Source organism: Nannobrachium achirus (genome assembly GCF_963921795.1).
Source record: "Nannobrachium achirus genome assembly, chromosome: 9".
Taxonomy (NCBI): Eukaryota; Metazoa; Chordata; class Actinopteri; order Myctophiformes; family Myctophidae; genus Nannobrachium; species Nannobrachium achirus.
In genome coordinates, this window is record NC_137818.1 from 47,705,226 (window position 1) to 47,849,404 (window position 144,179).

The 144,179-nt window shown below is 42.3% G+C and overlaps 9 protein-coding genes across 17 annotated transcripts in view; 7 read left to right on the forward strand and 2 right to left on the reverse strand.

Moving 5' to 3' along the window:
- Window positions 1-6,879: 6,879 nt before the first annotated feature.
- Window positions 6,880-19,436, forward strand: bcas2 (BCAS2 pre-mRNA processing factor). Its single transcript, XM_080733477.1, has 7 exons — window positions 6,880-7,046; window positions 9,524-9,616; window positions 9,734-9,804; window positions 14,169-14,330; window positions 16,893-16,943; window positions 17,033-17,113; window positions 19,024-19,436. The coding sequence occupies exons 1-7, from the start codon at window positions 6,954-6,956 to the stop codon at window positions 19,148-19,150; spliced, it is 678 nt and encodes a 225-aa protein (XP_080589603.1). The 5' UTR covers window positions 6,880-6,953; the 3' UTR covers window positions 19,151-19,436.
- Window positions 19,437-31,908: 12,472 nt separating this feature from the next.
- trim33 (tripartite motif containing 33) lies at window positions 31,909-73,554 on the forward strand (the record flags this gene model as incomplete). 4 transcript variants are annotated; one of them, XM_080733241.1, is made up of 20 exons in its annotated part: window positions 31,909-32,680; window positions 41,815-41,933; window positions 42,657-42,804; window positions 44,946-45,081; window positions 46,556-46,672; window positions 46,860-46,974; window positions 51,230-51,376; window positions 53,483-53,600; window positions 54,759-55,159; window positions 56,695-56,898; window positions 58,020-58,220; window positions 58,864-58,996; window positions 59,782-59,845; window positions 65,377-65,533; window positions 66,608-66,957; window positions 67,611-67,722; window positions 67,819-67,893; window positions 68,736-68,888; window positions 72,314-72,364; window positions 72,895-73,554. In XM_080733241.1, 20 exons carry the CDS (start codon window positions 31,909-31,911, stop codon window positions 73,123-73,125), a joined length of 3,804 nt encoding a protein of 1,267 aa, XP_080589367.1. In that variant the 3' UTR covers window positions 73,126-73,554. The 4 variants fall into 4 exon arrangements, with proteins under 4 accessions (XP_080589367.1, XP_080589369.1, XP_080589368.1 ...); XM_080733243.1 differs by having other exon boundaries at window positions 54,759-55,147; XM_080733242.1 differs by having other exon boundaries at window positions 44,949-45,081.
- Window positions 73,555-75,887: 2,333 nt separating this feature from the next.
- slc66a1 (solute carrier family 66 member 1) lies at window positions 75,888-90,762 on the forward strand. Its single transcript, XM_080733578.1, has 9 exons — window positions 75,888-75,964; window positions 77,771-77,821; window positions 79,158-79,360; window positions 79,827-79,956; window positions 81,083-81,170; window positions 84,122-84,276; window positions 84,373-84,465; window positions 85,347-85,532; window positions 89,839-90,762. The coding sequence occupies exons 2-9, from the start codon at window positions 77,816-77,818 to the stop codon at window positions 89,920-89,922; spliced, it is 945 nt and encodes a 314-aa protein (XP_080589704.1). The 5' UTR covers window positions 75,888-75,964; window positions 77,771-77,815; the 3' UTR covers window positions 89,923-90,762.
- A 3,309-nt stretch (window positions 90,763-94,071) lies between these two features.
- On the forward strand, window positions 94,072-113,584 carry nr1h5 (nuclear receptor subfamily 1, group H, member 5). 4 transcript variants are annotated; one of them, XM_080733470.1, is made up of 11 exons: window positions 94,072-94,169; window positions 98,030-98,160; window positions 103,483-103,911; window positions 104,407-104,547; window positions 105,329-105,465; window positions 105,966-106,061; window positions 106,591-106,690; window positions 108,795-108,911; window positions 109,445-109,537; window positions 109,902-110,015; window positions 112,521-113,584. In XM_080733470.1, exons 2-11 carry the CDS (start codon window positions 98,064-98,066, stop codon window positions 112,706-112,708), a joined length of 1,512 nt encoding a protein of 503 aa, XP_080589596.1. In that variant the 5' UTR covers window positions 94,072-94,169; window positions 98,030-98,063; the 3' UTR covers window positions 112,709-113,584. The 4 variants fall into 4 exon arrangements, with proteins under 4 accessions (XP_080589596.1, XP_080589599.1, XP_080589597.1 ...); XM_080733473.1 differs by having other exon boundaries at window positions 109,448-109,537; XM_080733471.1 differs by lacking the exon at window positions 94,072-94,169 and adding an exon at window positions 95,081-95,864.
- A 2,009-nt stretch (window positions 113,585-115,593) lies between these two features.
- LOC308290919 (cytosolic 5'-nucleotidase 1A-like) lies at window positions 115,594-116,499 on the forward strand (the record flags this gene model as incomplete). Its single annotated transcript, XM_080732832.1, has 1 exon — window positions 115,594-116,499. The coding sequence occupies one exon, from the start codon at window positions 115,594-115,596 to the stop codon at window positions 116,497-116,499; it is 906 nt and encodes a 301-aa protein (XP_080588958.1).
- A 5,850-nt stretch (window positions 116,500-122,349) lies between these two features.
- LOC308290920 (lymphoid-specific helicase-like) lies at window positions 122,350-124,812 on the reverse strand (the record flags this gene model as incomplete). The annotated part of the gene is made up of 1 exon (XM_080732833.1): window positions 122,350-124,812. The coding sequence occupies one exon, from the start codon at window positions 124,810-124,812 to the stop codon at window positions 122,350-122,352; it is 2,463 nt and encodes an 820-aa protein (XP_080588959.1).
- A 3,063-nt stretch (window positions 124,813-127,875) lies between these two features.
- LOC308290922 (cytosolic 5'-nucleotidase 1A-like) lies at window positions 127,876-129,105 on the forward strand (the record flags this gene model as incomplete). The annotated part of the gene is made up of 1 exon (XM_080732838.1): window positions 127,876-129,105. One exon carries the CDS (start codon window positions 127,876-127,878, stop codon window positions 129,103-129,105), a length of 1,230 nt encoding a protein of 409 aa, XP_080588964.1.
- A 7,677-nt stretch (window positions 129,106-136,782) lies between these two features.
- Window positions 136,783-137,769, forward strand: LOC308290923 (3-dehydrosphinganine reductase-like; the record flags this gene model as incomplete). The annotated part of the gene is made up of 1 exon (XM_080732839.1): window positions 136,783-137,769. A coding segment is annotated over one exon (987 nt), but the record flags the coding sequence as incomplete, so codon positions are not given.
- Window positions 137,770-141,963: 4,194 nt separating this feature from the next.
- Window positions 141,964-144,179, reverse strand: part of brpf3b (bromodomain and PHD finger containing, 3b) — a 14,889-nt gene continuing 12,673 nt past the window's right edge. For all 3 annotated transcript variants that reach the window (XM_080733131.1, XM_080733132.1, XM_080733130.1), the window contains exons 12-13: window positions 143,697-143,851; window positions 141,964-143,080 (exon numbers count right to left, since the gene is read on the reverse strand). In XM_080733131.1, coding sequence (XP_080589257.1) covers window positions 142,897-143,080; window positions 143,697-143,851 — 339 coding nt within the window. In that variant the 3' untranslated portion in view covers window positions 141,964-142,896. The remainder of the gene's footprint in view (window positions 143,081-143,696; window positions 143,852-144,179) is intronic.

Genomic DNA, 144,179 nt, shown 5'->3' on the forward strand with positions numbered 1-144,179 from the left:
CTACTAACCAACTGTTTAACATAGCAACCATGTTTTTTACCTTAGCAACGAACTGTTTACCCTAGCAACCAACTTTTTACCACAGCAACCATGTTTTTTTTACCCTAGCAACCAACTGTTTACCCTAGCAACCAATTGTTTACCATAGCAACCATGTTTTCTTACCCTAGCAACCAACTGTTTACCCTAGCAACCAACTGTTTACCATAGCAACCATGTTTTTTACAGGGCCTGGGATTGATGACATCAGAAATCTCCATATATGGGCATGAAAGGGATTTTGTTTCTGGAAATATGTCTGTGGGGTGCCACATTTGGAATAAAACACTTACATCACACATCTGGATATCCATACAGCCCATCTAGTTTGCCTGTGTCCATTTATGCCCATATATCTGATGACATTGGGACAATGATCTCCATATATGGGCATAAAACTTATGTTAATTAGTAAAGCCTGGGGATCTCCATATATGGGCATGAGGGGTACCCTAAAAGGGCATCATCTGGGAATAGCAAATATAGTTATCCTAGAAAGTGAAAATCTTACATCAAAGGCCATAACTACCTACCTACCACCATACTGCATCCCTCATTAAACTACCTACCAGTAAGATGCCTAAGGGAGAAAAGCAAAGGGCGAGGTTGCACCATTTCTTGGTCTTCTGGCCAGTGATGTATATCGGACCATTTAACCATATATGGAGACATCTGGTACCCAAAGATATTCACAGATATGGGCTTAATATTGATGACATAAGGGATCTCCATATATGGGCGTAAAAGGGATTTGGTTCCCCTGGCATCACAGGGATCTCCATATATGGGCATAAAATGGATTTGGTTACCCTGGCAACACGGGGATCTCCATATCTCCATATATGGGCATAAAAGGGATTTGGTTCCCCTGGCACCACAGGGATCTCCATATATGGGCATAAAAGGGATTTGGTTCCCCTGACATTACAGTGATGTCAGTGGCTGGTTCTACAGAGGGGATCTCCATTTATGGGCATAAAAGGGAATGTATGTATGATGATGTCAGATATCATAGACGTCATAGGACTTTCACATAACGAATAACTGAGTAAGCATGTAAACCCGTAAAATCTATATTTGGGCATGGCTGATTTATGACCTCATCATGATGACACGAGCAAACACAGCTGAATTGTATAAATGATCAGTGCAGAAACCAACAGAAGTATTTGACCAAGACTCTTCGATTTAAACATCAACAAAGGTGTGACGTTTGTTGATGGTCACGTGTGACGTGTGACGGACGGACGGACGGACGGCCGGTGGAGGTTTTCATAGTAAACTGCTCCCTGACGGTCGCAATTAAGCTCACAACACGTTACAATGTGATGCGAAAATGGACATGACATGCCCAGAACAGGGACACCGGGTTGAAAGTTATTAACCAGAACCAGAAAAGTAGCACATCAGCCCAATTTTAGCCTCACTTCACGGATTACCTGTACATTTTGGAAGTGATTTCTAGATGTTTACTACTTACTGTAAGTATAGAACGTCTGTCTTTTACCCTTCCTCTTACATCTCAGGCCTTTTATCCCCAGCCAGAGTGCTACCTAAGATCCTATGGCACGACCCTTTGGGCCCTTCCAAAGTCTAGACTGAAGACCAAGCAATGACCAACGACATTTTCAAAAATAGCTCAAATAGTCCACCTATAAGCTGAAAATGCAAGCATCTACGGTATTTTGACATGTTGTGAGCTGGTAGATCGACTATGTTTGCAAAATTTTGAAAGTATAAAATAGGCCTCAATGGTTATGAAGGGTTATTTGTAATGGTGTAATTTCAAAATGTATTGCAGATTTACATGTTTTCTCTGCATGTCTCTTCCGTCCACACTTCACTGTGTGTGAAACACACACCGTCAGTCCATTTCAGTAATAAGCCCTGAGCATGGGTGTCACAAGGGGGGGGGGGGGGGGGGGGGAGTGGGACTGAGTTACTAGGGCCGAAGGTGGAGGGGCCTTAATTATTTTAGACTTTAGGTATTGAAAAATAGCAGATATACAAGCTCACAGCGCGGCACGAGTGCCACGCTGCGAGCTTGTAGATCTGCTATGAGATGGGGGTCTGTGCCTCAGTGGCCAAATACATATCATTTTGGGGGTCCTTCACATGAAAAGGTTTGAGCACCACTGACATAGAAACATACGTTTTTCAAAAAACCTTAGAAGGATTTGAAATATTCAAAGGCTTGCACGAATTTTAAAGATTTTTCAAAAATAGCAGATCTACAAGCTCACAGCGCGGCACTCGGTGCCGTGCTGTGAGCTTGTAGATCTGCTATTTTTCAATAGTTAAAGTACCCAGGGCCCAGAATTTGGTCCGACACCCCTGGCCCTGAGCATGGAGCATTCTGGCCCAGCTGTTTCAAATCTCCTCGGTGACCCAGGCACAATTTCATACTACATGTTTTATCCCCTGATGAATATGGAACAGGGTAATTATAGGCAATTATCCCAACAATGGCAACAAAGACAGCAAATGCACATTCTCATTCGGCAGGCAGGCAGATCTTGTCAAGGCTGTGCACTGACGCCATTTCTTATAACATCATAAGCACTGCTCCAGTGGTGTCCTTTAATGTTGTGAAAGAAGTGCAATGGGGAGGATGTCAATTATCAATGTTTTGACCAATAATGCAACATTTTCTAATAAATAATAATAAAAAATTAAATAAAAACATTAAAGGGATCCCTGGCTAATTTGACAAATATGCCTTAATATATTATAATTGTCCTCTATAAATACAATGTAAAATTAAAAACACCTTCATTATTTTATTTCTTCTAGAAATAGCTAATCTTTCACTCAATAGGGGAAATGCCCGTCGCAAGTTGATGATGTCATAAATGTAATTTGTGATCTAATTTATGGAATGCATGTGCAAATAAAACTAGACCAGGTCAACCTGGTTGTGCCAGACCCCCTGTCTGTCATCATCATTTATGACATCATGCCTTTTGTAGGCATGTCATCATCATATATACCCTTTATATAGAAAACCAGGACAGACAGACCGACATTTGCTTATGTAGGCCTACCCATTTCATGGGTCTGGCAAACAAACGTAATACTTCCTATGGTTAATTATGAGCATCAAATCAATATTTCAAATGTGTTTGTGTTTTGTTTTTTGCACATGCATGCCATAAAACCGACACATGACATTTATGACATCATCAACTTGCGACAGGCATTTCCCCTATTGAGTGAAAGATTAGCTATTTCTAGAAGAAATAAAATATTTAAGATGTTTTTAATTTTACATTGTAGTTATAGAGGACCATTATAATGTATTAAGGCATATTTGTCGCATTAGCCAGGGATCCTTTTAAGAATGTAACTTTAATTGATAGATAAAAAAATGTATGAAGTAGCCTATATTAATCTTATATGAACAATAAATGAAAAGAACAATTAACTTTAATGAACAAGCAAACAAATACATATAAAATATAGTTTATATTTGTTAAACTGAACGTTCAATAATATGTTTTTTTTTTTTGTCGCATTCCTAAGACAATAATTTGATTACAAAAATGTACCCCCATTGATTCCGGATGAGGGTAAATTTACTATATCCAAATGTTTGTCTTTGGAATGCTACAAATACAAAACAATATTATTGAACTCAAGTCCCCATGGAATGAGTAATCAATAGGAAAAAAAGTCCTAGTAGTGGCTCATTGCCAGGCTAGGGATGAGGAGCTTCCCTGAACACGATTGGGATATTGCTACCAAAATGTGTGAGATCCAAACGTAAAATCCTGAGGGATTCTCATCATTAGTTGACATTGTCAAGTGGCATAGTGGTGGTACAGTGTTGAGACTGATATAGAAACACATTTTATATTTGACCACTGCACCCACCTTTTCATAACTCTCCGCCTCCACGTGTTTATGCTGACTGAGCTGCTTGACCACCGACTTGGGCAACATCTGGTTCAAGAGGTCCTCTGCTAGTTTCCTCTGGTGTTTCAGGTCCTCGGTCCTGTCCCTCAGGCTGCGGGCGTAACTCTGAATCCACTCTGTCGTCTGCTTGAAGGACACCATCACCAGAGGGTAGATGAGACAAGCCAGGACCAACAGGCACACCCTCATGCTGAGGCCTGAGAACACGTCCCGGCACACCAGCCTTAGAGCTGGCACTGCCCGGGCCAGCAGGCACTCCTGGGCGTCCCTGAGGACTCCTATGCCAGCGGGAGACCCGGACATTGTGTCAGCACCTGCTTTAGAGATCTGCCACAGATCTGAACCTAAGGTATATGTGTGCGGCAGACGGTGGGTTGAGTTCGACTTGGGGTCCACGTTCTCCAGCCAGCAGACATGCAGGTTCTCCGACATTACCTGGGCGAAGCTGAGGTAGCTGAGCGTGTGGCTCCACTGCTGCTGGAAGTCAGTTTGCATTCCGACGCCGGGATCATCCATCAGCTGGCGGTTGAGCTCAGTGAACGCCACCAGGAGTCTTAGAGCCAGCACATCCCTCCAGCAAAGATACTCTTTGACCTTGGCTACACTCTCCTCTATGCTTCCCCACGTGTCAAGAAGTCTGGATATGGTCACTGAAAACACAGACTTTCCATTGCCATCCAGGCCATCAGTTTCCCTCGTAGAGTTCAAGAATTCTGAGAAGTCTCTATTCAACTCCTGGCAGACATCTGTCAGGTCTACACCGCAGGGCTGTCCTTGGCTATCACTGTGACCCTCCAAGTCTTCACTGAGTCGACCGAACAAGGGCGAAATCGTCTCTGAGACACGGGCTCCTTCGCCTGTCTTGTTGTCCACACGTTTTGTCCACAGAGCTCTCATGTTTTGAAGTTCACTGATGAGGCGCAGGATAGCCAGCGTCCTGCATGATGTTAGTTCGTAATAAGCGTCCTCGGTTGTACCCAACAGGTCAAAGTTTGAGCTCAGGTCCATGGACACAGAGCCAAGCAGGGCTAGGAAGGACAGCAGGCAAGCTGTCAAAATACGATGAACACTGCGGTTACTGCCAAACAGGGGTAGGACCGAACATCGTGACCTGCAACAGAAAAATGAAATAGATCTGTTAGAAATAGAAACATTGATGTGAATGAGTAAACGTGGTAGTAAGTCGTACGTCTGTACTAATCGTTAATAAAGTATTCAATCAACAATCAATAAACCAATCAACCGATCAATCAATCAAAAACCATCATGATTGTTCCTTTTTAAGTAAAAAAAAAATCAAATAATCATAATCTGTGATTTTTTCGCCAATGCTTGGAATTTATAGAGCATTTAGATTGATAGATAGACAGAAAATGTGTATGAAGAGTCAGACACAGGGCTTACATGCTTAAACTTTATAGAAGCCTGAATAGAAATACATTTTAACAGATAAGGTTCAATGTGACAATCGAGATTTACACTATTTTTCCATCCTCTCCTTAATTGGATTGACTTTGTACTTTGTCCTTGGTGTGTGTTGGGCAGGACATTTATGAAACCACTGGTTTCAGTCTGATGGAAAGAAAGCGTTTGTAATTGTACCCCCCCCCCTCTCTGACAAGCATGATGTGAGTTCATGTGACACATGTCCTTCCATAGAGGCTATAATCATTTATAATAGTAGTCTATAATTAAAGCCCAAACTCATTAGGCTATTTTTTTATCCCAAATTGTTAAGTAGGAAATTAGTAGTCTAGTAAACGGAAACATCACAGGCCTAAAGGATCCTGGCACTTATTAAAACAAAAACCCTAATTACATTATATTAAAGTGTATTAATAGGCTGCGCACCTGCAGAATTCACCGTCGCTGTCCTGGTGCGTCTTTGGAGCGACTTTTCTCTTGTGAATCTTGGTGAGGGTTCCTTTCAGAGAAGCGGAGGACAGGGTCCCAGATGCAACGCATTCTTTTTTCATGTACTCCAGCGATGACATGAGACTTATATTTTCAACAAAAATAGTTTGCAAAGTAAGACCATATACAAACCGAAATGTAAAAAATATATAAAAGTAGCGGACGCTGTGGTCCAAACATATCTCTCTCTGCTCTAAATGAGAAGCATCATCGTTGAGGCGTGTCCACAAGAAGCTCTTTACCAACATGCTTTCCATTTCAAACGAGCCTTCTTGCCATTGGTTCTCAAAGTGGGGTCCGGTGACACCCAGGGGTCCTAGAGGGAGTTCCAGGGGGGCCCCAGCTATAAGAGTGGACAAATGGAACCAAATGGACCCAAATGGACCGTAATGGGTACATTTGGTTCCATTTGTAACTACAGACTCCGAGTTAAATTAACATTAGGTCCGTAGCATGTCAAACTGGGGGTACTTGAAATTAAAATGGTTGAGAATCACTGCTTTTATCTGCTGCATAGTACTGTGTTCTATCAGTCTGTCATTCAATGTTATATATACTTCAATGGTTTCCTAGGGAAATAAGCTTAGTCTTTTCTAGGATCTCCTTTTAGTAGACCTTGTACCAGTGAACTGTACCGTCATGAAACTGTACTTTTTCCTTTGCAAACTTCTTCTGATATCAATCAATCAATGCTAGAGCCGTAAACATCTTCTTTTATGGGGGGTCCATGGCATATCTTTTCAAATGGGGGTCCGCGGGCTAATTAGTGTCAATTTGGGGGTCCTCGACATTGAAAAAGTTTGAGAACCACTGTTTTATTTAGAAGATGACAACTGGAAACTAAAGGAGTCGATGCCAACTTCCTCCAGAAGGTGGCAGTGATGCAACACAATCACGTCTGTTCTGTTCTCCTCCGCAACACTAGGCGGCGGACGCACAGCGCGTGTGATGTCCACTCCAGCGGAAGGAATCCAAAACAAAAGTCTTCTGTAGTTCCTTTCTTAGATTAGCTTGCTTGGTAACTTGTTGTTTGTAGCGCAGAAGGATAATTTCCCAAACAACGACACATAGTTGATCGATTAAAAATGGCTGGAACGGCGTCAGTAGCGGGCGAAGTGTTCGTGGACGCGCTGCCATACTTTGACCAGGGTTACGACGCAGCGGGCGTCAGAGAGGCGGTAAGGAAGTCCCTTCATGTGGATGGAACTGGGTTACTTAGCATCGTGCTAACTTTATAGTCCAGGCAAACTAGCGTTTTACGAGAAAGTAATTGTAAAAGATTTTTTTTCTTCACAGACCTTTTCTATAAGGTCTCCAGAACAACATACTAAAAGTCCTAAGAAATCCCAGTTGCGGAAATATGTTTAATTGACATTAATCCAAGACTTACTATACACTACACTATAAAGGCAAAAATGACTCCCAAAAAATCTGCTTTAAGTGGGATGTGAGGGGTCAAACTAGGGGTTATTAATTATTCTGAATCCATTGCAAGCATTTGTTTGGCATGAAAAACATTCATTGGGCAAGAAATGACCCCACAATACGATGGTTTAGTGATGAGTCATCAATTTTCACAGCCTTTTGGGGTCCGTTTTTGGCCCAAGGAATGTTTTTCATGCAAAACAAATGCTTGCAATGGATTCAGAATAATTAATAACCCCTAGTTTGACCCCTCACATCCCACTTAAGCAGATTTTTTGGGAGTCATTTTTGCCTTTATAGTGTAGTGTATAGTAAGTCTTGGATTAATGTCAATTAAACATATTTCCGCAACTGGGATTTCTTAGGACTTTTAGTATGTTGTTCTGGAGACCTTATAGAAAAGGTCTGTGAAGAAAAAAAAACTTTTACAATTACTTTCTGTTTTGGGTCCAAAATGAGCTAGTTTGCCTGGACTATTAGCTAGCTGCACCTTGATGCCATGCCGAGCAGAGCTGTGTGACTTGAATTTCACACAACTAATGCTGAATTAAAATAACTCCAAAAATAACAGTAGCAGACAAGGCGTCTCGTCGAGCTTGTAGATCTGCCATTGTATGTCAGCTTCCCATACAGACCCCTTTATGATGGCAATGTGAGCTGCAAAACAAAAGAGTGCACAATGCACATCATCATTACCCAGTGCCCACATATCTGTCATACTTGTGTTACAACTAAGTTATATGTCATGGCCAAGTTAAGCCAACCAACTATGCCTTGGAATATTTAGATTGTGGAAACCTAGTTATTAGTAGTTTACACTACTGGTTGTATGTTGGAATAAAAGGTTGCTGATGAGAGGGGGTATGTGCACGACACTCCACTTCATGTCTTTAATGCACAAGTCCAACCAAGGCCCAAGGGTATGAATAAAGCTACAATCCGGGACTATGTAATACATTAAACGGTATACTGAAGTTACTGCTAGTAAGCTAGCACATCTGGTTGGAGGAGGTCTCCCATTGACACACTTATAAACTCTGATTTCAGGTAGGACAGCTACTTGTTTTACCATGTTGCACCGGATTGGACACTAGATGTGTTACATTGATGTTATGTTGATGTAGCCATTGGTGTGACTATTGTCATGGCAGACCCCTGAACAGTGTTTATGCCCAGTTTGGTGCAGATTGGTGCAACGGTGCACCTGTTAGCATCCCCAGGGGCCCCTGAGTTGGCCCCTAACATGGCCCCTGGTGGTCACACGTGGTTCCTGGAGTGACTATTGTCATGGCAGACCCCTGAACAGTGTTTATGCCAAGTTAGGCACAGATTGGACGAACGGTGCACCTGTGACACCCAAGGGCCCCAGGGGCCTCTTTGTCCCTGGGGGCCAAATCTGGCTACTCTGATGGCAGACCCCTGATTGCCAAGTTTGGTGTAGATCAGAGCAGTTACTGGCAAGTTACTGTCTCTGGTCTAGTATTATTTTCTGAATGTCACTTAGGCCCCAAACATTAAGCAAAAAGCTATTCAATGTTGGAGCGCAAAGGGCCTAAGTGACGCTTAAACATATTAGTTTTGTATTTAAAAAAACGTTTTGTACTTTTTTATGTATATAACTATTAAAATATCAATTTCTTTTAGCTTAATCTGTATAAAAGTACAGACTGCTTACATATGTTGTTTGTAATAAAATAGTCACTCAGTCAATCAAAACTTTGTTTTTGCTCTCCTGTAAAATTCTGAAAATGTCACTTGGACCATTTGCGTTCCAAGCCCTCGATATATACATTATTGTATTATTAAAGTACAAAATCAAGAAAGATTCATACAATATTCAGTTCAAGTTAGCAGAAAAACAGCTGCAACCTTATTTTCAGTAGTGGTTCATCATGATAAAGTGCTCAGAGCTTGTATTCATTTGACTTCTCTTGCCACTAATCTATCTATAAATGAAGATGGCACTGCTGAGTCTGTGAGTTTACCCGTCCTTAGACACTGAGACATTTAGAAGACCGTTGATAATGTTATTTCACCAGTGGGACTCGCACCTACCTGCATTGACCTCGCTCTAGCATGTCGGCATAACACTGTTCACATTGTCCTTTCAATATTAAAATCCTTTAATGGTTTAATTGATCAAACTGATCCGCTTGCTGGTGGTGACTGCACTCAAGCATTTTGCTCGTTCTGAATCCTCCTGTTTCCTCTGGTGGGTTTTTCTTCTCAGGCGGCAGCACTTGTAGAAGAGGAGACCCGCCGATACAGACCCACCAAGAACTACCTCAGTTACCTGTCCACACCTGACTTCTCTACGTTTGAGGTGACAAAGCCACCAAGTCATGGAAAACTTGTCCTGTAGATGTTTTCCCAGAGTAGCTGATTGCAGCAAAGACCTTTGTCATTTGATGCATGTTTCTTTTTTACTGTCCATTTTCAGACAGAAATCATGAGGAATGAGTTTGAGAGGCTAGCAGCTCGGCAACCCCTGGAACTTCTTAGCATGAAGAGGTAAATGACATATGCCACAACTGTCTCTTTAGAAGTTAACAGGACAAATGACACAATGTTTCTCTTCTACAACCAGTGTATCAATGTGCCGCTATGTAATAATAATAAATGATTGATTTGAAAGGACCATACTGGCAGATTTAGCTAATTGATTATGACCTTTGCCAGTGGTTCTCAACCTTTTTACACCAAGTACCACCACAGAAAATATCTCTCTCCAAGTACCACCATAATAACTGATGTTAAAATACAGGTGCGTAGACCCATCCTATTCCGCTATGCACAAGCCAATAATTTGATGATCGGGTCAATAGGATCGATTCCACCGGTCATCAAATGATTGGCTTAGGAATGCAACAAAAACATGAATTCAAGCCAAGGCTTCATTGGGTGTGTAGCCAATAGAAATAAGTCATTTCTTCTGTTTTGTGAACTACTCCTTTAACTCCTGCAGTTGTCATACAATGCCACAGACACTGAGACAGACACTTACATTGAGACCGACACTGATACAGCCATTGCGACATAACTTGAGAAATACATTGAGACAGAAATTGAGAGCCCTTTTCAACCAAGTGCTTGGTCAGAACTGCCTGTAGTATAATATAAATATTTCACTCCACTTTTATCTGTTCTCTTCATTTTTGGGAGACTCCTCGGAGTACCACCAGAGGGGGGCTCAAGTACCACCAGTGGTACATGTACCACAGGTTGAGAACCACTGACCTATGCTATACTTGTCATTACTGACCAGTGACCTATTTTCCAAAAGTGCAACATAGTTTGTTTGATTTTAGAGGAAGCAATTACATTCACTTAGCTTGGAAACCCCAGTTAGGGTTAACCTTTGTTTATGATATTGTATTAGAATGCATATCCCCCTTAATCTGTTATTTGGCTTTACATGGGATGTACTGTTTTCTGAATAAGCAAAACAATAATGCATAACAGTAACATTTCAGATCAGAAACGACAACCTTTTAATTATGTAGGTATAGAGGGTATGCACGTGACATCATCGTCATACCCGGAAGTTATGTGGGAACGCCTACCGAGTAGCAAAAAAACTATTTTCTGGCCTTGACAGCCCATACATCCAAACAGACAAGTCCTATCTGATTGCATTAAACTACATTAAACTCACTCTGCCACTCACTTTGCAACTGGATTTGCCATTCACTTTATGCATGCGCATACCCTCTATTGGGGTGGTAAGGGACCCATAATGTTGGATAGGGACACTGGCCCAAAAAGAAACACTGGTCTAGACCAGCGGTTCTCAAACTATGGGTCCCGACCCAAAATGAGGGCGTGGGGAGGTGTGTAGCTAGCCTAGCACAGCCAGACAATCCACCCATGTTAAAACAAGGTGGGGATGTACTGCAGTATATACTGCAGTTAGTTGGCTGCATTAGTATATAGTCTGGCCAAGCCAGGCTAGTGTGTAGCAACCACTAATGTAATAATTTCCCTCATATTATGCGGTCGTGGTATAAAAAGGTTTGAGAACCCCTGGTCTAGACCTTCAAGTGGATCTGTCTACTGTTGTCTTTCTCATAATCCATTCGATGGCTATCAGTGAGGGAATGAGAGACATGATACAGCAGACTGTCACACGCAAGACAAAACATTAGTAACAGAGAAACAAGCAATTCTAGTTCAGCCAGACACACATAAATCTGGGCCAGCTGGGAACAATGTCAAAAAACTGAAAACTATGACTTACTTCCCTCTTATTTTGATCTAATCTCTTGTCTGTTATGTTGGCAGGACTGGTAAACTGGAAGTCATTCTTTATATGTTCAAGGTTTATTGCAGTGGTGGTCATTTTGTGGTCCCACAGATAGAACCCTACATACATGATTTCAGAAAATATTTATATATTCTTGAACCAAGCCATCCAGGCTCCTGGTGATCATGCCCATGAAACATTTGATTTGACGTCAAAACATGTTTCAAAACCACAAACTAATGGGTATTTATTATTGAGTATATAATATATTTAAATGTTTTCGGCTATGCCCTATAAGGTTTTATTCATCCCATATAGTTACAGGTATACTTATACAACCTGCAGTGAAATGCTTGGTAACCTTCTCTTGTTACTGTTCTGTAAAGTGTTAAAATATGAATGCCACTCCACCGGTATAGTCTCTCAGCATGTTGGCTGCATTACATTACATCACCTTGGTATGACTCCTATTTTACAACGATGGCTGTAACTCCTCAAATTACTGTGGTTAAAACAGTGTCTCAAATAACTGCTCAAATTACCATGACTAAAGCATTCATCCATGCTTAAACATGGTATCACATTTCTGTCTATCGGTGCTCCAATGACTGGACGTAAGCAGATGCAAATTACCACACTTTACTGGGAGGGACTGGGAGGCATGATACTGACATACACAGATTAAGGGGCAAACTGACACTATGTTTTACATACTGTATATATATCTCTAGTCTTTTGACCAACTAGTGCAATACCCTTTATTAGAGACCTGTTCCTGCATGACTGACAACATCAATATCACATGCAGTACCCATTATCAGTCTAGTCGGCGACCTGGTCAACTCGGAACAATGTAAATAGGGAATGAATGCCCCGCCCTTTAATGCAAACCCCATTATACCTGTTTTCATAGGACCCGTTTTGACCATCTGTCTGCCTGTGTCCATTTATGCCCATATATGGAGATATCTGTATCTGTCTGTCTGTCTGTCGGCGTCCATTTTATGTCCATATATGGAGATCACTGCAGTTATAGTTCTGGGTCCATTTTATGCCCATATATGGAGATATCTGTCTATCTGCGTCCATTTTATGCCCATATATGGAGTATCTGTCTGTGGCTCCAACTGTGTTGCAGACACAGTGCCGGTTCCCCCTTTAATGCAAACCTCATTATACCTGTTGTCATAGGACCCGTTTTGAACATCTGTTTGCCTGTGTCCATTTATGCCCATATATGGAGATATCTGTATCTGTCTGTCTGCGTCCATTTTATGCCCATATATGGAGATCTTTGACCATCTGTTTGCCTCTGTCCATTTATGTCCATATATGGAGATATCTGTATCTGTCTGTCCGAGAGCCTGTATCTTACAACTTCTTGTAAGATACAGGCTCTCGGCTAGCTTTGGTGACGAAAATTGCGTAGGAGACACTCTGGAGAAAGATTTGCATAGTAAACCCAGATACAGCCCCTGTATCTGCCCATATGCCCATATATGGAGATCTCTGTATCAGTCTGTGTCCCTTTTATGCCTATATACGGAGATATCTGTCTATATATGCCCATATACTGTATGGAGATCTCTGTATCTGCCCATATGCCCATATATGGAGTTCTCAGTTCTCAGATATCTGTCTATATATGCCCATATACTGTATGGAGATCTCTGTATCTGCCCATATGCCAAGTTCTCAGTCTTATGCCCATATACAGAGATATCTGACGGGTCGAGGCAAGGCCCGGCACTGCAGTGATGTCACAATGAGTCAGCGCTTGCGCCCGGCACTGCAGTGATGTCACAATGACCGATTTTGCGCCGATTTCCTCCGGAACAGCCTGATGTCAACAATCAGCCCCGCATAAGGAGATTCCGAACGTTTCGCGCCGGTTAGGGAAAACCGCGCGTCGGGTCGGGTCGAGGCCCGGCACTGCACTCCGCGCCGCGGCGGGGAGCGCGCGTGCCGAATCTGAAGCCGGTGGGACGAACGGTTCTCGAGTTACGCGGATTACAAACACACACGCAGAGACTTCTCGCATTTATAGATAGATGACGTCAGTACTATAATGTCACGTAGGTCAGTCAGTAATCAAACAGCATTGTGTAAACAGCTATGTCGCATTGTGACATTTTATGTATGTATGCATACATGCATTGTATGTAATAAAGCTTTTGGAACAAATAGCAGCATTATCTTTTCTCAAAATGCTTTTAAAGGTAGTTTCATACTGTGTGTGCAGTAGGTCTAGATGTCAATCCATGGTTTGTAGTCCTTAGGGTGGTTGTGTTCCAGTCTCTAGCCTTCTTTTGTCGCAACAGTTCACAAATCCTGCTGCTGTGTTCGCACATTGTTGTATTTCTCCCAGTAGGTATGGGATTTTTTCATCATTGGTCATGTTTTCAAACTCCCTTCGGATGTGTCCCAGAGGCACATCCCTTCTTCTGTAAGAAGTATGTGTCTCTGATGTCTTGGTATAGTGGGCAGGTGGTTCACTCAATCATCTCCATATTTGGGCAAAAATGCAGATAGACAAACTGATACACACGACACAGACCTTGGAATTTATTGATAGATTGTCCTGACATTTTTCTTCCATACCCCTGTTTTTCTGTCTTTGAACTCTGTGCAGATATGAGCTCCCAGCACCGTCCTCTGGACAGAAGAATGACATCACGGCGTGGCAGGAGTGTGTGAACAACTCAATGGCCCAACTGGAGCACCAGGCAGTTCGTATTGAAAATCTAGAGCTCATGTCGCAATACGGTACCAACGCATGGAAAGTCTATAATGAGTGAGTAACTCCAACACTTTTCGCAGACGGTCCCATATTGTCACACTTTTCCCAGACGGTCCCATGTTGTCACTAAGATTTTCATATTTTTTTATTTTAGGCATTATGACTTTATGACATTATGACAATCACAGGACCAACCAGACCTATCTGGGTCCATTTGGGCTAAGGCTGTCCCCTGAAAGTCAGGACTAGGGCTGTCCCCTGAAACAGCAGTCTGCCGTCATGTAGTCTTAAAATAAACTTCATGTTACTTTTACATTGTATTATATTGACGTGGTTTAAAGCAGCACTGAAACAAGCGAAATTACAGTTTTTCTTTTTTTCTCTGCGACCTTTTTATATAAAACGACTCGTCGAAAGGTCGGATTAAACTCCCGACTCAACTTGAAGAGTCGGGGACAACCCTAATTTGGACCCCAGACCAGACATTGAGAACCAGCGACTGGCCTTGTGGTTAGTGTTTGGATACATCGGTGCCAGATGGCATTAATGAGAAGCTGACATTTTGCTTTTCATTTGTTCTTGTATCTATGCGGTGCAAGTGTACAAATGGAACCAAATAGACCCTTATGGGTGCATTTGGTTCCATATGTACGCTCTCAGAGTTAAATTAACACTCTGTAGATTGCATAGTGTAGACTGGAATTCCCAAAGATAAAAAAAAAAAATCCATTTGTGCACTCTTGGAGGTACAGCCCCATTTCTACCCCTGATGGGCCCCCATTGAGACCTTGAGAAAGAGTGCTGTAGTAGTGCCGCTCAGCCTTGTACATTAGTGCAGCAAGTACCCTTTATCAGAGTACTTGGAGGCCAGTCTAAGCAATGTGATTGTTTGAAATATGCTCTCCAGCCGTTCTCTAATGAGCATGACGGCACATCTAGCTGTTTTCAAACTAAAGATTTTAGTATGGCCTTATTGAAATTTGTATTGGGGCATCTGGCATCCAAAATCTCATTAGTCCGAATTTAGTTAGGGTTAGGTTTTAGGGTTAGATTGGGGCATAGTTTTACTGAGGTTAGGGTTTGGGTTAGTTTTACTGAGGTTAGGATTAGGGTTAGTTTTAGGTTTAGGCATAGTATTTTTCACCAGGTTAACATCACCAGATTCTTACTAATGGGGTGTAGGAACAATAAGATTTCGGACCAATGCCATGGCACCCAACTCTGTACCACTGTAGTGGTGAAGGGTTTAGCTTCTTGCCCATCCTTTTGTTTATGGCCTACAGTATACTTGGTTATAAACTAAGTACATCTATTTTACCCAGTTTATAACTGGCAAAATACAGCCGGTATGTATTTGGTGTAGGAGGCCTCATATTGGAGGACACAGGCTCTGTGAGAGAAATGGTCCTGTGACTGAGATCCCTAGTGATTAAACCTGTTGCACCAGGTAGATTCTTGTATGTAATTGGTTGCGTCTGTCTGTGTTTGTCCCTTGTGGTTCCACCTGTTGCTCCAGGTATGGCTTATAATTGGTTACATCTGTGTTTTTCCAACGGTGCCAGGCTGGCACAGCCGTGGGCATACCGTACTCTGCCAAATTTAGCACAAACTCGACACACTGCCAAATTTAGTACCAACTCAACAACAACACCTGCACAGTGCAAATCCATGTTGCCAAACATGCAAAGGTTAGGCATGGATGAAGCGAGTGGCTGAATGGCCCCTCCACTGCACCGTATCATTTTTTACATTACAAGGCTTAGATGTCATATAAGGCTTGTATGTATGTAATTCTTTTGTGTCATTTTCCGTAGCGAGTGGCAGTGGCTGAATGTCATTTTTTGACATACAAGGCATGTTTGTCATTTTTGGTACACAGAAGAAGGGGTCATGGGCTTGCAATATTAATGTACTGTTATTTGGAATTGTGTTGGACCAGAATTCACACTTGCTTATTTTATAGAGTGTTGGTGCTTAACCCTATCTCTAACCCTAACCGTACTCGTAGCCACGTAGTCAGAGTAATGAGACGTCAGGCTTTCATAACCTCCCATGGAGTGTGCGTGTCATTGGGCTATTAGTACTCCAGGACAACGATCCACTCGTCCTAGACTCTTCGCCCTCCTGGCTCCCAAACTGTGGAATAAACTCCCAGTTGCACTTAGAACGGCTGACTCACTCACCTCTTCAGACTCCACCTTGGCCCATAGCACTTACCGTAGCACTTGCCTACCCTCAATGATCATACATGTCATTTAGATAGCGTTTTTTAAGGAATAGGTGCTTGGTCGATGTTTTTTTCTTAGATTACTATTTCTATGCATTCGATGTATTCTTGTTGATGTACTGATGCATTGATGTATTACCTTGCTTATTGTAAGTCGCTCTGGATTAAGACTGTTTGCCAAATGCCTAAATTGTAGTATAATTGTAAATTGTAGTAATCAGGGCTTAAAGTTCTCCGTCCTGGGGGCGGATTTCCGTCTTGAGGAGTCCCTAGGGGCTATAAGAGATCAGAGCAGATTCGCAAAATACATTTCCGTCTCGGGATTTTTTTTTTGCTTTAAGCCCTGAGTAATGCTTCACAGAGCTCTTAACTTGTCTTTCTCTCTACAGCAATTTGGCCTTTATGATCGAAATGGCTCAAAAGGAACTTCAAAAGTTCAGGTAAGCTCTATCTTTATCTATAACGTATTATCTTACCAGGCGGGTTTACCAGCAGGTTTCTGATTACTCTTGTTATTTTCTTTTTCCAGGAAGCAAATTCAAGATTTGAATTGGCAGCGCAAGAATGATCAGTTGGCAGGAGGGGGAAAACTCAGAGAGCTGGAGTCAAAGTAGGTTTTTGTGTGAATGTCAACATTTATTCTACTGTTGTTGTTTAAGTTGTGTATATTGATATGAATGAAGCCTGTCCGTGAGCATAACTTCAAGATCACAGTAGCAAATGCTGGTACACTTTCGGTTTGGTCTACAATGTTTATTTAATTCTGCTGTAGTGCTCAATAGCAAATCCACAGAAGTGAAATTGTCATTGGTATTCTGCATATAGTATTTTATTATTATCCATAACGTTTTAACCATCCAAGGTAGACTTACCTCAAGCTATGAGGTTGTGAAACGATTGTAATTGTTCCTGTAGAAGCCACAAGTCTTTCGGGACTGCAGTTGTCATTTGGTATTTTGTATTTGGTACGAAGTAAACTGGGTCCCTTGAACCACAATGCAATGAATGCATTCTCCTGTTCAAGCTTGGTACCACTCTCTGGTATAGAACAAATATAGTGTTACTAAAATCATGCAGAGAGATTTCAAGGATACGCTGAATACTGCAGTAGGGTAATGGTAAATGGTGCATTTATATAGCGCTTTTATCCCGCATGCTGATCGGCGTTGCCATTCAGCATGTTTGTTGCGCAAGCAGAGTGTGCAAGTACTATGATCGGCTGGGTATGTACTGTATGTATGTACTGTATGTATGTCGGTGTCTCCGCTTGTTTAAGCCCGTAGCCCAATCAGGGAGCAGCATCCCTGGCAACGTCGTCATTAACAGGCAATGAGGGACCAGTATTCCTGGTGATGCCAGTGGTGATGTCATTGGTCATATTAGAACAGGGGTTGACACTAACGCCTGCCCGACTGCCCGGGGCAGGTAAATAATATGGTCAGGCAGGTGAAGTTTGCTACCAGGTTGCCCGACATGGCAAGTGCCCATTTTGAGTAACATAATATAAGATATGTTTTGTTAGCCTACTTGAACGCTGAACGAGGCTATATTAGACTAGTGTTCCGCCACTCTCTCTCGCTCTCTCTCTCCCCCAGTCCCTCCCCACACACACTGAACGAACATCATGCAGTGTGATAGTTTGCTGCGACATGAGCTCCCTTGAAAACTGCTATTCTACAAGCTCACATAATGCTAAAAAAGACGTGCATCGGACACGATGAGTGCTCAGCTGCAGCTAATTAGAAATCGCGCAAGGCAACCCGCAAAGCGACATGCCTCACATTGTGTGAACATGAAGTGACTGCTATGGAGAAACTAGTCTTTAGCTATGAGTTCTCTCAATCCCCTAAACAGGCACAGGATTAGCGCTAGGTAGAGAAGCGCGTTTGTAATTTGTTCTGAAAGAGTCAGAACAACATCCTCAGCGTCCTGGTCAACACTGCTTTTCCGAAGTTTCCTCCCTGCAGCGACACATATCCACACGTAACTGAACAGCATGTGTGTGCAGCCAGCTTGCAAGCGTTTGTTTGCTAGAGAATCACATCTCCGACTACAACCGTCTAACTTTGCCCACCGTTGCCATGTTTTGTTTATGAGAGAGAAACAAGCAATCAGGTTTATGGAAATAAAACTTTTTTTGTTTTGTTTTTTGCAGTGGGGGGGGGGGGGGGGGAAGGGGGGCAAGTGGCCATGACCCGAGGTCAAGTAGAACATGACCTCGGGTCTCAAGTGCCTCTTTGTCTAATGTTCCATTGTTCTAGGTTCTATTGTTATTGTGAAGTTTTGTTCTATTTGTCTAGGTTCTATTGTTCTGGGTTCTATTGTTCTTTGTCTATTGTTATAGGTTCTATTGTTCTTTGACTATTGTTCTTCGTCTATTGCCAAGGAAAAGTGAATTTAGCCTCTGTCATCGACTTGGCTCAAAGCTATATTTCATACCCAGCATGACCCTCATTTGTCTGAATGTGACAGAGTGATTTATAATGTCTAATATGAAAACCCGTTTTTGTCTTTCAACAGTTGGGTATCCCTGGTAAGCAAAAACTATGAGATAGAACGTGCCATTGTTCAGCTGGAGAATGAGGTGGCCCAGCTCAGACAGCAGCAGGGAGATGAGAACAAGGAGAACATCAGACAAGACTTCTAAAGCCTGAACTCTCAACCCTTCGATGCCCATCTGTGTTGATCTGATCCCAGACACATTTGCTCTCAGTATTGGGGATGATGATAAATAATCGCTACTGGACTACAAACTGATTGTGCAGCAGTTTGACTGCTTCTCGGGTGTGGTTAAATAACCAATTGTCTGAGAACCAAGCTGAGGATATCCTCACCACCCTGAAGAAGTTCCCTCAACACCTTGGTGACACAGGATGTCACCACTCACCAGAGAGGATGGCTATACAATGTTGCTGGACACCGAACCCCCAAAACAAATGAAAAAAGCTCGGCTCTTAGTCTTTCTTCATAGAACTGTTCAAAAAAACTAATTGAAGTTTTTATGTTCTGCAAAACAGCCAATTCTAGGACACGACTAGTGCAGTCTGTGAGTAAAACGGTCTATTCTTTCATACAGACTGACAGTGTACAAATAAGTTCAGAATTTCAAATGTGTACTTTATCTGTTGATACAGTTGGAGGAATGACCGAATTTTGTTTTTCTATTTGTAAAAAAATATCCCAGCTCCTAAGCACATAACCATGGAATTGTTTTTTTCTTTTATACCATTGTAATAAAATCTTAAAATCGTTATATTTTGTCTTTGAGAATTTGATTATTTTACAGACACGGAAGACTGAGCCTACGAAGAAAGAGAAGGCGCTGATGGATTCTTGCACGAACGCTTGGCATGTGTGCTAGTTAAGTTCCCTTAGTGCAGGGGTCTTCAACAGGGGGTCCGGGGCCCCTAGGGGGTCCTCTGAGTTACTACAGGGGGTCCTCCAAATCTTCCAATCATTTTTATATTAAAAACTTGAACCCTAGTGTCCATTTTCAGAGAACTGTAGCCAAAAATGGCAGATCTACAAGCTCACGCCACCTCGAGGCATTGTGAGCTTGTAGATCGGCTATTTTAGGCAAAGAACTTTGGTGTGGAGGGTATAAAGAGCAGACTAAGTACAGAGTGAAAGGTCAAGTTTATTAAGTATTGATGTTTCAAGTGGTTAAATATCTGAAGAAAAATGTACATGAATCCAAAATACACTGATTGTGCTGTCAATGAAATTATGGAACCGATGGAAAGGTTGTGGGGGTCCCTGCTTCATCTCTCTCAACTAAGGGGTCCTTGGCCTGAAAACGTTGAAGACCCCTGCCTTAGTGGAGTATTTGTAGCAGGTGACCTGCTTGATGATGTGGCCATGTCATGCTTGCTGTTATTTCCAATTCACCACAATCTCCTCAGTTCTACATATTCATTTGTAGGTGATGCTCATCACACCAATGCACATACCTTTTCACTCCAGTTGTATGGCTGTTGATGTTGGAGTCGTTTGTGGATAGAAGGCGTCAAATTAATTCTGATCGGTTTACCCAAAATAATAGCTTGCAATACATAGTTAGCAGGGACAAATTATATGATAGTTTACATTAACACCATACTACTGCATCGATGAGATGAGAGATCTTTTTAAAATATTTTTGATAATATATTTCAGAAAAGGAAATGACACCCGACCGTCCTTTTATACCAGCTTGCTTGTGGAATCCACTGGAAACTGAATTCCGTCTTACAGTTTATATTATAATATAAATAGTAAGATGTAATAATATCTAATAATATATATATACTGTATACATTCACACTTGTTCTTCTGCTTTTTAGCCATATATGGTAAGAATTCAGGAGATTTTGGCATACTGGATGATGTCATCGGCTGACTATCTGTAGACCAACCAGCTTTGCAAGCTGGTAAAAAATGCTAACACGTTTATATGATCTGTACCATGTACTTTATGATTTCATGTGTAATGCTGTGTAATCTTATTAGGTCTTTTTTGTTCTGTAAAGTTATGTCCACGCCCCACCATTGACATGGTGATGTCCTTGAGTAGTGGTGCTTGATCCTCTGTCATCCTCAGCACCTGAGCTGATCTAGAGCCCTATAACAGAAAGTTGCCTGTCTGTGATCCACTTGTATAGCACTGACAAAGGTCCTAGGACCGAAACCTACTTTTTTGTACCCCTCACTTTGAGCACAGAACACTTCATGAGCATATTAAATTCAAATAAATACAAATTTCTTAGTCTCTGCGAGGAGTCTTACTTAAAGGGATATTCCACTTTCCAAAAAAAAGTGGAATATCCCTTTAATACCTTATGCAGAGAGCAATTCTTTCTATCAGTTTTTTCCACTGAAATTTGCAGCCACCTCTGCACAATTTTAGAGAATGGTGTGCAGGAGTGTTTTTAGGCATAGGTGGTAGGCTCCCCAAAATAAAGAATTCCATTTTATCACTGGCATATTTGGACGGTGGGCAAGTGCACTGTCGGTCTGTACCAAGGAAAAGTTCAACATCATCAAAGGGTAATTTATAAAGAGCAAAGATGTGGAGGGCGTGTTTTTTGGTGTGTTTTTATGGGCATTTTTAAAAGCATCTTTCTGTCTCTGGTTTTCATGATTGCTTTGGAAAGTTCAAAGCCTTTAGAGGGCATTTGAGAAAGAGGAAAGATGACAAAAGGCACAGAGCTGGCATTGAAGATAATAATACTAATTTGGTTATAAGTGCTCCTCCTATATGCCATCCCTCTCAGCTTCCCTACCTAGCTCTTAAATAAATAATAAATAATTGTTACCATCAAACAATAACTTGGCGGCCCACCTGCAATGACTGAGGACCCCCTAGGGGTTGCAAACCCCCTGTTGAATACCCACCGGATAAAGGAATTGGAAGTGCCAGAATTTGAACACTATTAAAAAATTGAAGCTGCTGAATGGGGTTTCTTTCCTGATCGGATGAAATTGTTTATTAAACTGGGGATACTGTTATTGAACAAACATATAGGAACGATCAGAATATAGAGCTTTAACTTTTAATACATGTATTTGTTTTAATCAAATAATATAAATTACAGCACCTTTAACGAGTAATGGTTAGTTACCCTCAAAGTAATACAATTACTCATTGATGATTGGGGTAGCTTACTATTTAACAAAATAACTGACTCAGGAGGATGTATCAATACTGCAATATAGAAATACTCTGTACTTGAGTAAACATACAAAAGTATCTGTATAAAAATGTACTTAAAGTATCAAAAGTAAAAGTACTTGTTATGCAGAATGTCACATTTCAAGTTTTCAAATGTATAACAGTCATTTTTAAATAGCAGATCTACCAGCTCACAATGGCCGAAATGTATATAGGGCTGAATTGTTTTATAATAATAATAATCTAAATCTAAAAAGTAACTATAGTAACTAAGGTGCTCAAATAAATGTAGTGGAGTGAAAGTACAATATTTGGATCCGAGATGTAGTGGAGTAGAAGTAAAAGTATTGGAATTGGAAATACTCAAGTAAAGTATAAATACCTCACAATTAAACTTAAGTACAGTACAGTACAGTACAGTACAGTACAGTACAGTAACATAATCTTTAAAAAAAAGCTTTGCTGTCTGTGTGTAGCTGCATTAGTATAGTATAGTATAGTATAGTAGTATAGTATAGTATAGTATAGTATGACCAAGCCAGGCTAGGTGAATGTAACACAAAACACTTTGGATAAAGATGCTATAAAAATGCAGACCATTTGCCAATTAATCTTAAATGTCACATACCATATCTCCTGGAAAACTAATAACTTTATGGGTCCTTTATAATAACTCATGAATAACTGATTACATCAACATTAGCTCTTCAAAAACAGTCTCATTTATGCAGAACAGCAGTAACTAATCATCTGCCAATATCTTACCAGCTACAGTATTATCAGTCACCACTGACAAAAATAGGCTGTCCTAAATAATTAATGAATCTAAATGAGAGACTGTACCTCCAGGAGAAACTAATAACAAACTATGGGCACTTTATAATAAGTACTAATGAATTATTGATGACATCATGAACCCAGCCTACAGCCTAAGACTTTAACGACCACTGCTGCTCTATTAATACGTACGGTTCATACTCTCTCCCTGAACACATAGGCCTACCACTATCACTCTTAACAAATTTGAAATGTCCCACATTTTCTCCACATTGCCGATGGGTATTCATATCTTTGCCCAAAATGTCCAGAATATGTGCTTTTCAGGGGGGAAAAATGAATCCAATTTGATTTAAATCATTGATCATTTATTAGACAGAAATGTAAACAGCACATGGTATTCAGACATTTGAGCTAAAAGGATAACAAAACAAAAAAAAAAGATTCAGTTTATTATTATTAGCATAAAAATAACACCAATATACAATCATCGATTAATATAAAACACTATATAACTCCCCTTTTGGTCTCCTAAAATATGGATTTTCAGGCCTGTTTTGAAGGAAGTCAGTGATCCACATGTTAAGGGATATGTCAGGGCATTCCACACTTTGATGGCAGTGCTGAGAATTTACCCATGTTTGTTCTATAGTGGGTTATATGCCAGATCGTTGTTGTCGCTCCCTCTAGTATTGTGTCACGAGGTCAAGTATGATGGTATATTGAGGGCCCCTTTGACTATCTTGAAAACCAATCCTATTTTTGAGCTGTGGTCACACCGTCTCCATAGCGTGGCCGTGTGTGTAGGTATGTTTGTATGTGGGTGGGTGGGTCTGTATGTAGCCTCAAGCCTGTGGTGTAGTACCTTTTATGACCACACATGTTAAGGGAGGGGCGCTGTTTTCAGGCCAGGCCAGGCCAGGCACACACACACACGCGCACACACACACACACACACACACTCACACACACAGACACACACAGGGGGGAAGGGGGGAGGGGTTGGTGGGTAAGAGGGTGCTGTTGAGACTAGCCTGGGGGGGGGGGGGGGGGGGGGGGGGGGGGGGTGACAGAATTCATAGATCTAGAACACATCGAATTCATAGATATAGAACACAGAATATGTACAGTACAGTACAGTTAGGTACAGTAGAGTACAGTATATAGTACAGTTAGGTACAGTATACAGTACAGTAAAGTACAGTAAGGTAATACGCAGTTATTACTGTTTGAGCACGCCCGAGTTTTTTCAAAACTTTTTTTTTCCAAATCTTTTTTTTTCCAAATCTTTTTTTTTTCAAAAACTTTTAAAACTTTTTTCCAAAACTTTTTTTCAAAAAAACTTTTTTTTTCAAAAAACTTTTTTTTTTCAAAAAACTTTTTTTTCAAAAAACTTTTTTTTTTCAAAAAACTTTTTTTTCAAAAACTTTTTTTTTCAAAACCTTTTTTTTTTTCAAAAAACTTTTTTTTTTTTTTTAAAACCTTTTTTTTTTCAAAAAACCTTTTTTTTTTCAAAAAACCTTTTTTTTCCCAAAACTTTTTTTTTTTCTTCAAAAAACTTTTTTTTTTTTTTTCAAAAAAAGCGGCCTGAACTCTAGACTTTTGCGGCCCAAGGGGAAGGGGGGAGGGGGGGGGGTTGGTGGGTAAACCACCGCTCAGTTCACAAGGGTGTGATTTTAAATGCTTAACCCTGTCTTCTACCCTGAGCAATCCCAGACTAGCAAAATGTGTTGTAAGAGGTGGGCCATGGGCTCCAGGCCGAGAGGTAGTCTAATTAGCTTGTTTTGGGAGGTCTGGAGCTTAGTTTTTGGAGCTGTGTGAAGCACAGGCTCCCTATACGTGTAGTGGCCGTGTGGGTGGGTCTGTCTGTGTGTCTGTCTGTCTGTCTGTATGTAGCCTGAACTTCCTAAACTTCGGCACGCCACTAGTCCCACAGTTTTGCCACCACACACTCGCGCCATATGTCAAATCGAACGGCTTACTCGGGAATCGTGGGCTATTACTTTTCTAAGAGAAAGGTTCTATAGTTTAATTGATATTAATTTATTAGTGAATTAATTTTCCCCATTGACTTATAATGGGAATCGCAAAAACTCACATTCAATTATTTGTCTCTCGCAAACCATAGGGGCTAGAGTTTCAAGACTTGGAGAGGAGGTTCATAATGATTTCAAGGATTAAATAAAAAATAATTGTGTCATTTGGCCGCATGGTGGCGCCATAACACCCCACTTTACGTTTTGGCCTGTAACTCTTGAACCGTAGGTCGGAAAATTAAAAATATTTTTTCCCTGGATTCCTTGGGTCATGAAGCATCTCCCCATATAGGCCACGCCCATTTGCGCCATGATAGATTTTCCGCCATCTTGAATTTTCTCCAAAACACACTTTTTGCTCCTTTTCCTACATATTTTCTTCAAATGTCACAAAAATCGGTACACATGATCCACACACACACACACACACACACACACACACACACACACACACACACACACACACACACACACACACACACAGCTCCACTTCACACGGGTGTGATTTTTAGTGACATGAGTGGGATGTTGGAGAACCAAGAGGTGCAAGCATAGGTGGCATTGAATGGGGGCTCCAGCAAGAGCTTTCAGAGCACATTTGTTGACAAAGAGGAAATTCTGCATCTGAATCTTGTTCTTTGATTTACTTTTTTAATCACTTGTTTTTTAAACTTTCAGTTTGTTGTCAAGAATACAGCCCAAATAGGTTACCTCTTCTTTGCTTGAGATTACTATATCGTCAACTCTGACCTTGAAATCATATGTATTTACATTACTGAGGGAATGTTTGGACCCAAAAAGAATGGATCCTGTTTTACCAAGGTGTAAAGACAGTTTGTTATCGGAAAGCTAAGTACTACAATGTTACTGAGCTCTGCAAGTCCTTGACTGTGTGTTGTTATTAGTCACACTAGCGTGCTAATGCGCCCCAAATCATTTTATTAACCAAGTTTGGTTTGCCATATCCCATGTTTTACACATACGGCCGAGCCATATAGGTTTCATAAAAAAAAAAATAGTTATATTTCAGACAGTATTAAAGGACAACATAGTATTTTTATTTCAGTGGGTGGGGCATGCGTACAAGTGGCTAAATATGTCTTTTTAGACACAATAATCCAGCAATTTCTTTTTTACTATTTATAGCAGCCCCCATAAGTCACATCTGCCCATGAAAGATTGTGGTGCATCTTGGGAATGGGCTTATTGTGTCTAAAAAAACGGCCACTTGCATGTTAGCCACAATCAAAATTAATATCACTAAAACAAAGTAAATGAAAACATTTTAATACTCGTCTTTTATTTTCTCTAATGACTATCTAAAATATGAACCCTTGTTGTAAAAAAACAAAGTTGTCCGTTAACATGGTGATCAACTTATTCCAGTTTGTATTAGAAAATACATTTCCAAACAAGGTTGATTTATTTAATGTGCAGAATTTTTTTATGGTGTGTATGTGTGCACACTCGGCTGCAACCGTGTTAATTAGAAAGCTTTTAGTGAAACACCTCGTTAAATATATTAAGAGACTGGACTCTCACTTGTGACCAGTCTGGTAGGGTTTAACCTCAGGGAGGGACACAGTTACTGAGCCTCTCCAGTCTCCACCAAAGCAAGGTCACAGCAATTGGAGAGGGAGTGGCCCTAAACCACTTTCATCCTTGGCATCCCTATTTTGGCCTGGGCATGTCATTATAGGTGAAAATGTAAAAAGGTTTTCAAAAGATCTCTACTATTCTGTACGACACCATCATAGAAAAAGTATAAAATAGGGCTTAAGTGGTTAAAAGGGAAAATGTCGCAAACTGCTTCAACCGATCATCACCAAGTTTCGTTTCCTGTTCCTCCCCACTGTACAAATAAAGGCTCAGAAAAGACCCCTCTCCCCAAAACCCTGAGAATACATTTGAACTACATGTAATTGATTATTATGACAAATAAATAAATACATTTTTAAATCTACTAATTAAGTTCAGCAATAACAAGAAGAAAATGAAAGAGAAGGAAACTCACAGAGACACACTGCATATTCCCTTTAATTATTTATGTCCACATAATGAGCAGAAGCAAAGGCCATAAATACTGAGGGGACAAAACAGCTACAGTTTGTATTGATACCCACAGATTGTACAAACATAATCGAGATTGGAGGCTGATTGCGACCGCCAGGTCGCAGGAACTATCAAAACCTCCACCGGCTGTCAGCCAGTCCGTCCGTCTGTCCGTCACGTCACACTTTTGCCCTACTCATATCTCTGCCACTGTTGCCAAACTTTGCACACACACTCCTTGGCTGCCAAACCACAACCCCCACTCATTTCTCACATGGCCCTCCCTCTTCTAGCGCCACCATGAGGCCAATTCTTGCAAAACACATTTTTGGACACTGCTCCTACAGATTTTGCCCTAAAATCAAGCGGTACACAGTATGTCTAGAGTCATGTCATCAACATGGATCTGTCCCATTTAGTGCCACCATCAGGCCGATTTTTTTTTAATAATGGGTATATCCTGCTATGTGATAAAAGGAAGTATGACTTATGAAGACTGATCACAATCGCTGTGATTTTAAATGTTATTTGTAGAAGGTTCAAGGTCCTATGAAATCTGCAGGGCTGTTATGGACGTTTTATGACTTGGTGGTTGGTGGTGATCGACAACCATCTTAATAGATGCTGTAGTGTTCTAGGGCAGTGGAGGCTACACGAATAAAACAGATTACACTTTTTATGGCATGGCTACTATAAAACGCGAGTTGTCTAGATTAGAAGATAGTCTCTGTTTACCCATTACAAAGAATATATTTGTTTTTGCCTCTGGGGGCACAAGCTCCTTTTTTGTGTTAAACAGGAACTTAGGTTTGGATCCTCCTCCTTTCCGATCCAACTTCCTTCCGGATACTCCTTTGTTTATTCCTACTAACAACATTACATGTTTTAAGCATCATTCCCACCAGGCACGATAACTATAAAGATATATTGTTTGAAAACCATTTTAAACTCAAGCAAATGGCAGCGTTCACACCGACTATAAAATTACAATGGCGAACGATATCGTTATAGTTCTCGTGCCTGGTGGGAATGAATAAGGCAGTAGTGCTGACAGATTATGCTGTTAGCAGAATTGAGAGATTAGTGTCTGTGGGGCTAATCTCGCAAACCAGATTCTGCTGTTAGCGAAATCCGTCAGCACTACTGCATTAAAGATGATGGAATGTTGTTGTTAATAAACACACATAAACACAGAAGCACCCCAGAAGAAGAATCACACTCAGTGTGAAGTGAGCAGTGCTTTTTATTGTGAGATAATTTCATTAAGCGTCCTGCGAAGCTTGGCAAATGAGCCAACTCAGCCAAGTGTGGGACAGACAAAGACAAGATGTAGGAGCGGTTTAGCACTTATCATAAAGGGGAGGGGCCAAACCCCACATTTCATCTTCCATATCTGGGTAATAGTGGGGTCATTAACATGACAACATCAAGACGATGTCAGAGATCCAAAGGGGAGACACTCCATTATTAGACTCTGTCTTTCTCTAAACTAAGTTCCTCAAAACAGTTAACTAAACACTTTGTTAGTAAGTTTGTAATTGTTTTCACACAAACAACAAAACTAAAATGTGCCAACCATTTAAAAGAACACTACACCAAGTTCAAAATGTGTTTTCTTTTATCATTTGCAATGGTATAAGAATCACTTAATTGAAGTCAGGTGGGTTAGTAGGCTAAAGCACAGAACATTGAACTCTGTAATTGTATTTGCTAAGTTCACTCACTAATCAGCCCCTGCACTTAGTGTAATTATGTATAAAAGGAGTCACCTGAAGTCCATTTGTTTTTGTGAAAGTTATGGAGCCTGACGAAAGAATGGAGCAAGAGAATGAAAGTGTTTCCAGATTGGTAGATAGCTTGGTGGAGGTGGAAGAATAGATTTTGGAAGGTAGAGCACATGAAAGAGGAACATGAGGGGGAGGAAGAGGTAAGAAAGGTAGATGTGGGAGGTAGAGGATGTGGAGGAAGAGGAGTTAGGCGAGATAAAGGAGGAAGGGTACATGGAGGATGCAGGGAGTAAGATAGCATCATTAGTCAACCTGGTATGGAAACTGTACTTACCTCAAGCATTGCAGGGGGCTGTATGGACAGCCCAAAGCAACTCCAGATACCTGCGGCAAGTGGCTTACTGCAGGCTTCACTTTGCAGGCAGTAAATGGCTATATATAGCTACTTGAGATCTGGCTGAAACCATGACCAAAATGCTGTCTTATTTTACATCATAGATACTAGAGGTTTGTGCCTGCTTCTCCCTTTTTATAGTAAACTGACCAATCATGGAAATTGGCCACTTATTAGTCTGGTCAAAGTGTCATGTGAAGCCACCAATCCTCAAGTATATTGGACATATGTCCGTTTGTGTCAACATGTCCTGATGAAGATCTATTAAGATCGAAACGTTGACCAGCAATAAACGTATGGAGCTTAACCAGTGTGCAGACTCTATGTCCTTCTTCCTTATATATTGTATGCCTCAATATTATGACATCACATCACCCTCTACTTTTATATCAGGTCGCACTTATTGATGGTGACGTCACCTAGAATACTGGTCCCTCATTGGCGTTTATGTGATGATGATGTCATCACCCGATTGATGACATCACTCTGGGTTTTTTCACAGGTTTTCCCATTGGATGAAGTCACCATGTGTTTTCTCAAGGGTTTTCCCATTGGATCCCATCAGACATATGCCCGTTTATGCCCATCTATGCCCATCTGGCATATGCTATGCTACGGGCATAGAGGGCCCCTCTCATGGCCCTTATATACTGTATGCCTCAATATTATGACATCACCCTTTACGTTTATATCAGGTCACACTTTTATTGATGGTGCTTTTATGATGATGACGTCATCACCCGATTGATGACATCACTCTGTGTTATTTCAAGGGTTTTCCCGGCACAAACGTCTCGCGAGGTTTGACCAATCCACAAATCCATCATTCCCATTGGATGACGTCAGCGCAGACACGCGGACGTAGATTTTCCCTAATAGATAGATGACTGCCCACATGAAGTCTGAAATCCACATGGTGGGATCGCACTGTTATTAGACCCTTTATGTCTTGTTTCCCTACATGTACGGCCAAATAAACCATACCCTGTGATGTGGATAAAATGTAAAAATCAAACCTCGGTTCGAAGTGAAGCGGTGAACTTTTATTCTATGTGTTCTAGAGTTATGAACTCTGTGATCTATACATTCTTTATATTCTGAAGGAATTAATGATTTTATCTGGAGGGCCGAATTGTCATGTGAAGCTTGACCAATCCTCAAAGTATCCAATCATCAGACCGGGATGGACACTACACACGTGCGGACGTACGGACGGACGGGACAGGACAGGACAGGACAGGACAGGACAGGACAGATAAAACCTGTTCATTCTGAACTGAAATGGCCATATATGGACATGGGACACACATTTTGCTTTTTGAAAAAGCCTATTCATTCTGGACTGATATTCTGGACGTACGGGACAGAAAAAACCTGTTCATTCTGGACTGGAGTGACCATATATGGACATGAGGTGACATACATTGTGTTTTTGAAAAAACCTGTTCATTCTGGACTGAGATGACCATATATGGACATTAAACACACATTTTGTTTTTGAAAAAACCTGTTCATTCTGGGCTGAAATGACCATATATGGGCGTGGGACACACAAAGCCACTCATTGGAAGCGGTTTTCACCGCTTCAAAAACAATGTAGCAGGACTGAAAGATCCCCCAGGGGTCCCCTGGAACTAACTCCCTGCCTGAAGGTCCCCCCAAGCATGCAGGGGTCCAGCTAAGCCCGCCCAGGGATCCCTGCAATGCACCACATTGTGAGCTTGTAAATCTGTTATTTTTAAAAACTGAATATTTTTTCTATGTTATAACCACACAAATTTTGTGTTGGGGTCCCTGACACAAATTATTTTCAGATGAGGGTTCACAGCCAAACACTTAATTTGGAGGTCCTTGTCATAAAAATATGTTTGAGAAACTGCCCTGGTTCAACATGGACCATTTGGCAATGGTACCAGCAAAATATCTTCCTCTGTGGTTGCAGCAGAGACATTTTTGCATATTATTTAAGACCATTTTTGTTTAAGCAATATAGGGCAATATGGCACCTGTAAAGATTCTATAGCACCATTTGACAAAGGTTCAAGATTAGCACGTATATGATATAAATACCATTTGACAAAGGTGCCTGAAGGCACCTTCAAAGCTATAGGTGCTATATTCTACAGCACCAAAATAGCCCCCCAAAAGGAAAAACTATTTTAGTGATTGTGTGTGTGTGTGTGTGTGTGTGTGTGTGTGTGTGTGTGTGTGTGTGTGTGTGTGTGTGTGCTTTGACAGAAATAACATAAATTGGTAGATGATAAAATTGCAATAGGTCAAATAGCCTAAACATGTTTGTGTTTTTTCTTTTGAATATATTTATATGTATGTCGAGTTATGTGTAGCCTATCTCTACCTTCGTATTGTATCATAAATAGTCAAACACGTGTAAAAATGTCAAATATTACCTACATACACTGTGTTTTCATTTATCAAACGAATTAACTACAGCGCTTACTCTCACTTTAGTCATGTGACCAATTCCCCATTCAGGTTGCAGATCTGGTCTAGGGCGGATACGGAAACGGCCTCTGTGAGTGCGTGTACGAGGCTGCGCCATACTCTATGGGCTGCGCAGATAAGCGGATACAGTAGGGGGGCTTTAGACCTGATGTGAGCGCTGGTCACTGTGGTCAGTAAAAGGAACCCAAAACCAGGCTCGCCTGGCGGTGACGCGGTTAACTTCATAAACGTCCCCCGATGGCGTCATGACGCTCTTCTCCGCAAAGAGCTTACGCACGACGTGAATCGGTTCAAAGAGGAAGGAAGATGGCGGACAACAAAGGCGAGGAGGGTATGGATACCTCCAGCAATTCGGATAATACAGCAGCCCCGTTGGCTCAAGATAACGGGGACCCGGACGCGTCGAAGGACGACAACGCGGTAATAATCATCGACCCGAACCCAACAACGACGGCCGTTGGCGAGGAGGCCGAGCCCACGGAGAATGTTGTTGATCCTCCCCAGGCTGAGGCACCCCCGACACCCGCCACCAGCGGAGCAGCAGCGGGAGGAGGAGGAGGAGGAGGAGGAGGAGGGGAGGAGGACGCTAACGGCGCCGAAGCTCAAGCTAACGGCGACAACAGCAGCAGCAACAGCACCGCTGCTAGTCCGCCGACGGCGGAGAACAGCACCGCGGAGCCCGCCTCCGTGACCACCCCGTCCCCGGCTCCTCCTGCCGCTGTTGTTGCCGCTGCTGCGGGGGACGCGTCTAATAATTCTTCTGGAAGCAGCGGCGGACTCACCACGGAGATGTCTCCCCCTCCTCCCGCGGCTCCAGCGGGGGGCACCACCACGCCAACAGCCGCCGCCTCCACCTCCACCACCACCACTACCACTACTACCACAACCACCCCGCCAGCCCAGCCCCTCAATTTATTGGATACGTGCGCTGTGTGTAAACAGAACCTCCAGAGCCGCGACTGCGAGCCCAAACTGTTGCCTTGCCTGCACTCGTTCTGCCTGAAGTGCATCCCGCAGCCCGACCGACAGATCAGCGTCCAGGTGCCCGGGCCACACGGCCAGACGGACACGCACATAGGTGAGGTGGTCCGACTCCGCATTAATGTCCGCATGTATTCATTCGTCAATTAATTGAAACTCAGAGCTCAGAAGGGGGAAATTGTGCCATTTCTCTGGCTCTCACTCATGGTGTCATAGTCCCAAACTTTGGTCCAGGTGTCAGTGGGGTGGACAGGGCATTTCGTACACCACCTGTGGTCCGTTGTACCACTGCTGGGCACGAATGCATCCCTATTCCCGACTCGTCCTCCAACCACACCTCCACAAACTATACTTATCCCTTTTAGCTTTGTTATAAACTGTAGGTTATCATTATGTGTAGTTTACTTCAGCCTCCCAAGACAGACTACACTTTTTTGTACCTCTATTTATTACTACTACATGGCTAATTGCTTCTGTTGTTATGATTATACTGGTACCGGTACCAGTATAATCATAACAGTGGTACTCCATTTTAAAATGTGTGTTGTACAATGCCAGTGTAAAATTTAGATGACTACACTGTAGTCACTACAGCATGTCATTATTTCCATATTAACATTATATTTATCGTCATTCCATTAGTTATCAACATTCAGATGTCTAACAACATCACTTGTAGATTGTCATCTAGCTGTGTGTTGAATTGTGATCATCACAAGTTTAAGCTATTATTTACAACTAAATATCGACTTAATACTAATAATCATATATACACTTATAATCTTTAAGTTGACATACTAATGTTCATGTCTTATTACTGGATATGGCAAGTTGATGACTTGTGTTATGTAATGTAAGTGTACTCACTAATGCACTTTCTTAATCTTTAAGTTGACATACTAATGTTGTTCATGTCTTATTACTGGATATGGCAAGTTAATGACTTGTGTTATGTAATGCACTTTCTAAGCAGTACTGACTCAAAATGTCTGTACTTAGGTCCCGGTTAATATCTAACTTTATATCTTTAAGTATTAGCTCGATATAGACTCGATGTATAACAGGCCTACTGATTTGTGCTTCATAATCATAACCTGTGTTTTTATGGACCTTTTGTTTATGTATCCACTATGTACCTATCTTGGTCACTTATTTATTGAATGTCAGTTATCTACAAGTCTACGATTTGAACATGACATTTAGATATCGATTCTAACATTTATGTAGGCCTATAACTGCGGTTCTCAAAGTAAGTTTCGGGGTCCCCAGTAAAATTTGTTTATGTTGCATTAAAGCACCACTTTAACCCTACATACATGGTATATTTGAAAACGGCTGTTGATCGTCTATTTTCTAAAAGCCATGGAACATTTTTGTCAAACTTGAATGTTTCTGTAACATTTTAACCACCCAAATCTTGTATGGTGGTCCTGGGCACAACATATTGTCAGATGGGGGGGGGGGCAAATGCGTCCTTGATATAAAAAGTTAGGGAGCCAATGTTATTCAAGATATACTGTATATAGGTGGACTAATAATGCAGTACCTGTTGTTACAGTACTTGAAGGCAAGTAAACCTTTGATTGAGGTAAATTCAGGTGTCATGATGGCATTGGCAGCAACAGAATTGAGAATTAAATAAGTGCAAGTATTCAGATTAATTAACATCTACAACCAAATTTCTTATCTGCCGTTTTATCCATCACTGTCTGATATAATCTTTTCATTACGCACTAGTCCTTATTAGTTCAGCTTGAAGCAATTGCAAAACTACTTTATAACTACTACTACGTAACTACTATAAAGACTGTATGTCCCTGACACTGTCCATGTCCAACGACAGCAATACACTACTCTCATCAACACAACACATGGCCATGATGACTCATGATGAATACTGTTACTATAAGCTCTACAACCCAGGATCTGACTGACATGGTGCTATTTAGTCGTCAGTTTGGCTTTGAACCCTGCAGCTCAAATATATACAGTGTTGTGGTTGGTTGTAGATCTGCCGCTGTAATTGCAACACATGACCATGTAGGCTAATTGTCTCAGTATGTGTGGCATGGCCCACTACCTTAATTATTGTTTAGTGCTACAGCTACTTCTATATTAAATCGAAGACCCAATTATGGACTTGTGTTTGTCCCCATTTATCTTAAATGAATCTATTAGGGTAAACTGTGGTTAACCAGAAATCATGCATCCTTCCTTTGAAGTCTGAATTGGACCCTGGGATACCATTATAATCAGAGTTTCTGTGTGAATACACAGACTCTTGTTTTTCATAACAATGTGAAACACATATTCACGTCGAAAATAATTATTTTACAGTTTTGTGCCGTATCTCCATGTCTTTAATGGTAGGGATAATGATCAGTAGTCAGTACATGGTGCCTGCCAAGTTTGCCAACGCTCTCTGTATGCCGCTCTCTGTATGGCCGAGTCAGCCAATCAAAGCAACTAGTCCATGGGCCAGACGGGTTGTCGGTATCAAAAAGGTGGCAAAGGTTACCATGCATTTTTGAAAAGCTCTATATCTGTAGATTATATTTTGGTATGATAACCCTTTCTTAGACACAACTAAATTGGTGTTATCAGCCGCTGGAGTTGGTGTCCCATTAACTTTACATTACAGGGGAAAAAAGCAAAAAAATAATCTGCTTTTAGTAGCATAAGAGGGGTCAAACTAGGGGTTTGTCATGATGCTGAATCCATTGCAAGCATATGTTTTGCACAAAAAACATTCCTTGGGCTATAAATGGCCTCAGAAAACGATGCATATATGGGTGTGCATTCATGTTAGTCAGAGGCCTTAGGGTTTTATTTCTCGTGCTAATCAGTCTAAAAGCACCAAATTTTGCACAGATGTAGCCCAGGGCATGCTCTAATGATTTAGCTAGGGCGCCCGAGTCGGTGACCTTCGGGGTCGCCACAGCTCCAGAAAAAGAATGGTTTAGTGATGAAAAGTGAAGAGTCATCACTTTTCAGAGTTTTGTGGATGTTTTTTTTCGGGCGCCCTAGCTAAATCATTAGAGCATGCCCTGGGCTACATTTGGCGCTTTTACAGGTAGACTGATTAGCATGAGAAATAAAACCCTAAGGCCTCCGACTAACATGAATGCACACCCATACATGCATCGTCTTCTGAGGCCATTTATAGCCCAAGGAATGTTTTTTGTGCAAAACAGATGCTTGCAATGGATTCGGCATCATGAAAACCCCCTAGTTTGACCACTCTTATGCTACTAAAAGCAGATTATTTATTTTAACCTTTTTTCCTGTAATGTTAATGGGACACCAACTCTAGAGGCTGATAACACCAATTTAGCTGTGTCTAAGAAAGGGTTATCATACCAAAATATAATCTACAGATATAGAGCTTTTCAAAAATGCATGGTAACCTTTGCCACCTTTTTGATACCGACAACCCGTCTGGCCCATGGACTAAACCCAGATTGTCTGTGTGCTGTCGTACAGTCGTAGCCATGCACATGTAAAACACTACAGCCATACTACCCTCTGCCTCCTGGGGGAAAGAGGGGCAATGGCTCCTAGTGAGACCTGCTCCAGAAACAAGTCTTGACAGTAAGATGGCAAAGCTCCATGTTCAGAATGCAATGTAGAAATTACACTTAATGACACTGCTAATGCTTTTCCATGTAATCAAAACTTTTTGGTGTCGCTCTCAACACAAATAATGTCACAAATTGACTGGACATCTACAAATTTGACCGTGGAGAATTCCTCTAAATTTCACCCAAGACAATGGTAGTTCAGTGTTTATGCTACGACTGAGTTGTAGGAGCAGAGCAGACCACCCTGCTTGCCATCATCATCAAATAGCCAAAATTAATGGGTCTCTGTTTCATTGGAGACTTTCACATGATCTTAATCGTCTATCTTGCACAAAATATCCTTGGCTTCAATTGAATATAATGCCTTTGGAATTCATGGTCTAAATTCTATTTTAGCGTCCAGTAAAAAAGCAAGCAAAAAATAATCAAATAACTTACTTTCCCAATTTCATCAGCATTGCAAATCATTTTCAGACTATGGTTCAATCACAAGTTAGCCTGTTGCATCAATACTCAGTGCACTGCAGAGTGGTATATTAACCAAAGCAGGATACTGCTTACTGACTCCTTTACCAGCAAATACTGCAAAATAGGTTTGCTCATTGACTCAATAGATTATTACCAGACACAAGGGTTAAAACAGTTACCGTGGCTACTCATTGATATTTTTAAAGAGGTCTCTGTGATCAGTCAAGTTAGATGTAAGGTGGTGGTCCGCAGTGGTGTAAAGTAATTAAGTATATTTACTTAAGTACATTTTTTAGGTATTTGTACTTTACTTGAGTGTTTCCCATTTCAAATACGTGTTCTTCTACTCCACTACATCTCAGATCCAAATGTTGTACTTTTAGCTTTAGCTTTTAACTTTTAGCTACTAGTTACTTTGAATATTTTGATTGTTATTAATAAACATACATTAGTCACTTCAGCCCTATATATCTTTTGTCCATTTGAAAATGGACGATCTACAAGCGCACAATGCGTTGCATCGCGAGCTTCTAGATCTGCTATTTTCAAAAGATTTTTATACATTTGCAAACTCTAAATGGGACATTCTGCACAATGATTACCTTTACCTTTGGTACCACTGGTGGTATCGTAATAAACAACCACAAAAAACCTGTGGTAATTGTCAGAGTTGTCAAGTGTCATAACATAAGTTTCACTTATATACTTTTTTTTCCCAGAGGAAAACTGAATTAAATGAGGAAATGGAAAAGGAAGTACTGCCTCGAGACTGAAGTCTTATGACACTGAATAGCTTAGCTGTCATCACTTTCTCTGCAGCCAGTAGCCCGTGTATCTACTTTTAATAAAGACTGACCTTTGAATGACCCCCGTTTCCATACACAACCTCTGTAATAATGCCCTTTTATATCCAGAAGGTCATTTGACACTATTGATACTCCAGACAGACACTGGTCCATGTGATGATGCCTCAGTAAGGCTACCGTTAACCTGCACACTACTAGAGGCTCCATGTGAGGCAACAACAACAACATTGCCTGGCGGTGCCAGCCTCTATCACACACGGTCTGGTTTATTAACCAGGCTAAGAACAACCTATTTTCACACAGGGAGGGAAACACATGCATGATTGGACAGATAGACGGTTGGATAGTGGTTACACAGGTCAAAAGTATTTTTGGATTCCCATAATGTTGTAATTCTCTGTTCCTCATTGCATAAAAAAGAGAAGAATCCCGGCTCTATCTAGCCTGACCTATGACAATATCCACTGCCTGCCAAGCATGTAAAACAAACTATAAATAAGTAAGTAATCAAAATGGTCCACCTCAAGCATTTATAAAGACTTGGCCAGACCCTGATCCCAAATTCCCAATTCACATTCTGGTGGGCTGAACGATTCTAATAAAAGGAATTACCGGTATAACTGCTAGGCTAACGGAATGATAAGTCATTGTTTGGATTTATTCAGGCCATTCCTCAGGCCTTTTTTGGCAACATATTCCCTTAATCAATGGGGAAGGGCGGCCGAGCGTCTAGTCGGCGACCTGGCCAACTCGGGAACAATGTAAATAGGGAATGAATGCCCTGCCCTTTAATGCAAACCTCATTATATCTGTTGTCATAGGATCCGTTTTGACCATCTGTTTGGCCGTGTGTCCATTTATGCCCATATATGGAGATATCTGTCTGTCTACGTCCATTTCATGCCCATATATGGAGATCTCTGTAGGACCCGTTTTGACTATCTGTTTGCCTGTGTCCATTTATACCCATATATGGAGTTATCTGTCTGTCTGCGTCCATTTTATGCCCATATATGGAGATCTCTGTAGGACCCGTATTGACCATCTGTTTGCCTGTGTCCATTTATGCTCATATATGGAGATCTCTGTATCTGATGTCTGTGTCCGTTTATGCCCATTATGGAGATCTCTGCATCTGTTAGTGCCCCCGACTACCTGCTGCGGCGGGAAACACGCGCGCCGAATTTAAAATAGGGAATGAATGCCCCACCCTTTAATGCAAACCCCATTATACCTGTTGTCATAGGACCCGTTTTGACCATCTGTTTGCCTTTGTCCACTTATACCCATATATGGAGATCTCTGCAGACACAGTACCGGTTCCGGCCCTACCCTTTAATGCAAACCCCATTATACCTGTTGTCATAGGACCCGTTTTGACCATCAGTTTGCCTTTGTCCACTTATGCCCATATATGGAGATCTCTGCAGACACAGTACCAGTTCCGGCCCTACCCTTTAATGCAAACCCCATTATACCTGTTGTCATAGGACCCGTTTTGACCATCTGTTTGCCTTTGTCCACTTATGCCCATATATGGAGATCTCTGCAGACACAGCACCCCTTACTTTACTTACAGAGCGCCCCGGAGTTCCCTAGCCCCTGGGCTCCTTATTCCCCTTTATTATTTAAGTTTAGCGTGAGAGGGAACTGCCCGGGCTTATCCACATTATTCACCTGGTTCTCTTAACACATTCCCCGCCATTTAACAATACCTTCGTACTCTATGGTGCCTCTGGTCTCCATAGACTTCCATGTAATTCATAGTGCACGGATCATGCACACCCATGCCTAGATAATGCACCACGTGTGTCCACATTGCTCACAGCTTTCAAACAAAAAAATCCGAATGGAAATCCGTTCAGGCATTCATGAGATACAAGCCATTATGTTTTCCTAAAATGTAAACAAAGATGGCTGCCATGTTTGATAGATGGGGTTGCTATGGGGGTTAAACATGCAATTTCGCGATTTCTATCATGCCTACTACATTTTTTGGGGTCCAAAAAAAAATTTGAAAAATTTTTTTTTTTGATTTTTTATTTTTTATTTTTTTTTCAAAATGGCGTAAATTCTCGGGACTATCGGGCCTGGCAGGGAAAGACATTAAAATAATCTCGGGACTATCGGGCCTGGCATGCAATGAGTTAAAGGCACAGCCCGCTAATTCCCCTGAACCCAACCGCTCTGAAGAGCACCCTGAACTTTGCTCACCTCGAAGTGAGAGGAAGAAAGACTTTAGTTTATGCCACACTCAGAGAGATTTTTAGTTGACTCATCTAGCGTATGTGATGTCAGAGCCTTTTATGAAGTGATGTCACAATGAGTCAGCGCTTGCTCCGGAACAGCCCGATGTCAGTCATCTCCGCATAAGGAGATTCCAAATCTTTCGTGCCGGATCCAAAAAACTGTGTATCGGGTCGGGTCGAGGCCTAGCTAAGAACGTAGGCAAAGGTCTGAGCTGTCTGTGTGCGAAATTTGGAGTCTGTAGCACCAACCATGTGCTGTCAGGGCTCATCCATGAGGTTCGGGCCATTCAGATTCGGCGTCCATTGGCTTCAATTAGTAGTCAGGACTCCGCATATGGAGATTACGAACCTTTAGCGTTGGTCCCGGAAAACCGCATATCGGGTCGGGTCGAGGCCTAGCTAAGAACGTAGGCAAAGGTCTGAGCTATCTGCGTGCGAAATTTGGAGTCTGTAGCACCAACCATGTGCTGTCAGGGCTCATCCATGCGATTCGGCCCAATTCGGCCTCGGCTTCAATTAGTAGTCACGATGATGATGATGATGATGATTGAATATGGAGAAACACGTACCCACAATCCCATTGTTTAGAATGTGATGTTAAAAATACAGTGTGTGTGTGTGTGTGTGTGTGTGTGTGTGTGTGTGTGTGTGTGTGTGTGTGTGTGTGTGTGTGTGTGTGTGTGTGTGTGTGTGTGTGTGTGTGTGTGTGTGTGTGTGTGTGTGTGTGTGTGTGTGGGTGCACATGCATGCCGTGCACGTGAGGGTGTGCATGTTAACAGACCCCCCTACATGTTTATATACAGATATGTCCAGTTCACTGACATCTGTGTGGTACATTATCGTGTGTGCCTGTGTGGGTGGGGGTGGGGGGGCCCTCTACACAATCCGGCTCCAGCTGCTTTCACAACTGATCACTCACAGCTCTGTGCAGCTGGAGTTTACACAAACCGGCTGTGTGCTGTTCAAGCCAGTTTAGACCGGCTCAAACCGGATTACACCAGTTTTCACTGCAGCCAGCTGGTGAGGGGGAGTTAAGTTTGTGGGTTTATGAGGTGCTGGGGGAGGGGGAGGGGGTACTCCCTTTTTCAATTTAAAACATTTATGAGAAGTTTTATATTGCGCATAACATTATACTTAATAGTCACAAAGCATTGCAAAGCCATGTGCTTAGTCTTTGGGGGAGTAAGATTGAAACGGTAATTACATTTTGCAAACTAATTTAATTAACTATGCGAAATTACAGGATTTAGAAAAATGTCTCTTATTGTTTTGTAATTTGATTTAATATTTTCATGAAAATGTCTAGGATGATGTGATTGAATTTCCTTGTGAGGAGCACTAAATTAATTAGCCCCAATAGGCATCGGGGTGCCCCAGTTCCAGGAATTTTCATTATCATCAGGAATGATTTGAAAGGAAATTATGCAAATGTCATAAAAACCTTTCACTAATCCACTTCTACCTATGAAGTTGGCCCATTATTACTTTGGATTCATAGTCATCTTAAAGTGATCCCTGGCTAATACGACAAATATGCCTTAATACATTATAATAGTTCTCTATAACTACAATGTAAAATTAAAAACACCTTAAATATTGTATTTCTCCTAGAAATAACAAATCTTTCACTCAGTAGGGGAAATGCCTGTCGCAAGTTGATGATGTCATAAATGTCATGTGTGATCTATCCCTATGGAATTTACGGCATGCATGTGCAAAAAACACATTTGAAATATTGATTTGATGCTCATATTAACCATAGGAAATATTAAGTTTGTTTTTATTTTCACATGCATGCCATAAATTCCATAGGGATAGATCACACATGGCATTTATGACATCATCAACTTGCGACCCTGTTAAGTTAAAGATTAGCTATTTCTAGAAGAAATAAAATATTTAAGGTGTTTTTAATTTTATTTTGCAGTTATAGAGGCCTATTATAATGTATTAAGGCATATTTGTAGTATTAGCCAGGGATCACTTTAATGAAGTGAACAGGCAGGTAAAGATAATGACAGGCCTCTTTAATAAGAATATGAAAAATCAAAATATTTCAGCGTTTTAGTGCAACTTAAACAGTCAAGCTGTCCACCTGTTGACCTGTGTTCTGTTTCCTCTTCCCAGTGAATGTGATGCGCTGCTCAGTATGTCACCAGGATTACAAACAGAGTGACATAATCGACAACTACTTTGTCAAAGACACCTCGGAGGCTACCAGCTCGTCGTCTGAAAAGGCAGCACAGGTACTTGTGACCACAATGTTTACAATAAACTAGAGATGTTACCGATCAATTGGCAATGGATCGGATCGGGCCGATCAAAGCGTGATCGGCGATAATCGGTGGTTTAGATCAAAAGGTAAATTCACCGATCCGATCGGATCGGTGCATCCGATCAACCAGCCGTTCAGTATGCCCACTTGAGGCCATTTTGGGGTATTGATTTCCACAGTGCTGAAGGAATAATTAGTTACTGCTATGATAATAAATACATAGTAATGCTGGTAAATAACTATAAGGCAAATATATAAATGAATTCATGAGTGAATGAATGAATTAAAGTTAAAACGTTAACATTTAGAAAATATATAAATAATAACTTGATCGGATCGGTGATTGATCGGTATCGGGTGATCAAACTTTTGTGATCGGTGCTCGGTGATCGGTTCCAAAAAACCTGATCGGACCATCCCTACAATAAACAAATAATCAAATCTAGCCTTCATCATCATCCTTCGACTGTCGTCGAGATCCTAGATGCCACGTCTTTCCGTCGGGTCCTGTCGGCCATTGCTGCCACGCATGCCCCAAATCTAGCCTTGATGCTCTGCCATGCTGCCTCAGTGGACAATGGGCATTGTTGACATTAGGTTTACTTTGAGAGCAAGCCAGCCATCCATGTGATGAGAGGTCCAGGCAACTGGTACGGAGAGATGTTGACATGCTCATTGCTCTTGTCTTCCCAAGGTATGTACCAGCTGCGAGGACAACGCCGGAACCATAGGCTTCTGCGTGGAGTGCGGCGAGTGGCTGTGTAAGACGTGTGTGGAGGCCCACCAGAGGGTCAAAATAACCAAGGACCACAAGATCCGCACAATGGGGGATGGCGACTCTGGTAAGCTGCCCCATGACACACAGGGTAGTGATGTGTTGTTCATGAGTGATTCATTCATAAGAACGAATCACAAGAATGAACATGAACGATTCGTTAATTTCCTTAAACTGTTACGTTCACGCTTTCGTTCATACCCCCCCGTCTCCTCCCCCTAATACTGTAGCTCTCGGCACACAGGAGAGGAGGGCAGGGTTTACGCGCAAGGTAATAAAAACGCTCCCGCGATAGTGTTTTTCATGGGGCGATCACGCTATGAACGGTGAACGTGAACAAATCATTTGAATCAGATCATTACCGTTAACAAAATGATTCGTTCACGTCTACTATGAGAATGTCTGACAGGAGATCTAACAAAGCAGGTTGTGCATGAAGCACAGTAAGACTATCCCCTCACTATGTACAGAGAGTGCAATCCTACTGGAGATGCACTGCCGATAGGCTGTTGCCATGGTGACAGTGCTGCAGAGTCCGATTGCTTTAGATTATACATTTCACTGGCCTGGTCATAGTTTGTGCTGTGGGCCTCTAACAATACCTTTCCAGGGGGTCTTTCTTTAAAGCCCCCCTTTCCTGCATCATATTTAGTCCTCACACACCCTTGACATTTTGCTTTAGAGTTGGGGATGGACTTCAATTAATATTGCATTTTACATTTAGCGATTTGATCACAATAAACATATTCATTGTGATCCGTACAAAAAAAAGCAATTCAACTGTGTATTTCTGTGAAATTTGCTGACCAGAACCGCTTTTGAATTACAAAACCCTAATGAGTATTAATTCTATTATTTATTACATTGTTGTCCTAAATCTGCATGAGGCACATGGGGCAGCTGGACGATGTAATATTTATATATGAATACATATTGATTATCACCCGGGTATTCTGCATTGCCTGAGGTTATGCAAACGAGGGCTGGCATATCATTGTATGAGGCTGTAGTGAGGACTGAAGCATCCAGGCCTGAGGTTGGTTACCAGCAGGTATGGTGAATGCCCAGGTGATATTTTATCACACAAGCCATGGGAACCAACAGTTCCCGAGCCATATGGCCCATAGGTCAGGAGCCTGTCTCCTATTTCCTTAGAGTGAGGCAGCTTATACCCCGTGGACATGATGCTATGTCACAGGGACCCAATCCAACCCTTGATGCTGAATGCCAAGCAGGGAGGCAGTGGGTACCATTTGTATTGTCTTTGGTATGGCACAGCCTTTGATTGAACCCCGACCTGGCGATCTCCCAGCCTCAGGGCAGCCACTCTAACCACAAGAACTGGTGGTTTATTATCACATACGGCAGGGGGTGTCACACCAAATTCTGCGCCCTGGGGACAAGGATTCACTGTGGGCCCCCTATGTTCTTCATAGGGGGGAGGGGGATTTTCAAGGGCCCCCCACCTTAGGCCCTAGTAACTCAGTCCCACTCCCCTCCCCCTCCCCCCTTGTGACACCGCTGCCCGCAGGCTTATCTAGTCACAAAGACAACAAGAAGTTAGCATTTGATAAACGCAGCAACCGTGGAGGCCATTTTTAACATGTTGAGTTCCTTCTGCAGTGAGTTGACCAACAGTGGCACTATTAGAGGCGCTCGGCTATGTCGGGCGTCTGTGCGAACACAATTGGTCCGTGTTCGGGTGAGGGAAGCCGGACGGGGAGGGTGATACTGGTCATTGCATGTATTCCTTCGGGCTGGGGCGGCACCTGTCAGCAGGGAGTGTTGGGTGGGAGGAGTAGGACGAAGGCTCTACGTCCTCCTGGTGGGGGCTCCTCACTGGCAGGTGAGTCAGTAGGATACAACAGCAGTGACAACACAGAAATCGGTGTGGGGAGGAATCAATTGGTATAACGACTAAATTGGGGAAAAAAATAATGGCTAAAAACCCTCTGGGACTCAAAGTATAAAAGTAAAAAAAAAGAACAGTGGCGCTTAAACTTGGTTTGGCAGCCGTAGCCATATCAGATATAGCATATCACACTCTCTGTGGCATCTCACCCTCTCTGTGCTTTTATCACTACCCTCAACCATGGTATCATAAATAAAAGCTGGGTATATGATAATACCAGATAGTATTTCGCCCATCCATTGTCAGGATCTTTATTGGGCATTTTTTTGTGTGACTCAGCTTGTCGTTTGTCTCAGCAGAAGCAGTGAGTGCACCGGGACAGAGGCCCGTCTTCTGTCCTGTCCACAAACAGGAACCCCTGAAACTCTACTGTGAGACCTGCGACACACTAACCTGCAGGGACTGCCAGCTGCTCGAACACAAAGAACATAGGTAACGGTAACCGCAATGATGTTCATTTTGTTTAGCTGTGCAGCACTGAGACTGTATTATACTAGTGCAATCAATACCTGTTGTAGCGGGTACGATGTCAGTGCAGGCCTGTACTCGCACGCATATAATTTGCGGGAAATTCACGTCATATAATGTAATTCGCTTACAACGTCTGTCATTCACGGACAAGATCTGTAATTTTTCTTTACATTGACTTTGCATGTTAACGTGGTGGCACATGGTGGCTGACCGACTTCACACTCATCACTGCACTCCAATGAGGTCTACTGACGCTAAATGAGAACATGATTGATTGGATGGTTTTCGAGATATGCATCCTATACATACACCATACATGGGCAACTGGCGGTCCGGGGGCCACATGCAGCCCCCACCTTCACTAAAGTGGCCCGCAGGTTAATGGCAGAATACTGATATATTATTGATTTCAGCTGTTACAATTCCATTTCCAACCATGCAAACACGACTCGCTTTGATTACTTCAGTCTATATTAGTAGCTTAATGACTAGTACTAGTCCTTTTTAGGTTCAATATATTTGTATTTAAGTTCACAAAGTTAACCTAGGAAGAACATATCAATGCATTTGAAATTAAATAAAGTCGTACTTTTCAGGATTCCAATTGAAAAATAGCAAAAAAGAAATCCGAATTCCAATTCAAAAATAGCAAAGTAGATCTGCTATTTTTGCTATTTTTGACTGTATATGCATTGTGGCACTCTGGAGTGAATGTGAAAATATAGTGTCCCTTTCCATCATCAAAGTTGCCCACCCCTGCTATACACAAATAGATTTGTGAAATTTATATACAAACAACAAACAAATTCACAGATAAATTGACAAAAGAGTAAGCATAGCAACTATGCGGTCAACAACATTTGGGCTGTTTATAATCTGACATTGCGTAGTAGCTCTGGATATGCAAATATTTTACATTTCAGAAGAAGACACATTCTCCTTCCCGTCCACCTTGTGTTGCCGATCATGACCTTCAATTCTCAGGGTGTTCCTTATTATCATGGACGTACTAAAGGTTGGAAGCAACCCTTTTTCCCCACACCAGCCACAGTAGTTGCTGGATTATTTATCCAGCTATGTCATGTCATCGTGCCCTTCAATAGTTTGGTTATCTGACATCACGCCCGGCAAGAACTATTGCTGTCGTGTCATTCAACAGTGCATGGAAAAAAGAACCACCATCTCCCCTTATCTGTCTGTTCCCTTCTAGTTAAAGATTTGTCAGACTTTTCAAAATGTTTTGAAAATAGATCTACAAGCACACAACTCATTGCATCGCCAAACCCCATGTTTTTTTTAACGTGTCGTTTTAGTAAATAAAGACAACTTACTGTAAAAACTTGTCAATATGTATAAATCAAATGTTAGGTCCATACAGTATATATCACACACAACGCTGATTTAATTTAGTACTCTCACAACTTTCTCACTTCAGGTACCAGTTCTTAGAGGAGGCCTTTCAGAACCAGAAAGGCATCATCGAGACCCACATGACCAAGCTACAGGAGAAGAAGAGCTATGTGCACTATTCTGTCTCTCAGGTGCAAAGCAGGTACGAGACGTGATTTCTACACAAACCGGGTCAGGTCTTCATGTATATACAGAGTAGGGCCTAAGACGTTAAAACACATTTCAAACGTTTCTTTTTTTATTTGCTATTTTAACGTGAAACACTTTAGGTTGCATTTTATGTATGAAAGGTGCTACAACACAAATGAAGTTATTGTTCTTCCGTCCAGGATAAAGGAGCTCAACGAGACGCACAGGAAGGTGGAACATGAGATCAAGATTGCCGTATTCACACTCATCAATGAGATAAACAAGAAGGGCAAGGCCTTGCTGCAGCAGTTGGAGGTAAGTGAACTGCAACCAGTGTACCAACTAACTAATGTTGAGGTACCTTTACTTTACTTGAGTAAGCCTATTTCCATATTTCATTACTTTATTATTCTATTACATCTCAGAGAAAAGTATTTGACTTTTTACCCCAATTTGACAGCTTTCGTTAAATTGCAAATTTAGATTACTAGCCACACCTAAGTTGCACCGCAGATCCAGATCCCTGTATATGCCCCCTTTTGTGCATATGGAGCTGAATGTTTTGTTGCTTATGTTGCTTAACTACACATTGAGGTTAGACGACATATTCCTGGGAACTCCCTCCTACTTACTTTTACTTTACTAAAAGTCATTCTTTCACCACTGACTGCAACAAGTCTGCTCGCCACAAGCATTTCTTAAGTTCCTAAAATGAAGCATCTGTAGTCAGGTAGATTGTTCCTGTATATTCCGTGCTATCTGTGCATAATGGATTTTGTATTAATTTGGGAGAGTAAAACTGCCTGTAGACTTTATAGCTTTATTGGTTGAAATATACTTGAGGATAATGTTTTGGTGATTGAATTTGAATGATACAACGGGTAGGTCAAATCACGTAATCTGATAGCTTGAAGGCTATGGTATAATGACCATAATAGCATGGCTATAAAATCCAATGTCTTCCTATTACAGCACTATATTGTATCACTCAGCAGCTAAGGGAAACTGTTAGGCTGCTAATGGTCCACTACCAAATATAACGTGAACATTGATCTCCTTGGAGGTTTGTCCTGGGAAAAGTCTACCTTAAATGATGACATGCAGAACAGCAGAAAGATGAGATTGATGAACTGAGTTAATCAACATATTTGAGTTTCAGCCTAATCTGACCTCCACTGACTTCCAGTATGAAAGTAATCTTCTAAAAAGTAAAAGGATAGTTGCAATATGTGTGACAAGAAAATGTGGGCAGTGATTTTATTGGTCTACTGGCATCCAGCACAACACATTTGGTTGATTGGTCCAGCGGCTTGAGAGACCCATAGACATATCCCAATAAGAACAGTTTTTACCGTATTACACCTATGTAGGTGTTCATGTTGCCATATTTGGTATGTGATTTATAAAGACAATAAGGCTAGGGCTCCACCAGGAGTGTTGCGTTGTGCCGGCGACGTTTATGTCGGCAGTGGAACACCCTTCATTGATTAAAAAGGGAACGTTCCCAGCGTTGACGCTCACGTGACGCTCGATGGCTGCAGTGGAGCCGGGGGGTGACTCATTCTTGGCCATGTCAGCCCCATAAGTGCAATATACCATGGCCTGGAGAATACTTGGTGAACACCCGTTATCAGAGTATTCGGAGGCCAGACATTGATGGAATTACACTGAACAGGTCCATGTGGGATTCATGTGGCGTATGAGTTCATGAGGTATCATGACTGTAGTTAAAGTGCAGTGACAGTATATCCATACTATAATTCTACAAATCTCACTCACTCACTCACTCTCAGTCTCTGTTCTGCAATTGTCCTCCTCACTGGCTTCAGCAATTGATGCACACAGCATTGACCAATAGCATTATTCAGACCATGAGGACGGCAGGACGCCTGTTTTTCATTTTGCCCAAATTCAAGCTGTTTATTATTAGTGTTTTTATGGGACCCGACCTATCGTCGCCATGGTTATAGCCCTCAAGCTATGGGATGAATAAGCACGGCCAGCTGCCAGAAGACAAACTGCGCATGGGCACTGTTAGACAGAGCTTCTCTCTGAATCAACGCGCTTGTTTGAGTGGGCAATGATCATTAACTGAGGAACTATATTTTTCACTTCTCCCATATTCAAGCTGTTGATTAGTGTTTTTTACAAAGTCTGTTCAACTACGACCAGAGTTTTCGGCATTACCCCATGCATGGCCAATGAGTGGCCACTATGTGTGTCTTTGCAGTGCGACGCGGCGATTAACAGTACATTTGCAGTATTCACCGTGGTATAACAGGTATAACAAGAAAAGTATACTCCTTGATGCACAGATTCCCGCTAGGCAAGGTTGTCAGTCATGGGGTGCAAGCGCCAGGTCACGTGACAGCTGACGGGGAAAATAATTTGTGTGACAGAGCGTGCCAATGTTTGTGTTTGTAGTGGTCCCTATGGGCACAAGTGATTTTTCTGGCGTCTTTTGCAGACTCACGCAACTTTTGGAATCCAGACGCAAGCAATGTTCAAAAATATTGTACACGGTGTACAATATTACTGAATATTTTTAGGGGTTGACACTAAGTTCTCAGAGACACTTGCCGGGCAAGTACAGGTCATGTTCTACTTGCCCAAAGCTCATGCCCACTTGCCCGAAAAGTAAATCACCCATTATAAAATGATAGGTAAGATTGTAATTACCACTTTAACACTTATTTCTTTACTTTCTGGGGCTGTTCGATAAAAAATGCCATACCTCAATACCTCCAAATCCAATACCAAAATATACATATAATAAACATAGGTATGAAGCTATTGAATATGTCTATGGTTTTACACTGTGGTTATTTTATATTTTTAAGTGTAGCAACAGTCAAAACAGCACATGAGTTAAATAGTGCTCTTATTTTACATTCCACAGACCAGAAGACGGAGCGTTCATGTGTTTAGAGTAGACAGATATCTCGCGTTGTGTTTATAGATGGTTGTGTCGCCTCTAAAACAAGCACTTGCCTGGTCGGGCAACCTGAAAACAAACTTCACCTGCCCGAAGGTTTTATTTACCTGCCGGGGGCAGGTAGGCAAGCCTTAGTGTCAATGCCTGATTTTACACGTTTTGGTCTATGAACCCCTGAACTGTCATATGCCAAAACGTGAAGTGGCATGTTATAGCAACACCATGAGGCTGATTTGATCAGGTTGGAGGTTCTTCCTTGGCCTACTGGGAGTGTGTGCAAAGTTTCACGCCAATCATACACTGCATTAACGATTTGTGTCATTTTGTGAAAAATGGGCCATTCCGGCCTGGCGGGGATAGATATAGTCAATATGTGCATAGACAAATCAATACCCAGAAGTGTGGGAACATGAACAAATATACAATAAAACCTGGTAACCTTTTTTTTGTTTGTTTTTACTGTACATAGCCTAGTGGAATACATCACCTGAATTATCCCTCAGGACCAACAGTCTGCTTTTTCCTAAAACCCTCCTGGCTAACAGTTAGTGTGATGGGGTTGATGATGCCTGCGGACTGCTTACCTTCGTGTCACATATAGAAAACTATATGTGACATAACAGATTTACAACCGAAGTATAGGAAGTTGCCCAATATTGTGCAAGACACACCTAAAACCTTTTTATTTAAAAACTTCAATTAGCTTCTGTACTTGGTTACTTACAACTGTTGTTTATTTTATTCCTAATTTTATTCCTAATTCCAGTTTGATGTTACTCGTAAATCATTTCCAGCTTGTCCTGAGTCATGATGACTGTCCTAATGATGTCAAAGTCTTATTTAGCAGTCATGAATTAGGAACACGACAAACAGCAGTTGTAACAAAGTACTTGTAGGCCTACAAAAATGCAAATTTCAAGCTCTATAGTTGGTATTTTAAACAGAAAATTAACTAATCTTTGTAATAGTTCTAGTCTGTTGGGCATCAGCTGCAGCTGCTAGCTCTTGTGTTGCTGGCACAGTCATTTTGACTTGGTGTACCAGCAAGAGATGTTTAATCATGTTAGACATGCTACCACCTTTGCATGTTATCATAGTGTTGCATTTCATGCACTTGGCACGGCCTTTGCCCTGCTTACTGAGGTACAACCACACTTGTCCATTTCTTTTTTCTGTTAGCCTTGCTCTCTTGACACTTTTTCTGTGAGACTTCACATGCGTTCCACATACTGCTCCACTCTACACTCACTCAACGCAAGTGATGTCAAAATATCGATACTTGCAACGTTGGAACTGGTTCCAATCCTCAATGAATCTGGTACCCAACCATAACCATGAGAAGTGCACGGTACTGTTCATCACTATTCTGCATGAACCCCCATTTCCATGGCACCTCAAACTTTCCACAGTCGGTCAGTCAGTCTTCCATGACAAATTCTGCATTCACTTATTTCTGGGGGTGCCTGCTTAGTGAGTGGTTGTGCAACAGAACAACAGATGGCTCTCATTTATAGTTCCTTGCGACCAAATGGTGAACATGTTTGCATAATAGGCGAGGTAGTTTGTCCTTAGGTCATCTGTCCAGTTAGCCTAAATCCAAATCCAAACCTTTCCTCTGTGATTTTTCTTTGGCAGAGTGTGACCAAGCAGCGCAGCATGACGCTGGTGACCCAGCACAAGGACACCCTCCATTTGGCCCACCAGATCAGCCACGTGCTCAACTTCTGCCACTGGGCCATCACCAGCGGTAGTAGCACGGCACTGCTCTACAGCAAGAGGCTGGTACGCATCACCTTTTTAAAAATGTTTTTTCGTTATTGATTTTTAGAAGAATATTAACATACAAAATAATAATAATAATGAATGGGGGGAAAACCCACTGTGTAGATCAATTGCACCATCTATAGTTTGTTTCATGTAATGTATAAATCGTTTTAAGTACAGAGCCAACCATACGAGCCATGACACACTAATAACACATATGACACAAAGAGGGAAGAACGCCTGCAGAGAAGAACACTTGGATATCTAAAGGAGGCATAGAGAGCACTCTAATAATGCCTCAGAATGCAAAACCACACAACCACACTCCGGGTACAAACCGAGGAAGGTAATTTATAATTATAATAATAAATAATAATATAGGCCCCACGCCTTGGGGTGTTTTTTGTCACAGTACATTTGCACATAGGTGAACTATAACAATAGCTATAACAACTAGGAGCAGAAAGCAGCCATATGTGGCGCTCGGGGAGCAATTAGGGGTTAAGAGTCTTACTCAGGGACACACATCGACACATTGCTGACCTGGCCAGGAATCGTACCTGCAACAACCAGTGGCTTTGGTTCCCCAGGCAGGCTCACTAACCACTCAGCTATGGCCGCCCCTCCAATTAAAAGGGCAGTGACATTTCAGAATGAGCCGGGAGAGTTCAAAGGGGAGGTGGTCTAAGGCTAAGCCCTAGGCATTCAACTGTTTAAGATATTAATGCCTGGTTTATACTTGCGACGCGTTGTGAGCTTGTAGATAGGCTATTTCCAGTTAAAGACATGGCGTGCAACCATCTGTTTCTTGCATAATCCATGGTGCTCCGTGTACATGCAAAGCATGTGGGTCTTCACGTTTAAGCTCAAACAAGGGACCCATCTTGATTCTGGATTGAACTGTTGATTAGAACCAGCATTTGAGCGAGCATAATCAGTCCCAGGTGCGAGTGACAGACACTCAATGTTCTATGTGCCAAGATGGACGAAATGTGCTTGGCCACGATGAACAGTGTGATTTACATGCTGTTCAGATATCTGCTTTGGAGATGTTATCGGCTATGTTATTACTTGCGCCAGCAGAGCGCGCAAGTAGGGTGATGAGTGCTGTCTTTAAGTGGTGCCAATTAGCCAATGAGGGGGCAGTGTTGGCACCAATTAGCCAGTGAGGGAGCAGGGCCTTTGAACTCATCCTGTCTGTATGTGGCACCAATTCACCCTTTGTTAGCCTTCTGGTTGGTCCCTGACTGACCAACCAGAAGGCTGCCTTGTCCCGCCCTGGTTCCGCCTTTTTTATGTTGAATTTGCTAAAACATAATTTTTGGAGAGATAAAATAATCTAAAAACATTCTGAGTCACTATACTGCCACTGAGCAGCTCCATTTGACTGAAACCAAGTTTGAAATGAGAATTGAATACACAGAATAACAATACGAAGCAACTGAATTACAATGGTAGTGGATGGAGTGTCCCACTGAATGTCCCACCGAGACATGGCAACCAATGGGTGTGAAGAGGGGCGGGACAACGGGCGGGACTTGACAAAGGGTGAATTAGCCAATGAAGGAGCTTATTGGCTTATTGGTTCAACAACATACAGACAGCACTCATTACTCTACTTGCGCGCTCTGCTGGTCGCACTTGTCGTTTTCTTTGTAAAGTGACTATGAGTGCACAAGGTGCAAGTTGGCACAGCGGCAGAGCGCAGTCTAGTTATTATCTTATTGTTGTCAGGCAGAAACCTTGTATCTATACTTCATCTTGTTATGTTTTGTCATAAGTTAATTCCTTATGTTTTGTTGTATGACAGTGCTGCGCAAAACTAGCAAAGGTTGTCGATATACAAGCTCACAACGTGTTGCTAACGATGTTGTGAGCCTATAGATCTATTTTCACTTTTAAAATGTTTGCTTATAATGACACATGTCATTTTCTTCCATTTCCTGAAAAATAATGTCCGCAAGTTAGGATATATTGCCATGTTGCCATGTCTCATATGTGCGTTTATTGGTGTGGTGGGCGCCATTAATAATGCATGATTGTGACTGTGTTGCTGCCATGTTTTGGGTTTTGTAGCAATTGAACTGTGTGTGTGTGTGTGTGTGTGTGTGTGTGTGTGTGTAGATCCTGTTCCAGCTCCGTCATGTTCTGAAGGCCAGGATGGAGCCGGCTCCTCAGGCCAACGGAGCGGTGCGCTTCTTTTGCGATCCCACCTTTTGGGCAAAGAACGTGGTGAATTTAGGTGAGAGGTGCTCATTATTACCTAACACCAAAATATTTCCATATGTCTTATTAATCACGCACAAATTAACCAGAGTTCCAGACTCTAATTTGAATAATGAATATGATTTAATATAATCGTTTCTATTATTTTAATTATGAGACTAATCATCCTACTCACGGTTTTTAAATCATGCATGAATATAAACTCTGCTTGCATTACAAATCATTGTTCAAATGTATATTGCACCCAACAATAAAACAACTGGAGACAAATCAGAAGCACATAAACATAGCACAGGAATGAATTAAATTAACATATTGGGTGCCCCTAGATGGCGCCACATTTATCCCCTCTGGATGCCCAGACCAGCCACCATTGTATTGCACACGGCCCTGCTGCGTCAATGCATGCGTCATGACGTCACTTGGTCACATGACCGCAGACAGGATGTTGTTGTGTAACATACTGTATGGGCCAGTGTTGATCATAGCTGTTGATTGCCGATCAAAAGTTGGTCATTTTGCCACAGTCTGCCACAGTTTTAGCCATAAAAAAAACATCAGAGATAAAGGGCGTTAAAGATGGGGAAATGCATTGGAGTATATGGAGAAAAACGGCAGCGCGATGCTCTCAGCGTCCCTTCGAAGCAACCCGCGGTGAATGGGCTACATCCCGGCGTAGCCCCGACCTTACGGTGAGATTTAAAGCTGTTACTGTAAATACAGTAAACGCGGCAAACGCGTTGTGGGCCTCCAGCAACATCAAAGAGTTTGAGGCGTGGGCACCCGCTGAGTTAAAGGTGTTAGTTATTGGTTTGTTAAAATGCTATAGAGTGTATGTTCTGTGAAAGGGGGGTCTCCCTCTCTCCACCTCTTCTGCAGCTTTTAAACGGAAAATAAATGTTCAGGTCGGAATAGCAAATTGAAAGTGATGGAAAAAAAAGAGGAGATAGAATGGGAACTATAACATTGAAGCTGATAAATTACCATTGTCCTGATTGCATTCTCATTTTATAAAATGTATTCTCGGCTGGGTTTGAATTAATCGCACGGAAAGAATGCCCCCGGCCTGCGAGGACATTTAGTGTTCTAAAGATGAGACGAGAAGAAATGGCAGCCAGCCTCGGAGGAGCTGATATTTACCACGCCGCTCTTCCTCATCTCCTCCCAACTGTAGGCAACCTGGTGATCGAGAAACCCCCTCAGCCGGCGCCTCCGGCCAACATGATGGGGGGCCCCCCCATCTCGCCGGGCCAGGTGCACCCGGGCAAACATCCTCCACAGATCAACCTGGCTCAGCTGCGGCTGCAGCACATGCAGCAGGCTGCCTACGCCCAGCAGAAACAACATCATCACCACCAACAGCAGCAGCAGCAGCAACAGCAGCAGCAGCAGCAGCAGCAACAACAACAGCAGCAGCAGCAGCAACAACAACAACAGCAACAACAACAGCACCAGCAGCAGCAGCATCAACAGCAGCAGCAGCACCAACAGCAGATACAGCAACAGATGCGCATCGCCTCCCAGCTGTCTCAACAGCACCCCCGACAGGCCGCTCCGCAGATGGTACAGCAGCAGGTGAGCAGGAGGGCATTGGCTATGTCCCAGAGGTTGCATCATCCGTGGAATTCAAATACTAACCTGGCTCTGTGACCATGCCAAATAAACAGGTTCTGAAATGTCACCCCACGTCTTTCAACACAAACTTCAAACTTTTCTCCACACACTATTTACCTCTCAAGGCTGATTTATTGCATAGACCAAATGAACCCTGTAGCATCTTGTTTCAGCTATAAACATTTCCTTGCCATTGCAATGATTGCAACATTGTAGTACTGCCACATGCATGCTGTTGACCAGATGCAGCCCTGGTCGCCATCTGGATAGCTGTACAAGTGTACATTAAAGCATTCCAGGAAGCTCCTTTTTTGTGAGTTCCTGACTCGAATTGTACTTTTTAAACTAAATAGCCTAGTGGCATACAATAGCATCAACTGTTACTCAATACTTTATGCAGCGAGTAACCCTGTCCCTGTCCACTCAGTCCACTCTTCTGGTCTCTTAGATTTCACAACCTTTCAAACAAAGGCTTATGGTAAAACAATAGCACCAGACTCCTTTCTCACCATAACAGGGTTTCCTGTGAACTTTGTCGTAGGTATTATTCACATTGCTCAGGCCATCTTACTTTGCACTCTGCTAAACATCTCATTTTACAGTGATGGACATTTTACTGTCTCTGTCTATATCCGTGTGTCATTGAGCAGATAATCTCAAGCACTGTTGGACTAGACTAGACGAGCGGGTGCTTTCTAAGGACTAGAATGGCGGATACAACTTGCGCTGGAATCAAATGCCAGCTTCCTATTTGTTCCCCCCTCCCCCCCCCCCCCCCCCCCCCGCGCCTCCCTCTGCTCAGTCTGCTCTGCCTTAACCTCACGTCACCAGACTTTCCACAGCTCTGCCTCGGCTCCCCTCCCCTCCCTGGTTTGTCAACACATCGGTGATAATTATTTATTGAATTTAGATTTAGAATTTAACGCGGCAGGTCCTGCATACAGCCCTTTAAGATATTGTTGCTTGTTGTCACTGATGCTACAGTACAGGACTTCTTCCTTGGCTTATGACGCAACTCCCCATATTATGGGCCACATAAATCTCCGCCAGATACTGTATGTGTTTTCTCTAAAACACATTGTTTGCTGCTACTCCTACGATAAAACGCACACAAACTAGTATATATTATCTCTGTGATCACGTGATCAAGATGTATCTATCAACATTTTCAGATTCCATTCTAATTTGCTTTAAAAGTTTGCAGCCGTTTTGCACAAAATGCCACAAATCGTGAAGACGACGTCCGATTGACGTGAATCTGTTTCGCGCACACTATAACATGATCCCACGTCATATTTTGGCTCCTGAACCGTAGGTCGTACCTGCACTGTTGAATACTGCTATTGTAGTACGTGTACTGGTACAATCACAGATAAAAAATGAACAGTAAAGCGTTTGATGTTAATATAAGGTCCCATTCTCACTCCGTTCACTTATTTGAATCCCATTTGTGTAAAGATTTGCAAGTGAACACTGTGGTTTGTCTGCGTCCCCAGCCCCCACGGCTCATCAGCATGCAGCAGCTCCCGAGGGGCCCCGGGGGTATGAACGGCGGGCCACCGGGGCCCCACATGTACCCCTCGTCCCATCACATGCGTCTACCGGGGCTGCCCCCACCGGGCCGCATGCCCACTGCCCAGCCGCGCCACAATGGCCAGCAGCAGTACCCAAGCATGATGCAGCCACAGCTGCAGAGACAGGTCAGTGCACACGTATAAGCCCCCTGCCCCCTAACGCACACACTAACAAGAAGTGGGCTTTTTTAAATTTTTATGGTGTGTGGTGTCTTTCTCTCTTGCAAACATACTCACTGCAGCTACTGTTTGATTTAACATGATAAATGATTTACGATCATGCAAATGTGATAGGTTGACTGAGGCAAAACTTTTATAACTGCCATAAATGCTGTTGTATTATCTCAGTCGCGGTTGATACACGTGGCGAGGCTGGAGAGAGTGGGGTGCTGTATAGAAATGCACATATCGAATCTAATGACTCCAATTACATGATATCCAAATGTTAATGTTTTGTGATAATAATGCGAACAATTATTTTTCACACCAGCCGCAGTGTTTATCAAGTTGACGACCTAAGCAAATTTGACTGCCATTTCTGAATACTGAGCTTCAGTGATGAAGACCCCTTCCCCCCAAACTAAAATAAATTAAACTAATTGGACTGACAAAGTTTTCAAGCTAAAGTGGGTCAAATGTGGCCAGTGTTTGTTTGTTTGTGTGCCTGTGGAATATAAGTGTGGCGTTTCTGGCCCAGAAATACTTTTAAATTTTGGTAACCATGTTTGCTGTCCTTTTTGATATTAACAATCCAACTGAAGCGCAGATGATTTTGCCGATGTAATTGACTCAAATCAGATTTAGCAGGAGCTCTCTTGACAGGATACTGTCAACCTTTTCTCCCCTCCCTAACCCAGCCTCGCCTACATGTATCCACGATTCCACACATTAGAAGCTCCTTTTCTTTGGGATTTATTTGCTCATGTTAAGAGAAATCTATGTCTCTAAACATTGATTCTATGCATGCATGGCCACTGTAACAGCGACCTGCACTATATCCGGACAATCTTTCTTTGTGTCCAGATGTCTATAGAATCAGAGATGAGCCACCAAAGGTTTCGTTTCTTACTGCAATCAGGGGTTTGGCACCTTTTTTTCCTACTTTGACATTTGTGTGTCTTGTGCAGCATGCATGTGTCCTTCTCACTGTCAATGCATGAGCATGCAATCCTTTTTCACAACACATAAAATATCATACATTACAATCCAACAAGTGACCCTTGCTCATTCCGCGTTGTCGTTTTCAGCATTCTAACCCGGGGCACGCTGGGCCTTTCCCAGTGGCGTCCCTCCACAACGCCAACCCCACCAGCCCCACCAGCGCCAGCATGGCTAGCGCCCATGCCCACCGGGGTCCTGCCAGCCCCATCATAGGCCCCATCGAGCTCATCCCGTCCGTCACCAACCCCGAGAACCTACCTTGCCTACCCGAGATCCCACCCATTCAGGTAATTGACCTCTGGCACTGCGTTTTGCCATTGGATGCGCCTTCCCTTTTTAATTTGTTCACAAGTCTGTCTCTGGTACATCCCACACAGCCTTGGTATCGCACTGCGAAAATAGCCAATCTGCTATGATCAATACAACAATGAAATATAAAATCATGCCTATTGCCTATGATGACATGCTCAAAATGGCATTTTAACCAGGTTGATAGTTAAAATGCCATTTTCTTGGCTGGGAGATGGAGTTAGTTAAATTGTTATGCACACAAAAGCATGTGACTTTGCACAAGCATGGGGAATCTGTCGGTAGATGTATTCTAGCACAGAATTAAACTGGAGTGAGCAACTACAAATCAGAATGGGATATGTCGGACTAAATTTGTCTAGAACCAATCATCGCTCTCTGCAGGATTCGTATCCGTAAGGCTAGACTACACATTCATAATTGCATCCAAAAATGAACGGCCAAAACAGGAAAATTAATCTGTGCTCTCGGCTAGGGGCTCTAGACAAAACATCCATCTGCATACAATTGACAAAACACTTCCTCTGCAACAACGTCTTGAATCTGGTTTCTCTCTTGTTTGTGTATGTGTGTCTTACCGCTGTGTTTCCCCCCCCCCCCCCCTTTTTTTTGCACCACCAGTTGGAGGACGCAGGTTCCAGCAGCCTGGGCAACATTCTTAATCGCTACCTCGCGGCCAGCACATATCCCATGCTGGGAGGTCTGGACATGAATCCCTCTCCTGGACCCGTTACACACTCTCCAGGCTCCTCAGGTAGAAACGCCTTCTACAGACAGACGGGATGCTTCATTGTTGTCAGACACATAGCTGCTCCTACTTCTTACTATTTATAGCCTCATTTTTAACCCCCCCTCTCCCCCTAATTATGGGAATGTGTAGCAAGAAGTCAATTTTAAGCATTTTTGAATACTGAATTAGTCAAGTATTGGCTTTAAAAGAGTAGTTCACCCCCAAAATGACCTTTTTTCTATTGATTACTCACTCCATGGAGACTTGAGTTCAATAAATGTTTTTGTTGCATTCCTAAGACAATAATTTGATTACAATACATGTACTCCCATTCTGGAATCCAGAATCAATTGAACCATTGATTCTGGAATCCAGAATCATTGGGGGTAAATTTACTATAATTCTTTGTCTTAGGACAGAATGCGACAAATACAAATAATATTATTGAACTCAAGTCACCATGGCGTGAGTAATCAATAGAAATTTTTGGGGGTGAACTATTCCTTTAAGGTACCAATTTGATATGATACTGGGTTTACGATATGATTTTCTCACATTTATACAATGTAATACGATGCATGTGTGCGGTGATATAGCAAACCTAAAACTATATTACTCACTTTAAAAAGACATTGAATCATGTTTCAATATATTTTTTGATCACCAAATTTTTCGTATCAATAATAAATTGTTTTGTGATGAATCGTTTACATTCTTACTCTTCGGTGCACTTCGACTTTGTCTTTCACCAGCATCCAATCTCTGCTCCACTTTTAACCCATTTCTCTCTCTGTATGTACTATGTACAGGTCTGTCCAACAACCACACCCCAGCACGTCCTTCTAGCACATCCAGCACAGGCAGCAGGGGCAGGTAAGAAACGGCTCCTTGCATGGACCAAAACACACAGTCAGTAAACCGCTAACAATCTGGACAGATTCACCAAGGGGACCAGGAGTTGTTCTGGTCCCTGAGGAAGGGCAGGTCAGGGGAGCAGAGGCTGGAGCATAGCAGGGGGCCGGTTTCCCTGAAGCCAATGACCATTTCCATGGTTGGTAGTGATGAGCACAAGGTTATTGGCATAGATAGCACTATAACATCTGTGACCAATGGCGCTGTTTGTGTGAACTGCTCATACAATAAGTTGGGTCGTTTATAAAGACAATATTTGGCAGGTGTGTTGCTGGGAGCCCAGGGAAATGCAGTATCAAGTTAGAACATGTTTGGATGAGTGCTTCGTAAGTAGTGGTGGAGCCAGAAATAACGTTTCGGGTGGGCCTGAATAAAAATGGGTGGGCACCACAATTCATTCCATAAATAGCACAATATCACTAGAAATACTGTTCCTTCGAAACAGTGTGGGCTCGGTTCCAACCCAACAAATAGGATACTTTAAGGTACTGTAAGGTACAGTACCTTACAGTATTGTACTGTACCTTACTATACTGTACTGCACCTTACTGTACTGTACTGTACTGTACTGTACTGTAACTTACTGTACTTTACTGTACTCTACTGTACTGTACTTTACTGTATTCTACTGTAACTTACTGTACTTTACTGTACTCTACTGTACCTTACTGTACTGTACTCTACTGTACCTTACTGTACTGTACTGTACCTTACTGTACTATACTATACTGTACTCTACTGTACCGTACTGTACCTTACTGTACTGTACTCTACTGTACCTTACTATACTGTACTTTACTGTACTCTACTGTACTTTACTGTACTCCACTGTACCTTACTGTACTTTATTCTACTTTACTGTACTTTATTGTACTTTACTGTACTCTACTGTACCTTACTGTACTGTATTGTACTTTACTGTACCTTACTGTACTGTACTCTACTGTACCTTTCTGTACTGTACCTTTCTGTACCTTACTGTACTTTACTGTACTCTACTGAACCTTACTGTACTTTTACTGTACTCTACTGAACCTTACTGTACTGTACATATTATATGTGTTCTAGATCTACATTTTTGATTCTGTGTTTGGGAACCAGCAACTGTCAAATGGACTCCAACTGTAGTGGAGTATATTGAGTGCATATACTGTAGGCTAACAATCCCAGATCACATATGTCCTCCACTATGTCTATAACCAAGGCGTTCTTCTATGTGGCCACTCCAGACTGAGGAGTGGAGCATGGCTTTTATTGTGTTTGTGGATCTGACTTGGAAATGCATTGGTTTTGATATCTCCCTGACAACCAACAACAACCACTAATATGGCTGACTGTCCCTGCGGGCTCTAGGATATATGGCTATGGGATTTACATCCCATCGCCCGGACTTGATTCTTGATCACAGCTGTGTAATCAGTAGAGTGGAGAGGGACATTTATTTATAGTTTTAACTATAACTATAGTTTTATACATCACACAGCTTAGACATTTGGATCAAATCAGAGAGCAGACCTGTGTGAACGCAATGATATAGATAGCATATCTGAAGTGTGAACACTGCAGCCACAGCGCCTTAACATAAACATGGGTCTATTATCCTTCTCTCCACTCTGGGGACCCATTGGAAATGCATTGGGTGCTTAAAGTTAAACATTTTTATTTTTTTATAATTAAACTACAAAACATTTCAAAAAGAAAAATACACGCACACTTGTCCTCAGTAAGCTGAACACATAAAAATTTGAATGGTGTTGAAAGGTGTAAGCGTTTAGGAGATGAAGCGCGCCAAAGTTTTAGGATACTGACTAGTATAGAAATAAATAATGAAGATAACATACGTGTGCTCGCCTTTAGGCGAGCCCACAATTATAGCAGCCTACATTACAAGTGTAAAAGGTGTTCTGCTTTGGTCTGTTCATCAGAACATCATTTAACAGCTCTAAAACTCAAAACAATATCATCCATTCAGTTACTACAAGACATTTAGTAGAGTGGGAAGAAGGGCCACCCCCGGAAGAGTTCTCAAATTCTGCCCTAACCCGACCATACCCAAACCGACCCGACATTTAGGGCAGGGTAGGGTCTAAAATGTATGCTAATTAGTCTGGCTGGGTAGGGCCTCGGGATCAATGAAAAAAGAAAGGATATTTTTTACTTTTACTCTGTGATAGTTCTCAAATTCTTCCCAAACCCAACCATACCCGACCCAACGTTTTCACAATTAAACTATTTTTAAATTAATAAAATGTACCTGTAAATTCTTCTAATTCCATACCTGAGTCATTCTTACTAAAAACGAATGGTTGGAATGGATTCAGCATCCCCACAAACCCCCAGTTAGATGTCCCCAGAGTTCATATTGGCAAATCTATATTTTTCCAGTTGTTCAAAACAGGTCTTCTCACATTTGATTGGATCCCAGCCTCCCACTACGTTTACCATAGCAGAAGCATCAGCGCTGGGCAATGTGGGTTAAAGACAGACCCATTCTCGACTTTGATTGGCTCCCATGGAGTTTCACCAGTGGAGTTCGGTTGGAAGTAATTTAGAGGTGTCAGAGAAGACACCTTTATGAACACATTGGTGAAGAAAGACATTATTTTGCAGATGGCTAAAAAAAGTTGAGGGCTCAACTGGGCAGCTGGGAGGCTGGTTGTGGTGCTGAATCCATTCCATACCTGCAAGGACACCTATTTACTTCATCATTGAAGTGGGGAACAAGAAACAGATAATCAGTATGCACTTGGTAGATGCATTTCTGTTTTTTCTGTTGTTCTGATGCGTACACAAACATGGACATAGACTCTTAGATCACCTTTCAAAATTAATGGCAAATTATAAAGATTTTTCTATTATGGGAACCTCAATAATCTAAATATACCACTCAACAAAAAATAAGTGAAAATTATGGCTACCACAATTTGATTGTTGGGAATGGTTGGAATGGATTCAGCACCCCCATACACCACCAGTTAGATATCCCACAAGCTCATATTGACAAATGTATATTTTTCCAGTAGTTCAAACCAGGTCTTCTCACCTGTGATTGGCTCCCACAAATTCACCAGAGCAGAAGCATCAGCTCTGAACAACATGGGCAACGTGGGTGAAAAACCGACCCATTCTCAAGTCTCAACTTTGATTGGCTCCCACAGAGATTCACCAGAGGAGTTTGGTTGGAAGTAATTGCGAGGTGTTAGAAAAGACACCTTTATGAACACATTGGTGAAGGAAGCCATTATTTTGAATATGACTAAAAAAAGTTGGCATCATAATAATTGGTAAAACCTTGATTTGATAGAAAAATATCTGCTTGGCTGAAAATCCCTGTGATTAGGAGAGCAGGTCTAGTGTCAACAAACCGTGGTGAAGATTAGTGATTAAACTAGGCTGTAATAATGATTAAGAGGGACACAAATGAGGCTCACATCAGGAAAGCTTGCATCAAAAGGTGTAAATGCCCTTTAATTACTAAAGGGCTGTCTTCACTCACACAGAACTAATATAGGGTAAATGTTTTTGTGTGAATTGTGAAAGCAGAGTTTTGTCTTTAGCGGGGACTGCTCTCCATTCTGACATGTCTCCATTCCGACATTGACTTCTTATTGTCGGAGTGGCAACACTTCCATAGAGGTTAAGGTTAGGGTTAGAGTTAGGGATAGGGTTAGTGTCGGAATGGAGACATGTCGGAAAGGAGACATGTCGGAATGGAGAAGTGTAACCGTCTTTAGCTGTTCTTTTGAGTATTTCACACTCTTAAAGTAATACTTGACACATTATTAGTCATAGGGTTGCATGTCTATAACATCCACAGTACTTGCTAATCATACAGTGACACACCCAGTGACATCACCTAGTGACATCAGAATGTGTCACTGGGTTGAAACACGGTGACACATTCTGACATCACTGGGTTGTCAGTAATGTAGTGTGGTGAGAGTGCTGTGTTGTGTGACATAACTATGGATGATCTATTTGTGCATTACGGTAGGGGTAATACATCAAAAATCATTGATGACCGTTTTATGAAGTGTGTCTGATGAGAGCATAAGGCGTAGAGTCTATTGGAAAGAATAACACTTTCTCCTCATAACCACCTTCTCCTCGTAGCTTTTAAACGGCATCTCCATGCAGATTCAGAGGGAACAATCTCCATAAGTAAACAACTGGGGGTTTGTAGTAACTCATAATGTAATAACGGCTCATAATGTAATACTTTTAATGTAATAAAAACTCATAATGTAATAAAGCAATTAGCGCATAACCTAATAAGGGATTTTTCTATAATGTAGTAATGTGTTACATTAAGAACCACACGTAGCCGCTGAGCCGTTATTACATTATGAGTCGCCACAGGGTTTGTAGAGAAATATATGCTGCCTATACAGTTGAGTGGGTTGTGGGATTTCAGCATGATTAAAGTGAGCCACACTGTCCCCTTTTGCAAATATTTCAGCCGCACAGTAAAGAACAACTTATTGTTCTAACTATGAACAGACATGACTAGGAATTGTCAAGTAAGCACATGTTTACTTTTTAATTAAGGTGCTCATTTTTTAAACATTAGGGCTTTGACACAAATTCTGAACATGATTAATGTACAGTATATACCCCAGATTTCTTGAGCTGTAAAAAACTGAATGGTTCACATCCCTAATGAGAACCACAATACAATTAATGTCTTGATATTTGATGTTTGATACAGTATGTATTATTTTCCCTCTAAACCCCCTTGTGGACACAGTTGAGCAACGTTACGTCCATGTTTTGTCTTTATTAACTGAAATCAATCCTGTGAATTACACAGTTTAAAGGCAAAGGCATAGAGAGGAGGTGATTATCAATTATTCCCCTTTTCTAATTCTTGAAAGATGCATTTAAAAGGAGATTTTTTTCAGTAACTTGACTTTATTTTCCTCATATGATTAATGTAGACTTTGATGTCCTCTGCTGGTTGTGAATGTGAACTGCACAAATGAAAACATGGATGGTACTTAGGGCTGTCAGATATGACATTTTACATGATGATTAATTGTCACTCAAATAATTGGCGATTAACGATTTAATTGTGTTTTTGTCGTTAATAATTACATTTCTGTTTGGCTTTTAGGCTTTGAAGTTGCACATGGTAGATATGACACATAACCTAAATATACAAAGAAATTACTGACATATTTGACAACTTACTACTTAAAAAATAACTTTGATAGTGGAAATAGCCGATCTACAAGCTCACAACGCGTCGCGACGCGTTGTGAGCTTGTAGATCTGCTATTTCCACTATGCGACGCGTTGTGAGCTTGTAGATCTGCTATTTCCACTATTTCGGACATTTTTCAACATTCACGATTATGACGATTATGACAAAATAATTGCGATAATGTCAAATAATCACGATTAGACGATTATGTGATAATTGTGACAGCCCTAATGGTACTATAATAATTGATTGTTGTGTGTGTGTGTGTGTGTGTGTGTGTGTGTGTTAGCTGTAGCTCAGCGGGCAGGTCTGTGCCCGCCACCAGTGCTCCAGCAGAGCAGGTGAAGGTGAAACAGGAGCCTGGGGTCGAGGACGACTACAGCTGCCAAAGCAACGCCAACGTGAAGATGGAGCGAGGGAAGGATGCTGGGAGGAGCGCCTGCATGGTAGATTCATAGACACTCATTTGTAGCTTAGATCACGAGACACCCTGTACTATTTTTACCCTGTAAGTCAAAGATTATGTATTTTCAACTGACATTTGTTGGGGTTGTACATGGTTGAAATACCGCGGACTGCCCATTAGTCCGAAGGTTCATTAGTCCGAATTTAGTTAGGGTTACTGAGGTTAAGGTTAGGGTTAGAGTTAGGCATAGTATTCTTAACAAATTCGGACTAATGAACCTTCGGACCAATGCCATGGCACCGAAATACCCCTTTTTGCGGTACAACGCTCCTGCAATGTCATTTGAAATAGTCTTAACCCATATACGTATAAATACTAGGGATGTAACTATACATTTTAATAGCGATTCGATACATATCACGATACATGGTTGATGATACGATACATGGACGACATTGGTTCATTCATGGCGATACGATTCGATTCAATGATTTAAAATCGATATAGTAACTATTTAGCAGATATAGTAACTATTTAGCAAAGAAATTAAATCTGTGTGAAAGGTGTGGATAGTGCAGGTTTTTAAGGGAAACATGTATTATTATGGATTTAAATAAGTAAACACAGTCATTATCTGCCAAATACATGGACATTGTATATTGAAAACCTGCACCTTGACATGAACCCAGAGATTACACACATTTATCAATAGACCAGTTTAGCTATATGGAAAGGAAAAGTAATTAAACCCCCCTTTTCATTTTTTTCTTCTCAAAAATGCTAAATACAATTCACAAGTAGGTAGTATCGATCGATACAATCGATTCTTTGCACTTCCGATTCGATACAATATACTTCGATTTTTTAAGTTGAAACGATATTTCGATGCATTTAGTTACTATATTGTTACACCCCTAATAAATACCCATCTTCTATCAATGAGCATGCATAAAATATTCTGTTTACAGCTATAAAGTATTACGTTTATAAAAGATCCCACTAAACCTACCCGGCAAACTGCGTGTTAGTTTAAAAACGTTCAGTCATTGTTCATGTATGGCAAATATAGTATATCCTGTATCATTTGTGTTTGTGTAAATGTCTCCCTCCCCAGATGAGCAGTCCAGCACCGTCCTCGGGCCAGGATGTTCACAAGACCCAAGGAGTGAAAACGGAGCCTGGCTCCGAGACGTCCTGCGTTGGCTTCTCCTCGGCCTGGACGACCACCACGACATCCACGGCGTCTTTCCAGGACACCGGCACTGCCACGGCCGCGCCGCTGACCAACGGTAACTCGGACCAAGGAAAGGCGGAGGGCGCGGCCGGAGCCACCAATAAGGAGGACGACCCCAACGAGGACTGGTGCGCCGTGTGCGTCAACGGAGGCGACCTGCTGTGCTGTGACCGCTGTCCCAAAGTGTTCCACATGAAGTGTCACGTCCCGACCATCAAAATCTTCCCCAGGTAGGTGGTCTGTGTGTGATTAGCTCAGCAGTAGGGCATTCACCAAATATTTGAATATTCGAATATCAAAGTCACTATTCGACATTGCTCACCAAAGTCGAATATTCGCTTATTTTATTTTTTATTGTTTTCTCTTTAAACCATACATAGTATATAATGCTTGGCTAGATAGGAAGTCATAAGAATGAGTTGTCAATGCCCCTGGTGGATGAATTTGTTAATGCTCTATACCAGGGGTTCTCAAACCTTTTTAGGCTGTGACTCCCAAAATAAACAGATTTGAACTGGGGTCCCTGACAAGCACTTGGAATTGTGGAATTGTGACTCGGTTCCACAGATAAATATTGTGAAAATAGCCGATCTACATGTAGATCGGCTATTTTCACAATGTTCGCCTCTTGCTTACTTAATCTTTGACAGTTTGGCCAGTCCTGTCGAATATTCGACTATTCGAAATTTCGAATACTTCTTCGATACTAATACTAATTCGAATACTAAAAATCACTATTCGTGAATGCCCCTACTCAGCAGCACTCTTTCTTATACCTAGTTGCCCTAGGTTGTGTGAGCTTATACAGCCGCTATTTCCGGTCCACGACGCTGTCGTACGATGGAGCACTAATGAAGCATAACTCCTCTCCCCCTCCTCTCAGAGGTGACTTCCTCTGTACGTTCTGTCGGAACCTGACCAACCCAGAGATAGAGTACACGGAGGACGCCAAGAAAGCCAAGGCTGACCACGGTCTGGGACACGAGGACCGGCGGGTCAGTAACACTACCACAGATACAGTACAACACACAGCTGTGAGTCTCTGTGACACCACCAACCATCAACAATAACCTGTCTCTCTGTGTTCCCAGAAATGTGAGCGCCTCCTGCTGTACATTTTCTGCCATGAGCTCAGTGTGGGTTTTAGGGATCCTGTTCCCAGTTCTGTAAGTTTCTCTCTCACACACACACGGCGCACACAACACACACACACACACACACACACACACACACACACACACACACACACACACACACACACACACACACACACACACACACACACACACACACACACACTGTCTATGAAATCTGAAGGGCACTCGGTCAAATGAGATAGACAAAATGAGACAAAACAACAGTTCAGACTCAGAGTTCGCAAATCAACACAGAATGAGAAATGCATGAAACAAACCCAACAGCCTCGCTCTGTTGGTTTCTCAATTTCAAACTTAATAAATTGTTTAGCCCACTTACCATTTAGACCTACTTTGGCGCAAGCAACTATTTTCCCTTGAAGCAGATAGAATGGGCTCCAATATTTCAAGTTCTTCTAAATGTTTATATTAAATATCCTTGACAACACACACACTGAATTCTCCTCCAAAATCCAGAATTTCTCTCCTGGGATCAATAAAGGTTTATTTTATTTTAACACGGTCTAGTACAATAGGCTACTTGTTGAAGGTCCCATTAGTTGAAGGATGTCCTCTACCTTAATAAATGTGTTTGTTTGCAAATGTGTCGTAAACCAAATTCTAGAGACCCATGATATGATTTTATGAGTCACAAATTAGTCTTTCAGGGTCATCCTGATAGCCGAATGGTTAGGGGGCATACGACATGGTTAGGCCTAATCGCAAGAATTTATTTACATAATCGTCATAATAATTTCCAAAAATGCCCTTACAAATATCTATCAAAACGAGAAAAAAAAGAAAAAAGAATGAAGCTTTCATTTTTATTTTATCGTTTTATTTACTCTGACCTGTGATCATTTCCCACTCAGGTGCCCAACTACTACAAGATAATCAAGAAACCTATGGACCTGAAGAAGGTGAAGAAGAGGCTTCAGCTGAGGAGTTCGCATTATTACAAGACACTTCAGGACTTTGTCAGCGACGTGCGTCTCGTCTTCAACAATTGCGCCAAGTACAACGAGGTGAGTGGCATGAGTTCCTCAGCCTGCTTTTGTGTCTTTTGTATGTGGGGGGCAAGGGTTGGGGTGTTATGGGGTGTGTTCGGGTGGGATGGGCACCCGCATGCGTACGTTCGTGCATATGGACCAGAAGATATGCTAATGCGTGATTTATACTCTGTTGCGCGCAAGTGTCGCGCACTGAAAATAGCCGATCTACAAGCTCTCGTGCATTGTGAGCTTGTAGATCGGCTGTCGGTGCACAACACTCAAGAGCAATAAAGTATATCTCAGGCTTAGGGTGTTGCTAAAGCAGCAACATATAGCACATCTCTTCTATATGGTGCTGCCATAATTGCTGTTTGCATGGAGGTGTGTTGACTTAACATGGGCTGCTATGGAGTGGTGTGGCTCACTTCATCTGTGGCTATGGGAACATGGGCTGAATATCACTAACACCGCACCTGGACCGTAACGCTGACTCTTTGTACACGTCTGTGGTCAATTCAGCTTGAATTCTCTTTTTTTCCTCAAAGCTAGCTTTTTAAATGTATTGTTTTTTTTAAACGTCGTCTTTAAACATTGTGGTTTTATGTATTTTTATTTTCTTGAAGGGGAGGCTAAAGAAAAATCTCCCAGTAAGATTTTTCTTGTGATTCAGTTGAATGTGTGTGGAGAATGTACATCCGTCTCCCTCCTTTCACCTTTCTTGTTGACTGCTACATCCACTCTTCCATCCTGCTGTGGATGTGTTTTGAAGTAGAACCCGACCGATATCAGATGCTACTTTATCGCCGTATTATAAGTATGTATTAGGTCGGAGAGGCTTATTGTCAGTATCAGCCAAAGCGCAGGAGTCTATCCCTGTTTGACAATGCGCTAGATGGATTGCTGAGGTGGAGTGCAACACATACCATCAGCTCCCGGTACCCAAGCCGTGCTACTCAGGGCCTGGGTCGAACCCATGACCCTGTGGTCGAAAGGCGAATACTCTACCCACTGAGCTACATAGACACAAAGGAGATCATAAGCTCAATGCATTGCATATCGATTCGTTGTGAGCTTGTAAATGGGCTATATGCTGAAATATGTTTTACACACTTTGAGTGTATCCGTGGTTATAATGGGGACATGGTTATCAGCAAATGCCTACAAACTAAAAAAAAAAAAAAAAAGAATTGTGTATTTTTTTATATATAAAAATTCCCTAAAAGTTTAATTAATTAAAAATAGTAATGTCAAACTAAAACCTAATGTGTTTGGCAGGAACTAACCCATTTCAACCAATAACATGATGTAAAGCACCACTAGAGGGCAACGTTACTCTATTGAAAGATATAAAAGATGGCAGACGCAGTGTAACAAACAAACAAATACATATAAACCCCACTTGGAGTTGCAGTAACTAAATGTATATATCTTTTGTGTAAACTCCTGTCAAACAAAAACGGTACTTAATTACAGTACATCAGCTGGCGCCTATGAATAATCATGAATCATGGTTTCATTCACCTGTGAGATTCCCATAGCTCAATGTTCATCCACACGCTGATGATTGTCATGATCGAGACACTACAGCTGCTACTTTGTTCTTGATCTAATTCAATATGACCGCCGGATGGTGCTTAACAAACGTTCTTGTTTTTTTTTTCTTTTAAATTTTTATCCCACGATTTTTGTAACCCATTTTTTCACCCGGTGCCAATTGCCTAAGCTGTGATCCTGGGCTCTACTCTCCCTCTGCCAACCTGGGGAGGGCCCCGAACTGAGCTCATGCTTCCTTCAATGCATGAGGAGTGAGTAGGCCGCTTCTTATCACCTGACAGGGGGAGCTTCCCCGGTTGGACGTAGCGCGTGGAAGGAACACGTTATTCCAACCAGTTCCATTCCCCTCCATCAGGCGCCCCGGCTGGCCAGGGGGAGGCTTTATAGAGACCAGGATTACTGCATGTTTTTGTGAGGGTATCTACCCTAGGAGACACGGGGAGAACATGCAAACTCCACACAGAAAGGCCCTTTTGCCAACCCCACCTAGGGTGTGGGCACTGATGACACGGAGGAGGGAACACGCCCCCAGCACCCACAGTGTCCCCTGGCGGGAATCGAACCCAGGACCTTCTAGCTGTGAGGCGACAGCACTATTGACTGCGCCACCGTGCCCTCAACAAACGTTCTTGTTTTAAACTTGAACAATACGCTAAAATATGTAACTGAAACATTTGAGATGAGAAATAGGCAATGCAGTAACGAAATAGGCAATGCAGTAACGAATGTGCTTCGGCACTGCCTCTCTTTCTCTGCCTCGTGATGCACGCGTGTCAAAACAAGGCAATGTTGCATTTAGATTGGCTGAGACACAACCAACCAGCCTCAGTTTTACTTTACTTTACTAAAAGTATATAACAATGAAGGTCTCAAAGAAGCCGTTGCAGCCAGACTAAGCTTTTTCTATATTGAAGTTAAATTCTCAAATGGAAACTTCAAATCTTCAAATCAATCAAATCAGTATTGATTACACTTTGACAAACTGTGGGTCAAAACGTCTGTTATTGGTGGGCAGGTACTATAAAATAGGATATGCACTGGATCCAAAAATCTGATTTCAGTCGGGCTCTGGTTTGAAGCCTATTCGTTTCGTACCTTGTACTGTAATCAAACTTAATGCAGTGTTGAGCCTGGGTTAAGTAATCCAGTTTGTTGCTGTCTGATAACTTTGTGAGATTCCTTTTTTGTATCGGGGTGGGGACCCCTCTTCCTACACACAAGTGGGTAGCGTCAGTTACCTTTTGATTGAGGGAAACGACAAGCACTGAAAGTGTAAAACAAAGTTTTAATCAAAACACAGCTGACTTAGTTTGTTTTCCTGTACATGCTAAAAACTACAAGAGTAAATAAAATAAGAAATAAAACATGGCAGGCTGACCTTATAATACACAACACAGCTGTAGCTAATACTATTAATAACAAGTGTTAGATGTAGGTGTAACAATGTAGCAAGCATTGACTGACCGAATTATCAATGCACATTATTACACCTAAATCTAGCATACCCTTAATTGATTGTATTAGCTGCACTGCATCGCTTACATCATGGTGCGGTATAAGGTCAGCCTGCCAAGTTTTGAACCCTTCTATAGTTTTTTACGCAAACAAGATCTTGCTGCCTGCCACTCATTGAGAACTGACGACGCCAAGCAGATCATTTTCCTCACCAGTCAGGGGCAGGTGACTTTGAATAGAGCATGTGACCCTGCAGCATCAGCAATTGGGAAGTGGGATGCTAACAGCATGCATGACAAGACCGATGGAGACATCACTTCAATTGGCTAAGAGGTGTAGTCTAGGCCTTACAGCGCAGACAGGGTCGTTAACCTGCCTGTGCTGTAAACCTCTGCTCCTGCCTCCCTGCTGCTTTTCTTGTCTTTACTGTTATTGCCCCCTTTTTTTAGATGTCTCGCATAATCCAAGTATATGATGAGGAGAAACAGATTAATAACCAGGTAAGCCGTTTCTAATAGAGCATGGGTGTCCTGCCCCCCACCAAGGCTACAGAACCATTCATTTGGAATTATGATTTCACAAGGAACAAATTTAACTAAGTCTCTGAAATTCCAAAAGATCTAAAAGTCTACCAGCAGATGCAGGAATCCGCAGTTTCTACCTGGTGTTGAAAAAAGAAGGGGAGAAAAGAAAGCAAAGCCATAAAATATGAATACAATATTCTGTAGTCTGAGTGTACTGGTAGATTGGTGGATCATTGCATTGTGCGGAATGACTCAACAAAGAGACCCATCATCATTATGACCTACTGTATTTGACACAAAATAAAAAATGGTAAAGAAAGGCAGCCAGGCGTGGTGGTGGAGGCAGGATACCCATGCTCTGTCTCTGTATACAGCAAGGTTGAACTGGGACCGGCCTGCCACAAAGACTCCTAACCAGCTCTAATTTTCTCCAAATCCCTCCCTTCCTACCTCCTTTCTCCTCTTCCCTCTCCCTGCGACATTCCCTGCCCCTTCCCTTTCGTCAGGTGGGCTCGGAGATGGCAATATCGGGCAAGGCGGTGAGCATGGTCTTCGAGGAGAAGCTCCTGGAGATGTACCCCGACCAGAGCTTCCCTGAGACACCAGAAGACGACTCTGCAGTCACAGACGCCGAGGAGGAGAAGGAGCAGGAGGCCACAGACGATTCTGGAGATGACTTCATACAGCCCAGGCGCAAGCGGTTAAAATTGGACGAAAAGGCTGTGCACTTCAAGTGAGATTTCGAGACTCATCTCTGAAGTTGGAGGACAAGAGAAGAGGGGAACAGCCGCCCTCTTCAACTGCGCCACGCTTCTCCGTTTTTCTTTTCAAGCCGACATGTCAAGAGACAAGATTGATCGTACGTTTCTCTCATCCCTTGCCTTGGAATTATCTGTCACGACGCGTATTGGGATCTGCCTTTGTCTGGACGTTTTTAAGACGGAACGATTGAAGATCTGCAATCCTTCATCATCCTCAGTTTGTGGACACGCAAGGACTCTATTGTACAGACTTGAAAATATTATTTTGTTTTGCGGTAATTAATTTAATGAACGGTCCACACCTTTTTTTTTTCTATTACCATGTTTGTAGATTTGTTGTGACAGTTGCTTTAAAAAAAACATTTGAAACTCTCATTCCCAGGTCTTAATGTATAATATATATACTTTGACATGAAACTATCAAGTATTTGTATGACTTTGTGGAAGCATTGTGTAAATAAGAGAATCTAACCCAATGAAAGTATTCCTATAGATGTTTGGGTGAGTCATCAATAAAAAGCTGTTCTTGAAATATATCCTAGTGTCTAAAGTGGTGGTGGGTATGGTTGGGATGGTCAGTTAGGGTGGTGATTAGTCTTAGAATAATTGGACCACAATTTAAGGGTTTTCAATTACATTAAGTAGGCTCATCGGCTTCTTGCAATAATGTACAACATTGGCACTATGTAATTTATTGTAATTTCGAGGTTTGTCAACCATGTGTATTTACATCGTTGACACAAACTGATACTCAGGTGTCTGGGAGACTTATCTTTGACCCCAAGTCACTCATATCTCAATGTGAGATCCAGAAACGCCAATGGATCCTTATAGGTTCCGCAGATAAATCACTGTTAGTTTGTCAGCTTTAGTTACTAGTTAATTTGGAGATTAAGACAACAAACATTCACTGATAAATGGTGATGTATTATTAAAGGTTAAAGGACCAGGTCACCTCTGGGACAACCAGATCTTATTTTATTGTTGTGTGGGACACGATCAACACAATCCTGAGTTATTTTTTGTGTTCAATCTGTGTTTTTAGATATTTTAGTATTTCAGCCGATTTCAGCATGCTACAACTGGTCTCATGATGCAAAATGCATCATATGACCAGTTGTAGCATGCTGAAATACTAACATATCTAAAAACACAGATTGAACACAAAAGATTATTCAGGATTGTGTTGATCGTGTCCCACACAACAATAAAATAAGATCTGGTTGTCCCAGAGGTGACCTGGTCCTTTAAGCTACCCAGCAGCACAAAGTCGTAAATTCAGCCCCACCTTAACCAGCTGCAACATTAAATGTGCTCCAAGTTATTATCTTTGTTCACATAAGCGTTAAAAAGCTATCTGGTAGTAATCATTTCTACAAAGTGTTCAGTCTTTCCAGCTTTTCAGTAAACAGAGAATGTTTTCATGTTGGGATACCAATTTCATCCAATTTGGAGAGCGTACACTTACATCACTGATGATACGTCCCAGGTGCATCCTTGTGATGGTTTTTTACACTATTAGTTCTATTTATAGTCTATTTATTATCCGTTAAATATCTGAAAACACAAATTGACATGAATCCAAAATACACTGTTGATTGTGCTGTCTGAAAAGATGAAACTATATGGAATCTATTAACAGGTTGTGGGGGTCCCCGCTTCATCTCTCTCTCAGTCTCAACTAAGGGGTCCCCGGCCTGAAAACGTCGAAGACCCCAACAAATCCACGGTGAGGCCTTTAGGAGGGCCATTCAACTGCAGCAGCTGAATGGAATGTTTGGATTGGGGTCTGGTGCAACGCACAGGTTCCCTGAACCTGGTGAGAGCAGGAGAGGACCTGGTGAGACGTAGGAGGAGCCAACCCATAGAGCCTGGATCTTCCACGCGCCAGAATAGTGCCCCCAATCCCGGCAGAGTAGTTCCGGTGCAGCACATTGGGTGACCCTGTCTTTCCCTAATAGGACTGATCGTGGATAGCTACTGGGACGTAAGTCGGGACTTGATCAACCCCGGCTGGGTCACCTGGGCGAGGGTGTATGATGTTGCGAGACCCGAAACACCCGTCGACCCCAGGCTACATCACTGATGATACGTCCCAGGTGCATCCTTGTGATGTTTTTTACACTACAGGCAGGATAAAAAAATATGAGCTGACAAAATTGAAATCAAATTATAGCTGATAAATGGTGTCTCCTGATTGGATGAGACCCACCTGAATTTTTTATGTTCTGTTCATCAAAGAGCTGGAGTTGTGGGGAGAGCATATTATTGAACAAATTTAGGCTGCTACTCTATAGCGATAATTACAATCAGAATATGGAGCTTTGTTTTTAACAAATCACAAAATATCACATAGCATTACTCATAACAATCCAATAATATGATTCTTAAATGGGCCATTCTGCGTACTAAGTAGGTTACTTTTTACATACTTGTGAAAGTGACCTTTTAAAAGGAAGTATTTTAGTCTCAGTAATTCTACATTGCTACTACTAGGCAACTAAAACTCAATTAAAACGGGAACTGCTTTTCCAATCATTGTTGGCAAAATACCAGAATTGCAAGGTAGAAGTGTATTTTTTTTCCTTAACATTCAGCAGATTGTAAAACAAATGTAACAGACTGTGTTGTCTCCAGGAGGAGCTGACATCAGTGCTTAGTCAGCACAGCAGCAGCACGACCAGTCAGCTGACATGTCATTTCTCTCTGAAGTCGCGGAAGTCACTCATTGCTTTAGTTGCATATGATTGTCATTTTCCAGCACATTCAAGTGGCCTCTTCAGTGACCTTAACGAGCCTTCTCACTTCTCAGCAGGTAAGCGTACTTTCTACTCGGTCTATCTTAATTTATTATATAATTGATTGGTTCTCTTGATCTATAATGATGACTAATGGGTCACATTGTGTAACCCATTATTGTCGATGCATCGTGGATGCGATGTGTGGCCATCGGAAGTCCTACCTAGATCAAGAGAACTAAATCAATAATTAAATTTACATACAAGACACATTAGGCAACGGAATGTGTGCGCTGCACGCGACCTCTTGCCCTGGTGGCACGTGAAGATGCCATCAGCTGAGAGATGGTCTTCAATAACTATACCGCACATAATGCACATTAATAAGAATGTATTTACCAGACGACAAAACATTATTGCTACATGTGAAAATGTACATCAATTAAACTAGCATACATTGTAGCCTAGGCCTATTGCCTTTGAACGATAGGCTTAATTAGGATACCCTCTCCAGCATATCGATTACCCAAAATGCGCTTTTCGAAAGGAGTGCTTTAGGAAAACAAGATAAAACACAGCATGTGTCACAGCGATAAATAAATCGGTAAAGTAAAATCACAAGATAAAATAAGTAGGCTATCAATTAAGACCAACCAGCATAAAACTAAAAATAGTCAGCATAACTAATATTAGTACAATTAAAACATCTGGCTATAATTTGGGCATGCGACAGCTATGATGCGACACCGTTGTATCCGTCTGCTGATCAGCTGTTGATAAAAGTTGATTGTGTGTAGTGTTAACATGAGTGATGTGGGGTGAGCAGCGTCTTCTTCACATCATCTTGTGAGAATGCACTCAATGCAGAGTTCGTAGAACAGGAGGCCCTTTAATGTGGGCGCAGAGTGTGCAGAGACTGCAGACTAATGAGCGAATAAATACGCTTAACAAGCCTTGTTGATATGTGAGCTCAATGTGTGAAATGTTCACAGTACAATCCTCTGTGTTGTAACTCAGTCAGTGGTGGAAAAAGTACAACTCACGTTATTTTTAAAGGGGAATACCACTCATTTTCAACATTGAACTAATATGTTCATTAAAGTTCACCCCCAAAATGAGTTTTTTTCTATACATAATATACAAAATACAAAAAATATATTATTGAACTCAAGTCTCCATGGTCTCCATTTTGGGGGGGACTCCTTTATATAGCCTACCTTTGAGTTGTTGGAAATAAGACAAAAGTCCCCCCTCTTCAGTGTTGCCTATACAGGAGGATTGATTGTGGGGCTTGGCTTGCAAAGTACACTGACATAGAGTAGTCCGTGTACTAGTACAAATGACATAGTTCAATGTTGAAAATTAGTGGTATTCCCCTTAAAGTAAAGGTATCAATGCTGCAATGTAACAGTAGTCTACTCTGTTACAAGTAGGCCAACTGGTTTTAGTAGCCTAATAAATATACTGTAGTGTACACTACAGTACATTTACTTCACACCACTGCTCTAGGTGTAAAAAAAATTGACCCTTTGTCCTACACAAAAGCAAAATGTCAATATTAGTCTGGCAAACATCAATATAGACTATTAGAATCTGTTCACGGTTCTCAACGTCGGGTCCGGGGACCACCAGTGGACCGGGGTGCATACTGCATTGTATATCCGCAATGCAGTAATGATACTTTCCTCAAGTAAAACATAAAGTACTTTTCCCACCACTGTTATTGTATATTACATGATTATTACCACATATTTTTGTTTTCGCTCCAGCCAGTCACAGGTGATTGGCCCTCTTTCTATGACGTTGCATGGACGAGCACCAATCAGGTCGATCGAAACCAAATTGTTTACTGTAGCAGTCTGTGTTGTTTTTCCTCACTGCAGTCAGACGTGTGAAAGGCTCTTGTGGGACTAGTGCAATCTACAGCAATGCAGGTAAGATTTATTAAGACTATAGTTATTCGTCGTATTTTGATTTGATCTCGTGTATGTGTTTAATTTCTGTTCTGGCCCAGAACTCCTTCTAACGCTATGGACCAGAGATATTCTGAACCGACCAGCTGTATTGTTATGTATCAGTGGCTACAGGCTAGTAGCTAGCTGGCCGCTGGGCTTGTTGTTGTGTTGACTTTTTACACGGTCACATGGCTTTGCCATCCCGGACGCGAGTGTTCCTACCATAGGAGACGGACTGGGGGGTCGCCGGCGAAAATGTGTATTATTGACGCATTTTCCAACGACATATCGCAAAGTTAAGGTATTGTCTCAGTCCTACAGATGTCTGTAGTTAAAACGGGTGGTAAAATGATGTGTGAAACTGTGAAACAATGTAGACAGCTGTATTTATTTTCCCATCGATTGTACAGAATGTTCTACTCAAAAACATCTTTGTGGGATTTAAACAGTTGTATCGCCGCGGACTATCATTTCCCCAACCCGTTTTACTACATACCACTAGGTCCATGTCAGCCATATTTGTGAATTGGATAATGTTTTATACAACGTTGGATAAATAGCCAGGTTACAAAACAAAGTTTCGGCCGCACCTCCAGTCCTGGATAGCGAGCGACCCCGGCCAGTTGCTACCTATGCTGGGTCTTGTTTTGCCGACTGCTTCAAAAGTAGAGCATGATAAACGTAAATGCCCGGCTTTGTTTTTCCTCTGTCATTCTTGAGCCATTCATTTAAAAACAGAAACCGAAACGCAAATTACAATATCCTGCTTTTAACGTGATACATTGTGGTTCTTTTTTCCGCACTGTATTATAGTCCTCACTCCTCACACCAGAACAATGGGATTTAGGTTGATTTAGGTTCCTTATGAACCCTCACCTAGACAGTGAATCAAGAGGGGTTTATTTGTCACTCATTCAGGTAAAATGCTCCATGTTCTGCTAGACTATGCAACAACAGCAGTATAATATACTACAAGATAATGCCAAAGATAATACTTTTATTATAATGAGAAATAAGAAGATAAATAAGAAGATTAATTTACAATTAGGTGACAAGTAGATGGGAAGATAGGCTAATATAATGTGAGCTGAGGTAATGTATGTATCCATCATCACTTATGTATATTAGTGCAAGTAACTGTAGGAGCAAAACAAGCATTGGTTATTTGGACAAATGCAGCTGACTGTATGATTCAGTTATACTGTTGGGACAACAATGGGCCAGATGTGGTACACTGCATGCAAGGCTGCATGCTTGTTATAGTGTTATGTTATTTATTACACTTTAACATTACTAAGGCCTTTTCTTTCTCTAGATGAATACGTGGACAGCGACAGACGGAGTTCTGACGCGGGGGCATTTTGGAGGAAGCAGCGATGGAAACATGTCTAGCCTATGTCCTAATGGGACAAAATGGATTTGGGATGGCCTTGGAGAATGTGCCGTAGATGGCAGAGATCTAGCTAGTGTCTACATAGGTCTTTTCTCCATTCTCTGCTTCATAATGTCCACAATGCCGTAAGTGTGTTTGTTTTGGGAGTATCTATGGTTGTCATAATATTCAAGTTGTTATACCTGGCGTCATTCATTGTGTTTAGGGATGGGACAATATGAAAATGTCATATCGCGATTATTGTGACAAAAGAAATCGCGGTTTACGATATTATTGAGATCAAAATTCATTATCCTGGGGTGGAACATTTGCAAAAAATAGCAGATCTACAAGCTCACAACGCGTTGTGACGCGTTGTGAGCTTGTAGATCTGCTATTTTACCAATTTTACCAATTATACCTTACCAATTATAGAAAGTTTAAGTGGTACCGGCAGCTCGGCAAATAAAAGGTGAATTGAACCCAGTGCATGACGGAGGACGATATCACGATAAATCTCCACAATACGATTATCATGAGTGTTTTTTATCACGATAAACGATAATATCGCTTATCGTCCCATCCCTAATTGTGTTGGGCCTTTGATTGCAGACAGTACTACAGTTCGTGCAAAACTGGGAACATGGACAGTGCTCTGTCCATTTGGTTTCTTCTTCTGTGGCTGGGAGGTGACAGCTGTAATCTGATTGGGTCCTTCCTAGCAGACCAACTTCCACTGCAAGTGAGTAGTATCTATTACCTAAATAAAAATATCCACGAAAATGATTGAACCAGTCATAGGGTGTTAACCCATTATTATTTCATTCTTTCCCCCGAAGAAGAGCTGTAAAGATCGAAACGTTGGGTTTCTCTTCTGTAAATACATATTGCATCGTGGCCATGCTGCATTTTCTTCTCCTTCATATAACCCATTATTTAAGACCTGGAAAATACCTAAAAATGTCTTCTAAATCCTAAGGGTTTTCTGAAAAACATATGTTTCTATATCAGTGGTGCTCAACCTTTTCATGTCAAGGAACCCCTAGAATGATATGTATTTGACATCTGAACATACCTATGTTGTTCCAGGGACCAAGAGAAAGAAAGATGTACATTGCTAATGTTTGCTTTAAAAACACATTCAAAGATTTGCACACATTTTCAAGGTTTTCAAAAAATAGCAGATTTGCTATTTTTTAGTAGTTAAAGCATAATGTGAGGTTAGATATAGAGGTATTGACCAATTCCATTTATGGAGATCTGGGTTATGATCCAGTCGTCTCCATGTATGGATATCCAGGGTTACCCTACAGTACAGGTCACACACTGGCCACTGATATTATGTAGCCAGGGTCATTCCTATGTTAATTTGCACTACACTTGGCAGACTTTGTTAGACATTTGAGTGGTTGTCTTTGGTCGTGACTTGAGATTAGGGATGCCATGGTCACACAGGCACATCCGTGCATGTGCGTTTGTATCAGGTATGTGTTATTGTTCGAAGTAAGTTGACCTCAGTCTCACACGTACATGCCTGTGCATGTGCAGCTGTGGGCACATGTGCAGCCCTGTGGAGCATGCGGGCTGCTTCCGCACACTTTTGAGGATATACATATATAGAATATACTGAGAAAAAAATTATGTATGATTAAAAGTGCATAACATACTCCTTATGACAAAGGGATACATACAGATTTGAACAGAGCCCACTTCGTAGTGCCCTGTTCTCAAGTGCCCGCTATGCATGCATAGTGGGCACTTTTGCAAAGGTGTTTAGTTCTGTATTCAGGATTATCTGTCAATAAAATATCCTATGAGTGTTGCCCTTTTCTTCTTAGCTGACTGACATATCTCTCTTTCTCCTTCAGACGTACACAGCAGTTTATTATGTTTTCGCTGACCTGTTGATGCTGGCAATGTACTGTTACTACAAAACAAGGAACATGGACCACACCAGTGAGTTGTCATTTCACTCTGTTCCTTCTTGAGCACTCAAATGGAAACAATCTCTGAGTCTGTAGCCTCTGCTGCATGAATTGCATGCAGAAGTAAAACATTTTTCATCTACAGGGCTGTTTTGAATACCTTTTTAATTTGAGATAAACCTTTTATTGGTCCTCGGAGGGAAATTCAGGTGTCATAGCAACATGGTTGAAACACAGGCAGGACAGAGAGGAAGGGTACAATAAGCAAAAAGTAAGAACATAAGTAGTACAAATTATAATTACAATGATTGGTATTATCATGAATGAAACGTTACACAGATGATTATCAATACAACAACAGCAGCATGGTATAATTATATCAGTGATAATACTTAAGCTGTGATCCTAAAGTCAAGTCTAGTACTTTTGTCAAGCTTCAGATATTCAGCACCCTTTCTGAACTAGGGCTGTCACAATTATTACATAATCGTCTAATCGCGATTATTTGACATTATCGCAATTATTTTGTCATAATCGTCATAATCGTGAATGTTGAAAAATGTCCGAAATAGTGGAAATAGCAGATCTACAAGCTCACAACGCGTCACATCGCGACGCGTTGTGAGCTTGTAGATCGGCTATTTCCACTATCAAAGTTATTTTTTAAGTAGTAAGTTGTCAAATATGTCAGTAATTTCGTTGTATATTTAGGTTATGTGTCATATCTACCATGTACAACTTCAAAGCCTAAAAGCCAAACAGAAATGTAATTATCAACGACAAAAACACAATTAAATCGTTAATCGCCAATTATTTGAGTGACAATTAATCGTCATGTAAAATGTCATATCGTGACAGCCCTATTCTGAACGAATATCTGTATTTATTTCAAAGGATGTAGTTAACAAACAAAGAATGTAGATAACAAACAAAAGGAGCCTCTTTACACTTTTGTAGTAAGTGCGCTAAGCCAGTGTTTCTCAACCTTTTTTTCTGCATGGGCACACTTTTCATGTCCCAAGAATCCATGGGCACACCAACATAATGCGGGGGTGTAAATATCGTCACTGTCGGGAAGAAAACTTGTATCTCCAAGTTTCAAATTTGTACGTTTCTTTGCAAGTAAAGCCCTGCTTCATCATACAAGGCTGTCGCACAACAGTAGTGAAAACAGCTGATCTACAAGCACACAACGCCTCGCACCGCTTGTAGATCGGCTGTTTTCACTAGTTTAAATCATTTTTAAAATGATAAATACAATACTGGCTTTCAAGCAGTTTCAAGGGGCACACTTGACCCTCCTCAGGGGCACACCAAAGGCCCCCAGGCACAGTGTTTGAGAAACACTGCGCTAAGCCGTATCTCGAGGGCCAGTCACATCATCCAGCATCCAGACTTCACTTGTGTCTTGTCTATGTGAAGTTGCATAGTATTTGATAAACTATTCATGTAAACATAGTTCGGTGAATCTTAGTTACACCAGCATTGTTCTTGTGAGGTCGTTTTGTACTTATATGTGAAGTCGTTTTGAAGATCGCTAGGCATATGTCAAATTAGAGAGACATGCCTACTGTAAACGTGACACTGCCTTGCACAGCAAGCGGAAAATGGCAGTAGTGATCTTTATAAATGCTTCATCCCAAAAGTGCTCCCGAAGAACAATGTTTGTGTAAGAGATTAGCTGAATTACCTTTTCGTGTGTGTGACTGTGTGTATTGGCATGCATAGATTAACTATACTCTGCAATAGCGTCTTGTCTCAAAATGAAAGTTAAAGTTTGTTCTTTTGAACATTTTATTTTACTTGGAAGTGTTTGTAAAGGTCGCTATGATAGATAGATAGATAGATAGATAGATAGATACCTTTATTATCCCAAGGGGGAAAATCAGTTGTCCAGAGGCAGCACAGCACTATAAGGTTATTTACAAAGTTACAGAGAAGAGCAAGGTACATCAAGAGAGGGAACAAATAATAATATGATATGACTCCCTAGACATTCCCACAAAAGCCCTTGGAAAAACACCCACATGTGGCCAGCAGCTGATTAACATGCGTGCAAATTGAAATAATTTATCCTCCACATCAGCTTTGTTGGAAAAGAGAGAAAAAATAAAAGTGTCCACCTCTTTAGTCCACAAACCAGTACATTTTTTATATTTTATTTTCAAAATATTATATTTAACCGGCCACAGGATTGTGTCATAGTCCAGGAAGCTTCAGGGCAACGTGATTCATGCACAAGATCTCTTTCTTTCTGCTAACTGTCTGTGCTGAGCTCCCCTAGATCAAGAGTTAATCCCTGAACCCTCTACCAACGTGGTGTTGTTATTGTTTTTGTGCTCTTTGTTTGATTATTGATGATCTTTGCTCAGCCATGTCTTCAAATATTGACAGCAAACCTATATTACAATTTAGGCATTTAGCAGGCACTCTTATCAAGAGTGTCTAACAAAGTGCAAGATGGAAGTAAATAACGACCCTAGTCAACAAACGATCAGGAGTGTCAAACCTGCAGTCCACAGGCCACAATCCGGCCTGCCAGATGTTTATAGAAAATTAATGACACTGTTCAATGCACAGCACTGTGATAAGTGATCAGCATTCTGATGAATTGAGAATAAATTATGATGTAATGAGAATGATTAATTTTGGAGTTTGTAGTTATAGCAGGTACATTATTCTACTTTTATGTCTGCTTACCGGTATGTTCAATTTCAAATGGTTTATTAATCGAAAGGTTGGGGCTCCCAGAACAATAACTAGCATAGGCCTGTGGCCCAAAATGGAACCTGAAAAGGTTTTGACACCCTTGGGGTAAACGGTCAAGTAAATGGAGTGCAAAGCAAACAATTGAGTGCTACAAAGTAACTATGATACCAGATAAACAAACTAGCATCAGTCTAAATAATATCATTAGCATTTGTGGTCAAGCAGGGAGTATGTCTATATCTACATGACCCCAACTTCTGCTCCGCTCCCCAGGTAGGATTCTGAATGTGGTGGCTGTGGTATGCGTCCTGGGCTTCAGCGCTAACCTTGCAGTCTTCCCTGGACCACTGCACCTACAGGATGAGACGTCCTCCGCGTTCAAAGGTCGTGCCTTGCTATCCGTCTCTGGCAGCGGTTTTCAAGTTAAAGTGAGTGGTCTCTTAGCCAATCCTGACCTAAAATTCATTCAAATTAACGATTAGCGTTATTTTGGTGTTTACATTTGTCTTCCACCCTCTCCCCAGGCTTTCACCACCAAGGAGATCGTAGGCTTCTCTATTGGCTCTATCTCTTCAGTGCTCTACCTCTGCTCCAGACTGCCCCAGATGTACACTAATGTAAGTATTGTCAGACACAGGAGAAAGACAGAATAGGATTAGTATTTACAAGAAGAAGTCAGAAATCTACAAGGGGAAGAATGCCTCCCAATAACGCTCGCCCCATTCTGGCGGGTTACTGTTGCCAATACGAACGGCCGTTCGTTCGTTCTTTACCTTGTTTGAGCACTGTAAGCAGATGAGGGGTCGCGCAGGTTTGTACAGTAAAAACAGCTCCTGTAACACTGCTCTCAAATCTCGACCACACATAAACAACAATGGAGGTCGAATTCACTTCCTGGACGTTTTCTATGGACTGCTTCTAGTTAATCAATTTCTATGCTCAAAAGTACTGGATAAAATGAGGGACATTTACACCCTCATTCATTGCATTTGGCTGCCCCCTGCAGTCAGGATGGCTCGATTACAGCTAGGTCTGAGTGTTCCAAAAGAATTTGTTTTAAAATAATGGATGGATAATGTTTTATAACATCGCAAAGGTAAGCTACTTTGATGGCAGTGACACAAATAAATAAATAATAAATAAAGCAGCAAAAGAAAACTGATTAATTTTTCCATTTGATTTCTTGTCATTTCTGCGGCAGCTCCTGCTGAATTGGCACAATCCTGGTTGTATAAACAATAGCACAAATGACAGCTCTACATGCTCACACACAACATGTCTCTATGCCTAGTGAGCTTGTAGATCTGCTATATTCGCTATTTCGAAAACATCTTTTGTTGAAATCATTTTATAGCTTTTGAAAATATGCCCAAAACGGGGTCGACAGGATTCATTTGATAAAGAAAATCCGCAAACAACACCCTGGCATTTACAGAATGCTGAATAACGTGGAGGACTTCTGACTTTCACCTAACAAAAGTGTCCTTTGTGCCTGCAGTACAAGAGGAGGTCAACTGAAGGTGTGTCTTACTTCCTGTTCGCCCTGGTCATCCTGGGTAACACCACGTATGGCCTCAGTGTGCTGATGAAGAACCCTGATGACGGCCTGGGAGAAGGAAGCTACATCATTCACCACCTGCCATGGCTCATAGGCAGTCTGGGCACTCTCACTCTGGATGTCTTGGTAAGTTTGGGGTTCTCCCCAGCACCACCTGCTGCTTATGCTTATCTTCTAAGGCAGGGGTTCCCAAACTTTTTTTGTCTCAGGGCACCCCATAAATATGTTTTTTAATCCGAGGCACCCCTACATTATAATTTTCACTCCCAGCACCTTATGTTTATAGCATATCGTCGTTGTCTGGTGGAAACCTTGTATGTTCAAAACCGCTTTGTATTTATCATCTATAAAATTTACTAAACTAGTGAAAACAGCAGATCTACAAGCACACAAGCTTGTAGATCGTCTGTTTTCACTAGTTTTGTGCGACAGAGGTTTCTGCCCGACAGTAATGAAATTTTAGTGATTATGTTGCGAGGAAAACGTTGAGATAATAGCCATTTTGGTTAGAACTGACTGAAAATAACTTTGTACTTCAAGTTTATAATGATACTAAATATTTTTTCAAGTGTCCAAATAAATTCTAAATATTATCAAATGATGTTGCGGCACCCCTGGACTGCCGTCAAGGCACCCCAGGGTTCTCCGTCACCCACTTTGAAAACCCCTGTTCTAAGGGAGCTATTATTCTATTGATTGATTACTTTTTGTCTCCCTCAGCCTTCGTGGAGAGTATGTTTTCGCCCCTGTCCGTGCGTGCGTCCGTCCGTGCGTGCGTGCGTCCGTCCGTCCGTCCTCCGAGTTTGTTACCAGCTAATCTCCGGCACCGTTGGCCTGGTCGCTGCCAAAATGACCACACACACTCCCTGGATGCCAATTCAGAACCTCTGCCCCACATTTTTCAGATGGCCCTGTTCTAGCGCCACCATGAGGCCGATGTTTGCAAAACACATTTCTGTACACTACTCCTACAGATTTTGTCCAAAAATCACGCAAATCGGTAGACAGTATCTCTACAGTCATGTGATCGACATGGATCTGTCTGATTGTCCATATTCCATCCTGATTGGCTGAGATTGGCTTTCAAAGTTTGTAAGATTGGTCCGTTTTGGACAAAATGCCTCAAATCACAAACGCAGAGTGCAATTAACATGAAATCGCACACACACATTCCCACTAGGCCGAAGAAGAAATGCCACTTCAAAAATTTTAAATCAGCCTCATGGTGGCGCTATAACAGGCCAATTTGTGGTATTACCTATAACTCCACCGATCAGTTTCAAACTTTGTAAGCGCACTCCCTATAGGCCAAGGAAAAAACATTTCCTTGCATTTTTCACATCAGCCTTTTATAGCGCCACCAGGAGGCCGACTTATGTAAGACACATTTTTGGATATTACTCCTTCAAATTTTACCCACAATTAACACAAATCAGTACACAGTATCTCTACAGTCATATGATCAAGACGGATCTGACCCGTATTAAATATTCCATCCTGATTGGCTAAGATTGGCCTCCAAACTTTGCAGGATTGATCCGTTTCGAACAAAATGCCTCAAATCAAACACAGCGTGCAATTGTAATGAAATTGTGCACGCACATTCGCAAAAGGCCAACAAAGAAATTACACTACAAAATGTTCAAATCAGCCTCATGGTGGCGTCATGAAAGGTCTAAGATTGGTGAAGAACACATGCCACCCTTTTTACATTTGCCTATTATAGCACCACCAGGACGCGTGGCCTGGTGGAGACATGTGCTCGGATGAGCACTTCTTCTAGTTTATTATTTTTTTTATTGATCAAATAAACGAGAAGCACATCTATCTATAAATGCGACAAATCTCTGTCTGTTTGTTTGTTTGTAATCCGCGTATCTCGAGAACCATTCGTCCCACCGGCTTCAGATTCGGCACGCGCGTTCCCCGCCGCCGCGCGGAGTGCAGTGCCGGGCCTCGACCCGACCCGACTCGCGGTTTTCCGAAACCGGCGCGAAACGTTCGGAATCTCCTTATGCGGAGCTGATTGTTGACATCAGGCTGTTCCGGAGGAAGCGCTGACTCATTGTGACATCACTTCATAAAAGGCTCTGACATCACGTACGCCACATGAGTCAACAAAAAATCTCTGTGAATGTGTATGTATGTATGTAATCCGAGTATCTCTAAACCATTCTTCCCACGTTCTCCATATATGGGCATAAAATGAATGCCCGTATGCGGAACTGATGTCTGACATAAGAGTTTTCCGCAACCAGTACTGTGTGTGCAGAGATCTCCATATATGGGCATAAGGGGTATGGGCATAAAATGAATCCCCGAATGCGGAGCTGATGTCTGACATCAGAGTTTTCCGCAACCGGTACAGTGTGTGCAGAGATCTCCATATATGGGCATAAGGGGACAATGGCAAACAGATGGTCAAAACGGGTCCTATGACAACAGGTATATTGGGGTTTGCATTAAAGGGTGGGGACAAAGGCTAACAGAAGGCAAACAGATGGTCCAAACGGGTCCTATGACAACAGGTATATTGGGGTTTGCATTAAAGGGTGGGGACAAAGGCTAACAGATGGTCAAAACGGGTCCTATGACAACAGGTATATTGGGGTTTGCATTAAAGGGTGGGGCAGGCATAAAATGGACGCAAATAGACAGATATCTCCATATATGGGCATAAAATGGACCCAGAACTATATCTGCAGTGATCTCCATATATGGACATAAAATGGACGCCGACAGACAGACAGATACAGATATCTCCATATATGGGGAACTGATGTCTGACATCAGAGTTTTCCGCAACCAGTACTGTGTGTGCAGAGATCTCCATATATGGGCATAAGGGGTATGGGCATAAAATGAATCCCCGAATGCGGAGCTGATGTCTGACATCAGAGTTTTCCGCAACCGGTACTGTGTGTGCAGAGATCTCCATATATGGGCATAAGGGGACAATGGCAAACAGATGGTCAAAATGGGTCCTATGACAACAGGTATATTGGGGTTTGCATTAAAGGGTGGGGACAAAGGCTAACAGAAGGCAAACAGAGGGTCCAAACGGGTCCTATGACAACAGGTATATTGGGGTTTGCATTAAAGGGTGGGGACAAAGGCTAACAGATGGTCAAAACGGGTCCTACGACAACAGGTATATTGGGGTTTGCATTAAAGGGTGGGGCAGGCATAAAATGGACGCAAATAGACAGATATCTCCATATATGGGCATATGGGCATAAAATGGACCCAGAACTATATCTGCAGTGATCTCCATATATGGACATAAAATGGACGCCGACAGACAGACAGATACAGATATCTCCATATATGGGCATAAATGGACACAGGCAAACAGATGGTCAAAACGGGTCCTATGACAACAGGTATAATGTGGTTTGCATTAAAGGGCGGGGCATTCATTCTCTATTTACATCGTTCCCGAGTTGGCCAGGTCGCCGACTAGACGCTGGGCCGCCCGAAGGGCGGCCCAGCTTCTAGTTTTTATAATAACCCAAAAAATGTGACTTTTTATAATCTACTAAATTGATTAGTCTGATTAACTAGCCTACTTAATCCAAGTTTTTGCGACCATAGGTCACAGTTTATTGTCAGAACCGGCACAGCTTGTCCGTTTTACGGACGGGCAACGCCCCTGACACTGTGGTTCCCCTTCCCCCGACACATCACTGACATCACTGTGATGTCACAGGAACCAAATCCCTTTTATTGCCATATATGGAGATCCCTGTGAACCAAATCCCTTTTATTGCCATATATGGATATCCCTGTGATACCACGTGAACCAAATCCCCTTTATGCCCATATATGGAGATCCCTGATGTCATCATTATTAACCATATCTGCGAATGCCAATATATAATCACTGTGATGTCAGGGGAACAAAATCCCTTTTATTGCCATATATGGAGATCCTTGTGATGCCAGGGGAACCAAATCCCTTTGACCAGATGGCCAAGACATGGCGCGACCTGAGGCGTCGTACTGGTATACTTTGTCATACTACAGCTTGTCGTGCAAACATTGCACTCATAGTGACAGTATTTCTCAGGCCGTTACCCTACAAGGAATATGTCACTTTTTGCCTTGAGTGTTTCTGGAATCACATTCCTTTTTATCTGTGAAAAGATTCAGAGACGGCTAGTTAGGTTTTCAACATGGGATGTTTTCAGTGAAACATTCTCATACCTTGCTACATACAGTATGTCTTTTTTTTTGTGTGGAATACAATACGAAGTTTCTTGCTGGTATCAATCCAGCATGCCAGCACATCCCCTTTCAAACCGACTCTGTGTTATTATTATTATTATGAATCTATTTATTTTAAATCTGTATCGCTTGTTGGAGCATCTTCCTACAGGTTTATGTATTTTACCAGTTTTTCTTAAACATTTTCATTCACTCCCTGGTTCAGATCTCCTTCCAGTTCTTGATATACCGCAAACGTCCACAGCAAGAATATGGCACCTACAACGAGACCTCTGCACTGCTGGGCTGATAAGACCAGAACCAACCACCTACACACATCTACACTCACAATCCCAACGGAACCCCTCCAAATCATTCCTTACACATAATCACAGACAGAGACACAGGGGAAAAGAGATTTTAGTGCAACTGTATAGATTTATTTATTATTTTTAAAACGTTTCTGATCTGTTAGTTTCTTTTATGTAATGGAAAGTATTTGGAGAATTCCAGTTTATTTTTTATTTTTTATGGAGGTGCGAGGTATGCTGTGATGTACACAGCAAAGTCGTCACCATACTGTTTTTAATTGCTCTTAATTTGCTTTTGTTTTAAAGGGTTTCTTCCCTCCTGTCAGGTAGCTGAATGTTCTCTATTGGTTTTTAGTTCATGAATTTTAAAATCTGACGGTAGATGTAAGGAACCTGTTGGGCTGCCTGGTTACTGTAAGTAGACTGTACGCAGGTTTCTGGAATATCATTCCAGTGTTTGTTAAGTTGCCAAACGTTTGACAATGATGATGACACTAGCCACTGCACAGACCTTTTGTGATGAATGGAGAACTGACTTGTTTACAGGAGTTGAGAATAATGTCTAGTACTGTGAATCACGATGACAGTATGTATAATTGTATTTTAGCTTCAGATGTTAAAGCAGTCATGTGGCTGATTTTGAAATGTATAAAAAAGGGTTGTAAACTGCATCCGTGTAAATCTATGTCAAGTATGATAACAGTATGTTCAAGTACTGTTTTAATTGACTGATTACACAGATGGCCTTAATCGGTTTGTATTATGTTTTATTTCTTTTAAGATTATTTTTGTCAACCTTTTTGTGCTTTATTTTGATATTGACAGTGAGTAGAGAGACAGGAGGGAAAGAGGGGGGAGGGGGGGGGGGGGGGGTGATATCCAGCAAAGAGCATCGGATCGGATTTGAACCTGGCCTGGTGCGGGAAGGACATGGTCATGACATGGTACCATGCGCCTCCCTTTAGATATTTTTCAATTGTAGATATTTTTTATTTTGTTGTTCTGTTATACTTTTAAACAGTCGTTTAGTTTATATGAATGTGAGTTAACGGTCACATGCTCACTGTACTGCAAAATTGAGGGTGAATCGCATGCAGTATCTGAGGTAATAAACCTTTGAACACAGATTATGTCCATATTCTCGTCATTTTATTCAGCACCAAAAACCGGTATTTGTGTTAAATGTTGAATCTCTTCAGGTGGCCAGTTGGAACCTACCATAAATCAGCTGTGAACACTCAGGTATTTCACTCCATTCCTTCTGTTTTATACAAGCCAATTCTGTACCAGTGTCATTTGAGGGAAGCACTGATGTGATTTTAGAAGCATGGCATCTAATGTAACCAGGGACAGTGGTGGAAAAAGTACTCAAATGTTTTACTTAAGTAAAGGTATCAATACTGCAATATAGAAATACTTTGATAGGCTGCACCCACACCAAAGTACCTATGAGGGTGGATTCCCCATTCCGCTAATGTGTTTCAATGAGTATGGAGTGTTTTTTGCCGAAATCCTCTACTGGCATGAAACCGCTCCGTTCCCATTGAAATACATTGGCGGAATGGGGAATCCACTATAGGTACTTTGGTGTGGCTGCTTACAAGTAAAAGTCTGGAATTCTAAATTTACTTGAGTAAAAGTACAAAAGTATTGGTATCAAAATGTAATTAATTAGTACCAAAAGTAGAAAGTAGTTCAAATAAATATAGAGGAGTAAAAAGTACAATATTTGTATTGGAAAGACTCAAGTAAAGTACAAATACCTCAAAATTGTACTTAAGTAAATGTACTCTGTTACTTTACCCCACTGCCCAGGGATCAAGCACAGGACTTCTCTGCTGGAAAAGGCGACTAGCGATGCGATGTCTCCTTTGTGCACTCCACTTTCATTTTTCAAATCTGTTGAGGCCAAGTCCTATACTTGACTTTGACCCCTGACCTTTAGGTCTGTGTTGGACCTCCTTGCTGACCTGTTCCTGGAAAGGCCATGACGTTATTCTTCTTCATTAGTGGATTCAGTGTTCTAGCTGTCGCTGGGAATCCCTCCCTTTTTACACACACACACACACACACACACACACACACACACACACACTCATTCCCTCACACTTAAACATGTACACACGCAGGGGTGTCACAAGGGGGAGGAAAGTGGGACTGAGTTACTAGGGCCCAAGGTGGAGGGGCCTTCATTATTTTATGCTTTAACTATTGAAAAATAGCAGATATACGCCTGTGCAAGTCTATATATATATGTATTTTTAACATTTCTAACAAATATTTTGCTTCATGGGGGGTCCCTGGAACTAAATGTTTTGAGAAATACATATAATTTTGGGGCTCCTTGAAATGAAAAAGTTTTTTCAAAAAACATGTTTTCAAAAAAAAAAAAAAAAAAAACATTTTCTTTTCTTCAAAAAAACTTTTTTTCAAAAAAACTTAGAAGGATTTGAAATATTCAAAGACTTGAACAAATTTTCAAGATTTTTCAAAAATAGCAGATCTACAAGCTTGCAGCGCGGCACTTCAATGGTTAAATCACAAAATAATGCGTTCCTAGTCTAAATGGGTTAAACCCCCTCCCCCTAGAACATACATGGGGGGCCCGCAGTGAATCCTTGTACCCAGGGCCCAGAATTTGCTGCGACACCCCTGGCCTGTACACACACACGCTTGCACATAAGAAACATTAAGGGCCCACCCAGTGAGGAATCAAGGTCAGAAGAAGAATTATCATTGCGAGGTTCAACGAGGAGATCCATGTGCATGGAGTCAGGGGCGTCACACCAAATTCTGGGCCCTGGGTACAAGGATTCACTGTGGGCCCCCCATGAATGTTAACTATTGAAAAATAGCAGATATACAAGCTCACAGCGCGGCACCGAGTGCCGCGCTGCAAGCTTGTAGATCTGCTATTTTTGAAAAAATTGTGAAAATGTGTGCAAGAAACCCATGTTTCCATGTCAGTGATGCTCAAAACGTTTTCATGTGAAGGACCCCCAAAATGATATGAATTTGGCCACGGCCCCCCATCTCAAAATATTCAGTTCCAGGGACTACCCCGGAGTTACAAATGTTCGCTTAAAAAAATACATATTCAAAGATTTGCACACATTTTCACGACTTTTCAAAAATAGCAGATCTACAAGCTTGCAGCGCGGCACTCGGTGCCGCGCTGTGAGCTTGTATATCTGCTATTTTTCAATAGCTAAAGTTACTAGGGCCCCCTCCACCTTGGGCCCTGGTAACTCAGTCCCACTTTCCTACCCCTTGTGACGCCCCTGTATGGAGTGCACCGTTGAGAAACAGTGGCAGAGGGCTTGTTAAGCGGAGCAGGGGGTGAGCGGAGCAGGAAGAGACACTGATAGGGAGCAGCCATCCATCACGGGGATGAACAAGAGGCTGTTTATAAACACACAATACTGGGAATGTCTTAATGAGAAGACTCCAGCTAGCAAACCCCCTGGCCTAGGCTCTCTTCTTAACATGCCTGTCCTTCTGCTGACGTCTTGGCCAGTCGTGTATTACAGTAAACTCGCCGTGCATTAGTTCATTTTCATATCAAATCGGTGCTTTTGGTCATTCAGTTGGTGCTCTCTTCTACTGTGACTTAACTTAGAGGGTGAGATGGTATACTGTACATCTCAACACTATAAGCAGCTAATAGCATTGACCAGAAGTTACATTAAAATTCAAGATTTAATTGTATACATTATAGGCCTACATGCTAATTAGACCAGTCTCCTGACGACCACACATAAGCTCTTAAGCTGTATTTTTTTTTTTTTTTTAATTATTACTATTGGTTTCATTCCCATTTTTCCTATGGTTCCCTAATTCCTGGAATTAAACACAAAATAATCTCAGTTCCCTCTTATCACTTTAAAAGTTTAATTGGGAACTGTTTTTGCATTAACAAATCATCAGTAACATAGCTATACAGTATACTCACCATGTGGTATCGCATACAGTATTATATGCACGGGTTCATTCTGAGTAATTGTCTTGTGCGTGCGCGCGTGCGTGCGTGTGTGTGTGTGTGTGTGTGTGTGTGTGTGTGTGTGTGAGAGAGAGAGAGAGAGAGTGTGTGTTTGGACATACATGTCTGTATGTGTACACATATTGCAAGTTCAGTGTGTGGGGCTGGAGGCTGGACTGCAGTCAATAGTACAAAATGTGAGGGGAGGGTTGAGCCCAAAACTATATCAAGACACGCAGCAGGCGAGACAGACCACCAGCAACACTGGTAAGTCCATATCAGTGCATAGAATTGAACATTGATTTTTATTAAAGTTATCCTTTAAGATGCAGTGGATGTCAGAATGATGTACTGTATGTGTCTTCTGTCCTAACTAAGGTCACACTCGATACAGTCCTCATTTATCTGGTGGTATATTTGTACTCAGAGTAAGACGTGACTCAGGGAAATAAGGACGAAATGGATGAATTAACTGAGGATTTCAATTTGTGTACAGTACCTGTCGATTAAAGTGTAGATCTTGAGATTAAAACTAACTGGTTGGTGGTTAAAAAGACATGGGGATGCTGCCTGGGACATTGTTACTTCAAAAAATGAAGATAGCTCTGTCACTGGAGAAGTGCAGTTCTAGTTTACTTACAGTGGGCCGTTGTGACACCCTTGCTTTACATTCCACAAGTAGACAGGAGAAACGTGAGGCTTCCTAAGCTGGCTTTGATTCATGATGACATGTGTTTCTATGGGATGTTGTTTTGTGGGCAATTGAGTGTATTTGATCATTGGCATTTCATTGAGCATTACCTTGAATTCTAATAACAATTGTATGTTGGATTTGAAAAACGTCTTGTTTTCACATTTTCAAAATCTGATACTGTGTTAATGCTTTGGCCCTTTTCGTATAAATACATATATATTGTATGTCATATACCGGTACATACATTAGATCTGACATTAGAAATTGCATGCATTACTCATAATTTGAATAGCTAACATCATTATTGATAGCTTAACTCGCTCCCACCAAAATTCACACACGCACGCACGCCCGCGCACGCACGCACGCACGCACGCACACATTACACACACACACACACACACACACACACACACACACACACACACACACACACACACACACACACACACACACACACACACACACACACACACACACACACAGACACACACATGCCTAGACAATAGCCATGGACTTTAACCGCAAAATCCTTTGCAGCAAGGCCACTCTAATCTAAGCGCCTGTTTCCTGTTGCCATCAGTAAACAGTGCAGGCCAGGCAGCCGCTGTGAGGCTGTGGCGTCCAGCACACACACAGCTCTCTGATAAAGAGACACAAGCTGGACATTATGTATAAGAGACCTCGTCTAAAGGATTTATGGAATGCTTACTGCTCACAAGTGAATCAGGGCCAAAGAGGTTTTAAGAGTTTCAAGTCCGCTCTCAGACTCCTTCCGCCTCCCCCTCCCCATCTCTTCTCCCCCTCCTCCTCCTCCTCCTCCTCCTCCTCCTCCTCCTCCTCCTCTTCTTCTTCATCCTGTCTTGTTGTGACAGAGCTCTCCCGTCCCTGTGGGACGAGCCCGGGCGTCCAGGCCACTGTCCAACAACAATGTGACACCTCCGCCACAGCGCAAGATCCATGGTGACATGCATGCCCTCCTAAATACTGTCCCCATCTATCAGTGTCGGATGGTTAATAGCTGAACACCACGAGCTGCATGGCCTGTCAGCTCAGCGTGCTCATCATTGGTGCTCAGCTGCTTTCTTTCTCAGGCTCCCCCCCCCCCCCCTCCCCCTCACCCCCTTTCTTTAATTCCTCAGAGGTCAAGGCCAGTTTGAGGGATGGCGGAGGGGACACATTAGGACGTGACACATGGCTGTGTACGAGGGAAGTTAACCAGCTCTTGTTCATGTGTACGAGGGAAGTTAACCAGCTCTTGTTCATGAGTTGAGTCAGTAACAGTAACAACAAAGTTGTCACAGTGAGAATGTGTTTGTGAGTCAGTAACGTCTAAAAACAAATGAAGTCATGTCAATGGACACCAAATTCCTCTACTGTATGTTGTCTTATGTTTTAAAATATCCAAAAAGACTTGGGTCTATTTATAGGTATAAATCTCACAGTATGTTTAATTAATGCCAACTGTGCAGCAACAATGGAACACAGGGGGAAACACTCACCTGTCTGCTGTTCCACCATCATCTCCAACCCTGCTCACTTTGGGGCATTTTCCACCAAAAGAACCTTGGTTCCAGAACCAGTGCCAGTTCAACTTTCTTGGAACCTTGGTTCGTTCTTGTGAACCGGCTTGCGTTTCCACCAGATTGAACCATGATTCAACCAGAGGAACCAAGGATTTTGTGGTTCCCGTTCGGAACCAACTTTTACGGTTCGGAACCAACTGCGGTTCTCGGTGGAAAAGCACACCTCTGGTTCATCCCATATCCGAGTCTCAGTAGAGGACGTGTCGTCAGTAACCCTGTTTACTACGTGGCTCATTAGACTGTGTGTAGCCTACTTTACCACCAGGGATGCAAATTCCTCTACGGACTCGGGGGAACTGACCATATGATCACATATCCGTAGTCAAGCTCGACTTTAGCCTGGTGGACTTGGAAACTGATCCCGGTCATATCTCAGATAAAGAACTCTGCTTTTTTCCCATGACTGATTTAACACACTGAAGTGAATCTAGTAGCCTACAATGGCTCCTACATAGCCCTAAATCCCAGTTCTTTGACTCGAGTTATGGTGCAAACTTACTTTCTTTCTGTTTAACAGTAGTTTTTGTGTTGTACATGTACGTTTGGAGGCTGATGGTGTCCATACGCTTCTAAAAAGACATACCTTGTTACAACTAAATTCACATGCCTGTCTGGGTCTCGCCATTGAGAGTGTGGCTGTCCCCTGAGCCAGTGCTATCTAGTCTTAAGCCTTGCTTTGGCATAATGAACCAGAGGGGCCGGGAGTGTGATGTGCTTTGGGTGGGAGGACACCATTAATCCTGGGTAAGCACGCTGTGTGTCAAACCCCCTCCTGATGAGAGATAGGGACCAGTGTTAGGGTCACTTCAGCCCTCCAGGCTGTCCAGGCCCCAGCGCCTTCTCTCTGACCTGCAGGCGAGCACAGAGTTCCCTCATCATCTCCCCGAATCCTCCTGACCGCTGTCCAATATTAACTGCAACACAAACAGAAACAGTGGCAAACAAGAGGCAGGGTAAACATACTCCCAGGGTTCACGCGGGACAACCACGGTCTCGCTCACATGGCCACTTTTACACTCGCTGAAACGCATCGTGTTGTTAGATGTTAATTGCAGCGCGAACGTACATTGATACAGTTGGGGGAATGGGCAGGGGAGAGGTTCCTGCATTCAGTGGATGGAGAAGTATGAATATCGAGCCACAGTCCACACGCACACACGCACGTACACACACACACGCACGTGTCACAAGAGACCGGAGTCTCGTCCCTGTAGGGAGCAAGCTCTCTCCCTCTCCAGCCACATCCCTCCATCCCATCATCCCTCCATCCCACATTCTGCTCTGTGAAGTTCCAGCCAGGACCAGCTGCTTGGACCGGGACTTGGTCCCTCTCTCGTCTTCTCACACTCATCCTGGCCATCCCCTGACTGACTGCTCTCTCTCTCTCTCTCTCTCTCTCTCTCTCTCTCTCTCTCTCTCTCTCTCTCTCTCTCTCTCTCTCTCTGGGGGATGGCAGGACCTCCATCTCCATCTCATCAGCCCATCCAGAGCTCAGCTGCGCTCTTCTCTTCTCCTCGCCTCTCCTCTGTTCCTTGGACTTCTTGAGCCTTGGTACTGCGGGGCCAGTGTTTGTAAAAATAGACTGGTATTGGGACAGACGACCTCAGAGACTTGCATGCACCAGTATCTAGTCTCAGAGCATCCCAGATCCCTTGTAACCCTCTGAATCCTGTGTGTGTGTGTGTGTGTGTGTGTGTGTGTGTGTGTGTGTGTGTGTGTGTGTGTGTGTGCGTGCGTGCGTGCGTGCGTGCGTGCGCGTGTGTGTGTGTGTGTGTGTGTGTGTGTCCGTGTGTGCGTGCGTGCGTGCGTGTGTGTGTGTGTGTGTGTGTGTGTCTGTACGGTTGCAGTATTACTAGCCAGGGTGAGAGTCGATCTGTCCAGATGAGAGAGTGGACTGACTTGGACACGAGCATGTCAGCCGGAGGGTACCTTTCGTCCTCGGATGGCTACTGTCCCACAGAACAGCTCCAGTACTATGGTGAGAGCATGCAGCACTTTACTTTCTACTACACAAGGTCACGTGCACTTATTTAGACGCACACCCATATTGTCCATATTGAAGGAGTCAACATTACAATGCCCTCTCCTACGTAGAGAGATACATATTGAAATTGGACTGAAAGGCATTTGAAAATCATTGCTAGTGACTACTACTTTTTGCTGGTATTGTCAATTCGCTTTTACAAAATATAACTACGTATGTGGTTAATATTTTGTATTTGCTGTAATAAATAACATTTTGTGAAGTTATTATATTATATAGTTATTATTATATATTAGATTAATATTATAAAAAAGTTGAGTGGTTTGAACTGCATTCACTTCGCTGACATTTGATGGATTGATGAAGTTAAATATACTTGTCAAGTGAAACAATAGAGACAGGAAAGGCTTTTGAAATATGATAAAACAAAGTGAAGGCGTGAAACCAAACTAGTGGCCTCAATTGATCTCGAACATAATAAGCTACAGTGTTTAGGTTTCTATATTATTCTTTTTCTATTTTGTACATAGTTAACATTACTCGAATAGACCCTCAGGTGTGGTTATAATATGCAAATTTGTCTTCTTTGTGTATTTTTGGTTACTTCCTGAAAGCTGAAAGCCTCTGAGTCAAAAGGCCCAATTGAAATACACCGATTTAATGACTTCATAAAATCATCCCCTCCCCTTTTTACCATACAGCAACACTGTGGGTGTGGCTAACTTCAACTGGGTCACCACCCACCTGAAAACCAGGTATACTTAATGAACAGGGTTCATTAAACAGGAACAGGGTGTGGGTGTAAAAACATAACACTTTCTGTACACTTTTTTGAAAAGAATCTTCCTCCAAAAACCCGATGATTATGTTGTAGGGGGGAAAAAATCACGGCACCCTGTTTCTAAGTGAATCACAGTGTGAGTGTAGTTGCTAGCCAGGCTTCTGTCCACTGCTTGCAGTTTATATGTGCAATGTAAACCGAAAATAGCAGATCTGAGCCAGTAGAGTAGATTGTCTATTTTCAAAAAGAGTAGCCAAGTATAAGCCAATCAGGATGTGAACGTAACTGCTATAGTCAGGCTTCCGTCCGCCGCTCGCGGTTTACGTGTGTGTTGAATCGCCGCGTTCACCATCAACATTGATGAATGTATGCTAAGGCTTTTTATTTACTGCTCTTGAGTACTCCATGACATGGAAAAATTCTTCCTAGGAAGTTTGGCCGGCTTTCCAAAACACAAGGGAGGCTGAGAGTGTGTTTTTTGGATAGGCTATTTATAATGGACAGTTGAGACCCCGTGTAAAAAAAACAAAACAAAAAGCCCTCCCCACTGTGGGGGGTCAGAGCGGACCAGGCACCGCTGGGGGTCTGCTAGCTAAGAGTTGTTAGCGTAGCGTGCGTGGGACAGATGGGAGGTTGAGGAGTGTTTACACAGTGCTGCAATGGTTTACAAACAGTGCTCTTCCACGGATATGTCACACGACTGAGAACCACATAGGACACAAGCACACACGCGTGCGTGCACACACACACGCACGCACGCACGCACGCACACACACACACACACACACACACACACACACACTAGTTGGGACAGGAAACATCTGGAAAGAGAGACAGCGGCTTAGAGCGAAAGACAGTGAGAGGAGAAATTATGAAAGAGGAAAGGTTTGGTCAACTTCAACTCATTGATTCTACAGTTGATGCATGTGTTTGCGCGCACACTCCCCCACATGCACACGCACGCACACACACACACACACACACACACACACACACACACACACACACACACACACACACACACACACACACACACACACACACATGTGCAAAGACACATTTTCCTTCTGAAACACGCACTATGCAGTGCATGTAATTATCATTTGCGACACGTATTGTGAGCGTGTAGATCTGCTATTTGAGGTGACTTGTGCACATGTCACCAGGTGGACCTGTTAAGGCAGCATCAGCCAGGTGCTCCTTGTTTCTAATTAAGGGTGGGGGCACAGGGTATAAAAGGGCTGAGCTTCATTCATTTAGCGGATCCACCGGCTGTAAGGATGGCATTTGTATCCCCTTGCTGTAAGGATGGCATTTCTTATGAGGACAAGAGCTTAAAGCCATGACCTTTTTAAATGTATCGGCATGAGGCCGTCTGGTAATTTAGTAGGGCCTAAGTATAGTGATGCTGGTGTGCTCCTTCCCCTCTTCTGTTGGTGTAGGTGGTGTAGTCAGCCAGGTTTCATTTAATGATATTGTGTGTTTATTTGTATATCCCCTTCCAACCGCATCATCTTATATTAAAACTTCCTTAAGGGAGGACCGCCCAGCCATAGTCATAGAAAGATAGACACCTCCATCAGCTCTGGGGCATATGCATCGCGGAACTGAGGGGATGGTGTTTTTTACTGGTGTTTCAGTCCGAGTTTGGGCAAAGGGTGCGTTCGGAAATGCGCACCGGACTGCGCGGGCGTTTATCGTGGGCTTGCCCAGGCCTTACGGCCTGGGCATAAATATAACGATTGCATTCACCACGGCTTCGTAACTCGCGCGGCGCTCCGCCGGCCGCGCGGCCCTGGCCCGCTCTTCGCAGCCACTCGCGCCTGCGGCGCTCGGGGGCGAAGAGCAGGACCAAGGTCCGCTGGCCTTCGCGCCGCTTGCAATGTCGTGGACAATAAAACGAGCGCACCCTTTCATACACTCTGACTGAATCACCAGTAAAAAACACTCTCTCCGGAACTGAGGGAATCTGCATCGCTTCCGCGTGCAACGCTTCCGCGTGCGTCACACATACAGAAGTTGGTAGGGCGATCAGAGGCAGATGGGGGCGGGTCTTTACGTACGCAGCCTCTAAGAACAGCTGAGCCGCGCAACATCAGGAACTGGATGGAAACATGCCAATAAAGCTCAGCTGAATTGAATTGATAATTCCCGGAAAAGACGTACTGTGATTGGCCAGTAGTCACTTTGACTGGCAGTGATCCCTCAGGTTTTCGGTGAAATCTTGCTCTTTCGAACGACTGTCATTTCGACAAAGGAGCGTCGGGAGGGTTAGCGACTCACCCCACGGAGGTTAGGTTTAGCGTAAGGGTTAGAGTTGGGTGTCGAAAAGATGAGTAGATGACACGTTGTAACAGCAAAACGCTCCCCAGTTTTTCAAGACCCAGTCCTCGGTAAGGGTAGATGGTTTGCCAAAAGCTTATGAGCTTCGTGCAGTAGGCAAAATTGTCAATGGAGAGTAAGGAGTCCCCACACTGCATTATGTAAAATAACATTTTATTCATCAAAATAAGTTGCAGCTTTAAAACAGTTCTTTATCTCTCAAATTACATTACTTCCTATGGAATCAGAGTTCATGCTTCGGTCTTGCCAACGATAGGCCTACGATTGAATTCCTGTCTCAAAACCATGCTGCCATTTGGACATGCTCTCCCTTTAATCAGGGACCCGTTCAGCAGTGATTTAACCACATGAACCCTCCCTATATTCTGCGGCAAACATTGGCAAAAATGTGATCTAAGCTCACGACTGACACGATGTGTCATGTGTGCTTTTATATTGGCTGATTTAGGCGAATAGGTTTGGTGTAGAGGAAAATATACAGAGCAGACCAAGTTTATAGAGCCCTGGGGGAACCTTGGTTCCTATAACTTTTAGCTTTCACTACTTCATGTGTGACCAAAACGTGTATTTCAAAACGAGTCAGCGACCCCCACATGGGTCCCGACCAAGTGTTTGGGAAACAGTGGTTTGTGTGGTTAAGAAGGGGACTGATCATACGTCCGACCTCTCAATAGTCCGACCAGGTTAACATTCACCAGGTTAACATTCACCAGCGTCGGCAGGTTAGCATTCACCAGCATTAGTTTTACTGAGGTTAGAGTTAGGGTTAAGGTTAGGTTAGGTTTAGGACCTAAAGTTTAGGTGGTCGGGTCGGAGTAATGGTAGGTCGGAACTATGACATGGCACCGTTACGAATACACTAGTGGCCACACACGTTCCCTCTGCAGAGCAATTAACATGCACACACAGAACACAACAAGCCACAAGCTGCTGTTCCACACTCAAAGACATTTCCGCCAGGCACCGCGACAAAATACATAACCATAAAAGACAACGTCCAGAAGAATTATCAGCTGCATCCTGTTCGTGGGGTTCAAACAAGTTGACGAGGTCTCACACTTTTTTATTGTGTCCCCTCGGACCAATAAAAAGCACGAGGTCACAGATGAATCACGTCAGATGGTGAACAAGGATCACATTCCAACAGTGCACTTTGTCTTTCTACAGCAACGTGACTGTCACAATTGCTCTGTATGGAATGTTCATTCACTTTCTGTTTTGTCACAACTGCGCAAGTGGATTCCCCTTAGGCCTATTTTAATTCATGATCTATTGCAGTGTTTCTCAAAGTGGATTCCAGGGACTCTGTGGGTTCCTTTAGGGGAGTCTAAATTTACCCATACAAGTCTGTAACTCTGACAGTGTACCAATGTATTTTGTATTTGTACACTGTCAGAGTTAAGGGGAGACCATGAAACATGAAGGTTTGAGAAACACTGATCTATTGCACAACAGTGTCGCTTGTCGAAAAGGAACGGTTCCTTTCGGCAAGCTACACCGTCGTGCTACAGAGTCACTGACTCACAGGACCAAGGCAAGGAACAGCGAAATATTCTGACCAATATATTAATTTAAGTCCTCCTGAGTGAGTAAAAGGAAAAAAAAAAGATAATTATGGCAGTCTTGATTGCATAAGTGTGTGTCACATACTGTTGTAGGCCTACACTGAGTTAGGCACAGCACAAGGCCAAAACGTTGTACATCTGTTTATGTAATTAGTTGATTAAATAATAAATGAAGACTGCAATCAAGTGAGTGTTCTCAGGGGTCTCTTTTTTATTATTGTCTCCGCCAGGTTTTTCTCCTTTCCTTCTGAACACAGTTTTTGCTACTCTCCTTAAAACTCACGCAAACCGGTACACATTCGCTCTGCAGTCATGTTGTAAAAATCTATCACTCAGATTTTATTCCATTCCAATTGGCTATGACTGACTGGCCCAAATTAGCAAACCCTGGCTAAGCAACCCCTTTCTCTTTCTTTCTTTCTTTCTTTCTTTCTTTCTTTTTTTTTTTTCTAAGTTCTTGTAAAGGTGCCGAATGACATGTTTGAAGTTCCACACTACATTTTTCAGTCCATTGGTTCTCAGCAGTTGGACTGCTTGATGTCATTAAAATGTATTATGTATGGTAGTGAAATAATCCAAACAATTCCCCCCCCCCTCTTCATCCATCCCACCCCCCATCCCACCCAGACATGCTGGGTGACCCTCTGGGCTTCCCCTTCCAGGACCCTGACCTCCAGGCGCTCCCTTACAGCCAGCAGCAGTACGGCTCCATCAACCTCCCCTTCTCCCTCTATGGCTCCCCATCGTCCTCCTCCACCTCCTCCACCTCCTCCTCCGCCTCCTCCCAACCCTACCACCCCTCCTACTCTTACAGTCCTCACTGCCTGGAGGCTCCGTGCGACCCCAGCCCCGAGCCCCAGTGTGTGGGCCTGGGCCTGGGCCTGGGCCTGGGCCTGGGCCTGGGCCGGCCCGTTGGGATGGGAGGCCTGGGCCTGGGGCGGAGGAACCGCCTGGGGCCTGGAGGAAGGATGAAGGTGCAGGACGAGCTGTGCGTGGTGTGTGGGGACAGAGCGTCTGGGTATCACTACAATGCTCTCACCTGCGAGGGATGCAAAGGTAATTTAGTCTGTGGCTGGCTCATAACATACCGGTAGCTTGAGGACATTTAGGCATTAACACTTTTTAAAAGTTGACACTTTATTTTATAATTTTCATGTATTTAATAATAACAGGTAATAAGCCATCAAATAATTGTTTTGTCCAGTTTGTTGCTTTATATTGATAGTAATCATATGCTATAGTGTTTGTTCAGTAATTGGGGTCTCTGCATCTCCCCAGCTCTAATAGTAAACAGAAAATGCATGTTCAGAACCCCACAAAGATCATTTATCAGCTGTAATTTTAGTGTTCCAGTTCCAATTTTGTCGGCAAATTCTTAGTCTCATCGACCCCAATTTAACTTGTTTATCCTGTATGAGTTCTACATGAGGTGAACAAACACTCTAGCAATGATTGCTATATTGAGCTATTTAACACTTATTTAGAACAACAACTCCAAAAAATGACTTATACACAACATTAACACAATGGCGGGTTTCTAAACCGTTTCAGGTTTCTTCCGGCGGAGTGTGACCAAAAAGGCGGTGTACCGCTGTAAGAGTGGCGGCAGCTGTGAGATGGACATGTACATGAGGAGGAAATGTCAAGACTGTCGGCTGAGGAAATGTCGAGCTGTGGGCATGCTGGCTGAATGTAAGGACCTGCCGCTGCCTCTGACCTCCCCACAGCGAACACCGCCCCCTTAATGGCCAGTCAAATCATGTGTAATAATTGAATAATGAATGATAATGACGATGATCAAGTTAATTTATTTAACTTCATTTCACCTTGACTGGGAGTGTCCTGCTGAGAGTAAGAACCCCCGCCAGTAAAATCGAATAACTCACAGATTCACAGAAGACATTTAACTAGAAATACTGTATTGTGTGTATGCCTCCGCCAACCAGTTACCATTTACATCCACGTCTGTCCAGATGTTGTGAAGTGAATGAAGAAGGAATGAATTTAATGAACTCATCTCTGAGGTCACAGTGACCTTGAAGTGACCTTGACCTTTGACCTTTGACTCTAATCCATTCATCCTTGAGTCCAAGTTACTTGGACTCAAGATGGAGACAAATGTTCAAGGACATTTGTGTCAAATGTCATAAAGTTCTGACATCAAGGTGATCCTAAGATATTGTTGTAGCTGATGTGGGCAAACTGGGCATTTAAAAATTAGGGATAGTTCAGGTTTTTACAGTGATCCATGGTTCGGAAATCCCAAGGTTCTTGCCAAATAGTCAAACACCGTTTTTAAATGGGCACTATGGTTGCAGAGAAATATCTACTGGAAGCTTGTTAGCATTTTGCAGCAATGCTCAACACATATGGGCATAGTTTAGTTTCAGTCAGTATTGCCAAATTCACTAATTCTAATAAGTTGGTTAGAAAAGCATGAGTTTGAATGAGTGGTGGATGTGTTCCCATGCAGGTCTACTGACAGAAGTGCAGTGTCAGTCCAAGAGGCTGAGGAAGGGAACCAAGGCCAGGGGAGTAGGCCTACAGGAGGAGGAGGACAGCACAGACTGCAGCCGGAGGGTCAGCTCCACCAGTAGACTACAAGGACAGGTAGACCTCTACACTGAGAGCTGAGCAGGGCTTTTAGTTTAGTTGAGTTTGTTCTTATGTTTTCATTCCAAGGGCTCTATTTTGATTGTCTTACGTAACAGCTCTTATGCCTTAACTTCAAGGCCTGTCCCGAATTAGAGTTCGGAAAGATACATGCCGGAAAGTCGTAACTCTCCAACGAAAAGTTTGGCGGTCGGAGACAGTATGGACAGGCCTTTAAGTTAAGGCATAAGAGCTGGTACTTAAGACAATCAAAATACAGCCCCAAGTCTCTTCTCTTCTCTTCTCTTCTCTTCTCTTCTCTTCTCTTCTCTTCTCTTCTCTTCTCTTCTCTTCTCTTCTCTTCTCTTCTCTTCTCTTCTCTTCTCTTCTACTACTTCCTTTATACATTTACACAGCATTTGCACCTTGTAACAAACGTAATAGATATATAATTACATAACTGCTTGTAATTCTGTTATGCATTATTGTGTGTGCGTGGGTGTGCGTGCCTACTGTAGGTACTATCGGCCAGTTTATCCAGGGAACAGAAGCTGGTGTTGGACAGAATGGTGGAGGCCCATCGGCAGTACAGGGCACAGAACACACACAACAGGGTGGGTCGCCAATTCATCACCACTATAACCAGTGACATTCACCAATTCAACACCACTATAACCAGTGACATTCACCAATTCATCGCCACTATAACCAGTGACATTCACCAATTCAACACCACTATACCCAGTGACATTCACCAATTCAACACCACTATACCCAGTGACATTCACCAATTCAACACCACTATAACTTCACACACTCACTTCCCTGAATGAAAGTATTACAGTAGGCTATATGCTTATATGCATTATAGACATGGGAGTGCATAGCAAGTGTTACAGTTTTTAGAAATGTAATTGTAATTCAATCAGGAGGGAAAAGCCATGTATCACCTTAAATTTTCATAGTTTTCCAGTTCTAAAGCTGTGTGATCATGTTATTGTTTCATCATTTCCTGGTATCCTGACAAAAAGGGAGACCCCTGAACACCATATAGCAATGATTACTACGGTATCAGATTATAGAGCTATTTAATACTTGATTTAACAAAAATAAAACTTTGAGCTGCTATGTGCATTTGTACAGATGTTCGATTGGCCGTGTGCTGAAGATGATGAAAATGGACTGTCTGAAGTAATGCCACCACACTTAGAGAGACTACTGCAGTTCTCCAGAACAGTGCCGGGTAAGAAGGACCACTAGATCAATGCTTTCCTGTGAACACAAAACCCTGCTATAGATTATAAAGTGGTAAATATCCTTGTTTTCACACCGAAGAGGGAAGGAGAGGAACGCTTAGTGATGAGTAACAGGTGTTACTCTGTACATGTTCAAGAGTTCCAAGAATCAACTTTAATGTCACATCACAGGTTTACAGGTGAAAAGTGGGTAGAATTCATTTTTGCACAAGCTCCATCAGAAAGTGAGAAGAAGAAAATGCAGGGGGCGTGGAGAGGGAGAACAAGGAGAAAACTCTAACAGTAGAGAACAACTTAAAATCTAAGATATCTACATATATCTATACTATAATTTTTAAACGAAACGGGTATTTCATACATTGATGCTCCTACATATTATCATGCAAGCACCAGTTAAAGTTACTTTCCATCCCTCATATACTGTATGCACAGTGCACATCCCATAACCCACACACTGCACATCATTTTGGAGCTCATATCTTTGAACGGGTAAGGGCTAGTTCACATAAAACCAGCAGATACAGTATGTTCATGAGGTTAAACACAACGGTAGATCCACACAGCAGCAGGTATACATTAGGGTTAGGGTTAGATACGGTGTAAAAAAGAAAGAGAAGAAAAAGTATCAACACATCGACAGGAATGGAATAGACCATAGTAGTCCATATCGGGCAGACACTTCACAGGTAAAAGTCCACATGGCAGGTCCACAGGGAAAGTAAAGTCTGCATAAGAGAGGAAAACAGTTAGTTTCAAGGGAAGTGTTCCAGTTGACATGCCTGCCTGATGGCAGGCGGTGATCAAGCCTTGTTCAACAGTCTGATGATAACCGGTTGGAAGCTGTTCAGAAATGTGGTGGTCTTGCTCTTGATATTATGATAGGCCTCCTTGCCTGGCCATGGTCGTAGTAGGGGTTAGAACAGTTTGTGTCTGGGGTGGTGCATGTCCTTCCTTGATGATATGGTGCATAAACTTGTTTGGCTTCAGAGTAAATTGGTAAATTGTATCATGTCAGTATCATGGTCAGTATCATGGTCAGTATCATGCCAGTATCATGGTCGGTATCTTGTCAGTATAATGGTAAGTCAGTATCATATTAGTATATCATGGTCAGTGTCTTGTGAGTATAATGGTCAGTCAGTATCATGTCAGTATCATGGTCAGTTTCAGTATCTAAGTGTCATAGTCAGAATAATGACAGTATCATGGTCAGTATCATGTAAATTGTTGATCAATCTGGAGAGACAAGATGTTTGAGAATTTGATTTTATTGAACGCAATTTAGCGTTAACCCCATCACAGCCATGTTAAAGTTTTACCTCATTGATTAATTAATCAGATAATATACATCCAGAGCATATTTAGGGTAGTATTGTGGCTAGGACTTTTTTTTAATTGTAACATTAAATACAGCTCAGGATGTCTTAAAGCTGCAGTACTTTCAAATTACCAAATTGCTCTTGTGCTGAGATGAGGGCATGTTAGGAATTCAACTCAAAACACATCTTAGAATGGAATGTCTAATGAGCAATAGACTGTATCTACTAGAATCAGTCTGTGAAGAAATATGTTGCATGCATGCATGATGTCCCTGATCTAATCTTTTTAAAATACACTTAAAACAATAAACATAAACATTATTTGCCTGCTGTTAAATAATGGGCTGTGATGATATATTGTATAAGACAATATGACAGGGTTTAATGAGAGTTCCCTGTGGATCTCTGATGTCATGTTGATGATGGCATACTGATCACTTCAGTCTTGCGTATTAATATGAAGAGTCTTGCCTTTCTATTTTTAATTGCTATTAACCACACACAAGAGACTGTGATTGTATCTGTTGCCAATTTAACTGCCTCATTTTATTGCTATTTTTAACCATGCACCTTATGTATATATTTGACATTGCTCATATACTATGAATATTTTGCCTATCTGACTTGTTTCTTTCTTTCTTACTAATCTTCTTGGTGTAGCTTGTACGATAAAGATAAAGATAAAGGTTAGCGGTTTGCCAGTTTGCCTCAATTCATCATAATGGTAAAGATTTGAAACCAGCAAGCAGATGACGTCTGCCTTGTCTTGCAGGCTTTGACCTCCTGGACCTTTCGGACCAGTGCACCCTCCTGTCCAGCTGCTCACTGGAGGTCATGTTCCTCATGTCAGCTCAGCAGTTCTCCCACAATCCCTCAGCAACCAGCTCAGGTAAGCCCTCTCTCTATCTCACACACATCGTGTTGGGAACTTGTAGATCTGCAATTTTTAATATAAAAATCAAACCAAGTTTGAAGTGTGTGTGTGTGTGTGTGTGTGTGTGTGTGTGTGTGTGTGTGTGTGTGTGTGTGTGTGTGTGTGTATGTGTGTGTGTGTGTGTGTGTGTGTGTGTGTGTGTGTGTGTGTGTGTGTGTGTGTGTGTGGGTGTGTGTGTGCGCGCGCGTGTGTGTGATGCAACAGTGCCACTTTGGTCGCCATCGGTATTGCAGGCTACATACCCAAGCTCATACACGCACACATTGTAACCCAAATAGTTACACACACACTCATGCTAAGGAGACGGTGTACCACCGCTCAAAAAGGGGGAAACCCTTTGCCCCATGTTATAGCATTGTGGTCCCCTGATTTCATGGTCCCCTCTAGTGACTAGAGTCTAGGATCTCCCTCAGCAAGCAACAGTAGGTGTTTTAAGGTCTTATTAAGGTTTGTTTTGGAAGGCATTTCAGTGCTGTGTTTCCTATTAGCAGCCCTGCAGCCTTTCAGTATCTCAACGCTCGACTGGCCGAGGAGCCTGGAGAACAGGGAGAAGCTCCATAGTGGGACATCCTTCAGTTCAGGTGAGACGTTGGAGCCACATATTTAAACGTTCATAGACTGAAGAAAATTAGAAGGTTATTTACTGTGAGCAAGACATTTGATGGTATTTTTAAATGAGTTATATACCTGTCAGTGGTGTAGTGGTCAAGAAATATGCTCACTTCTACACTTCCTCTCAGTCTGTCGCTCATACATGTCTCCCTCTCAGCTTTCCTACTGCCTGTATCTCCTACCTACACTGTCTCCTTGTGAGCTTTCCTGTCTCTCCTACACCGCCTCCCTCCCAGCTTTCCTACTTTCTGTCTCAATATAATACAAAAAAGTAATAATAAAAGATACATTCTTTTGTAAATGAGTTATTTTCTCATTGTCTTCCTTGTCTAGATGTCAACGAAGATTTTCTAGGGCCGGTGTTTAACTTCTTCCACAGCATGATGGCGTTGCGAGTGACGGAGGCCGAATATGTCCTGCTAACTGCTACAGCCTTGCTTTGCTCAGGTCAGAGTCAGTCAAGTCTGTCATTCTCTATGTTGTGAGCAGTGATCATTTAGCCCTAACTTCATTCTACAACAAACAGCAAGAATAACCAATCTAAATATAATTTATTTTCCCTATTTTTTATTTAAAAACATTCTGAATATTTTTTCACCTATAATGGGATGCCCAAAATAGGGATGCCAGGGTCCCATTTGCACAAATAATGACTAAAGAATGTCCCTTTAGTTCAGATACAGTGATGCCCAAATGATTCTTGCACAATGATTAACTCAAGCCTATCTCAGCAGTCCTTTTTGGTATAGCCCTGGTTATAGATTTCTGCTCTTTGCAAGGACAGGACATTGGATCTATTTCAGTGATAATACTGCTCTGCGCTCAGATGTCACCGTTCTGCAAGGCTGAAAGTACAGTAACACAAAGTCACAGTCACAAGTACAGTTTGTTTTATTAAAAACCTAGATTTAACTAGGTACAAAAAGGGGGAGGGGTGACTGGGAGTCTGTACTTCTTCATAGTAGACCCTTTGGCCAATTTCTAATTATCTGTTGGCAGAAGGGTTGCACTAGAAGAAAAACCATGATATTACAAAAATCAGTAGGGATTCATCTTGGAATCTGCTCATAAGATTGTAAGATACTGTATATTGAGTGAAGAAACGTTGATATTTTGTCCTTAGGGTGGCACGAGAGCAAAGGTTATAAGGTTACTCAGATAGATAGTGTTCATCTTCTGGGGAGAATGAATGTGCTCAGCAAGTTTAATGGTGCCAGAGGAGTGTTTTTATTGTCTTTTATCAATCTCATCTTATTCAACTCACCAGTCAAATGAGGCATGTTTTCTGATTTGTGTGTAGTTGCACGTTTTGTTTTGGGATGATGGTGGAACATTGTCTAGATTTGTAAGTGTTGAATGGGGTTTGTACAGGTGGAAACATATATGTAAAGGCTGCTGAAGCCTAATTTATACGCCGCTGTATGACGGTGTTGCTTGCCCGAAAAGAAACATTTACAAGCCAACAACCTGATCCACACGATGCAATGCGTTGTTGGCATGTTGTCGGCACGTGCCAGGGCCTGACAGGCCTGTTACAGGGCCGTCATGTTAACATGTTATCATGTCACTGTGTTACCATGAATCATGATTACATGTTAGCAGTCAACAGGTGCACGTGCACATCCAAACATTTTGATGAGTGCTCAAACAAAATAAGAGAACTGGCAAGACGGTGTGCGGTCACCTTCTCCTTCTTTTACATCAGTGGTTCTCAACCTTTTCAGGCCTCGACCCCCAAAATAATCATATTTTAACTGGGGACCCCCCACCTTGACGAGCACTAACTAGAGTTGAGGCATTACATTTTGTATAACACGGTTCTATTGTGAAAATAGCAGATCTACATGCTCACAACGCCTCGCAAAGCGAGGCGTTGTGAGCATGTAGATCTGTTGTAGAGCATGTAGATCACAATGTGGCACATTAAGTTAATCATCTGGGGACCCGACCTGGGGGTCCCGACCCACAGGTTGAGAACCACTGTTTTACATGATGGCCCTGTGACAGTGCTATCAGGCCCTAGCTGTCACATCAGCCCCCTCTTGTGTGACAAGGATGTCATGGTACTGGTCATTGTGTCTCCATGGTACTGGTTGTTGTGTCTGCATATATGGTTATTATCATATCAGTATCATGGTCTCCATATCATGGTCATTATTATCATATCAGTATCATGGTCAGTGGTATGTCCCTGACATGATACTGACCATGATACTGACATGTCAGTATCATTTCAGTATTATGTGACATGATACTGAAATGGCAACGTGGTAACATGGTTATGACAGCCCTGCCATTCAGTGCTGTGACTGATGTGACAGGGTCAGTATCATGGAAAGTATCATGGTCAGTATTATGGTCAGTATCATTGTCAGTATCATATCAGTATCATTGTTAGTATCATGGTCAGTATCATGGTCACTATTATGGTCAGTATCATGTCAGTATCATATCGGTATCATTGTCAGTATGATGGTCAGTATCATGGTCAGTATCATGGCCACTATTATGGTCAGTATCATGTCAGTATCAGTATCATGGTAAGTATTATGGTCGGTATCATGCCAATATCATGGTCAGTATCATGGTCAGTATCATGCCAGTATCATGGTCAGCATCATGTCAGTATCATGGTCAGTATCATGCCAATATCATGCATGGTCAGTATCATGCAAGTATCATGGTCAGCATCATGTCAGTATCATGTCAGTATTATTGTCAGTATCATGCCAATATCATGGTCAGTATCATGTATCATGTATCATGGTCAGTATTTGGTAATACGGTGAGGTCTTTAAATCCACCAAGAGATATTGGGTCCGTACATTTATTTGTGACATGAGTAGAGTGGTTGTTGTCGCCAGGGTTGATGTGGTTATTCTAGCAAGTGGCATACTGTATATTCAACCCCCCCCCCCCCCCCCCTCTCTCTCTCTCTGTGTGTGAATGTAGACCGAGCACCACTGCATGTCACCAGCTGTGTGGAGAGCATGCAGGAGGTGGTCCTGGATCTGTTGTCCAGGGCGTGTGGCTCCCAGGGCGGAGGGGGACCCCAGCGCTTCGGCCGCCTGCTGGGGAGATTGACGGAGCTCCGGACACTCCGCCACAACCACCTCCTCCTGCTTCAACAGCAACCTTGACACAGACTCTGATGGAGGGAGAGAATAGAACAGTGGTTCCCTTGTAAATCTAATGTCTGGTTTGCTCAGGAAGCACATTTGACTGGATTGAGGATAGGAAACCTTGATGGAGAACCGATCCCTATAACCTCCACATTGGTCGTGCCAAGAACCTCCACCTGCTGGGAATGTACCAGAATTGAGCATCTGGGAGAATTTCCCCAAAATTACAAACACACACAGGGTTCAATTTTCTGGGAGGATCCGGGGGAAATCCATGCCTCTGCTACTGGTTAGACTGAATTTCGGTAAATACCTGATATTTATGTTTGACCTAATCACAATTTAACAAATACATAAAAAAGGTATGTTAAACCCTGGTGTCTCTATTTTGGGCACATTTCAAAATATTTAAAAGACTTTTAAAATAATTAAATTAATAATTAAAAAAATAGCAGATCTACAAGGCCACCACACATTGCGATGCAAATGCATTGTGAGCTTGTAGATCCGCTATTTTCGTTAGTGGTTGTACGACTAAAGTATAGGGCTTAAGTGGTTAAGAAAATGCCCCCCCACAGTTTTTTGTTTCCCCAAATAACTTTTTAACTGGACCCTAAAGGGAACTATTTAACTCTCAAAATGTAATTACCGCTCCAATTAATTGGTGCATAGAAAAATCACATTAACAGTTATCCTACTGTATTAACAGAACTGAGATAAAACCTTTGGGTCTCAGGGCCTATTTTATTTTTTATTTTTGTTGTGTTTTGAGAGGCCAATGTAATTTTACAGGTCATTTTATATGGGCTACACGTTTATGAGAAATAGCCTTTGGTATTACTCTGTATGTCAAAGATGTAAAACATAATAAATAAATAAATACATAAAAATGCTGAGCAACAGATTGTGTGCTTATTATAATTTCTCTACTTTATAATATAAAACGACGCGCCGGCCCCATCAGAAATCACATACTATATTCAGTATGCCAAATTACTTTATTATGTCCGACTCCGAAGTGAAACCCTACTGCTTAGCAGGCTGAAAATAGCATGCCGTGTATTAGTATTAGTACCGGTATGTGGTCTGGTTTCAGAGAAAACCAAGGTACTCTTGCAAAACATACAAAATGGTTACTTGAATGGTGGTTAAACCATACGCCACCTTGACAATTCAGTTAGTTGACTTGACTGACATTATATCCAGAGCTTTGGAAGGCGAATGGAAAACCTGGGTTCCCGAGGCTAGTGCTTTGGTTATCTATTTATTTCAATGACTATTAAATAGTTCTAATGTAAGAATTTCACTTTTTTTTTTAAACAAATTGAATATAATGTTTTTTTCAGTTACACCAAGACATGTTTTGCCATTATTCCACCAAATGGTGCAGTTCCCATACCAGGCGGTGTTGCCACTCGCCAGAATGCTCTCGATGGTGCTGTTGTAGAATGATAGGATGCGGGGGTCACCCTGTCCCTGTATGATTTTACAAAACAAACAACACATTTTTAAAACTAGGTGTTTTAATCAGGTTTTTACCCTGACCAAATCAGATCAGAAAACACATAGATAGACATCAGTTTGATCAATTCCATTTACTAATGCTAATTTAAATATGGTACAACATATCAAGCCTTAAAGGTTTCATGACATGCTGGTCCTTCAAACGTGTATTAAAAGGTTTTAACTGAAATATCCACTCCAGCAAGTGGATGTCCACTGTGACCACGGGTCAGTCACAGCACTTTTCTGAGCCTAATTATTCCGAAAACCGCAAACTGAGTTGCATTGCTTGATTTTGTGTAACTTATAAATTATAGTTAACATCACCTAGGTGTTCTTCTGAATTTACTGTAGGTTGATTTAGTACAATATACCAGTAAGACTCCCTAATCAGGTCACATTTATACACAAATAGTCCTGTAAGTGCCATTGGTTCCTGGGTGGGTGGCAAATGTATTGCTTACCACTTTGCGTGATTTTAGGGCAAAATCTGTAGGAGCAGTGTCCAAAAATGTGTTTTGCAAAAATCAGCCTGATGGTGGCGCTAGAAGAGGGGCATGTGAGAAATGAGGGGTGGAGGTTGTGTTTTAGCAGCCAAGGAGTGTGTGTGCAAAGGTTGGCATGGATAGGGGCAACGGTGGCTGAGATATGAGTAGGGGGAAAAGTGTGACGTGATGGACAGACTGACGGACATTTATTTGACAGTTCTTCTTCTCTATTAAAATATTGTCTACATATTCTGTCTCTTTCTAATCTGGCAGCAAACGAGCAGTTCTTGCTCACTTTACAATAATAAAGTATAGAACATTGAGGGTAACGAGAGGCTCAAGGTCTTCATTAGTTCAGCTCGTTGGATGTAATAATTAGCGTGGTTGCTATAGGCAACACACTATTGTATTCGGTCCCAGGTTTTTTTGCCATCAAAGCGAACCTGTGTTTTGTAAAAAGTTTGAGCGATGTTATCCGGGTTGTAAGGCTGCACAACAGAAAAGTGACGCTTTTGGTCATGCTTCACTTAACATCACAATATATAATATAAATGGTAAGACGAAATTCGTTTCTCAGAGGATTCCTTGCGTTAGTGCAACCACACTTGCAATTTACCAGCGTTGCACCATTCTTGTTTGAATTGATGATGTAAGACACGTGAATCTGACCACAGAAGACTATCTTGGTCTAGTCTGTTCCATGGTTTGCCGTTTGTGACGTCACAAGGTGACGTTGCGGCGTTGATGAGTTTTGTTCTTAAAAGGCATGTCACAGCTATGTTCTCAGTGTGAAGCAAAGATTGCTGTCAGAAAGAAGATATTTGTACAGTTGCCGATACCTTCAAAGCGTTTATAATGATTGAGGATAAAGAATATGCTTGCAGAAAAGCCTTCTTTGGTGAAGCACAAACAATGTTACCACCCAACCCCGAATCTGCTATTACTGTAGCCGTCTCCCCCCGCACCTTGTTCAACATGGTAGAAGAAAGGAAGATTTATGAGACCGAAGGAGTAGAGAAATACATAGCCTATCAAGTGGCGCATGAAAACGATGTTATGATGCCAGGAGATTCGTTTTCATTTGTCAAGGCATTAATGACAGTCAACTCGAGGCTGAGGGAACTCTACCCAGACAGTGAGGAGTTGTTTGACATTGTCCTGATGACTAACAGCCATGCCCAAGTTGCAGTCCGATTCATAAACAGCATTAGTCATTACAATTTGGCCATAGAGAGATTTTGCATGACTGGAGGACAGAGTCCCATTAGCTACCTGAAGGCCTACAACACCAACCTTTACCTTTCCAAGGACCCTGAGAAAGTTACAGAGGCAATTGAAGCAGGCATTGCTGCTGCCACAATGTATTCACAGGATAGAGACAGAGAGTTTATCGACAACCAACTTAGAGTGGCTTTTGACGGAGATGCTCTGCTCTTCTCTGAAGAGTCTGAGAAAGCCATGAAACAAGGAGGCTTGGACAGGTTCCTTGAGTACAAGAGGAAAAATGAGGGCATTCCACAAGCACAGATTCCCCTTAAGAACTTTTTGGAGGCTCTGGGCAAACTTCAAAAAAAGTTCTATGCCAAGGATGAGCGTAAAAAATGTCCCATTCGCACTTACCTGGTCACCGAGCACAGTGCGGCCAGCTCAGGGGCCCGCGTCATTAAAACATTTAGGAGCTGTGGCTTAAACATCGATGAGATCCTCTTTGCAGCTGGGGCACCCAAAGGGCCACTAGTGAAGAAAATAAGACCGCACATCTTATTCAATGATGAAATGTTCAATGTTCAGCAGACTAGGGAAATCCTGGGAAATTGACCTTACTTTAAGAACGCAATGGTCGAGCAACACTAAATGCAACAAGGTGAAATTCATAAAACTGTATTCCAAACCTGACTGCTTTAGTGTATTATTTGGTTTTATTAAAGCAAAATAAAGTCATTTATATTACATTAGAGATGCTTTAATGAACATGAGCCTATGACCCCTGTGAGGAATATGAAATGACAACCAATAATTGCCCGTGATCCATCTGTCTGCTGGGAAGCATTATTTCATAAACAAATGAGATTGTTTAAGTCATGCAAGTCTGATGCATGGAGAGTATTATAATAGCGATTAAGGTTTCTCCTGGTATATACAGCCAGGTTCTGTATGGGTCAATCATTGAATTGTCTTAAGATACCCCCTCAGATCATTTATATCATCTGCTATTGGTAGTAAGTTGTGGTAGTAAGTGTATACATTGAGGTGAGCAATAAACTTGCATGAGCGCTGATGTGCACCTGTGAACTGATGGAGGAAAACACAAGAAGGAACCAAAGTGAAAAAAGAGCAGCAGACAATTCCTTAGGAGTCTGAGGAGCTGAAGAACGCCACAAACGTAAAAGGTTCAAGCACAGTACCGTTGAGCAGCTTCGATATATCACAGAGGACCTGACCTGGAGTATGCATCTGTGGCAAAGAAGGCGATCTCAGACACCTAAAATGTCAAAATCTTGAAGTCCCCCAGAGCTAAGTGGCAGGGATCATCACCATTGGGTATGGAAATAGGAAGGTTGTGTGTTCGGCTGAGCGTGCCATAGGGAGCCCCTGACGCCGTTGTTTGATTTAAAATAATTGTGAATCGTGGAAGCCAAGCAACACCCTGAAAACTGGCTGTTTGAGATGATGTGGACTGAGAAGCGCTTGAGGTGTCTCAAAGCCCAGGGCTCTAGGCTTGGACAGGGACATGGAGTAGAGACAAAAATATAAAAAATATAAATAAAAGATTAAAAAATAAGAAAATACAAACCACACAAGGAAAAATAACAAAACATTAAGTGGGTTGACGCCGAGAAGCTAATCTTGTACTGTGTGATCAGCCCAACATCGCACAATGTTCATATACTGTTGAATGTTAACCGCTGCTATAGTATAAACAATACAGGGAAACTGTTAATATATAAATACACAGTATCGCGCACATGGGTCATGTTTATGTGACAACTATTGTGACTACTTGCTACTTTTAGTATATATATTAGGTAATGTTACAATGGTTGCTATTGTATATCTAGCATACAGTACACGTTTTCAAAACGTTTTTCAGTATATGCTTCATTTATATACATCCTTTTTTTCTCTCTGCCCTTATTATGTTATGCTGAAGTGAATACTGTTTAAGGCTGTCTATTTTTTTATTTGTACCATAGTTTTTCTTTTATTATTATTACTATATAGATTGTCACTGTTGTCAGCACAGCAAAGATCTGATCTTCATTGTCATACAGTTACAGCTTTGAGGTCAGCCGACCAGTTATTTGCTATTGGATATCCCAAATTCTAAACAAAACATCAGGCCTTTGCTGTGGCTCCCCCTAGGCTCTGGAATAACTGGTCCAGTTCAAAGAAAAATAAATAAAAGTCTCCTTAAAACTCTGTCCTCTTTACGTGTAATGTGCTGTAACAATGTTTTTATTTTGTTCATTTGTGTAAAATTCTGTCTTGTTTTTCTCAATTGCAATGTTTTTTGGCTTATTTTTTTTTTATTATTTTAACTTGCCTTTTCAAGGAAAGTACAACTCTGGTCCACAGTTTTAAATGTGCTGTTTGGAAGAGCATGAGAATGGTCGTTGCCTAACCTAAAAAGTGTGCTCCTCTGAGTGCATATCACCACCAGGCCAGGTTGCTTACCCAGGGCTGTGTCAGTCGTGGGGTACAGCCATCAGGACACGAGGTAGCTATTGGCAGATATGAATGACCTGGAGTTTTGGAGGTGTTCTCTGATAGGCCCCTCAACATGCGATTAAAATTTGATGAATGGTTGCATTCATGATGTACAGTATAGTGTTTTTTGTTGTTGTAGGAAATAGGCCCTGCCTACAAATATTTCTAAATATTTTCTAATAAAAAGTCATTGTCATATGGCCCACAAGACCATGTTTTGCCTAATATGGTGGTGGTTATCACATTTTGTCAAGAAAAAAGTAACATTTTGTATTTGTGGCACCCCTATGGCTATGACATCCCGTTTGACTCTTCTCAGAGGCCCCTCAAAGTGTGAATCAAATTTGGGGCAACCGCACCAGACAGACACGCACACAGAGCGAAAACATGATCCCCACCCCTGGCTTTTCCGGCCTGGAGGAGATCATTTGTCAAAGTTTACTGGAAGCAAATCATGTTTGATAAGTGGTGTGGCCTCTTATAGAGCCACCATGAGGAAGAATATGGAATATGGTGTGGAGGTTCGTCCTTGGTCAACTGGGGGTGTGTGCGCCAGTTTCATGCCGGTTGGTCCAGCTGTGCCAGAGATTAGCTGCTCATGCCCTGTATAAAGAAGATGGACAAATGGACAAGTGCAAAAACATAGTCTCCGGGCTTTCGGTCGTCAGGCCTGGCTGAGACAATTAAACCATCAACTGTTTATCAGGTAGGTTAGCAGCACTGAGTTAATCAATCATGTTTTACTTCTGTATATGTCATAGGTATTTAGTTTAACATTTAATAAAGATGATGTACTTGAGCAATTAAAGGCAATTCAAGTGGGAATTCCCCCTACCACAATGCTTTCACCTGACAGAGAGTTTCGTGAAACCCAACTGAGAGTGGCCTTTGACGGACATACTATCCCAATGAATCTGAGAAAGGCAGCTTGGACAGGTTTTTTGAGCATGAGGATATTACACTTTCCCTGGGTCCTCTTAAGGGTTTTCTGGAAGCCTCATGGGGAAACTCAAGAATTCTATGCGAGAGAACACTGCCCTACAAAGGCAGAGTGCAGTAACTACGTTTTGGGACACACCGACTTATTTGTGTCGCCCAACGGTCAAATTAGCCTTCTTGATATTGGGGGATGAACAATTACCTCAAGAACAGATGTACAATCAGTGTAATATCTTTTATATCTTTATCTCATTTGGCTGATAAGCTGTAACACTTTTAAACCCATTTTTTGGTGAAATTCGAAAACGTAGTTACTGCACTCTGATTGTCCCAGAATTTGTACCTCGTCACAGAGAACACTGTATCCAGCTCATGGGCTTGGAGATTGACATGTGCCTATTTTTCATTTTGCTGTTCAGTTGGGGATTCTATTCTGTATTGGGGTTTTTCAGGCCAAGGACCCCTTAACTGGAAGAGAGATGAGGCAGGGACAGCACTTCTATATTGTATCTTATTTTTTTTTTGCCTACCATGAAACTCGATAAGACGCATTCAAAGCTAGTATAGGCTACCATAGCTTATTGTCTCATCAATGTGTGTTGACCGTTGAGAGAGTTGAGACTAGCTTGGAAGTATCCTGGCTCCAGCTCACCATGCCCAACCATAGAGTTAGTTGTAGCGGTAACAAGTCTGTTCGCCCTCACGGCCGTTCGCCTTAATTTTTTCCACTGTTCTCACACTCACTGTGCAAGTACTGTACTTGTACTACAATTTTGAGGTATTTCTTTTTTTTTATTTTTTAATATTTGAGTATTTCCAATTTGCAATACTTTTACTTCTACTCCATTAAATCTCGGATCCAAATATTGTACTTTTACTTCATCTACTACGATTATTTAAAAACGTAGGTTTTAACGTTACGTTTTAACATTACACCAGATAGACGCCTGAGGCAAACGGCCATGCAGGAGGGCGAACAGACCTGTATTCGTTATAGCTACTGTATATAATATATCTAGATGGCGGACATCCCTGCCCAAACCTATTTATTTCAATGAAAGTTGCTCACCAGACAGAGCATGAAGCACTCGGAAGAGCACTGTACTTCCGCATTTTTCTTGATTTGGGCACAGATATAAAAAGCTAAATACCTCCTCCGCCGCTGCAGTTCATTGGCGCGATTGGTAAAACAGGACGGTAGACACACGCGCAGTAGAGTTAACGTATGGTGCAAAAGCATGGGGGAACCCAAATCTCGAGCCCTGCCTATGTTTCATGCATATTCTGGTTGTGACACAACATCTGCTTTTAATGGAAAGGGTAAGAAGTCAGCTTGGCGGGCCAGGCAAGCCTATGATGCTGTGACAGCAACATTTGTCCATCTGGCAAAGCATCCCTTCCAGCAACTAGCTGTTGACTGCCAGCACTTCCGGGAGCTTGAAAGACTGACAGTCGATCATCCTGTATGACAAATCCAGTCCTTTGAACTCCATCAACAAAAAAAGAAAAGAACTCTTCTGTGAAGAAAATCGAACGATGGAGAAACTACCTCCCACCCAGGATGCACTCCTCCAGCATGTGAAAGTCTACCAAGCGGGCATCTAGGCCACCAGCACACAAAGCCACCAAGTGATTCCTTCTCCAAAGAACTATCTGGATGGGCCAAGGAAGAAGGGTCGTGGGTGCCAGTTTGGCTGACCATTCTCGAGGTTTCCAGAGCTTGCAGAGAACTGATCAGATGTGCCTGTAAAGGTGACTGTAGTACCTGCAAATGCAACAATGCATATTTGGACTGTTCCCCACTTTGCAAATGCAATTGTGACAGCTAAACAGAATGCACAGCTCTATAACATGTTTCAAACTATGATGCATATTCATTTGTATTCTTTGTTGCAATAAAGGTGTTATTGATGATACTTCATGTTCTGTGACATTAACAATGTCAAAATAAGTCAACTTTATCACATTTGGAAGTAATCTGATCATTTTATGATGTATATAGTCTGAAAAATACTACACGGATTTTCACATATTTCATTGATATTGATAGTCTTGCAATTTGATATTTAAAATAGATATTTGACAAGGGCTCCTAGGCTAAAAATCCTTTTGTATGTCCTAAGGAAGCCTCATACTAAATTTGGCGATTTTATCCGCAACTGAATGATTCACCTAAAAAACATGCACTAAGCCTCTGCACTATATGTGTTTTGTCAAGTTCCGGAAAAGACTCGCTGTGATTGGCCAGTACAGGCACTTGGCACTTGGCAGTTGTGTCGAATTCTCACCCAAAAAAAATATTTACCGTATGAGACAGTGCTGGCTTGTATGGGACAACCAAGGCATGGACGTGTTTGCAATGACAACAAATAACACATTCATGAAAGAAATTGAAAAAAAGAAGAAAAAAAATGTTTTTGACCGCAAAAGATTTCGTAAAAGCGATATGCTTATGAGCTGCGCTCTATGCTAGGAGGGCTGCTGGGCAAACTGGACGATAGGGGCAAAGCAATTCATTTGGGATAAATATAAGTAGGCAAATGAGCCTATGTTATTTAGTCTATTTAGGTGCACCAATAGGTCATATATGGCCATGAGTACAAAAGGCACACGTTGGCACAAGTCCAGTTTTGAAGTCAATATGTTCAGATTTTGAGTAAATAGATATTTCTTCTATTCGATAACAGTTGTGTGGGGCAAGTCTTTTATTTAAATATAGGTAATAGGTTTAATACTTACTACAGATGAGGTTCACACAAAGTTTGTCAATATTTCATCATTAAACAGTACAGTACATTCTTAAATTTCCCAATTGCACATACATACCTACACTAAGTAAGCAATACATATAAATACCACTTGCATAATACGCATAGTAGTGCAGGGCTCACAGTGACCCAACCCCACCTCTGTCAGAGACAACACCTTTTGCTAATTGAGGGGAGGGCTGCACTGTATTTTCTTCTTTCATTGTTTCTAAACCAGAAACCAAAAACAAAGGAGTGTGAACCTCTGCTCAGGTCAAACCGATATCTCTGATGACTCGTTGGACTCGATCACTCTGAAGACTCCCACCTTCTCCAGCTTTGAGCTCCTTTTCTCGTCCAGCAAGTCACTTCGATCCAGTAAGTCACTTCGATCCAGTAAGGTCTCCAGGTCCTTGTCACTAATCACCTTCCCCTCTATACTTTTCATCTCCTTTGCAGTGACCCTGATTTTTAACATTTCTATCAGCTCAACCAGATCAATACAGCTCTTAGGCTGGTTCAAGTCTGTCCGTGCTCCTTTGAACTTGTTCTTGTGAATGATCATCTGTTCCAGCTTTCTCTTGGCCGAGGCGCGCTCCAGAATGGTCTGGTCAACGGTGCCTGCTGTCAGCAAGCGGTAGACTACAACAGGCTTGGTCTGTCCGATGCGGTGGCAGCGATCCTGGGCCTGCAGGTCCACTTGTGGGTTCCAGTCACTGTCAAATATGATAACGGTGTCTGCAGCTGTGAGGTTGATGCCCAGGCCTCCTGCTCTGGTACTCAGCAGGAACAGGAACACCTCTGGGTCTGCGGAAAACTTGGCCATGTTCTCGTCTCTCTCTACGTAGGACGTATTGCCATCTAGTCGGCTGTACTGGAATCCTCTCAGGGAACAGTAATCCACCAGGAGGTCCAAGATGGATATCATCTGACTGAAGACCAGCACCTTGTGGCCTCTTTTCCTCAGCTCAGGCAGCAGCCTGTCCAGGATGAGGAACTTCCCTGAACTCGTCACCAGCTCTTCGTCAATCTTGAACTGCTGCGTAGTTGGGTCCAGTGGATACTCCAGCAGGTAAGGGTGGTTGCAGCACTTTCTCAGCAACATGATGATGTTATTAAGTTTCAGGTTAATCTCGGCATCCAAAGGGGTCTGCACCTCCGCTACAGGGCTAAAGCTGTCCTCGTACTCCTTGCAGGCCTTCTCCAGGTAATTCTCCATTTTGCCGTTTGCCATATTGTGGTTCACCAACTTCCAAGTTTGACGCTGTGATCTGCCACTACTCGTCAGCTCAGCTGGTTTCTCTTGTCTGAGCATCTTGGCAATAGTTTTGTTGACCACTGCTGTGTAGAAGGTCTCCTGTTTGACTGTCAGAGGAGCATAGACAATGATCTCCTTCTTCGGAGGAACATCCAACGTCACATCTGACTTCAACCTCCTCAGGAGGAATGGAGTCAGAATCTGATGGAGCATGCTCAGTATGTTCTGCTCCCGCTCATTGGCCACTACATTCTCCGCCTCTGCCCGGATAGTGTCGATGTCGAACCACGACTCAAAGCTCTTTAGGTCATCAAAGACCTCAGGCAGGAGGAAGTTAAGGAGGGACCAGAGCTCAGCCAAGTTGTTCTGCAGTGGTGTGCCCGTTAATAGCAGTTTGTTGCTGGCGGTGAGAGACTTCAGCTCACGCACCAGACGGCAATTCATGTTCTTGATCCGGTGACCCTCGTCTATGATCAGGTACTTCCAGGAGTAACGCTGCAGCATCTTATTGTCATTCATGGCGATTTCGAAGGAGGTGATGACAACTGGACACATGTGGAGGGGGCCCTGAGGCCTGCCGATCTGCTTGAGGAGTTGAGCCCTGTCTTTCGGGTTGCCGTGGTAGAGCTGTATTGTCACCTCTGGTGTGAACCGCTTGAACTCGTTGACCCAGTTGGGCAGGGTGGAGAGTGGAGCCACCACCAGGAAGGGCCCCTTGACCATGTTCTGGATCATCATGGCGATGTGGCCAATGCATTGGATGGTCTTTCCCAGACCCATCTCATCTGCAAGGATCCCGTTGATACCGTTCTGCCATAGCATCCTCAGCCATTCGATGCCGTCTATCTGGTACCACCTCATCACCCCTCCAGAAAATAGTGTGGGCTGTTTGGCAGGAACTGGCTGGCCATTCACTTTCCTGTCGGAGCCCAGGGAATGCTTGGTGTTGTCTGGCATGGTCTCAGAGTGACAGACCTTGATGTCATTGTTGGAGTTTGTTAGCTTCTCTATATCCTTCACATTCAGTGACATGGATGCAGCAGACTTCTCTTTGTCCTCTGTAGTAATTATCCTCTTTGCCTTGGACATGATTTCTTCTTTAGACATGACATCAGCTATTTTGTAGTTGTCATCTCTTTTCCGTTTCTTATTGTTGACATCCTTGGCTGCTGTTCCGTCAGTGCTCCGTAACTTGATACCTTTCTTCTCAAGCCTCTTCTTCTTGAGTGTCTCCTCCTGCTGCTGCTGTTCCATTTTGCTCAGCAGGTAATTGGAATAGATTTTGCTCTTCTCCAGAAGGTGCTGCAGCCTCTTGAAACGCAAGTCATGAGACTCACCCTGCAAGGATTCCTTCGCCTTGCCCATGAACTCCTTCTCCTTTCTCTCACTTTCCTTAATTAACTCCTCTTCTTCCTTTTCCATTTGCTTGGTGATAACTTCTGTCCCCTCAGATTTCACAGCGTCATTATGTCTCTCCATAGAACGTATACTTCCTGTCGCAACACTGGCACCGTGGCTCTGAACCTTGCACTCTTCCACATTTTCTGCAACGATGGTAGAATGCTGGCTGCCTCGTTGGAAATAACTGGAGTTAGTTTCACCAATTTCAGCCAAGTGATTTGCTGATGCAGTCTCCATGGCTGTACCAAGAGGCTCCACCAACTTGTCAGGTTCGAAGCATTTGGTGAATGCATTTTGAGATTCATGCTTTACACAGCTCATAATTGCTGCCATATCCGAAAGTCAACAATATGAAAGGTAATTTGGCTTTCAATAAAATGTATTCATTCAGGGTGCAGTTCTTCTTACGCAAGATAAGGCTGCTCTCCCTCATTGTGCAATGTAAACTATTTTATGTTAGCAGTGACCTTTATTCTGACTTTGCATTGTGATTGGTTGAGAGACATTGTCAAAGTCTCCAAATATGGAAATATACAGCTTGTTTACCTTTCCTTTCTTGATGTCAGCACCCGTTGTCAGAGTACTTACTCTATGTTGTGATGCATCAACTTGGAGGCCAAGTCTATGACGTCATCTATCCTATATAAAGATTGACTTAAGGGAGGGCCGTTGGACCTCTGACATCACCATGTCACCATGACTCAGTCATAACCAAATAAGGAGTTCCCAATGCAGCCACGCCCAACTATGGAGTGTGTTGTCTAACCTTAATGTGTCGTCATGGCATCAGGTGCAAACAACTCAGTCAGCTCCATATATGGGCACAAAAGGGGGCATTCCCATATATGGGCATATACTGATGACATCAAGGATCTCCATATATGGGCATAAAAGGGACAACAACAGACAGATGCAAAGATCTCCATATGGGCATATACTGATGACATCAAGGATCTCCATATATGGGCATAAAAGGGACAACGACAGACAGATGGCCTACTGGTCAAGGCGTGTGTGTGTGTGTGTGTGTGTGTGTGTGTGTGTGTGTGTGTGTGTGTGTGTGTGTGTGTGTGTGTGCACTGTGTGTGCGTGTGTGCGTGCCGCTCAAAAAATAGAAAACACCAACATAAAGGACATACACTAGAACGACTGAGTATGTGCGCCTAATGTGCACAATGTGTTCTCCTTGAAAATGTCTACCATGCAGCACTACGATTTAGCTTAGGTTTTCGGACACATCACTGCATGTTGTATGAGAAGGTTAGTTGTTCATCCTTGCAAAATTGTAGAAGGAGGAGCATTGGTATCATTTTCTTTATAAGGCTACTGCCTTCTTACTTGTGTTCTTTATTGACTCTTAGGCCCACTATAGTGTTTAACCTGAGATCTGATGGAAAGTTCATATACAAAATTCCCACATCTAATAGTCTGTGAAACCGTTTGTGTTTGCATCATCTTGGTGTAAGCTATAGAATCTTAAACTCTCTTGCCAGCAGGCTGTTTTTGAGCGGTGAGTGGCTGTGCGTGTGTCTGTAGCCACTTTTCCTCAGCGTTTTGCCATAGCAATGTGTTTTCCTCAGCATTTTGCCAAAGCAATGTGTGTGTGTGTATAGCCTGTATTACATCACCAATTACATCCTAGACCTATCTGTAGCCACTTTTCCTCAGTGTTTTGCCATAGCAATGTGTTTTCCTCAGCGTTTTGCCAAAGCAATGTGTGTGTGAGTAGCCTGTATTACATCACCAATTACATCCTAGACCTATATCCTAGTCTGAAGACGTTATGACGTCTCATTGCTGGGCTTTAATGACGGCTGTCCATTCATCATTTATCAAACTCAAAAATCCAAAATCTATATGCATAATATTGTGATATGAGGTGGCAGTCTTTACAGACAACTATATTACTCAAAAAAATAAATATATATATATTGACTAAATAATGAAATAATTAATTTGAAATGTACTTCAAAGCAGCACCATAACCCATTTGAACCAGACAGATCTCAAATGCCCCTGAATTGTAAAATGAGTGTGAAAAAAGTACTGATATAGGCTAGTAAATTGACTTTACTTTACTTTGGCCCCCCAATGCAAAGTGGACAGACTTATTATTAGAATGTAAAAACAAATTAAACATACAAACAGCTTATATTTCCTTTTTGTTATTTAATATAGGCCTACTTTTGCTGCTCCTGTATTGATAATCTCTTGTTGTGCATTATGTCTTGATTTGAAGAATTTAATACAAAGGACCACAAAGGTTTTTTGTGTAATCCTTTGGCATTATGACGTACCTTTGGCAAAAGGAAATGGTTAATAGATTATTCAATCAACTTTACTTTACTTTATTTATTTATTTGGACAGGACAGTACCAGTTAATGGACACATTGACATTGACATGTTGCATAATAAATACAAACATACAAAAATCTCAGTGTAAACCAGCCGGAGTTAGCTAAATTTCATCCGTTGTCCTCACATAAAACAAGAAACAAAACAAGACTAACAATAACAAGAACAGAACAGTACAGGGCGAACAAAACACAACTTGAAATACTGTTCCTACGAAACCTTGCATGTAACACCATGTATGGGCACAAAGATCTACCCTTTGGCTGCACCTCATTGGCTAAGGGCCCTGCCTTTGTACTGTCGAGGAGAACTTGACTGATAGATAGATGCCTTTGTACTGTTGAGGAGAACTTGACAAATTGTGGGCTCGCTTTCAGCGAGCCCAAAATTAATCAATAGGTGCCCCTCTTTTTTGATGATGGGATCAACTTGCTTTGCCATTTTGCATATCAAGTGCAGAGAAAATGGTAGAATAAACAAGAATGCTTCTTTATTTACTGGTCTTTTTTGGGTCAGATCTTTGGAATTAGGTCATTGGAATTGATGACGTAAGATGGGTGGGTCTGACCACATGAGACTCGATATTATGAATGCCACAACTCGCCATTTGTGACGTCATGAGGTGACATGGGTGGTTCATAAATTTAGTCCTTACATAAAAGGCACATCACAACCATAAAGTTCACAGTGTGTAGTCTAGTCTCCAACGTACGGAACAAAATAGAGCACAAGAACAGTAAAGGTTTTTTACAGCAACCTTTCAATAGGTTAAACGATTTGTAAAAATGACTGAAAAACCATTTTTCCAACTAACTAACTGCAATGATGAGAAACAAAAATCACCGTTACCACCTGACCCAAGAAATGCTGTTACTATAGCCATCTCCCCGCGCACCTTATTCAACATGGTAGCAGAGAGCGGGATTTATCAGAATCAAGGAGTAGAGAAATACATAGACTATCAGGTGGAGCACGAAAATGAGATCATGGGACGAGGAGATTCTTTTCCATTTGTGAAGGCATTAATGACAGTCAACTCGAGGCTGAGGGACCTCTACCCAGAGAGTGAGGAGTTGTTTGACATTGTCCTGATGACTAACAGTCATGCCCAAGTTGGAGTCCGAATCATAAACAGCATTAATCATTACAATTTGACCATAGAGAGATTTTGCATGACTGGAGGGCAGAGTCCCATCGGCTACCTGAAGGCCTACAACACCAACCTTTACCTCTCCAAGGACCCTGAGAAAGTCACAGAGGCAATTAAAGCAGAAATTGCCGCTGCCACAATGTATTCGCCCGACTATGAAAGAGAGTTGAGTGACAGCCAGTTGAGAGTGGCCTTTGACGGAGATGCTGTGCTCTTCTCGGATGAGTCTGAAAAAGTCTTGAAACAAGAAGGCTTGAAAAACTTCTTTCTTCACGAGAAGATAAACCAAGACATTCCTCTTGCCCAGGGTCCCCTGAAGGGGTTTCTGGAAGCCCTGGGGAAACTCCAGAAGAAGTTCTATGCCAAGGATGAGCGTAATGACTGTCCCATCCGCACGTTCCTGGTCACGGCCCGCAGTGCAGCCAGCTCCGGGGCCCGCGTCATTAAAACACTAAGGAGCTGGGGCCTGGAGATTGACGAGGCTCTGTTCGCCGCTGGGGCCCCCAAAGGGCCGCTCTTGAGGAAAATAAAACCCCACATCTTCTTTGATGACCAAATGTTCAACATCCAGGGGGCCAAGAAGATGGGAACCATCTCTGCGCATGTACCATATGGGATTGGACAGATTGGACAGTCACAGAGTTATCCGCAGCACCCATCGCAGCACCCATCGCAGCACGCATCGCAGCAGCAAAGTGGACAGTCTTATCAACAGCAGCAGTCTGGACCAACACAGAGTTATCAACAGCAGCAATCTGGACCAGCACAGAGTTATCAGCCATCACAACAGTCTGGACAGAGTTATCAGCAGCAGTCTGAATCAAGGCAGACTTATCAGCACTATCCCACGCATTTGTCACAGTGAATGAGCAGCTTCTCCTGAACACTCTTTCTGACCTTGGCATCACTGGGGCAGCACTCAGGGGCAGTCTCCTACCCGACTCTTCAGACCTACCGGGTTTAATGGGAAAAGGTTTGCTTTCGTTGGCACGACTGGTCGTCGACCTCCCAAACCTTTCACGTCTCCCCCTGTTCTGTTCCTTTCATTGGATTCGGGTTGCTGCTCCCGTCCAGTACAAAACGTTGGTGTTGGAGTACACAGCAACCCATTACCTTCAAGATATGATCAATCCAGCTCTACAACACTTCCCGCTCCCTTAGATCAACTAAGACTGAATGTGGAACTGCACACTCACTCCCAATTTTCCACCATAGGCAGAAGACTCCACCTCACCCTCTAGCACTTATTCCTCCTATCCCTTTTTATCAGTTTAGTTCAATAGATGCTAGTTTACTATATTTTTTGTTTAGTTGTTTTCAACAAGTGTTAAGAATGTTATTTAGAAAGCACGTTGTTTAGACAGATGCCAGGTTCCTTTGTTCACCTGGACTTCTTTGAGGCACTGCATTGTTCTCTGTGCACTGTACTAATTAATGTACTTTAGTCACTAAAGACTAGAGTTCATGCTTACGTAAATTGTTATTGTAATTACCACTTGAGTATAGCCAAAGAATGAGAAGTTATCGTCCACTGGAGTGAATGCATTACCTGCTGAAACGGGACTGCCCCATAGGTCGAACTCCCGTTGGGTCGACTGAGGTTAGGGTTAGGGTTAGGGTTAGGTTTAGGCATAGTTTTACTGGGGTTAGGGTTAAGGTTAGGTTTAGGTGGTCGGACCCAAAGGGAGTTCGACCTAAGGATATGTTACCGCTGAAACTTGAAAAGATCTGAAAACACTGCTGCATTAGAAAATACTTTTCAGTTTGTATATTATTATTCAGGAAAAGAGAAAAGAAAAGAGAGGAGAGGAGAAGGGCCCTTTGGGTGTGGTGGAGAACAGTACGGTACCGGTTCTCCACTGTAGAGACTTTATTTTTTTACTGAACTTGATGAGACGGAAATGTACCCCGTCCACTGGAAGGGTTACTTGGGCAATAACAATAACCCAATGTCACGAGCGACAATGACCAGGAAGAAACTATCGGTAAGAAAGGGGAGGCACAGGTGTGCACTTACCCAGCAGATGCCCTCTTAGCCAAAAAGGTCTTGTGTATATGCAGTCAATAAATAGAACATATGGAAAAACATCCATGCATTTTGTCACATTGTTTTTTTATTGAACTTTAATTTTTATAATCAAAGTCAATAGGGGTCACATTGGTCTGTACTTGTCCACATTTGGAGAGGTTTCAGACCAATATGGCCTCCATTGAGCGGTATAGGACAAACCTGAAAGCTCAGTATCAATAATGGTGTGAAGGTTTCCTTTGGCTACATTTTTGGAATTCCTCAGCAGGATGCACAGAAAAGATCTGTGGTGCGGTTCGCCTCAAAGTGGATGAAATGAAGACAAGGGCAAGCAGTGCCCCTCAGTGAGGCTCTCCCCACTATACATGGATGTATATATGCTCTGGATGTCTCTGTGATTGTTTATTTGTTTGTCTGTCCGGGGCCAATCCCACAAACTGCTTTAGCGATCAGCGCCATGTTTCTTGTGAATACTGTCAATATAGGCCAATTAAGGGAGTGCCTTTTTTCAATTTGTTTAGATATTTTTTTGCCAACAGAAAAATGTATAATGAAATGTTAACCCACACACAAATAATTCACATTTTTATGTCAAAAGAGATGTTTTACTAAAGTGAGGCCCTAGGCTACCGTTTCGTAATTTAAATGTTATTGTATTAATATAGATTTTTCTTTCTCTTGTGTAACTATCATGTGAATTTGTTGGCCATTTTAAAATGAAATGGAAGAATTCTTGCCCTGATTTGGGGTATCTATGTCATACTGTAGATAACTGATGTCACAGACTGGCCACATGAAGTCAGATATCCACATGGGGGCCATCCATGCATGCCGTTTCTTAATTTTGAGCGGTGGTAAAGAGTGGCTGTGCGTGTGTCTGTAGCCTTTTTCCTCAGCGTTTTGCCATAGCAAAACGTGTGTGTGTAGCATAGCCTGTACATCCTAGACTCAAATCCTAGTCTGAAGACGTTATGCAAGCACGACCACCGCTCACTTCACATTGGGTGTGATTTTTTGTTTTTACAGCGGCTCTCTGTAGGAGGCAGATGGGCCTGTGAGTGTGTGTGTGTGTGTGTGTGTGTGTGTGTGTGTGTGTGTGTCCTAGGCTGATCTCGCAAACTGCTGTACCTGATAAGCACCAGGTTTCTTGTCCTTGTCAGTACGCCAAGAAGTACCTCCACACGTTTCTTTCCCCACATCTGTGACCAAATGCCACCAATCGATTGTACAAAACTTTAGAATTTTTGTTTTATTTATATAAGTACAGTCGAAAGTAGTAAGTAGAGAATTATAGCTATATCACTTGCATTATTATTATCTAAGCAACCGAATGGACCAAGGTACAATTCCACTATTCACACTTTAAGTGACAGTAAATCTATGAGATTACATTGCATGTCAAAGCCATATATGATATTCCTGAAATACCTTCTTTTGTCTCCACGTTGACTTTTGAGCTGTGCTGCGCTGCATGCTGTGTTACACCAACTACTACATTTTTATTTGTACGCAACCACAAGACGCTCATGTAATGACAAAGGGACAGGAAAGTGTCTTGGGAAGACCAACTTGAGTAGACATTTAAAGTGATTTTTGTTGATTTTTGTTGAAATAAGTGTTGAATAGCTCTAAACGCTGAATAATCATTCCTATAGTGTGTTTGTTCAGTAACGGGAGTCATCCCGTCTCTCCAGCTCTTTAGTGGAAAATGAATTTTCAGGTCCAATAAGGAGAGGGAACTCATACGGGATAGAGTAGGCCTATAGTCCAGGGATCTTCAACGTTTTCAGGCCAAGGACCCCTTAATTAAGCGAGAGATGAAGCAGGGACCCCCACAACCTTTTCATAGATTCTGTATAGTTTCATTGTTTGACCGCACAATCATCAGTGTATTTTGGATTCATGTCAATGTGTGTTTTCAGATATTTAAGCACTTGAACTGTCAATACTTAATAAACTTGACCTTTCAGTCTGCTCTTTTTCCCCTCTAAACCAAAGCTCTTTGCTAAAAATAGCTGATCTACAAGCTCAGAGCTTGTAGATCTGCTATTTTTGGTTAAAGTTCTCAGAATATGGACACTATAGGGTTCAAGTGGTTAATATAAAAAACGAGAAAAATCACTCAAAGATTTGGAGGACCCTGTTCAAGACCCATGGAGTAGTCTGAACTCTGAATACCAGCGCACACACATTAAAGAGAGCAGTGGGTGTGATTTTTTTCTCCCTCCTAACTTTTTTAATCACCATGGCATTGTTTTAAATCATAATAAGGTTTATTTGGCCAGGAATGTAAGTACTGCTAATATGTATGATTATGTACATTGTATAATCATAAATAAACTTTAACTTGTTTTAGCTTTGAAAAACAACTGTTAATGCTCTTTTCCTTTCGGCTGTGCCATTCAGGGGTCGCCACAGTGAATCGTCTGCTACCATCTCTGTCCTCCACCTCCTCTTCTCTCACAACTAACACATACATGTCCTCTTTCTCTTCATCCATAAATCTCCTCGTTGGTCTTTCTCTAGGCCTCCTGCCTGGCAGTTCCAACCTCAGCATCCTTCTACCAATATACTCACTATCCCTCCTCTGTACATGTCCAAACCATCTCAGTCTGGCCTCTGGCTTTATCTCCAAAACATCCTATCCATCCAACTTCCAGCTCTGCTTGCTGTCTTTTCCTCAGTGCAACTGTATCTAAACCAGTGTTTCTCAACCACTGTGCCTGGGGACCTTTGGTGTGCCCCTCTCTCTCTCTCTCTCTCTCGCTTCCAGTCATCCAGGTTCTCCATACGGTCAAGTGTGCCCCTTGAAACTGCTTGAAAGCCAGTGTTGTATTTATCATTTTAAAAATGATTGAAACTAGTGAAAACAGCAGATCTACAAGCACACAGCGCCTCGCACCACTACTGGTGTGTGACAGCCTTGTATGATGAAGCAGGGCTTTACTTTGCGAAGAAACGTACACATTTGAAACTTGGAGATACAAGGTTTCTTCCCGACAGTGACGATATTTACACCCCCGTATTATGTTGGTGTGCCCATGGATTCTTGGGACATGAAAAGTGTGCCCATGCAGAAAAAAGGTTGAGAAACACTGATCTAAACCATACAACATAGCATGGTCTCACCACCGTCTTGTCCACTTTTCCTAGCTTCACGTTGCCAGACAGAAAATTGCCCTGGGCACGCAGTGTGATACAGTCGAGGATACACTTTCCCTTTCATTCTTGCTGATGCTGTCCTATCACGCACCACACCTGACACTTTTCTTCACCCGTTCCAAACAGCTTGCACTAGTTTCTTCGCCTCTTTTCCACACTGTCCACTGGTCTGGAATGTTGACCCTAAGTACTAGCCTGGTAAACCACCCGGTCGCGGAATTCTATTTCATTTTCAGCTGAAAATTAAATTAGATTTCCACGACCGGTTTACCAGGCCTATTTTATGCTTTAACTATCTTTGCTTCTGGGGGGTCCCCGATACATAATATTTTGAAATGGGGCCAAACACAAATAATTCTAGGGGTCCTTGACATGAAAAAGTTTGAGAACCACTGATGAAAGAAACATGAGTTTTTCAAAAAGGATTTGGAAGACTTCCACACATTGACGCTAGTACAGTATGTCACAGGGACTTAACCCCAATCCAACCCTTGATGCTGAGTGCCAAGCAGGGAGGCACCCGGTCCCATTTTTCCCGGCCGGAGATCGAACCCTGACCTGCCAGGCTCAGGTTGGACACTCTAACCACAAGGTCACTAAGCTGGTTAACATTTGCTTTACTGTACTTAAGTACAGTACTTATGGCCCTGTTTTGTCGTCTTGCTTTGTATCAGTGGTTCGCAAACCTTTTATGCTCTAGTACCACCTTTCCTTGACTTCTGAATCCAAGTACCCCCTTTTAATGGCTACATTTAGCAAGGAAACCATAGCTGGCATATGATACTATGAATGAATGATATAGCCCACTTCTCAACAAACATCAGAACTGTCTCCATAAAATGATATAAAAAAGATTGAGTTTTGATGTCAATATCTAAATTATGAGTACATATTGCTTCTTCTTGTTATGACCCTGGGTCATATTATGTGTATATTCCCCTGTGTGGTGTTGCCCTGTGTATTGTATTTTGTCCCTCAGTGGTGTGTCTATATTTGGAAACATTGACAATGAATGTCAGCCACTCTGAGGTCAGAACTAATTGTGACGTCGGCCCTGATATAAAAGCTGCTGATGGCACATTCATATCATTGAATTCCTTTGGCTTGATTTTTGCTTTTTTATTTGGAACATTCCATCCAATTTACGGTACCAATCGAAGGAGTAAAAACAGCACCATTAGAAATGGTGACAGATGTACAGCTGGCCATATTCACCAACATGCTGGCCGTGTCATTATTTATGTTGGTTTTCATATACCACTACTTTGCCAACCCCAGGAAAGAGCGTTTTGGTTCAGGTTCCTGGGTAGCGTTCCTGGGTTTTGACGTTCTATGTCTTTACTATGCCTTCTTATCATCACGCTAGGTAGACCTACTCTGTTAGAGCTATCTCCGCCAGTCCGGAAGTGGACATTATGTTTTTACACCTGTCCCGTCCGTGTGTGGCGACTGCTGGACTGATTGGCCTGAGACGTTGCACACTAGTCTTAGGTTGATTAGCAGGCCATGGAAGAACCTCCACCCTACTTTTTTCTAACCGCCACTACATCCGGCTTTGTGTGTATGTATGTATGATATGAGCACACAACTCCATGTATGGAGATAACTAAAGTCACGGACAGAACGGCCCATACAAGGAGATATGCATGTGTGTCGTGTTTGATACCATGTGAAGTGAGCCGCACAAGTGCATTTTTTCCCATTATCTTCCTTATGGTGGGGCACTATAACAGGGACTTTATGTTTTGGACTATATCTTGAACTGTAGGTTGTATGGGGGTAACAGGGGCATGTAGCACTTGTAAGAGGGCACCAAGCAAGCTACAGCACGTACAAATGAGCAATACCCCCAGAGTCTCCCAAGATGAGGGGAGGAAGAGAGACTCACTAGGATGGATTCAACTGCAACAACGAGGACAGTGACACAGATGCAGAGAAGGCTCTAACAAACTAGCCTGGCGTTGCCAGACCGATGGCGTGGATTCGCTTGCACGTTCCTCCGTGTTGTCGGTCTGGGCCTCGGGCCGTGGGCGGAGAGTGTGGGGGGTCGGGGAATGGCCGGGTCGGTCAGGGTCTGCTTTTCACTGTTGTACGGACAGCAGTTGGGACGTGGTCACTGATTGGTCCGTCGTTTTCTGGTTTCTCACACTCTCTGCCTATGGGCCGGGGTCTGGGCTGGTGCCATGGAGGGCCGTGTGCGTGGATCCGTGTTAATAATACCATGCTACAAACAAACCACCAATCAAACCATAGTCCTAGAGACCTCTCAGTGCCTGCAATCCCCCAAGCATTCACAAGGCAGAGAGAGCCTCCTGTTGGCTCTGGCATAGGGGAGAGGACAATATGAAGCCTGGAGGAAAGGGGCAGGCCAATCACTGCTGACCCGCCAACTGGAGTGTTTTGTGGATAAGGGTCGAAACACTTCAAGAAGCATGGGGATCACCTGATGACCTCTCTTCCAGGCCAAGGCTTTATCCATTAGAAATGGATCATAATCGCATCTTTGATGTATTTACAAACTGAAACAATCTAAATGTTTTCCCTGGATGCCATGGATCATGATGCCATACTCATTCCGACCTGACAAGATCTTTTTACTACTACGATTTTGTCCAAGACGCACACAGATCGGTACACAGTCGTGTGATCAAGATTTAACCCTTCTGATTGGCTACGGTTGTCTTCCAAATTTTCCAGAACAAATCGCCCCAAATCCTGAACCCAGCGTCCAATCAGATCCAAATGTTAATCACACACCGACGGGCCTCTAAACAACACAAGGCCGGATGCCATTTCACCCAGTAAGCCAGATGGCTGCACCCCACATCTGACACAGCCCTGGGTAAGCAACCTGTCCTGGTCCTATGCGCTCAGAGGAGTGCACTTTTCTAGTTGAGCACTTGGTTTAATGGGTGGTTTTTATTTTGACAGTTAATGTGGACAAAATGTGGAATGTGACATTACAGCTAAAATGGCTAATTGCATAGGCAGGCAAAATTAGCCTCACTAACAGAGTTGGCAGTGGTTACTGCTATGATACAGCTATAGGTAAAAGGGTCAGAGTTCTATATTTGGAGCCAATAATAATGCGAGTTTAGAACTAATTGTGACGTCACTACAAATAATATAAAAGATGTTGGTAATGGAGCAGCGACAGTCTTTTGGTGTTTAAAACGTCTTTGATTTGTACTTGTTTGTATTTATTCTGGATTTATCCAAGCTGTTCCTTCAGTGTAAACAGTCAGTAGTTGACCAATTCTCTGTTTGAATCTAGGCAGTACGCAGGCCCTTTGTTTTATACCTTTCATAAGTATATACACCCTAGTTACAGTAACTAGTTGAACACCATTCGTTATGCTTGTTGTCATTGCATTTATTGTTGCCTGTGTGCTGTACATGATTTGTACTCGTGCCAAACCTCTGAACCTGAATGGGGCCCACGTTGTGGTGACTGGTGGATCTAGTGGAATTGGAAAATGCATTGCTATGGAGTGCTACAGACAAGGAGCTTTCATCACTTTGGTGGCACGGGACGAGACCAAATTGATTGAAGCAAAGATGGAGGTTGAGAAATGTGCTATAAATGATGAACAGGCGGTGCTATGTGTATCTGTGGATGTTTCCAAGCATTATCGAGAAGTGGAGATGGTGATAAAACAGGCTCAAGAGAAGCTGGGCCCTGTCTATATGCTGGTCAACTGTGCAGGAACAGCCATTTCTGCAAAGTTTGATGAAATGGAGGTTGATGGCTTCAAAAGACTGATGGAGGTGAACTATTTTGGCAGCTTATACCCTACACGGGCCGTCATACCCACCATGAAGGAACGCAGAAAGGGAAGCATCGTGTTTGTGTCCTCGCAAGCAGGCCAGATTGGCCTCTTTGGCTACACTGCCTACTCCGCTTCCAAGTTTGCTCTCCGTGGCCTGGCAGAGGCACTGCAGATGGAGATAAAGCCGTACAATATCTCTGTGACTGTTGCCTACCCACCTGACACAGACACTCCAGGGCTTGCTGAGGAGAAAAAGACAATGCTTCCAGAGACCTGTTTAATTTCTAAGACCAGTGGGATTTGGGAACCGGAGCAAGTGGCCAAGATTATCGTCAGGGATGCTTTGCAGGGCAAATTCAATAGCTCTATGGGCTGTGATGGCTACATGCTTTCAACACTCACCTGTGGAATGTCACCTGTTACTTCTATCATCGAAGGCCTCACTCAGATAGTGACCATGGGACTGTTTCGGACCATCGGACTCTTCTACCTGAGGAGTTTCAATAGCATTGTGAACCACTGCATGATCCAGAGAGAGCAGTCCAAAGCAGACGATAAGAAGGCATGACATAATAATATAAATAATAAAACTTCCTGCCCAGACCCAACCGCTTAGACTAGGGGGTTTGAAACCTCTGGGTATCCAGCTTGACCGGCTGCTCCAACCAACACAATTGCCCATGATTGAGGGTAGGAAGTCACCAGGTGGAAGGCGATCTCTGTTGCTGCTCGCCACTTCTACAGATTGGTCAGGATGCGTGCATGTTCAGCAGGTAAGAGGAACCAAATTGGTTGACGTGTTCTGCATGTGTTACGCCCCGGCCCAACAGGTGAAACTCATCACTGTCAGGTGAGAAGTGGCTGCCAACTTAATGCGTCTTGGACACACATGCTCGTCTATACCTTCCAACATGAACAACAACTCTAGAGATTAGCAGCAAAAGGGACACTTCATTACACCAGCTCCCCTCCTAATCTATGCACACACGCACGCGCACGCACACGCACCAGTGCTCACTAGTCCCTTCCTAAGATTTTTGTTTCGTTTTTATTTGTTGACGAGGTTGTCAGTACACTTAGTCATCATTTTTAATCTAGTATTAGTTTTCGTCAGTGAAAAAAAGGTAGCTGACTAACATTTTTCGTCTTTAGTTGACAAAATGAACGAGTCAACAGGCTACCTGGAGTAAGAGAAGTTTTCAGATGAGCATAGAGTCTGCACACTGGTTACGCTCCATAAGTTTATTGCTGTTCAACGTTTCGATCTTAATAGATCTTCATCAGGATTCATGTCCTGATGAAGATATATTAAGATCGAAACGTTGACCAGCAATAAACTTATGGAGCGTAACCAGTGTGCAGACTCTATGTCCTTCTTGATGATTCTGCTTGTCTAGCACCTGGGCCACGGATGTGCGTGCTCTACTTTCTTCATAAGTTCTCAGATGAGGGCATTCCTTTTGCCCCATTTGAGTCCTTGAGGCAGTGAAGTAATCCTTAGGATTCACTATTCAGCTTGTACTTTTTGGACACGGTTTGTGGCCCTGTAAAATACCTCAAAGATTGGCAGGGTTGTCCTTTGGGATGAATGTGATGAAACCACAGGAGCACATATTAGCAGCAGAGATAAAAGCAGGCTAGCATTGCTGTTGAAGTGCACGGTAGTAAGCAGAATCATATCATATCACCTAAACCTTTGTGCAGAAACAGAGAGTAAAGCAACAGCAGCTAGCTGAGTGAGAGCTTTGATTGGAGTATGATGGTGTGACATAAAGACCAGCAAATATGTGAATGAGGAGCTGACTGACAGCTGACTACTGCTGGTCCGGGCAAGACTCTTGTGTCCTGCATGGCAAGACTCTTGTGTCCTGCATAAACTAACGCTGAAGCCTTCGTTGTGTAGACAGTAGACACCAGTGGCTCTTTCTTGTCATGTAGACACCAGTGTCTTTTGTTGAGATTCTGAAATCTTAACTCCCCAGGGTGACTTTGATTGGTGCAGGGCTGAGCATGGATCAGATTGTAAATACCATCATTTATCTATTTCACTGCAGATTAGGTTATCATCCCTAACCCTTAAATTCAACAAATTCTTTCAATGGAATAAAAGGGCCCCTGGCATTTGGCCTGACCATCCAGTGGTGTTCTGGTCTATCCTATATGTAACTGCTACTGGTACCATTAATGCTCACTGTCAAATAAGGGCTATTATCTTTTAGACTATAATTAATCTAGAACAGGGTTCTTCAATGTTTTTCAGGCCAAGGACCCCATAGCTGAGAGAGAGAGAATTGAAGCAGCCCCTGCTACATATTGTATAAAATCATGTTCCAGATTAAACATTTTCATAGATTTCATACAGATTCATAGACTCGTTTTGACAGCACTATCATCAGAGTTGTGTAAGTTAATGTTTTAATCTTTTCTATTAATAGGCCTATGTTGGATTAATGTTCATACGTATTCAACCCATTAAGCCCAGAGGCCGATTCCACAGATGCTTTTTAAATAGTTAGTTGTTACACTAAAAAGATTCTTATAAAATCTTCAAAAATAACAGATATGGATAGCCAACACAAAAATCGAAAATGACAGCTTTCCCATTATTATTATTATTTTTTAATATTCGTTTTTGGGCTTTTATGCCTTTTATGCCTTTATTGATAGGGGGAGAGACGGGGAGTGACATGTCGTAAGGGTAGTCCGGATAGGGAATCGAACCAGCAACACCGCCAGACATCCATGCCTATGTGACAATGCCTAAGTGGTATGCGCCTGGAGCATCCCCAGATGATTAGCTTAATATGCAACATTGTTTTCTCAAATATTACAAAAGAAAAGAGGTAAACATTGTTAAAATAGCTGATCTACAAGTTCACAGCGCCTAGCTCGCAGTGTGAGCTTGTAGATCAGCTGTTCACAGCTTCTGTCGGAACAGAGTCAAACTACATTTTACACTCCCACAAATCCAATTGTCTGTCAGGGTGGGGGTGGTGTCCCCCCAGTTCAAATATGAGTACTTTGGGGGGGTTGTAGACTTAAATGTTTGGGAACCCTTGTTCTACCCTAAACCACTTCACAGAAATAGGCAATCTACAAGCTGGTTAATGAGAAAACGATTTCCTACTGTATCACACAAAGATAGTAACTTGGAGGAGACCCCCTTAACAATGGAGTTTTTCTTACAGATGCAGTTCACCTGTTGAACATAGTGAAATGTAAAAGAACGTAATTTATGTTGAACAATTAATATATTGTCACTTGGCCTGGTTAAAGAAGGAACAATATTGACTGGTTGAAATGTCTGCTGAGATGAGCTGGAAAGTTTGCAAGTATTTGAAGCGCCTTTGTGGTTATGCATTTCCTGTGTTTGAAGTACATACATTGCGTACATGACATATAGCCTGTATTTTTGAGAAGTTAAGATGCCTTGTTCTGAAAAATGATGCGTACATGCCATGTCTATTTCTATGACCGATCAACACAACACAATAAAGTAAATTGACCATTGTCTTTCACTCATGAATGATGCAGAGAAGTAGGGATGGCCTGGTTAATAAACTAGACCGCACAACACCACCCCCTGACGGTAGTGTGTGATAGCGGCTGGCCCGCTAGGCTAGTAGGGACACTCTTCCACTTAATGTCACACTGCCTTCTAGTGAGAGGTTTTGGAACTACTGTAGGTCATCTCCACAATCAAGCCACAACATCGAACCCCCCTTTCTGTGTTGCCTAGAACTGGAGGATTTATTTTGGGGTTTGTATTGTAAAAGTTCAATATTGAAAATGGGTGGTTCTACCCTTTAAGTACAGTTTGATGCCAATATTTTTGTACTTTTACTCAAGTACATTTTCCAGACTTTTACTTGTAACAGTAGCCCATTTCTACAATGCAGTATTGATACTTTTACTTAAGTAAAACATTTGGTGGTCTATGGCGATAGGAACAAATAGGACATGGAATTTCCTTTATGAATAAATAATTATAATAATGTTTTACGTTATCATACTTTTAGGGTCTGTGGACAAGCAGCACACAGGCCAAAACAAATTTCGGTCAGGCACAAGTCAAAGATCTCCATCCGTAACTGGGGAACAAAGGGATTTGTTCCCCTGCGATCACAGGGATCTCCATATATGGGCATAAAAGGGATTGTTCCCCCTGGCATAACAGGGATCTCTCTCATCATTAATATTGATGACATCAGGGAACTCCATATATGGGCATAAAAGGGATTCTGTTAGTGTGACATCACATTGAAGCCAGAGCGTGATGTCAGAGCGGCAAACCCAAGGTTGATTTGGACATCAGGGATGTGGACTTTCAAACATGGCCTGCGGTAGACCCATCACAACAATCCTACTTTCAGAATGTTACGGACACCTTTTAAGAATGTCAGTATATGGAAGAGCTAGGACAGAGCAGACTACACCTGAGATGCAACCACTGTCTGGCCAAAGAAGACCTGGCAGATGACATAGCACTATCTACAGTACGTGCGTGTGTGTATAATGCAATAGTATTGAATAGGCCTACTACATACAATTATAGCAAAAGGATTTCAAAAAGGTTTCTAATAGCATTTATTCATATGAGAAAATACTGTTTCTTCAGACAAAGTATTGGCGAATAGGTAAAATCTGCAGTTTTTATAAGCTTATAAAGGTGTATCCTATCCATTTGATGAACTGGGGCTCCTAGTAAGAGTTGACAATAAATAAAGTCTGATGGTCAGCTTGTTACATCTGTATAACCAATCATCTAATTCCTGTATCTGTAAAACATTGGCTGGATGCTTTCCCCCCTCTTTTGTTTTAAATAATGTAATTCTCAACTTCAACCAATAAAACTTTATTTCTATAGTTCTGTCTTCCATAAATAAATTATTTTCTCTGTATCAAAAAAAAGAAAGAATTCAAATATAAAGAACAGTGGGTCACTGTATTGCGTGCTTATACACACCACAATGAAATTACATTAAAGACAAGCTAAATACACTCTGCAGCAAATTGGGAGTTCTCTTCACCTCACAAATATACACAGCCTTTCGTTTATCCCTTGCGGGTTGATTGCAATACGCATTTTAAAACCGCAACATTAAATTAAATTGGGTATAATACACATACATATATACATGAAGTGTCTTTACAATATACAAGTGTTTCTTTTCGTAAAATATTTAAATGTAAAAAGCTATTATATAAAAGATGGCAGTGAGGCATTCATAGGTCTTCCATGTTTCATATAAATATGTTGAAATCTCATATCTGACTTATTTGATTCCTTGGCAGTAGCATTATACAAAATAGAAGTAGTCTTATATTTGATCCAGCCACACAGCTCCAAAGTCAGTAATACGGTGTAAGCGTCGTATACCTAACCCGAGGAATTCATGCTAAAAAACAACAACATTGGGTTACAGATACTTATCTTTCCATACCTGAAGTTAAACATCTCAAAATGACACAAAGGCATATTACCACCACTCTTACAGTGAGACAATAGTGGTTTGTTAAAGAGTGACAGTCCAGAGTTCCCGTACCGCTTGCCGCACGCCTGTCACACCACGGCTGGGATCAGTACATTTAACACTGGCAGTAGGATACATCTTACAATCCTTCCACTGCTTTAAGACCAAGAAGAAATGCATAGTGGCCAACTGTGGGCGTGGTGTACGACATCACTGCTGCTCTACAGGAAGCTGGAGGCCACAAAGCCGTGATCGTGGCTGACTCTGCTTTGGTGGATCATGGCGCGGTCGTAGGCCACCTGGACGGACTTGCGGATGCTGGTCTTGCGGCCCTCCATTATGCGCAGCTTGTCGGCCGTGTCGTCGACGCCCAATGGGGTGAGCTTGTCCCGCGGCAGCCACTGCCTGCAGCGATACAAAATATTTGTATTGCAAAATCACTCATCGTTGTCAGTCACAGGAGAAAACCTTGGCCTCACGTTTCAGCCCAAGCGCATTTGTGGTTTGCCGTTGCCACATCTGAATAAAAACTCAAGATTGTGCTTTTAGTTTGATATTTTTTTACGTAACCTACAGTACCTACAATATGTAAGGTTATGTAACAAGATGAGATAGAACAAAGAAATGCAAGTGTCTGCCTGCTGGTCAAAACCATTGAGCTACTGTATATAAGAACAGCAAAATTACGCTCTGGCTTATCGCCGATTTATACATTTTCTTGTCAGGAAAAACAGAACGTTTTGCTCCAAAGATAGCAGTAAATCACACATGCACCGAAACAAGAAATTGTCTTGACTTATAAATGTATCACAAGCAACAAATGTATATCTGTTCACATTCCCCTTGAATCACATTTTATCATAAGTAGAAAAGCCAAACAATTGGTGAAAATAGCAGATCTACAGGTAGATGGCTTATTGGCACTATTTGAGGTACCGTGAAGTAAGTCACAAGTGCTTAAATAAAAGATACAATGAACTTCAGTTGTTTCAACAAGTGGACACAGTGTGCAGTTCCTCACCAAGTCCTCTTGTTGTCAAAGAAGAGCACCAGGTACAGCCTCTCTCCAGCCTCCTCCTGCCTCTGCTCCCCCAGGAGGAGCACTTCTTTGGGAGGAACGGGGATGGGGACGCCGTTGTGAAGCAGCCCATCCTCGGGCATCTCTGGGTCCACAATCTGGGAAGGAGAGAAAAATCGAAACCGTTTCGGGGTGCAACATTTAATCGGACTAATGGATTTAATAGATGTATATATATATTTTTTTTTTTGAGCAGCAGAAATAGTGGTGCTATTTCGGCTTAACAACGTTGTGAGATTAAGTATAAAACAGGGCTTATGTGGTCAATCAATAGTGTTGTTCCCATCAGCCGCGATTAAAGTCGGAAGATAATCAGGGATCGGACCGCAATATCTGAGTCACCACTATCAACCAACCAATCCTGGTATGCCAGTATGCATTGTGTTCAGCAGCAGCAACAATTTCTGCCTGCGACAGCCATGGCCA

Bases quoted from the DNA above. Each gene is read 5' to 3' on its own strand.
- bcas2 (XM_080733477.1), top strand. From the start codon at position 6,954: ATGGCTGGAACGGCGTCAGTAGCGGGCGAAGTGTTCGTGGACGCGCTG. The intron at 14,331-16,892 runs GTGAGTAACTCC...TTCTCTCTACAG, and splicing joins GCATGGAAAGTCTATAATGA to CAATTTGGCCTTTATGATCG. The intron at 17,114-19,023 runs GTAGGTTTTTGT...GTCTTTCAACAG, and splicing joins CTCAGAGAGCTGGAGTCAAA to TTGGGTATCCCTGGTAAGCA.
- slc66a1 (XM_080733578.1), top strand. The intron at 79,361-79,826 runs GTAAGTGTGTTT...CTTTGATTGCAG, and splicing joins TTCATAATGTCCACAATGCC to ACAGTACTACAGTTCGTGCA. The intron at 84,466-85,346 runs GTAAGTATTGTC...TTGTGCCTGCAG, and splicing joins TGCCCCAGATGTACACTAAT to TACAAGAGGAGGTCAACTGA.
- nr1h5 (XM_080733470.1), top strand. From the start codon at position 98,064: ATGAGAGAGTGGACTGACTTGGACACGAGCATGTCAGCCGGAGGGTAC. The intron at 98,161-103,482 runs GTGAGAGCATGC...CATCCCACCCAG, and splicing joins AGAACAGCTCCAGTACTATG to ACATGCTGGGTGACCCTCTG. The intron at 106,062-106,590 runs GTGGGTCGCCAA...GCATTTGTACAG, and splicing joins CACAGAACACACACAACAGG to ATGTTCGATTGGCCGTGTGC.